Here is a 144179-nt window from a genome sequence, read left to right on the forward strand (position 1 = left end):
CAAACCCATAGGTCATTCCTAACCATGCTGACACTAAATTACAAGATGTTTGTTTGGTACAAAATGCATCCTTTTTTCCTTAAAGCTGCAAGATCACATGTAAGTATGTAAAGGCCAGAGGCGGTCTCACAACTTCATGACACATATTTTGTCACTCTCTACCCCCTCCCCCCATCCCACCTGCAGACACCTACGGCCATTATACCCTATGGTATAATGAGTACCAACAACTGTGTATATATTTGTAGTTTGAAACAAAGAGGGATTGTATATGACTGAAGACTGAATTTTCTTTTCTTTCTGGGCGGGGAGTGTATACAATTCTACTCATGGGACAAGAGAGATACCATTTAGGCTCAGTTGGGCTCTTAGTTCACTCAAAGGTCATGCAGATAATTTTGTTATTTCAGCATTGCTTTTTCAACAGTTTTATTGCCTTTAGCATCTTTTTTTTGTAAAATATAAATACAAAGGCAGAAGAATTTACTTACAAAGTTAAAACACAAATCTCAAACATAAACACACAATCCAGAAAAAAGATTTAGCTTCTGTACAGTTTTAAGCAACTTCAACATAGGTTAGTTTTCAGTATTTTACAGAAAAATAGTTCAAAGTTTTCTTTTAAATAAAGAGCATCAAATGTTTAAACACACACACACATATACATCTATATATCTGTATAGATATATTTGTGTGTGTGTTTGTGTGTATATATACATATATATAAACAATCCAGTTTGCCATGTGAAAACTAAATTTCACATTTTTAAATTAAGATATAAAAGTTCACACAATTAGTAGATGTGCATGTGTATGGTTTTAATTTATATTACAGTCTACTGAATTATATTCAATAGTGTGTACCTGGCCAAAGCAGGAATTTTTGTAAACAAAACAAAAATATAATGAAGTGCCTTCCCCAATAAAGTTTCCCAAGCCAACAGTATGACTTTGATCACATCACCTATAATAGGTATCACCTATGTAACCAGTGCTTTGTATGAAGCAAAGTCATTTTCTTTATTTTTAAAAAAAGTTCCATGTAAAAACAAATCTATACCAAAGTTTGTGTGCACTTAAAGGAATGTGCACACAGCCTTTTACAAATTTTACAATTTGTAAAAACAGAGTGAAGTGTCTTTAAAAAAATCTTCCAAAAGTCTACCCATCTATATTTATTTTTGTGTGTGTGTGTGTGTGTCTGTGTGTGTGTGTGTGTATATTAGAGGAAAGCTATCTTATTTAACAGTATCCTTTTCTTTACAGAAACAACTGCAGTAACACATATACATAAAGAAATATCTTTACACAGTACTATACATTACGTAGCTTAGAGATTCACCAATGAATATCAATTTCTTCATCTGGATGCAACCACTCAAGTGAGGCTCCAAGCAAAGATTGTAACTCATTAGTAAATTCTACCAAGTCCAACAATTCCTTGCCTTCTGGGCTGAAAGCTTCAAGATCCTTTTGGCAAGCAAACAGCTGACTCAAAGATACCTGTTTGAAAAATTCTGCTTCTGTAATGCTGACAACTTCCAAACTTGGGAAACTGCAGCGAAATATCCTGGGTGACATTTTCAGCCTCTTTGCCACATCAGAGAGCAAAAACCAGTTCCGTGGTCTATAAACAAAGGCAATAAAGATGTTTAAAGTACTGACAAGATGCTCCAGAAGTTTCAATCAACACGATTCTGCTAGTAATAATTTTGCATACATTTCTATTTAAGTCAAACAGATCAAAAATAGCTTAGTCTTTGCACTCTTCCTCCCTCTTCCTGCTCCCCCCTCCAGTAAACTCAACTTTGAACAAGTAAACATCTGTTCACACAAAGGGACAGAATTTCTTCTCCTTTATTTCCCCCTACCACCCTACATGTCCTGCTCTCACACCGTCCTTGGTCTGTTTTCATAAGCTGCACTAGGCCAGTAGATTTTCCTTGTGAATTATGTCTGCAGTATCAGCATACTTTCACACACACAGAAATAGATTTGCATTGAATATGAACAATTTCTGTGTTTTAGAGAAGCCAATCTATGGGGAGTTTTTATGTTCAAAATAAATAAAACTTAGGATACAAAACCTATTTCTAGCAAAACGAATAATAAAAGGATCAGTGCATTCAGTGAGACAAAAAGTTGATCTTGAATATGTCAATAATAACTCAAATATTTGTACATTAACATAAGTTGGGGAAACAAATTTATCTACCTTCCCCTCCAGTATAAATAATAATAGTGCTTACCCCTGAGAAAGAGACACTTGGATGTTATAACACGGCAAGAGAGGCACATCTGAGAATTCAAACTCAAAGATATCACTAAAGCCATCTTCATCCTCATCACCTGGGCCAGGTGGATTAGACAGGATGTCAAATCCTGATTCGCCTTTTGGCTCTATTTAAATAAACAAAAAAATAAATGAAGATCCTTTGTCAAATAAACAATGGCTTCGTTTCCCTTCCCTTTCTTGTATTTGACTTGCTCTCCCTTTCATAAATTCTGCCCCCCTGCTCCACACACACACACACACACACACACACACACACACACGGAAATGTCCTGTGCATAATACAAAGAAAAAAAAAGCCATGTCTCCTTACCACACACAGAGCTGCCATAGAAGTCCCAGGACAAGCCAGGGTCATCAACATCACGACCTTGGAGATCAGTTAAATACTCTAGAGAGAAAGAACAAATATAGAGCTAAAACAAAAAGTTGGGAAGTTTTGCAATCAATCATAGCATGTCAAAATATATTCCAGAAAGTTTTTATGCTTATCTAAAAGCATAGAGTATCAGCATTATAAATCAGAATACCACAGAACTCTAAGTGAGGTGGTATTAGAGATCTCATTTCTTCTCAGATATAATTATTCTACTTCCATTAACTTGTCTTTTCAGCAACTTCCCATTCCTACTTTCAGTATTCTCATTTTGCACACTTCAAAAACTGAATCTGAAGGTATAGGCTATAAATTTAGGCCACACTTGCTACACATGATCAGACCAAGATCTTCAAATCTTTATCAGAAGACCCTTCTTTGATGCCCCAAGCTTTAAAGCACAACATGTGGCAATGCAAACCTGAACTTGGCTGATCCCCTCACCAAAGCTAAGCAGGGTCGAATTTGGTTAGTACTTGGATGGATGAGAGTCTGCCAGGATATACAAGGGCTATAGGCTAAAAGAAGGTAATGTCAAACTCCTCACTAGGAGCTGAGGTTTTTTATCTTCATTAGAGATAAAGCCTTCTAATGATGGCATCCAAACTATGGGAATACCCCCAGCCCAAGTATGTATAACCTTAATGCCATCTTTTAGGTACCACTGGTACCTAACCCTATTTGGTTTTTTACAGCACTTTTGTTCCTAGATCATTCTTAAGTGATTTTACATTGCTCATTGCTGTTTTTAGTATTTGTTGCTTTATTGTTTCATTTAATGGTTATTTGCATTAATATTCAGATAAGGCTGTTCTGTTCTGTAGCTTTAGTATTTCCAGTTGCAACAGAGCCAAAGGGGAATGTATGAAAAAGAAGAAAGCAATATACTAATTGCAGAAATATCCGTGACTGTACATTTCATACTGGTCATTCATACCTCCCTCACCACATCCCAAAATCTGAATGACGTGATAATTTTGACCACTGTTGATACCAAACAGATGAAGAGATCTACGAGCTACCTGGAAGACTAAGATACTAACACTGTAATTCATAATGCTAATACTGTGAAGAAAGCTTGTATTTCTGCTATAAGTTAGGCAAGAAAATATCAAAACACCACAACCCTGATTTTTATTGTTACCTGAAATGTAATTTAAGTTTTGTAGAAAATGAAATTGCAAATGGAAAAGCAGTGTCATAAGCAAAGAAAAAAAGTCTACACACCTGTTAGAAAAGTCTCCATTAGTTCGCTGTGTGTCATTTTCACAATTGTTCTACCTGAGTATGTAGCAAGCGTTGGGTCGGCGCCATAAGAAAGAAGTAATCGGACAATTTCTAGGTGATCATTTTCCACTGCATCATGGATTGGCCTTGGGAAGGGAAGAGAGCAACTTCTTTGTTTCAAATTCACACAGTGTAGTAAGCTATGTTCTGCCTCCATTTAAAGCAAGAAGTATGAGCACTATTCATAAGTCATGAGGAAGAGGACTATTGCACAAAGTGCTTTTCTCAAATTTTAAAATTGTTAACTTCAGGAACTGAAATTAATATACATATACTCTATTAAACAGCATGCTCCTTAGAGAAAGGTATTCACAATTAATTGCCCCTGTTACCACTTTACTCATGTTTCCTCCTTTCTTCTGCCTCCCATCCCTCTGTTTAAACAAACATCATTTTGAACAACAATCAAATCCTGTAGTATTGGCATATTTGTATCAAAGGGTACATAAATGTGTAAACAATACTTTGAGCATTCACTTCATTGTTCTGCTTTGCAAAATGTTAACTCCTCAAAACCCCAAACAAATCTTAATGTTTTCCAATTTTATATAAATTTAGTTTTTACTACAGCAATCATTCAAAATGTACAATAATTATTACCAACCTCTGCTTTGTGACTCAAGGGAGAGCAAGAACTTTACAGGTGTACATAACAATTATTAGCTGAAACCCTCAGAAATATTTTCTAACAACTGTAAATGTAAATTATGCTATCAAAAGCTATGCTGAATAATTGTGGACAAAAAAACGTATCTTCAATCATTGGAATTATAGAGCACAACGAAGCTAAAGGCAAATTTGCTTTTGTTAGAATAATTCTGATTTGCTTTATCTGAATCAAAATCCTGACATTAAAGTCAAAAGGCATAATGATTTCAAACCCTGATACTGTTAGAAATCTCAGCAAAATGGAATACACACAAGGGCTTACCCAAGACATTATATTAACTGAAGCCAAAAACAAGATGGCATCTGTTTCCATTCTATGTATAAAAGCCTGGACTAGCAGTTAAATCTTTCTTCAGCACTGATTCAACACCTACAGAAAGTCCTTGCTTAACAACAGTAATTGGGATCAGAATTTCCATTGCTAAGTGATACAACTGTAAAGCGTGATGTCACATGACCGCATGATGTTTAGTGACAGCAATCCCGGCAGTCCCCATTGCCATCATTAAACAAAAATTGCGGGTCGTTAAGCGAGGACCTCATGTGACTGCAACTTGTAACTTCCTGCCAGCTTCCCACAAGCAAAGTCAATGGGAAAGCCAGCTAGAAGTTGCAAGTCCCGGGCGGCTTGCAAGCAGGCTGGAGGGTGGGTGAGTACTACAGAGTGAGGCAGGAGGGGTGCTGCGATGAGCACATGCAGGCTGGGGAAGGGTTGCTGCAGTGCTGTGTGAATGCATGCAGGCTGGGGAGGGGGTGCTGCAGTGCCAGTGTGCATTATGGAGTACCAGATCCCTGGGATCTCGCACTCTGTAGCAGGGCTCCTTGGGAGAAAAAATGGCAGGAGTGTCTTGCAACCTTCCCAGCTGGTTTCCCCATTGACTTTGCTTGTGGGAAGCTGGCAGGGAAGATTGAAAATGGCAATCACGTGACCACAGGATGCTGCGACCACTGTATGAGCCAGTTGCCAAGCGCCCAGATTGCAATCACGTGCGATGGCTGGAACTCTGAGGACTGGTCGTAAGTACCACTCATTCAGTGCCATTGCAACTTCGAACAGTTGCTGAACAAATGGTCATTAATCAAGGACTACCTGTATTGTATTTGAAAACAGCAACTAGCTCTATAGGACCTGCTATATGGGACAAAACTTTCCTTTTCCTCCTCTAACACCTTCTTGCTATTTCCTGCCTATTTAATGACAGAACTGATCCTATACACATACATATTGGGGCTGGTCTGCCCATTGGGCAAAGGGACCAATTCAATCCATCCACCCCATGCAACTGATTTACCTACTGGGGTTCCAGAGGGAGCTTGGGGTATTCCTGAGGTTTGGTGCATTGTTCAGCTGAGGCCATAGTCACTGCTTGGAATAAGCAAGTGTTGACGGCCTTGGACTTGATCATGCCTATGCAGATCCTGGAGAGGCCCCTTGTTTTCAGAGACGCTGCAGGAAATGAAGTGAGATGACTGCGGCACAATCTTGTCCAGTTATCTGGGCTGAGTTCTATCTGGTTACTCCCAGAGAAGTAGACAGGGTCCTTGGAATGCTGTCTTGCCACCTATGTGTTAAATTTCATACCTCTCCTGGCTGGTTAGTACCTCCAAGGAAGTGACACATAGCTGGGTTCAAGTAGTGACAAATGTCTTTCTGCAAGAAGGGATAGTTCCACCTGCCTTGAAGGAGACAGTGGCCACCCACTCCTCAAAAGACCATCGCTGGATCCAGCTGTACTGGACAATTTTTAGGGAAAGCTGTCAAGATGGTAGGCCTACAGCTTCAAAGGGCCCTGGACAAAGCAGATTATCAGGACCCACTGGGTTCAGACCAATACAATATATAGTATCAAGACGGCACTGATCACGCTTGTGATGACCTCTGGCAGGCTCAGCATAGAGGTAGTATATCCATCCTGGCCCTTCTTAAGCTCTTAGCAGCTTTCAATGCCATCAATCACTGTCTCCTTCTGGGCCTACTGAGGGGGTTGGGAGTGGTAAGCACTTTCAGTGGGTCTCCTTTCTCCGTGGCCCATTTCAGTCAATGTTAGTGGAGAGAAGTCCAGCCTTAACCCAGGTTTTGTTGTTTCATATTGTATGTTCACTGCCCAGAATTCATTAAAAAGATGGTCAGTCTTATAAATTTGATAAATAAATGAACAACTAAATAAATATGTGTTCTCTTAGAAGCACTACCGCACAGTACAGTACTACAGGGTAAGTACACTAGCTCCCCCTAAAGAGAGAAGAAATGTTGAAAGACCCTGCTGTGGTCATCTTCCCACTACCAGGGGAAGACTCTGTGAGAGCTATCCTTAAGATTATGGCACAGAGAGTCAATTTTACTCAAATCTCAGCTTCCTGCCTGTGGAAATCGCATCACTCTTGAAAGTGCCTGCCTCTTCTAGGCAGCACCTCCATATACCCTAAAGCCTACAAAAACTGCATTCTCTCTCAGCTGCTGTAGGCATCCAGCTATTCTATAGACCTCACAGCCCGATCTCGTTTGCAAACACTCATAGTTCAGTGGCCAACCAAAATTGTCTGGCTTTCCTGTCCCTATGGACAGGCTTCACGTTAATCTAAGAGAGATGGAGGATAAGAAGATCTTGCTCAATAAATAAATGAAGGGAAGTAATAGAAAAATACCATAAAGCAGTGGGTAAGGTAGGGGAGGAGAGTTATTGGGACATAAAATATTAAATATCCAAACATGGAAACGGATTCACCTGTCCACCACTGCAGAATAACTTTTTTAAAAAGTGGAGACAATACTTTATATATATGCTAAATATTTAAAGGCTATAGTAACTCAGTGGTCAAGAAAGGACACTCTGTGCATACTCAGATGCTTTCTCATTTACTGTTGACTTCATAAATGTCATTTAAATCAAATATCCAGTGCTGTGCCCTTGCTTGAAGCTCTATTTTTCAATGAATTTAATTACCCTGGGCTACTTAACAGTTAAGAGTTTAAATGACCCAAGTGATCTTTTTTTTTCTTGCAGTATGTTAGGTAAAACCTAGTCAGAAATCCATGCCAGCTGATATTTCTCTCACAAACATTAACTGTTTATGATACCGTCATGAAAGAGAGTAGCAGCAGAGTAAAACACTAAAAGTATATAAACATTTTAGCACACTCCTGTCTTAAATTGGCAATGTTGAACAAGTGAAATAACACCTACAAGCAATAACACTCAACAAAAACAGCTGAATACAGAAAAGTCACCTAACAAAAAACGGGGAGAAGAAATTAATGAGAGGCATAAAAATATAGTATTATATTTTATAATTATAAAAATATAATTCTAGCTCCCATTTCAATTTTAGCCATCTCCCCTCTCTCTAAGAAGGTTATCAGAAAGACAAGATGACTAAGATCCTATATTGTGAGCCCAAGAGAGCAAAGCAAAGTATTTCTACTAGCAGTTAAATTAAAGTATGTTAGGTGAAGATAGCACTGGAGAAAAGTCAAAAAATACAATGTAGGCCCAGTGCAATGCTGGAGTGGTTGAAGCCCATCCATTGCAGTCAACTTTCACATCCCTAATTCTGTTCTGAGTGTAGATGACAAATAGTCCATAAGATTATCTGAAATACTCATGAATTACTTCAATGTCTTACCACCTAGAATTGCCTTTCTCAACGTATAGAAACAGGCATATCCTTAAGGTAAGGGTTATCTGTGCACACATAGTTAATATTTTTATACTGGGGTATCATGTCTGGGTTACAAGTTACAAGCCTGAACAATGTGACTGAGGTTTTTAATAGTAATAGCAGTCCTACAATGCAGGAAAGCCACCCTCTTCCTGGAGATTTTCAAATAGATGGCAGGTAGCCCTTTGCTGGAGATGCACTAGCTCTGGATTTCATTCCTCAATCAAGAAGTGGGTAAGTGGCTGGCAAATTCTCTACAAGCTCTATGATTCTGTACCTTCAACCAAGTATATCATGGGGCAGGAAAAATTGAATCATTCTACTTTGCCTTCTGCCACTGCTTACTCCATGCTCAAAAGGAGCTGAATATTTCCATCTTATGGAAGTTTACTCTGCTAAATGAAACTGTGTGTATCTTAAACTGGAAACCTGAACTTGTACAATACTTATTTTTATTTGGAAATTGTAGAGGTAGACAAAGTGTAGAAAAGGAAAACCAAAACGATCAACAGCCCAAAGAAACCTCTCTGTGTGGAAAGTTTGGGCTTTTTAGATTAGAAAAAAGCTATTAAAGGGAGACTTATCGAGGTGTATAAAATTATATGCTGTGCAAATTTATAGGGAGGAGTTTTTGTTTCTTGTAATACTAGAACCAGTATCATTCAGTGAAGAGGAAAAGGAAGAAATAGTAAAGCACTACTTCATTAAGCTGATGTTTGAACTGTAGAATTTACTACTCAGAATGAAATGATAACTGTTATTTGGATGGCTTTTGAAGAAGATTAGATAAATTCATGGAGAATATGGCTAGGAATTGCTACTAGATTTTATGGCTATACATGTATTACTTCCAGTGTCACCACTTGCTGGGGACCACAAGCATGAGGTGCTATTTTGACTGTGTCCTGCTAATGTGTTCCCCACAGGTATCTGCAGCAAGAGGACCTGATCCCTCATGACTCCCCTTTGATTAGATGGTGTGGTGATGTAAATATGGATATTCTGAATATAAACATGTTTTCCTATTAAACTTACTAACACTATTCTGATGCAAATAAATCATATGAGATAACAAAGGTCAGAATGTGTGGACTTTCCTATGAATATATATACAGTTAAAACCTGTTTTATAGTGCTTAGCACCATCGTTGTATGTATGTCATGTATAACTCCCTCCCCATTAAAACCAATTTCCTTGAAAACTATCCATGACAAATTATCATAAACTTATGAAATACTTAAGATTATAAAAAAGAAGAGAGGAAGGTAGAGAGAGATCAGGTGAGAATGCTAAAAACTCTTGGAAACAGTAGCTAATCTGGCTTTCTTAAAAGTTATTGCCAAAATTCTTTTTGTTCTGAATATTAACTTTGTCATAACAGAATTCAAACATACTACCTTCCATTGATCATGATAAATCTATTTCAGCTAATTTGCTACTGCAGTCTGTTTCCAGGATCTTAATCAGTATCTTCTACTGTGGCAGCAGCTGGGCTGTCTGTGTATGGATCTATTTGAACTTTGTTCAAACTGTTGCCTCACTTCCTTTTATTAATGAATATGGAAAATGTGTGTGTGTGTGTGTGTGTGAATATAATACAATGTAACTATAGATCTGACCACAGTTTTCACCATTCTCCAGCCTAGAATGGGGAAAAAGAGATGGGTGCAGCATGAACAGTGAAAAATAGCAGGATCATGTAGAGAGGGTACAATCTGTGTTTATTCCAGTGGCTGCTCCCTGTACATTACAAAGGGCAGATGAAGGTAAACTACAGCAGAATCTGCCACTTATTACAGGGTGAATGGTCTCTGACCATAGGAGTAATCCCCATAGATTTGACAGTAACATCCTTAGTAAAAGCAATTCATGATAGCAATTTTGCACATTATGGGAAAACGATTCAAGGGATGAAGAAAATTTTCTTTTTGAGCCATGGTTTTGTGTTTATACCACATGCTGCAAACATTTCTATGGCTTACTGTGTAAAGTGATCTTATTAAAACAAAGGCCTGACTATTTGGTTAAAAAATCCCACACCGTGGGGGTGTGTACCTCTTCTCATACTTTTTATTTAGCTAGCTTGTGGAAGGAACTAACATTCAAAATGTCTCTACAGAATCAATGAGGTGACAACCTCTGCTCAGAAGTTTTTAACAAGCTTTGGGGTTTTCCTGAAATCTTTGCAAGTTTCTATTCAAATGCCAATAATTACAAGGCTACTGGCTTATAGACATGCTAATTTAAAGCTGAGTTACCAGATATGGTGATAAGTGGTAAAACATTCAAACAGAAGAACTCCAGGAATATACTCCATCGTTATTATAGATCTTTTTAAAAAAAATAAACACAACTGAACTGCTTTAGAAAAGATAAACTTTACATAACAATTAGAGTAAGAAAAGTTTAGTGAATAGTAATGGAAGAGGAATGCTGTAACAGTTAAAAAACCTTATAGGGGAAAAGCATGTCAACTGTCTGTTTCCTTATGACTAGTAAAAACTTAATTTTTATTGTTATCTAAACTTTGTAGTAATATTTATTAGTATTTAAGGGGGTCACAAGAGCCAGGTTGGTCTAGTGGTGAAGGCATCAGGCTAGAAACCAGGAGACCATGAGTTCTAGTCCTGCCTTGGGCACGAAGCCAGCTGGGTGACTTTCGACCAGTCACTCTCTCTCAGCCCTGGGAAGCAGGCAAGGGCAAACCACTTTTGAAATCTAACCAAGAAAACTGCGGGGACTAGTCCAGGCAGTCACCAAGAGTCAATACTGACTCAAAGGCACACAAAAAAATGACAAGATTCTTTGCTAATAACAAAATTAAAATTTGTTGATACAGACTTGCAACCTAAATGTACCAAACAGTGACACTATTGTTTGTTCTATCGACTTTTGTGTAGTATGCAAGGCCAAAAGCAACTACTATATATAGACGACATTTTGGGAGAAATTTATTTATTCATTCATTCATTCATTCTATCCTGCCCTTATTATTTTTATAAATAACTCAAGGCAGCTAACATACCTAATACTCCTTCCTCTTCCTGTTTTTCCCCACAACAACAACCCTGTGAGGTGAGTTGGGCTGAGAGAGAGTGACTGGCCCGAGGTCACCCAGCCAGCTCTTTAAATATTATTACAAACTTGGGGTAACATTAATCCAACTAGATATTAATACAATACTGAAGCATAGGAGATTTAGATGTAGTTTAACTAGAAGGGCTAACCTCGTCCCGTCCTGAGCACTGCAGTTAACATCCGCTCCGTATTCTAGGAGATGTCGCACAATGCTCAGCCAACCTCTGGCACAGGCCTCATGTAGGGCACAATAACCAGCATTGTCACGATGATTTACATCACAGACTTTGCTTTCCAAACAATATAGAACCACTTCCTGAAAAAGAAGGAGAAAACAGACCAAATTGTTTGTTGCTGTGGAAATATACATATCATTACTTTTAACATGCTGGGAATACCCCTCTGATCTGGGCTATTAGCAAGTTACAAAGGAAAGAAGGAAGCTGCCATACAGCTCTCATCTCAGGTGAAGAAGTCAAATGGTTGAAAAACAAAGCCAGCAATTAGCCTAGAAGGAAGGTTGAAATATCTCAAACAAGACTGGCTCTCAACACATTTGTTTTAACAATTTCAAAAGAGTTACCATACAAATAAATGTACAAGGATAATGGAGTAAACTAATTTACAAGGAGCAATTGTTTTTCACATTAGAAGAAACAATGTGGATGCATACATACAGTTCTTTTTATATACAGGGTTTTCCCTGTGGCAAATACTCTTCAGACTTTTAAAAGAATAATTTAGTTTCACTTCTCTTTATGTGACCCTCTTTCCATTGCCTTATATATTAATTAATGATATGCAATTTTTTTTGTTTTTTAATTGTGCCATGTATCAAAAGCCATCATAAGCCATGGAATCATCATGTTGGCGTATTTTTTTTCTTGCCTCCACTCCATTCCAGGACCAAAGATACACCAAGATGCATCACCAACAGAAGTTCCTATGTGCTTGCTAGCACCAAGTGGAAATTCACTGTGAAATAATATGTAAACCAGTCTTCCCACTGGGGCTTCTCTTAATATTTTATTATTGATATGAGAGACTTCATGGAGGTAAGAATTACTTGTCACTTAAGATCAATGTATAGAAAATGTTTATACTATTTTGAAAGAAAGGAGAATTTTCACAACAATCAATTGGATGCAAGATTTCATTTTGTTACAATCCCTGGCAAGTATGGAAAATTCCCTAGGAGCATTCCATCACCTAGCTCAAAGATCAGAATACTTGTAGTACATCCTCCTCAATTTGGCTATAATGGTTTAAAAATCAGTAGTGAAAAGACTGTAGTGTGATGCCATCAAGTTTGTTAAGATCACTAACTTCAACATTTCCTTTAATTCCTGAAGATGTTATTATGGCATAAGCTTTCATGTATGAGAACCATTCCTTTAAGTGCATGAAGTACTTTCCTACCAACACAGCAAACTTTTGACATTCCAAGCCTGCTGGAAAGCTCACCATAACCTGCCATCTTCACAAATGTAACCTGAAGAGTTGGTACCTAGGATTCAGCATGAAGCTGTTCATTTAACATGCCCTTTACTAACCAACTTTATATGACTACTAGCAAACTAATGAAAGATTGTCCAAACCAAAGGAAGAAGACAACAGATGCATAACTTTATCACTGAGTGTATCAGCCACTTGGTGGACAAGGACAGTGAGCTTTTAAAGAGGCAAGCCTGCTGAAATCAGCCCATGCAATTTTTGTACAATCCAACTCGGTATTCAATTAAAGTAACACAATCACAAAGGGACACCTTTGGAAAAAAAATGTTATGTATCCCCTATTTCTATATTAGACCTGCAATGTTAGGTTGGCTGTGAGGGCAATTCATTAATTAAAACCATTGCTTCAGCTAATTGTAAACTGATCTAAAACCGGATTGGAACTTCTGTACCTAAATCTGCTGCAGCAGCCTTCCACAAACTGGCTCACTCCGACTGTTTTGCCTACAGTCTCCATCATTCCCAATAACTGATCACACTAGATCAGAGGCATACAGGACAAAACAAATGGTAGACCTTAGGTGAAGAAGGCTGCCACACATTTTTCAAGGTTTCAGGAAAGCTTTTTCAACTTTTCTACCTGAGATAATTTAAATGATGGCCTTAAAATTTGGTATCCTCTGTGCATAAAGCACGTGTTGTGGTTGACTTAGAACTAGTTAGCATTAATCAATGAGTAATATGACATTAGCCTATATTAATAAATGAATATGTGTAAAAGAGAAATTATCAGGATTTTCCCTCTTGGACATACCCTGTTGTTTAAACCCATTCATTTAATCTGCACAATAGTTCCTGAAAGACTGTACCCATTCTACATAGAGCTTCTCACCACAGAACTGGAGAAGTTCCCAGTGGATTTTATCCAATGTCATTAACCATGAAACATAGCAATGTAGAGTTTTATGGTTAATTAATTAAATGCCTCATTAACTATTTAATTATGATTTATTCAATTCATAGAGATTTCAGCCTTCTCTGTTGAATTTCAGAAATGTGGTTGATAGCACATGACTAGTTTGAATATGAAAGTAGGGGCCCTGGGAAAAAATGTCAAAAGCTTGCACAGAAATATTTAGATCTCTATTTGTGTAATCACCAAAGCTATTGTTTGTGTGTGTGTGTTTCTCATTAATCTAAAATTTGCATCTGCTAGGAAGCCTATTGGTCAGATTTAACTCATAAGCAATTTTTTATGCCTTTCTGACCAATTTATTTTATTTTTTAGATTTTTTATTCCGCCTTTATTATTTTTATAAATAACTCAAAGTGGGGAACATACCTAACGCTCCTTCCTCCTCCTATTTTCCCCACAACAAACCCTGTGAGGTGAGTTGGGCTGTGTGTGTGTGTGTGACTGGCCCAAGGTCACCCAGCCGGCTTTCATGACTTTGTTTTCATCAGAATTTTCATGAGCCAAAAGCTATAAAGAACTTATTTTCTTATCAGAGTACACGCCTGTGTCAGAATCATTAAGAAACATAAATGATTAATTCCTAATATTGGAATACGATACTTGTATATACGTTTTTATGTTAATAAAAACTGATTCAGACTGATTATGGTCCTAGGTAGGTCATGCTAGAATGAGCTTAATGGGGCACAATAAATATAATATTTAGCATTTAACAAGTCAGGTTTATTTGTTTTTAAAAAGATGTATTCCTTCTACATTGCCAAAACATAGATAATACGAACAAAAATGTATTTAAAGCAGCGATTTAAAAGTGAGAAAGTGAAATAAGAGAAAGACCAACAGGCACACAAGCAGAGAAGCAGTTCTACTTGCTAGTCTCCACTGATGTTTTAGTAGATTGCTTCCATAGATCCATATTCCTAACTATGGCTCTACAGAGTGTTCTGTGTAGCATCCTCGGTCCAAGCTAGCAAAGAAAATCACTAAGAGAATAAACGTGACTAAAGTCTCTTTACAATGCAACAGCCAGACCTGTCACAGTGATTTACATCCCAGACCTTGTCTTCCAAACAATGCAGAACCACTTCCTGGAGAAAGATGGGAAGGGTGGGGAGAAAAAATTGTTTGTTGCTATGGAGACACCTTTAAAATCAAAGGTTGTCACTTAAAGAAAACAGGTGGGGAGGGGGCATTTTTCAATCTGGAAATTCTCCTTTAAAGTGGGGGAGTGGTGGGGGAAGAAAAGTTCCCAAAGGAAGGTTTCTAAAACTGTCTCCAGAAAGGTACAACACCTATTGGGAAATGTAAAGCCTTTGCAGCCAAAGACCCCTGGTGGTCCACAAACACTGTAGACCAAACACTACATAAGTATTCCAGAAGGTAAATCCAATACTTTGGGAAGATCACAAAGGAAGCCTCCAATTTTTTCTCTGCAAGCCTATCCATTACCATTGCCTTTAGCTATCCACTGACAATTCACTGCCTTTGCTACCACGTTCCTGTATTGTACAGCAGGGAATGCAGAGAAACACGTTTGCAGGAGTATTTCTTTAGTTTAAAAGCTCATGCTCAACTTATTAGAGTATACAATTTTTTAAAAGTCCCTTAAGTTATTCCTTGTCAAATTATACTTCAGAGATGAAGCAAATGGGTTTGTCAACAAATCTCAAAAATTGGTTGATTTGTTTCTGGTTGATTTATTTTTTTAAGAGTTTTATTGTTAAGCTTTTTCCATGTAATGTTGTGAAAGGCCATTCAAAAGGCTGCACCTGCAAACTAATATTATGACACTGAAGCTGAACTTCAGGTCTGAATGCAGCCCAGTTCACACAGAAAGAGCCATGCGTGGTTTCCATAGTGTATCCAATGGTGTGTTCTCCGCATAACTGAGCCCTAGTCATGGAAAGACAAACACTGAGATCAAGCAACAGAGTCGTTACTGCAATACCATTTTGGTGTGGGCCTTTTTTTAAAAAAATATTGATCTTTGTTGCCACAAGCTCGTTGGTAGTTGATATGCATGGAGCAAGGGAGGAAGAAGAGCAAACTGAGACAGATGCAGTGGACCGAAATTTATCTATATACTACTAAAACGCTTGTGTCTATAACCTTTAACTGGGTGAAACAGTGCATCACAGGGCAACAACTTTTGCATCAAGGTACTCAAATGGGCTAACTTACAGAGTGTGTCCAAAATCCAGGACTCATGACTCCTGTGGAATAGAAATTTGGCAAATTTTATAAAACATTTCCTGTGGTCAACCCCTGATGTTTGACTGTGCTGTACAGTTCAGCGTTAGCTACTTTCAAGGCAGATGCATCTCTGAATGTCTCCCAGAATTTTTAAGAACTTTTCCAGTACATTAGAAGCTCGGCCATTGTTGAAAGCATTGAGGAATCCGGTAAGGAAATATTTCTAAAACGACCCAATGGGTCACGGGTTGTCTATCACCTAACCCCCACCTTCAAATGCCTCTCCCTCTTCCTTCATACTATGCATTCAAATACAGCTACTTCAAAAGGAACTTTAACTTGGTAGGTTTCACTGTTTATTCACTAAAGATCTTCTGCTCTCTTTCTTTTTATTGAAACCTCATAGAATATATATTGAATTAATTAAGCTATCCAACATCCTAAGAAATCAGGCAAGATTTTCACTTGCAGCAGTTTTGTACTGAGGTAATCAACAGAAGTTCAAACAGAAATCACTTAAAATGGTATAACATACATAAATAAGGAGGTATTAAACTCTTATTGTTGGATCATGGTATCAACAGGAAACAGAAGTTCAGAATTAGCTTCTCTAATAGCTGGTACCTCGGTGTTCTATTAAACCAGGGAGACCTGTAGTAAGTGGTCCTGTTCAATCATATCCTGCTTCCTCTGCAGCCATCACCTGTTAAGTCTTCAATGAGTTATTACAAGTTATCCACACCGAGGGCAGGGGGAAATGCAAATAAAAAAATACTAGACACCTTGTATTTGCTTGCTGATATATGCCACTTCAGCTGGCTTGGCTACATAAAGACCAGTACTTGGAGAAGATAAGGGCATCTGTGGGGGGAGGGATTGAAAAGTAAAGATGATGGCCATGACCGACACACATAAAAAGGGAGCAGGGCTTCAACTGCACAGATGTGGCTGCCATCTTGTCTTTTTTGTCCCTCCCATGGACACCCCTGGAGAAGGATTTCTACACTGTAATAACTCAGACTCCTTCCTTTCTACTCCCCACTCATTCTCTCCCTTAGGCAAAAACTGAGGGTTCAAAAGCAAGTACCAAAGAAGGCTTGAGAAGTTGGGTCTTGCAATGCCCCTTCATTAACACCACACTGATAGAAACAGTGTGTACAAAGAAATAAAGACTAAGCCCTCTATCTGTTTTTTTGCCTTCTCATGATATCTCATACATTCTTGCAGCAAGAGCACTGTCACTTTTGAGAGAGCCCATGAAGGAATCCTTTGTGAGAGGGCTTCTAACACTACCTGGGTCACTACACTGCTAACTTATTTTTTCTTTTCCCCACCACCCAGCTTACTCCACTCCTTTCCCATTTCTTTCTCTCTCACCCCCATTCTAAACTTACTAAGAAGGGAAAAAGAATTCCTCTCTTTTTTCTTGTGTTGGCAGCTAGGCACAATTAGATGAAGGATTATCAGCTGAGGATATAGGCAAGGCATCTATATTCATGAATTTTACCAAAACTGGCATCAGAGTCCCAATATGGACATTCCCATTTTTCTATCCACCTCATTTTTGGTGATTGTTTGGGCCACCTCCTAAGCAATGGGATCCCAGACTGATACTCTTGTCTGGACTTAAATGCATTTGCAATACTATATATTTGCTGGTTGCTCTATCGCTCTGATATAAAGAACCAGAACTGGTTTTCCATGGCCAACCTCAAAGCTAATAGGGCAAAAAGATGAAGGATGCATTCTTAACCATCTTTCAACTCCAAGTTCTTTTTCATAGTTCCTGAAACTGCCCCTTATCAGTTTAGTAACTATTCAATTAGGAAGATCACTGAGTCTTCTTCAACTGCTTAGCAGTCCTGCTTAATTTAACATAGACAAATTTATATACTTAAGATATTCAGAATATATTGCCTTATTAGGATACAGCTAAACCATTACCAAGATTGCAGTCTGTGCTAGTATGTGTTTAAATGTGTTTAGGTTTCTCTCCCTCTTTTTCAGATTTCTACTTTTCTCTTTCTGATAAAATGAAGCAATAACAACATTCAATTATATTGCCAAGGAAAATGACTAAGTTGTTGCCCAAGCCAAATAAATCTAAAGCCTGAGATATATTTTTCATAGAACTTCTGCATTTATAAGGTGTCGCACTACCTTACCACACCAGTAGCTGGATGCTCTGTGCATCACAAAACAGTTGGATATAAGTTTGCTATATTGCCTAATCTCTCAATGTAGGCTTTCATAATGAATCTGTCCTCGTTCTCCTTCATCAAGAGAAAATATTGTTTTTTTTAATTAAAATCTTAGGGTTTAATTAAGATTAACTAAGGAACACAAAATTTGGGGGCAACTTGCTTTTGACTATATTGTATATAACCTCTTTTCTGTTCCTTGCCTTTTCTTTTCCTTTTGCTGCACCAGAAATAAAGAAGCCCTTCAATTAAAACTTTAAAAAAAAGTTATATCAGGACTTGTCCAACTTGCCATTTAACATTCATCTTTTTCACAAAATATGATCAATGCCTAAAAATGTAGTAAGTTTAATAATAAAATATAGAACAATCTATACTTCAGATACTGTGTTTCCACGTTACGAGTGCAAACCATAGTCCACTGAAATCTATATCTCCTAAGACTGACCAGCTCTAAATACTCTGTATTTTTCAAAAAAAACTGAATTGACTCACAAAATGCATCTATATACAGTATACCAATAATGCAGTGTTTAAAACAACTCTAAAATGCAGCCTGCCTATACTCTCTCACTGTGAAAATAATGCAAATCACTAATCCTTTGTAAATACAGCAAAGACATATAGATCCCTTAACTCTACTCCCCTTTATCTTGCTTTACACAAGATTCCAATCCTGCAAAGCACACCATACTCTGAATTCTTATTGGCAATGACAGGCACCTATTCAGGCTGAAGGTTATTAAATTGCATGGGTTTATATAGTTTCTCTCCTAAACCCACTCACAAAATATACCAATTGCATGCTTGAATGAAAAAATGAGTAGAGAGCCTCAAGATATTCCATCATGTTAAGAGGGCATACAGATTCTTAAACATGTGAGCAATTAGAATCGTATGTGACACCAAACATCTTCCATATTCTAATTCAAAGTAGTGATCATCAGAAACAATGCTTGCCTCATATCCCAGTCGTGCTGCCCTTTGCAGAAGAGTTTCTCCAGCATTCTTATTGACAATAAGCCTTCGGGCTTCTGGTGGCATGGGACGACTTGGGGCAATCTCCTGAGGTGGACTTGCAATTTGCAGCTGTGAGGGCTGAAGAGAAGGCAATAATGAGGGAGTCTGCTGCTGCAGGCAATCATACAGTGTGCACCCATGTGATTTGACTGGTGAAGAATCTCAATCTGAAGGAGCTTCTGGTTGCTTCCAGATTCTCATTAACTGTAACCTGTCAAAATCTTTACTGAAAGATTCCATACCCCATCCCATCTATCCTCAATAATTCACTAACACTCTTTCCTTTTTTTAAGATTAAGTGTATGGTGGTGTCATCTTCTGAATTACTACATCTTAAAAGTTCAAGGCCAATATCCTCAATGTACAAGATTCCCATGAAGTCATGGAATTTGTCCTAGAATAAAGATGAATGAGCCCTCAGTTAAAAGTAAAAAGGAGGCATTTAAGAATTTAATCGGGGTAATTTTACCAATCTGATAGTAATGGCAACTGAGTCAGGATAAAAAGGATACCTTCTCCTCAATGCTTTCAATATCTGTTATGTCATCTCCAGTCAAGGATGACCTTGTTCTCCTCTCCTGCAGTGCCAAATGTTTTGTTTTACACTGACGTTTCCCTGGCGGCTTTTCACACTCGCTGTGTTTCTGCAGCAGGGATGCTGCCTGGAAATCCTCTTCTTCATCCATGCACAGCCCATCTGTCTTCCAGTTTTCTTTAATTTTCTGCTGCTTGGCAGCCAACCTTGAAGTCAAAGTACAGTTTGGCTGAGTTTGCCTTTTGCTGTTTATATTGGTGGATGAAAGATTCTTCGTATGTGAAGACATCGGGAACAGAAGGATACCTAAATGGAAGGAAAGGCATTGCACATAGTATGGCATGTTGAATGGGAAGATAGATAAAGATATAGATATGCACACACATTTATAAGTAAATGTATGTATATATAAATACACACACTCACACATCTATCATTCAACACAAGCCCTTGCATTGTTTAAAAGCATTAATCTTTACATATGTATTACAGTACTGTTTTTACACATTTTAACTGTACCTGTTAAAACAAATATTAAGTATGTAGAATGAATTGTTATAACTTCTAAGCAATGTTCTCTAATCTGCCTTAGTCAAAGGACAATAAACAATCACACAATTTAGACACCACATCACAGATATAATGGCAAATAATACAATGCCAGTCTACCTTCTCAAGGTACTGCTTGGATACAACTGAGAGAAGAGACTTCCTTACCTGTAACTTCATGATGCTAAAATGGGAATATATTGCTCTTTTAAGTATAGAACTGCTGAACCTTTTCACCTTGGGAGTCACCTTGGGAGTCGGTCACCTTGTTTTTTTTAATAGAGTAATAGCAAGTGTCAAAGGACACCTGGTTTGTCATGAATATGTCAAAGGATGCAAATGATTTCCAAAAACAGAAATGGCACTTAAATATCCAATTCCCATTTTTGTCTTTGAAAAGTATCCCTTTGCATACAAAGATGAAGAAAACACTGGAGTCAGTTTCTTGCAGCATTTTGAAATGGGTTCATAGATCCAGATAGTCAGCTATGTACCTCTGAAACATTACTATCAATAAATAGTTGCTTTTCCTGTCTAAACAATAGAAAGCACCTAACTTTTTCTTAGAAAGTTAGGGTGTTTTGCAAGCATGCTATGTTCTTAATTCAACTGGAATCAATATATAGTGACCCAATGACCATCTTAACTTTTCAAAAAAAAAAACCAAAAAAAAAAAAAAAAAACCCCAAATCCCACAATTCATTCCATGTTTTGCAATATTCTGCTATCCATGCCTGGGAAAATGGCTGTCTGATACATGAGAAAAATGTGACAAAAACCAAATATGTTTAACTATATTTTCAATATAAAAAGATTCATTACAGCTACTGACCTCTGAACTACATGAATGACTAAAAGTTGCTTTAGAAGTATTTGTATGCATATTTCAAGGGCCTCCAACATTTTTAAGTCAGTTGGCACTTCTGGAATTTTCAAAGTGTCACAATGCCATCATACAATGGCTACCTTGGCTCAGACATTGCAAGTTTTGCAAAAAACCTAATACAGAGAAAAGCTGGAGACTTAGACCCAAAGGTAAGCCCCATTCTGATGAATCCAGCTTTGCGTTCTATCAGAAACTCCCTTTACAAAAAGGAAAAACAGGTTAAGCTAAAAGGCAAACAATTTTCCCAAGAACTCAACTACAACACAGTGGCCTGAGCCTTTAAACCTACTGCTTACAACCTACAGTTCTCTCCATACACAACCAATTGTTCTCTTTCACCCCCTGAACATCTGAGCCGTGCACTCCAATTATTCATTTCTCCAACACATTTTTCACACACAACCTCTCTTCCTTCCTCCTTCCCCCATAAATCCTCTGCAGCCTATTCCATTCTAACCATAGTTTTGCTTTCTCCTACAACCCATCCTGTTCTCATTTTTTCTATCTGTTCTTCTGCTGTCCTCTACTCACTACTTCTATCTGGAGCACTGACAGGATCCATCTCTTCATTTGTTACCCCTGCCCCTGCCAGTAGGAGCACTTCAAAATAAAGGGCTGAGCTCTATCCACTCGTTACCTTTTGGTTCAGTCATCAGATGGGGATTACATGACTGAATTTACAAACATTCTCTCTGTAAATCAGTATGACTATACTGGGAAAAATATTTGTTTTCCATGTGTTCATTTTCCATACTTTTAATTTGAATGGAGAAACACTGACAAAGGAAAAGCTCACAATAACTTGAAATTGTAGAGCTGAACCTCCTCAGTACCCTACAAAATAGGCCTAAGATTTTATTGTCTTTCACAAGGTGTAGCCTAATGTCAGAAGCTTGGAAAAATAAAGCACATCGGCCTCTCAACGGATACCCTGTCCTGAAAGGCAAAAAGTCTAGCTTCATTGGAATTGGGAAAAGAGCATTATGCCCAGTGCCCTGATCTCTGAGACAGGCAGAAAGAGTACAACACAATCTGCTTATTCCCCTAGCAAGAACCAGATTTTTTACTTCTTAGCTAGATGGTAAACAGAATTTTCACTTTTTTTTCCATCTAATACAGACCACACACAGTAGCAAAACCAACTAGACTACTGACTATTAGCATACACAAGTAGCATTCATAGAAATAGACTTGTGTTTTGAAGCTGTAGCTGAAGAACCTTGTTGGTCCTTCCATTAAGGCAGGCATTGGTGATCAGCTTCTGTAGAGCTTGCATTTAACACCTGGGTGGAGATGACAGCTGCAGGATTCATAGAAATTATGCAAAATAGGCAGAAATGTGTTAAGTGCTTCAGCAAGGTCAGGATTGGTTAGAGTTCTTTCAGATTATTAAATTATGTCAAGAATGTAACTAGGGATTACACTATAGTTTTTGTGTGTTGCCCATCTCAAAATACCTAACAAACATGGGATAAAGTACTTAATCCAAATTACTTTTACAAAAAGTATAAGCAGGTTTGGTTCCAGATTTCTGAGCCTTAGTTCAGGCTACCTTAGGATACCAGCTATCAACCTAAAGTGCCCACTCTGAAAGGGAGCCAAGTGGTCTAACTCATTAAGGACTGCCACTAGGTAAGCTCTTGAATAAGGAAGGCTTTTGACTGCAGGAGTGTATTTTCCTGAGTGGTAGTGCTGATGGGAACTTGGGGTAGTGAACCAGGTATAAAACTTTGCTGGACCCTTGTGATAGTAAGTTTCCCAGGGAAAGGGACCTTTTTCAACCCAAGGGTACAGTACCAGTGATCAAGCATTTCAGTACTATATTATAGTATTGTTGCTACTTATAATATTTAAATTATTACTTTATTTTATCTGAACTGCTTTGGAGCACATTGTATTTGTGGGGAAATGAAGTTAACAAGTAAACTAACTAACTGACTAAATAGGAAAGAGAAGAAAGATGTGGTAAAACCAGCTACATAGAGGAACCCTGCCACTACAAAAACCACAAAGGACAAAAGATTCAGGACATCAGCTATCACTTCTCCTAACGTAAATCAGATAGAAGCCGACATCTGCTATCTCCCAGCTCCCTGAACGTGAAGACTTAGGCCAGAAGTTCAGAACCTAATGGAGCAGCCTATTCCCATGAGCAATCAAAAACTCTGAACATCTTATACTTGGCTTAATTTTAGCCCATTTGATATAGTTGTGTTTTATAAAATCAACCAATAGAAGAGAATATATGCACCTCAAGGTTGAGCTGTGGAGTCTTTGGTGCTCTCTGAGCTTTGTTGTTTGCTTGCAGTTGTTTCATTACCCACCTAGGCAACATCATCACTAGCTCAGAGAGCACCAAGGACTCTAAACAAAATCAACCATTTTCAAATGATAAGAATGCATTGTCATGATCATAATCATCATACAAAAATTGTTCAGGATTGTTTCTAAAACACACAAACATAAACATCTATGATATTGGTTTTAAAATAATACTACACCACTCTCTACAAATTTGGCAAAACAAGCACAACTTAATTCTCATAATGGTTCTTAAGTCCTTTATATAGTAATATAATATATATTATAATACATTATAAAATATATTACAATAAATATATTATTATATTATAATATAATTATATTCTATCCCCCAAAAATCACTACTGACAACTTCTTAGCACTGGTGGCAGCATGCGTCACTAAATAATGCTAGATTTCCCTAGTAATCTCTGCATACCTTGTTCATTGTCACTTGTTTTGAGGGACTCTTCACACCAACTTCTATTGCTTTTGACCTCTGACCTTTTCTTGGTGTGCCTTTCTTCTGTGCAGTCTTTGACCTTTGCAGTGGCCTCTGGCTGAACAGCCTCAGCTAAATCTTTCCTGCTTTGCCAGCCCAACTTGCCGGGTGGGGATCTCTCTGGTGACACCTGCTGCTCCCACAGTTCCCTAAGATGCTGCAGGTGACGCTGCTTTTTGGGATGGAGCCCTGTTAATTCAATGCACACCTTCAGGTTGGTCACCTCATTACAATTGGGCTCTTCTAAGTGGTTAGAGGAATTGTTTGTCATTTCCCTCTCAGGCCAGTCATCTAATGGAAAAATAACTAAAAATTAATCAAAAGGCCCTGAACTTGAAACAAAAGCTATAGTTCACTTGTGGGGCAGATTCTTTCAGCTTCACCATTATACTTGCAGTTTAAAAGATTAGCTCAGGAAGGGGTTGCATGCACTACAGCCCTTTGCATTGTCCAACAATTACATTGTCCAATGACTAGTTTTTAACCCTTCAAATTTCCAAACATCATTTGGGGAGAATTTGGGATTGGCAGAATCAAGGCCATAAAAGGGGCACGTTAATCCAAACAGTGTTCATTTCACAAACCATGCCTTAAATCAGACCAACTGGGCTTGATTACCTTTAGAGTTCTTCTTCTTTTTTGCTTTAGATGCAAATTCTTCTTCCAGTCCTTCTAGAAAGTTTTCTTTAAGGCTTCCATCATTCTGCATATTCTCACCAGAATATTTACGCTTTCGGTCCAGATGCAGGCATGGAACCTGGCTGATATCTTCTAATGACTGGTCATTTGTCTTTTCATATAAAGTAAATCTGTCCAAGCAATTATCTGCTGGAGAACCTTTGTCCTCAGGAACTTCAGAACTGTGATCATGGATATTTTCTGTATTATGAAAATAACCTTTAAACAAAGCCACATTATTAAGTTAGTTAGTTTATTGTGCAAGAATGCATTTGATCTCTTCAAAGTAATTATGTGACAACATGTATTTTTTAAAGCAAATCTAAAACACAAAGCTTTTTCAGGCTGAATATTACAGCAGATGTACAAAAACCAATAGGAAAACCAAGTACATAGAAACTTTACTATCACTTCACTAAACTATTATTTCACAAGGAAAAGGATATAATGGTATTTTGAGTTAATTCTGCCTGCCTGTAATACAAATGCAAACCCAAAAAATTTGAGTTATAAAATAGGTCCATAATCTGAGGTTCCAGGCAGCATGCAAAGATTTTGGATGCAGTCCCCCAAACCTTAGATGTGGCTCTTAACACCTTTAGAAGTTGCTACCAAATTGTAATTTGTTATGCAATACTGTAGAAGAGGGAAATTATTAAATACACAACTGGCAAGTTATTCATTATCTTTGATGTTAAATAAATTGACATGCAAATGAAATCAACTGTAGTTTTGCACTGACACCAACATTTTTTGCAGTGCAGTCCACATCCTATCCCTCAAATATAAAGCACAGTCCTTGCTTCGGAAAAAGCTCAGCATCCCTGCTCTTAAGCATCACGTGCAGCAGGAACGGAGATGGTCTGTGGACAGAATGTGACCTAGCAGCCTCTCCTGTCATGCACTAACTCTTCTGCAGGGTCCCACTACTCCCATACTGCGTAGCTCTTTTCCCACTGAGAGGGTTGGGAAATTATGGCCCTTGTTTTCTTTTCTCTAGTATCTAGCCATTTTTACCAATGAACAGAGCAAGACAAGAAGACTGGAGGTGTATTTTGACTTTGGCTCTGTCCTTTGTCAGCCTGCATTTCCCTGAATTTTGGTAACATTCATACAAGTATATTCAATGAGAAAGTAAATATTTTAAAAGTGCAATACAGCTCCATGCTATATGGCACTACTCTTCCAGAATTTTGCCAGCCCAGCCCAGCCCAACTCACCTCACAGGGTTGTTGTGGGGAAAATATTAGGAGTATTAGGAACGTTTGCCTCGAGTTATATATAAACAAAGGTGAGATAAAAATCTAATAACAACTTTTATTATTTTACCCAACTATGACAGCCACATGTAGGCCATGAAAATCAGGCTGATATTTTGTATTCTTAATGTTACAGTAAACCTTAAAGGCAATGCTATATACAATATAGCAAAATCCACTTTGGCATGTCATGATCTTCAGTGGACATATATTGCTGAAATGGATCTAAATAAACCAAATTCTGTATGAGAAAAGTATAAGGATGCGCCTTTACTTTTTAAACTGCAATTTTATTCCCTCTTTTTCACCTCTTCATCTAGGGAAGAAAAATTACACAGTTCTGTTAGGCGTATGTATGTATGTATGTATGTAAATCGTTTGAGATTTTTTAAAAGAATGCAGCTTATCACTCTGTCTCTCTATTTCTGCCTCTTTTTTTGTTCATCCCATCAACCCCCACACATTCTTCCTTTAATTTATCTCATCCATCTTATTACTGACTTAACTTCCTCCTCTTTTTGTGACATGCCTTATTTTCTTCAGCAAGCCATTAAAAATGGTTGCTTGAAAAGTAGACCTGTCAAGCATAATCCTATGCACCTCTACACTTTAGTTTGCTCTGTGGCAAGTGTTTTAAGACTGCAGTCTTGCAGAAGTTTAGAAATTTCAAGAAAGAGGCTATTTTAGAAAAGAAAAAGTTTAAACTGAGTTTTACAGCATTCATTTAACAGTGAAACTTGATGTGAAAGTAAAATAATTTCACACAGATCCTATTTGAAGTTTGACTTATGTTTAGATATTTACATTACAACATGACATGACTCGTCTTCTCCTATTACAATATCTGCAATGACATGGGGCAACGTATATATAGTTCCAAATTATGAAAAGGTTCATAATCTTAAATAGCATGGCAAACAGAAAAGTATCTTGTTACAAAGTTAATTTTAATGGTCTGTACTACAAACAGGTGTTAGACCTTCTCTACATAATTACATACTTCTTACGGGGAAAATTGGAAGGAGGAAGCATTATGTATACCACCTTAAGTTCTTGAACAAAAAGTGGCATATAAATCTAACAAATAAATATATATTGTAAGATAAAGCTATTTTTTCTTTTTTGTGGACAAAATTATCTCCAAGTCATTATAAAGGCGGTAAGAAATACCCCCAAGGTACCGGATAAAGTCTGCAAATCTTTGCAACTTGTTTTTCTATGAAACGATTGGTATAGTTAGGCACTTCTATTCACTGTTAGAGGACCCTCACTAGCTGCAGGAAGACAATACTTACTCTTACTTTGTGAGAGGACTGATCGAGATGATACTGGTCTAAATTCTGCTAGAATTATAAGCAAAATTTGAAAAATGTATTATGGTTACATAAGTTGTTTCAGCCTAATGGAATGATACTAATAGACTCACTTAAGTCAAATGCTAAAATACATACCCATTGTATGTATTATTTATCTATCAAATTTTTATCACCACCCATTTCCCCCCCACAAGGAGGGACTCTGGGCAGTTTCCCCTTCATTTGTTTTTTGAGGCCTTCAGCCACAGAAAGTAGACTTCAAACCTTTTTTTTTTTTCCTTTTGCATCTAAACCAAGAGTGAGTAACTTGTGGCCTTCAGCCTTATGCAGCCCCAAACCATTTCGTATGGCTCTCAGAAATTGTGCCACTAAAGTAGCAAATTACCAAATGAAAGCATGATTTCCTGTACCAGCAAAGAACAAACAAAAGCTGTCAGGTGACAGCTTAACATGTGTTTTAAAAAATTAAACCTTTCCCAAATCCTCCAAAACTGAAAATTCTGTCCCCATCCATTCATGTGATGTCATTACATCTTCATCCTGCTTGTGGTCCTCAGTTCCCACTTCCAAATGCTGCCTCATCCACTGAAAGGTTGCCACCCTCTGACCTAAAATCTACTAAATGCTGTCTTCCATCTCTGCTCCAGCCTCCTGTCTCTTAACCAGTGACAAAGGAACATAGAGACAAGAGCAGAGGAAGTACTTAAGTGCTTATGTCAACAAATCCTTCTGTCCTGAACCTAAATCAGAGCTAAGACAAATATTCAGGAGAAATATAAGCACCCAAATATAGCTAAACATCAAATGACTACAGAGAATACAGACAAGTATTATCTCAATAGCTATTTTTCAAATTTTATTTTATTCTACCATATAAGTGCTTGGTAGAATCTTATGCCACTAAACTCTCCTCTCATTTTACCCTTATGTACTTCTTGATAGGTTATCAGTATGCAATAATTTAATCCAGTACAAACATTTCTTTCCTTTACTAGTTGTATTCTCTCTATATGAGAGCCAGTTTGGTATAGGGGTTAAGGCATCGGGCTAGAAACCAGGAGACCGTGAGTTCTAGTCCCACCTTGGGCATGAAGCCAGCTGGGTGACCTTGGGCCAGTCACTCTCACCCCTAGGAAGGAGGCAATGGCAAACCACTTCTGAAGAACCTTGCCAAGAAAACAGCATGAACATGTCCTGGCAGTCACCAGGAGTCAACACTGATTCGAAGGTAGGAGGGAAAAAATTCTCTATGTATAAAAAGGAAAAAGCAATTTCAAAGGAAAAAGTAATTTCACAAACATTGCACAATTAATCCACTATTAATCTACTGAGTGTGAGGATTTTATTCAGCAGTTTTTTGTTTGGGGCATTTCTTATGTTAGCGCTTTACAGTCTAACGTTTCCAACTTGTAGCTTTAGTTTAACTATAGTAATATAGAAACTAAACACAAACTTGCATTCCTTTGCAAATTCAAAAATAGATGACCTTCTAGGACCGTTCATTGTCTGTAATATTCCCATCTTACTTGAACATACTATAACAAACAAGTTTTAACTTTGCCTAATTATTGTGAACAGAAACATTTTCAAAAGGCTTTTTATTTTCTGAAAATTGATGACAGTTCTCAACTCTTCTTCAGTATGCTTTTTAACTGTCATCCTGGGAACTTTCTTAGGAGAAAAGCATCACTTTGTCCACTGATGGCCAATGCTCTAACCATTCCACTAACAGGACAAATGGATGGAAATAAACATGGGCTAAACTGCCAGTAAGCATAATGGGCTTTCCCATATACTGTCAGATATGTTTGGACAGCATTTAATCAAGCAGACTGTGATATCAATGCAACATTTGCTTGCTTGAATGATATTGTGCCCAAGTGCAACAGTCCCATCTCTGCACCAAAGCACCAAGAATAAAAATTGGTTCTCCACTTCTGTGCATTCAGTGTATTCAAACTATTGTTAGTACAATAGAAAGTACAGCTGACTAGTCCAGAATACAACCATTCAGACTAGATCTGCACATAAAAATTAAGAAATGGGCTACACTACTTTAGATTGCAAGCAGAGTTCCATTTTGAAATGCTCTACCATGTAATGAGCTTTCTGCCAGGAAAATACAGTATAAGGAGAAAGATTTTAGTAAGCCTGTACTGTACTAGTTTCTACACATATAGAGTTATATTGGGGTTTCAAAAATACACCCTTTTGGCTTTACTCTCTCTTCTAATACCTGAGCCTTTTGCATCCAGCCTCACACCCCACACGGTATGTCTTAGTAGTGTGTTCCTTAACCAAATAACCCATCTTATGTTGCCAGTTCTCTCTTCTTCTTTTAAAACTGGGAGGCAGCAAAAAGCTTGGAGGAACCCATAAGAATGTCAGTAGTATTAAAGATACATGGGGAATATTAAAGGGATAAACAGCCATGGCTTGTAAAAATGAAAACAATCACCATTTTGGAAACAAATAAGGATAGTCCAATGGCTGGATATATTTAGTAGCTACAGAAAGACGAGTATCTGTTGGGGAAGAGAATGCGGAACACCAAGACAAGGAGAACTGAAAGGATTATTGAGCAAGAGGGCATGGCTGTCAACTTGAAAACGCACACTCCACACTTTTATTTAATATAGTACACAATAAAGTTTGGTTTTATTCAGCCTGATTTATACCTGTCTTATACTTCTGCTATCCATAGCAAAAGATGAACCCAAAACATCTGATCATGCCAAGTACTTATGCTTATTGGTATATTCTATATAGGGTCACCATTTCTCGAAGTAACAACAATCATCCTAGAAAAAGCTTCTGCTCAGGTCTTCTGATCAGCTGCAGTTTCAGGGAACAATGGAAACTCCGTAAGACAACTAGGAAATTTTCTCTATCTTGCAGGTGCGACCATTATAGAAACCAGCAGACAAAAGAAAAGTGAGGCTTTTAAACTGTTTATCACAAAGTTTTTAATATATTTATTAGTTCCCCCTCTGAATTATGTTGCAAGTATTTCATCAATCCATTGACCAAAAAAACCTACACCCTACAATGACAGAGTAATTTGACTAAAATTTCATTATATAGAAACTAGGACCTAGACCATATATTATACCTACTATGGGGATCAATAGTCCTGTGTCTCCTTTGCTTCCTTCTAAGTTAAAATGTGTAGCATAACATGTCATGAGTGCTGCATGATTCCTGCCTCACTCCATCAATGACTACTAATCATATCAAGTAGAAAAAGGGAAACTCAAACGATAAACCTAAATCACACAGGGAATGCCTCCATATGTTACAGCAATAGGAGATAAAAGGGGGGCCACAGGATATTGACTATAATATCTGATAGTAACATACACTTTAACTCCTTCTTAACTCTTGTTTTATCTCTGTACAGTTGTATCATTTAAAAGGCTGTATTTTTAGGTTCTACCATTTAGCAAATTCATAGCACATTCCTCCTATCAATTCACAGCAACCTCAGGATACAATCCAGTGACATGGATTCTGAAAAGATCTGTATTTGCAGTCTTCACTCAGCCTAAGATACTCAAGTCTCATTTCTATTCCAAGACACTGTATACATACCCCTCAATAATTCAGTACTTTTTATCTCATACAACCTTGAAAATGAGATTTGGTAACAAGGAATAAGAGGAAGTGGGGGGGGGTGATAGTTTATTCTGATCATTGCAGCTTTCTGTGTAATTTTAAGGTATCAAGTCAGGATCAGTCTGAACACATATTGGATAACTACATTTTGCCTTTCTGAAACAAAGCCATTAAGTCCCAGAAGAAAATTTGTAAAACAGTAAAATGAACTGAATGCTGTTCCTAGAATTAAATTGGGAGGCTAGCACCCCATCATGTTTCTTCATGTATGCACTGCTTCTTAGAATTGTTTCAAAATATTCCTTGACCAAACATACATTAAATCAACTGACATGCATTATATGTACTTAAGACTTGTGCCACGGCTGCCTTTTATTCAAAGACTTATTCTCCCTTCTGTATCCTTACTATGTTTGGACTTCGCTGCCTTGACAGAGGCCAGTTCCTCACTCTATCCTATCACTTGCTATGGCCTGCCCAAATGCACGAGAGCAGAAACAGTAGCTGCTTTTCTTTTAACCTACCAATATTTTTGTGTTTTCTGTGCTTTCAGAAAACTTAGCTGAACGTGAAGGAAGCCACAACACAAGCTGTAGACAGAAAAGACACCAGAACCAAGCCCTGGGTAGTACCTTCAGGAAGAGAAGAAATCTTTTCAAAGAGTAAATTCACTGACATTACCCAGCCAAGGGTTCCCTTATGCTAACAGTGCTTCAAAATATTTTTGAATTGGTAGATGAGCATATGAATTTATAAGAAACATATCAAAAAGTTAAGAAAATGAACCAGTAACTTGTAATTGAATTTCCCATTGGTTCGGATACTCAGGTGGCTCCAAATAAAAAAAGTTATATGCATATTAAGTACCCATACTATTCAAATTAGAACATAGTATCTCCCTTTCCAGCAAGTAAATTAGCTTATCTCCACAAATCTGCTGATAAGACTAATGTATGCTTACATCTGTCTTTGTCATTTGGCCCAGCAATGACATCTTCCAAAGTGACAGACTTAGGCCTTTTTTCATTATTTCCTTTCAAGTTTTCCCAGTCTGCTTGGTTGAATCGGCAGACCTCTGAGTCTTTGGTTGCTACATGGCCTTCTCTCTCTTTCATCTCCAACTCTGAGAAGCGCATCATTGCACGCTAGAAAGAGAATTGATATGAAAAAAAGACTCACAATACTTCATTTACCTTACCTTAAATGAAAGTAAATCCAAATGAAAAGTTCTGTTCAAAATCAAGTACGTGATGCATTACAAATTGAGATACATACAATTATCTGAGCTATATATAATTACAAAATTAACAAATCTCAGTATACAAAAGATATTGTATTTATACACAAATATATACACAATTATTCAATATAGAAATATACATTTTATACTATATATATCATTCATTCATACACACACACACACACACGGATGGTATGCAGGTGTGTGTGTATAATATACACATACACACACAAACACACCTTTTGAGAGATATAACAAGCAAAAAAGAAAAACAGTACAATGAATAAAGACGATCATGGCCCACAACTTCCCTTTGTGTATTTGGAAATGAAATTTTAACTCAAAGTTTTATGTAAGATTCTAGTAATAAAAATTTGAAGAACTGACCTCACAGTAAGCAGCAGGTAGACATAAAATACTGTCCTCTTGTAATCCTTCCATCTATGTAATTAAAATGGGCACTCAATGGATCATTTGGATAATTTCATCCATTTTTATAAGCATCAACTAATTCTTTTCTTAACAATGCAAACAATTTGGCTTAACTCATCTTGTCATAAATCGTAAACTTAACCTACTATATTTGCCATCATTCAACATCAAATTCATTACAGCATCTATACCTCCATGCTATATTTTTGCTTGGTAAAGAAGTTGCATTAATTTACTAAAATACAGCTCCTTTATCAAATGCCACATTTAGAATATTAATTAGAACCTTTGCCATTACCATACAATGCTGGCCAAACAAGCTAGCAAGCTATAAAAAACTACCTATGCAAATAAGAAACATGCATTCTTCAGCTCTTCACCACTATATGCTTTTTGAGATTAAACTATTTATTTACTATTATTTACATATAATTTGTATCTATTAATGCTTAACTTCCTCTCACCTCATAGCAGTACCCTCATATATGCAAATTTATCATTGTGTCAATAGACTTAAATTTGTAGTACATACATACATTCTCCCAACCCGTATAAGATCAACTTTCATTCTCAACTGCAATTTAATAAAGCAAAAAATGTTTCAGTAAGTAAACCCCAGAGACTCACCTGCAAGGCCCGCTGTTCTCGACTCAGTTGGCTAGAATCTGCATAGAGTTCAGTTGTAACACACTTGAATCGGTCACCTACGTAACCAGCAGAGTTTGCTATTCTTTTTGCCAGCTTAGATGGCTTAGGTTTCAGGAGTTTGCCATCATTAGATTCCATGCCCTCAGTCCCATCTTTGGCATACGTCTGATTGATTTCAATGTTTGACTGCACATTTCCCATACAAAGCTGCTTAGCATCATCTGGCATTTTACAAAAAGACATAGCCAAGCCATCATTTCCATGAGCAGTCTCCAGAAACACAGAGGAAGGGGGAATCGCCAATCTCTCTCTGTTGTGGTTTGCTGAGAGATCATCTTTCCTTAAGTTGAAGATTGATGGGTGTGGACTCTGGATTTGTTTGAAGTTGTACATTTCATGGAAATTATTTCTCCCGCATTCTTCTCTCATTACAATAAAATCTCTATGCTGAAAGGCTTGTTCCGCCTTGTGTTTTATAGGGTCATTTGCTTGATTACCATTTTCAATAGGAAAACTAGGATTTGTCAGACCTGTTTCACCTTTTACATCTTGCTCATCTCTCAATTCTGCAAACATGAGTTTATCACTTTTGGCACTATTTTTACTATGACTTGAACTGTGGTGTGATTTCACATTTCTCTCTGTAGGTACTTCAAAATGTAACTTTGTGCTGGTTTCTAGCATCTCTGGCAATCTGCTTCTCAAAGCAGGGTCTTCATAACGGAGCCTCTCATGTGATCTAGATCTCCTTTCTGATTTATCATCTTTTAGTTCAAGAGCTGTATGGGACAGCAACATTGGATGTACCATTCCCATACCCAGTGCATCTTGATATGTCATAAACTCACCACTGCTAGTTGGCAGACTGTACGGAATAGGTTTAGGAGCCAAATGCCCAGGAAAAAGACTGCCACTAGGTAACAGAACTGGGTGAGGATATACAGGTCCTTTTCCATGTAGAGACAAAGGACCTAACGCTAAACCATCTGGAATTGGATACGGGAGATAGCTTCTTGGATAGGGCAATGGTGGAGATCGGAATGCATCATTTGGAGAGAAAAATATGGAACCTGGGGCAAGAGTGTTTTCATTTGCCTTGAATATAGGCTCTTGATTATTGCATTTAGCTGCCTTATTATTATGCTTTGATGATGGTGGTGATGACGATACCAAAGGTTGTCCTATATGCTGTATGACAGATGCAGTAGTTTCTATTGAAATGTTAGTCTTGGGACAATCTATATTAGCATTTGGAGCTGGAGAAGCAGATGCTGGGCGACCCTCACTTGATAAAGACCCTGAAATCTTATTAATAACTGTTTCTGTACTTCCCATCCTAGGGCAAGAAGAACTTCGTTGTTGAGGTGTTACCCAGTCAGGTGCCTTGTTTTTCAACTGCATGTTTTTGCCACTGTTATCTTCATTAGGAGCTGGACCAGGAACCACCCAGGAGGAAGGTGCAGTGCTAATTATCTCAGGCCTATAGACAGGACAACCATTTCCAGAAGAAATAGTTTCTTTTGGAAGATCACCTCCAGGTAAAACCAACCCTCCTCCAGGCCTGCTATGAACTAACACAGTTGGTACCATTTTCTTAACATGATCAGGCTTGGTTATTTCTACATCAGCAACTTTTGATGACAAATCCAGTGGTTTGTCTATGATATCTTTGGTAACAGTTTGCTGCTTTTCTAATAATGGAGGGGATCTGCTATCTTTCCTGTCATGACCTGTTTTCCTTGCATGCACTGCAGGTTGCTGAGAAATTTCATTTGGATCGTGTGTTTTGGGAGCTTTCCCATTTGATACTCTTGAAGAAAATTCACTGCTTACATTCATGTATGGCTTGGGGAGTGCAACTGAAGAGGGGGATGTTGAAATTCTGGAAAAGTGTTTATGGAACTCTGTGTAAGAATCTCCAACCTGTGTTGGGAGATGGACTCTAGGCGATGGCCTGGGTGAATGAGACAGCAAAATAGTAGGATCAGTTGGCATGTTATTAGCAGCTGGCTTAGCAGATGGGACTCTGGGTGGTTTAGTATTCTGAATATGTGGATACGTATGAGAGTCTATGGGATTTGCCAGACTCACTCCCATCTTCCAAGACAAGCCTTTATCTGGACAGTGTCCCAAAGGGGGAATTGCAGGTGATGCTGGTGTAGCTGAGATCCTCATTGGCGAAGCTAATGATGATGGAATGTGGGGAGCAACATAATGAGAAGGTGGCAAGTATAAAAAACGTTCACCATTTGTACATACAGGCGAATAAGTCAGATGCTGTGGCAAGCTAAAATTGGACTGCTGAGGTAGCAAAGCCTTATACATATTCAACGAATACTTATTTGGTGAATCAAGAAAAGGATAAATAGCACCCTCCATATAAGGATTTACCCAGGGTAGCCTTAGGTAACTAGCACCATTGACACTGAGAGGACTTTGTTTGTCACTTGAGCTTCTGTCCAAGCCTAAGGTCTCCCCTGTTGGAACAGAACTCTTTTGTATTCCAGGTGGTGTTTTGTACAGAGCACTGAAGCCATTTGGGTTCTTTCCAGCTCCATTTTCAATTCCTTCAGTGGGATTAGACTTGAACTGTATCTCTGGGTTTCTTTCAGGACCAAATCCAAGGCCAGCAATAGCACTTGTAGCATCCCGGGGCTTGTCTGAGCCAAGTCCACATAAACTGGAATAGACAATACTACTGGGGACTCTAAGCCCTTCCCGCATAAGTCCAGAGCGATCCATAGTCAGAGCTGCAAGGCTGTCAATGCGATGCACTGCCGTTGTATCCACCTTTGCAGAATAAAAAAAGATGTTACTTTGGCATCCAGTGAAAGTGGTAATCAAGATTACAGTTAATATTTTTAATCAATGGAAACAATAGGAAATAATAGGCTTTTCATTATTAAAAACAATGTGCATCAATAAATGTAAAGGAAATGAAGCATCTAAAAATTATAAGCTGTTTCATACATGAGTTTAAGGAGCCTGTCTTTATCAGCCAAGTTTGATTTTTTTTTAAAATTAAGATTAACTTTATAGGCATCCAGATCCTTTCATACTTAGCAAGCATCTATGTAGATACTGCCTTTCAATAATAATCTCTTAAAATCTCTCATATGACATACCCATTAAAAGAAATAGATTTCAACAGCCCTATCTTTGTCAGCTATGGTTGTTTTAGGGGGATCTTCCTTGAACAAATGTCAATGCACTGGTATACATATCCATGTATCTAAAGTAACAAATTAGAGGAAATACCCAAATACTTCTTCTAAAAACTCTCCTTACCAATTAGGATATTTAGATTCCAATCCTATATACGCACTTAACAAGAAGTCACATGAACTCAATAGGATTTACTCTCAGTACTCAAGAAAAGTATCATACAATTATAACTTCAAAGGCTAGTGATTTCCACCAAGGATGTAATCTGTTATTTCTACAATATCTACATAATAGTGAGAAGTTTGCAGGAACAGAGAAGACACTGAGACTATACTAAGAGTTCATAATCAAGCCTATACAACTATCAGTCACAGAATTCCTAAGTGTGGGAAGGGTAACTGTAATATTATTTAGAACTACCATAACTGCTCATGATATGCCACTAGATGTATCACAGAATAAAAGGCCTTCCGACTAACTCTAGAAAAAATACAGCATGGAAAGTTTTACCATGAAGCCTTATTCATGCCATACACACACACACACCAACACACACACACACACAAATGCAATGTTAATATCTGAATGCCACATCTGAATAGTAATGAACTAAATGCTCCATCAGTTCCAACTGTACTTATTTGTAAATAAAAAAAAATACAGCAGGTTAACAACAACAACAAAAACTTTATCATTAATCTGTGCATTATCTGTTTCTTACCACACTGTGGTTCAGGTGATTTTCTTCCCTTAATTCCAGCCTACTTTTCAAGACATCTCCATCATTAACAGGGATTTTCCTGTTTTTAAGAGAATGTTCAAAAAAAAAGACTTAGAAATAAAATTATAAAATGTTTACATCTTGATATGTCTACTTTTTCCTATTAAATTTACTTTATTAGTACATTAATATGTAGTTGTAAATATTATGGCTGCACAGCACTTTGGATTGTTGGCAAAAGGGTGCTCTGGAGTATACTGGGGCATGAGCACAGCACCTATAGGCAACTACTTAAAGCAGCCAGTGTTTGATTCAAGGAATTGCATATAAATGCTACATTTGCACACACCCATACACCAAACTACATTTTTGTGTTTGGATTCAAAGCCCTAATAAATACCTTATCTACTCTTCAATGAGACTTTGCCCTTTATAATGTTATTTTTTTGTTGTTGTTCAATTTCAGAAGTTTTCCTATAAAATGAAGTGTAGTGATTCTTTAGAGACATACAATAAGCCTAGTTAACATTCCAGGTTGGTTTATCTTTTTTAAAAAATGTAGGAAGTAGAAAATTAACACACCCTTCTAACATCATACAAATATTAGCTGTTCAGTGATGAAGAGGGAGCCACACATCTGTGCCTCAGCAGTGTCGCAGGCCAGGGACTTGTTATCATAGAAAATACCAATAAAAAGGCACCTTAGACTTTCAAATCCCAGGACACAATTGCTGACATATAGCAGAAGGAAAGTTTCATCATTAACCAGAAGGGCCAATTCTAATCCTATGATATTTAAAGTGACACAATCAATATAGAAGATAAAGCAGCACCCATATTTTTTATAGTTTTGACCCATTATTATAGCAAAACATAGCTGGCCAAACACAGAAAGAGTATATTTTTCTATTTATGCTTTGATATCAATATGTAATGCCAAAAGTCCTCATCTGTCATGTTTTGTAAATTATTATTTCTTAGTATTTGTTTGCGTATCACTTTAAACCAAAAAGAAACAAGCTATATATCTGTAGCAAGGGTTAGCAATCTGCAGCCTTTAGCATAACCTTTAAGGAAGACAGCAGGTAAGAATTGTTTGTCCTGTCACTCCAGAGTGCCAAAAAAAAAAAAAAAAGTGGGCCTCAGAAAAAGGTGGGATATCAAAAAGAGAATGGCTGTCATCAACTACTATGCGCACTTCCAGGCAGAAAACCATTGAGAAAATATGTTCCTCAACAGAACAATGTTGTAACATTGAAACAAATATTGTATTTGTATTGAAATATAATCATTTGAGTCTGCATTAAAACTTACTCTGAAAAATGTATTTGTAAAATGGACAGGTGAATATTAATAGCAGTGCTTAATATAATGTGATCCTATACATGACTATTCAAAACTAACCCCAATAAATGAAATTAGTTTACTCTCAAAAAACTGCATATAAGACTGCAGCCCAAACTGAACATAATATATGGGCAAATTAAAGCAATTATGATTAAGTTATCCCATGAATTTCAATAGAATCTAATTGTAATTCACTTTCTCTGGACTAGGATCAAAAAATTATACAAGGGTCTAAATACCAGCCAAATTACTTCTTTGATTCCACTCAATGTATACATGTGGAAGAATGAATGACAGAGAGAGAAAAAGAGGGCTGATAACTTTGAGACCTACTCTTTTACAAGGCCCTTTCCAGTCTCCTCGGCATCACTAAAAATAATTAAGAGTCCTATGGCACACTGAAGACTTAGCAAATTTATTATAGCATAAACTTACCAGGGCTACATGAATGTTGATTCTGCTGCAACAGACTAATGATAAGTATCCCTCCAGAAACTTGAGCATCATTTGTTAAAATAGTAAATCACAGACTGGTTTGCTTTGAATTATGTCTTTTGTTCCCATCCCTTGATGCCTTATGAATGCATCTCCACAGATTTACCATCATATAACTACCTCGTAAAAATAGCTGGGCAGTGGGCTACATCTGAGCCTCAAACCTTTTTCTTCTGCTCCCACATGATCACACCACCAAAATTCATTAGCATAACACCAAAAATTGGTATGTGATTTTCTTCCTTTTTAAAAATAAATAACAAGCAATCAAGTACCTAAGGCAACATAAATTCTGCAGTAATAATGGTGTGGTTTTAAGTTTTCTGAAACTTAAATATTTACCTGTCTTCATTAATCCCACACATGCGGACCCTCTCACTGCTCATCCAGCTGTGAACATTGCCATACAGGGGAGTTGCAGAAAGCATGACGTCACTTAGAAGAGATTCTTTCTTCACACGTGTTTATAATCTATTTAAAAACAAGAACATAAGGAATTGGGAAAAGGCCTAGAAGGAAGTGCAAATATCACAGCAGAATCACCAGCCTCTTTTTTGATAATTAATTCTGAATGCAAGGTTGGTAGAGAATAAAGTACACAGTCAAAATACATACAGTAAAAAGAACACACTGAAGAAATGTATAGGTCAGATGAAATAGTTCTTTTCTCCTCATACGCTTTCTGAGAATTAAGATTTATTCCACACTACTGACAAATCTAACACTTTGAGAGTTTCATTCTAATTTAGAAAAATAACATCATTCTATTTTTATGAACAAAATTCACCTGACTTGTACTCAGGAGAGAGACCAACTATTTGATATTCCAACAAAGTATACCTATAGAATGTATCTCATTCTTCTACAATATTGATTACCTTGAAAACATAATATGGCACAATGGCACTAGGCTCTAGAATGAATAAGCCATCAAAGGAAATCCAACTAACATTAATTAGTATATCATTTATTGCATATATTCCTGGCTCAGTTAACTAAAGATGTTAGAAATTGTAGTCCAACATAGTATATGGAAAGCACCAAGTTGAGAGATTGATCTACTACACTGCTAGCAGAAAAACCATAAAATATATTAAACAAACAGTTCCAGCAGAAACCTATTATCTATGTATCTTGCTTGCTTGCTTGCTTGCTTGCTTGCTTGCTTCAATCACCAGAAGAACTTACATGTTAGGGTTTAAAAACAGCAAAACAAAAGTAATAATAGGAAACAAGAACCAAGAAAACAAAACTTCAGCACACTGTGGAAAGGATAAATCAAAGTCAACCACAATCTTAAAACCAATATATACTATTAGGAAGATCACCTCACCCTATCCCAAGGCCTTCTGAAAAAGCCAGGTTTTCAGAGTTTTATGAAATCACAGTAGAGTCAGGGCTATACAGAGCTTGGGAGAACAATGTTCTACAAGACAGGTACAGTTACAGAGAAGGCACATCTCCTATAGTGCTTTACAGATGGGACCTGGAATATGTCACTCTACCAGATCTTTCTGGTCACACAGAAACAACAGGAGAACAGTGGTGTCAAAAGTAAGCAAGTCCTAAGCCACAAAGAGCTTACAGGTGACAACCGACACCTTCAATTGCACCAGGAAGATAGCCAGTGCAGCTTGCAGAGCAGAGATGCTGCATGGACAAAGCAGAAGGTCCCATAACTACTCACACAGTCACATTCTATACCAGTTGCCATTTTCAGTCATTTTCAAGGGTAAAGGGTAAAGTGCATTTCAATAGTCCAAGCAAGGTGAGTGTGAGAAGGGCGTCCTGATCCAGAAAAGAATGTAATTAGTGCACAAGATGGGTTTTTGGAAAGGTCTTCATGGCTGCAATTGCCATGTAGTCACCAAGCATGAATTGAGAGTCCATGAGGACCCCCAAATTATGTACAAGTTTTACCTGGGGAAGTGCAATCCTATCAAGAACTAAATTCCTGGGACTGGAAGGTCCTTGAAATCAAAGCCATTCAGTCCCCATCCAAACCTTTAAAGACTCGACACCAGGACAAGGTCCTCCATAGCACTGATTGGCCAGAAGTCAAAATGTAAAGCTGCGCATCATCCACATACCAATGATAGATGACTCCTTGCTGATGGATGACTGTCACCTAGCATTGTTATGTAAATGTTGAATAAGAATGGGGGAAGTATTAAGCCCTCTGGAACTCCACATAGCAAGGGCTTCAAACTAGATGTTTCCTCATCTCCCAACACTGACTGGAACCAGCCCAGAGGAAGGGGAGAACCACGGTGACCCCATTTCCAGTCCCTGGAGATTGACCACAAGAATACTATGATCTGCCACTGACAGATCAAAGCAGGACCAGGGGAGTTGTACCATCTTTATTCCAGTCTTGACAGAGATATTCCACAAGGACAATCAATGCTGTTTCAGTATTATATCCAGCCTTACTGAAAAAAGCCGGACTGAAAATGTTGATTATCAGCTTCCTTCAGAGCACTCTGAAGCTGCCACACCACCACATTCTTCACAAGCTTCCCCAGAAAGGGGAAGTTGGAGATAGATAAAAAATTATCCAACAATCCTGGGTCCAGAAATGGCTTCTTGAGGAAGGGATATACCACTGCTTCCTTCAAGCAGGCAGGACAATCCCCCTCAAGAGAATGAATTAACCACTGCTTAAAACCAGCCATTGTCACCTCAAAGGACTTGATAACTAGAAGAGACAAGTGACCAATACACAGTCAGTTGTAAAATTCTGAGGGACTCTGTCCACTTCCTTGAGACTCACAGGTTCAAACTCCTCCCCAGATAACAGAGCAGGACTCCTGCCCAGCCAGAGTCCATCTGAATGAATCCAAGTGACTTTGTCAGATGGCTCAGCAGATTCTTCACAACTGCTCTTCTGGTGTTCATCCTGGCCCTCCACCCCCATAAAAGTTAACAGGTTAACTTTAAAAGGGGGCACTGGATGACATTCTGTAAATGTGGTAAGGGTGGAAAAATAATTATATTTTGCTGCCCATATTATCACATTTGTCATAATATGAACTCATACAAATGTTTGATCAGACTCACTCATCTTTCTCCAGCTGTGTGTGTCTTTTCTGACTCTTCATTTACTGGAGCTCCTCCAACAACCCAAGTGGACCACCAGAATCAGAACAGAGACCACTCAGATTCAATCCTACCTAAAGCCATCAGCATTCCCACATTCCAGAAAGCAACTAAGACTTCTGGTGAACTGCCCACCAAAGATTCAGGAAATTCCCCAAGCACTATCTGGAAACAAAGTGGATCTATCAGGCACCAGGGCAGACTGATCGAATAGGCCCAACCTTTATGCAGTGAGAAGCAGAACCAAAAACCTCCGAAGGAATCAGAAAGTGATTTTAATATGACAAAGGATAGATATTTATTATATCCCTTATAATTTCCCTTATCCTCCATTTTATCACATCTGCCCAAAGACAGAGACTAGATCTAATATCTGACCACCCAGGTATGCTGGTTATCTTGTCTTAAATGGAAGTATCAGGCCTAGATAGCTCTTACAGGATGTGTAAGTTACTAATCTTGTTAGTATAATTCCTTTTCATGTATTTTAAGCCTTAGCCATCTAAAGTGTCACTTAAGAAAGCATAAAGAAAACAATAGTGCAACAAAACACTCTATCAGAATACATAAAAGTCCAGAAATTATTCTTCACCCACTGAAATCAACTGAGGTTACCTTTGCAGACCTTATTTTTGTTTGCTGTCTCTCTCACACTTTGTAGTAAGTTTCTGGGAACCAGATAGAAATCAAGAGTTTTGTACTTCAAAGTCCAATAAATTTTATACCAACACAGAATTGAAAGGAGCCATTTAGGCCATCCAACACCCTGCTCGGTGCAAGAATCCAAATTAAACCATCCCCTCAGATAGCTGTCTAAACTCTGCTTGAACATACCAGAAGAAGCATTCAGCATCTCCCGTGGCAGTAGGCTCCACTAAGCACTTTAACGGTTGCAAAGCTCTTCCCAATATTCAACCCAAATCTACTTTTCTGTAACTTCTGTGTCCTGTATGTGTCCTGTGTCTGCACTCTAACAGGATGGGAGTCTTGATCTTTTCTGTGTGACGCACCTTCAGTCATATTTTCTGAAGTCTAAAATACTCGATTGCCCTTAGTTCTCCTTGTAAGATTTAGCTTCTAGTCCCTTCAGCATCCTTCTCTTCTCAGAATCGGTTTCTCTCTTTCTTAAAGTGTGATGCCCAGAACTGAATACAGTACATAACACAGTATCTAACCAATACAGAACTACTTCCTGTCATTTGGGAGCTACACATTTATTGATGTAGCCTAAACCTGCATTTGCCTTCTTGGTACAGTAACTATATCACACGGCTAGTTCATATTTATTTTGCAATCAAGTACAATTCCAAGATCTCAGACTTCACATGCATAACTCAAGACAGATGGCAACACCTAGTTGACCTTGGCTAACTCACAAATATTAAGCAGGATTGGATCTGGTTATTATTTGGATGGCAGGCCACCAGAAATTTCCAGGAATATAAACTAGACTAACTTTTAAAAAATCTTCCCAGAATAAGGTAATGGCAAACCAATTCCATACTGTTACCAAGAAACCAATACAGATGTGTCCATAATAAAGAGCTGAGATGACCCAAGGGAGAGGGTACCATTTATTACTAAGCCTGATGTCCCCCATCCTAAGCTGAGCATTTGATTTTTTTTATCTAGCTGAAGTATTTTGCATATACCTTCATTACATTTCATTGTTCTTTTTAGCCCATTTCTTTAACCCATTAAGATCATTTGAACTTTTTTCTATCTCCTCCAGTATTAGCTATCCTATCCAGCTGTGTGTCATCTGCAAATCTGAAATCCTCAACTATCTCATCAAGGAAAATGTTGAAGATGACTAGGGTCAAAACTGTACTTTATGACACTTGAAACCACCCTTCATCTTGGTAAGAAAACACTTTCTGGGTGCCATTTTTAAACTAACTATTGATCCTCCTAACAGACTTGCCAACCAGCTCATAATTAAACTAGTTTGCTAATCAGAATGTTATGGGCTACTCTGTGAAATGTTTTGAAGTCAAGATATATTAAGTTCACAGCAGATAATCTACAAAGTAAGTTAGTTACCCAGTCAAAAATGAAATAAGGTCATTAAATTGAGTTTAAAGAGATATCCTGGTATGGGAGCTGAGTGAAAGTGAATCTTTGAACATCTGATGCAGGCAGAAATCCTATCCATCACTAAAACAATAGCAAACAACATGCCTGTTTCTACTTTAAAGAAAGTTTCTAAGATTCCAGTCTCCAAGAAAAAACTGAAGGGGGATGTTATGGGCTATGAAAGATTGGAATGCCATAAATAAACAGGAGGTTCTAATTTTAAAATGGTAACATTTTAATTTTAATTTTCCTGGAGCAGGAATTTGTATCCCAGCTCAGAAAAGGGTTAAAAATAGTAGGTGGGTCAGTAAACTCCCCACTCTTGATTTGATTAAGTAACCAAACCCTAGTGGCTTTTACCATTGGAGCTGTTGTTGCTGAGCTGCTGCTGCTTTGAGTGCTTTCAGTAATTCAATGACGCCTGTTCACTCCAGGGAAAGAAATCATTAGCGGGCTCACTGGAGAAGCATTAGCAGTCCAAAAGGATCAGCGCTGCGTGCAGTAGGGAAGGCAGGTGAAAGGCAACCAGATTTTTGTGTCCAGAAACAGAAGGACTTTGCCTACCTTTATTCCTTCCAGAACAAGCTATCTCCACCAGCATTAAATTCTAGTTTGCTGCATGAGTGAAGTGTCAGGACAAGCTGCGTTTTATTAACACGATTATCCCAACGCATGATTTATTCCAGTGCCAGATTTTAATTGTTCTTTGGAGGCTCAGTCGTTTATTTTGATTGAGGTTCAGCCTACATCCCGCTGTTAGATGCTGGGTTAATGGGGAGGGACTTTAACACACAGGATACTCCTTCAGTTTTTCCTCCCATCAAAAAAGAAAGAAAAGTGCAGGCATACAATGGTATGAGCTAGAGATGTCTTATATTATTACACACTCTAGGTCTGCAATCCTATATATGCACTAGGGAGGCCATGGCATTGAACACATATGGGACTAATTGGAGGTAAAATGTTTGAGGTATAGTGCTGCACAGTGACAAATACTGAAAATACATGGTCCTTCTGCCCAGTTACTAGTTTGGATGGAATAGAATCTAGCTGAGGACTGAGTTCCTGTAGAGCAGTAGTCAAACGCAAAGGGAATACCCTAGAGAGACTTTCTCAGCTGGGTTTCCAGGGAACCCTAGAGTTTCATGAAAGGTCACTAGGGGCTCCATGAAAGGTCATGACTGAAAAAAAAATTAACATACCATGAGCTGTAGGTATAATTATTTTTATGCAGGGGTTCCTCCAGGCTAAAAAGTTTGAGAAAGGCTACCCTGGAGTAAACAGCAACAGAATCAGTATATGGTTAGAACCCACATAGAAACATCTGACTGTCCATTAAAATGCTTAAGAAACTTGGGTTAGGCTCCAAAACACATCATTTAACACTTTTTCATATATCAATCACCAGATTGAGTTTCACACCATGCTTTGTGCATGATCAGTGACCTTCAGAAAGAAACATTTTTTAAAAAGAATCCTATGCTTTTCCACCTCTGTTGTATTCATCCCTCCCTTCCCTGAAGCAAGACCTCATGCACAGGACAAATGCATTTTAATGAAATGACATGCTCCCCTACTTTCCATAGTAACTAGCTCAATATAAGGTAGTTGGCCCAAAGCACTATGAGAATAAGAAACAAAACCGTACCCTTCCTTTTCCTCCTTCCCCAATCCCTGCCACTACCACCACTGTGGCTAGAAGAAAATATTGCACTATCATTCAAAAGAAGTTATTCCACTGGAAAGATGGGTTTGCTGAACAGATTTACTGTTTTCCAGATGTACCGCTCATAATGTTTTCAAACAGAGCAGCCACAGCCTGGAGAGAGTGATTTAGAGTTTTACATACAGTTAGCAGCCGCCCAGTGTGCTGCCTCATCTGTAAGGAATGGAGTGGACACAAAGTCCAAAGAGATAGGGTTTTCTGACTGGAGGGAAGGGCGCCACTCACTCTCCCTCCCCTTTCTGAAAATAAAACATGCCAGGGAGCCTACTTACTGAGCTTTTTATTTTTCCCTAGTAATGTACTGTTGCTATCAGCTGCTGGGCCTGCCTGGTTAAGCTCTTCATATTTTGGAAGAGCAGTAACAACAATCACCCTAAGAGTGAAATCTCAAAACATACTGTTTTGGAAGTCCTGCTGAATAGGAGCAGTCACTTCTAAGAACCTGTAATTTTAGGAACATGTTATACAAATGAATACACACATGGCATATAATGGATTGCTGGCCGGAAACTCTAAGCAAACTGCACAATAATCAGCCTAGATATGATAGTCTACCTTCTAAAACGCTGCAATAATTTTAATTAAGAACTGAGAAAAAGAAAACTATGTTGCTATCTGCTGCAAGACAAAAATCTCTCTGCTATTTCATCCTGCGAAACTGCCTCAAGCAAAGGTGTTTGCAGAGGCCCTGAGTGAGGCTTGCACAGCCAGCTCTTCAAGCACCACAGCTACATGCAGGTGAGACGAGGATAAACCCTTTAAGGAGGGAGAAGCCATTGAATTAGGAGGGAAAAGCGTTTTTTGGAGGATCAGAGGTTGATCTGGGTGTGTGCAGTGGCTGAGCCAGTTCTGGGGGATTGTGCAAAATAAAGCCAGGCACTATGATCAGTGTGTGTTCCTTTTGGGAGGTAGGCGGGGCAAGAAGTTTGCTAGTTCCTGTTCATTTTCAGGGTCCTGCTTTACAGTTGGATGCATACATACGTTATTTATAATCATTGCCGCCCTGATGAACTTTTTGTGAACTGTTTAAAAGTGGAGGTCTGTTGAACAAATAGCGGCGCCACTGCCAGCCATAATTTCATTGCAACAAGCAACAGACTTTAACTCTTCAGACTCCCTTCCTTCAGCTTTCCTTGTAGGATGGAGAAAAGGGGGGGGCAAAGGGGGGGAGAAAGTGCTGCTTGTATCCTTGATCTGTGATGATTGTCAGAAAGATAAAGAACTTTTTCCAAATAAAGCAGTCCATTACTCACTGCAGCAGGAACATGTAGGGTTAGGGTTAGTGCCATTTTACTTGGAAGCACTCACATAGTAGCTGACATTCCATCTTAGTTATACTAACTTCAACCTAAATAAATAACCATAATCACTTTTTCTCAGAACCAAGTCCTATTACATTCAATGATTCCTAGTCACTGGTAGGGCTTTTTAGAACTGGGTTGGCCTTAGGTAGTAAGGAGCCTCAAGAGTGATGTTAAGAGGAGAATTTACACTAATAAAAATTAAACGCGTGGATAGAAATGTTTAGGCTAGAGGGTCCAGCCCTGTTGTAGTTTTTTGGGGAAGTTAGTTTGGTAGCATTTTTGCTGCTCCAAATAATGGACTTTAAAAGTAATGCATGTCTTTAAACACTAGAAGCTCCCAGCCTACTTGGCTTTACCTTAAATTTAACCTTAAATTTAATGTACTCTTGTCTTTTGGTTTTAAGACACACAGACCAACCAGACCTTCTAAGTAAGAATGGAAGTCAAACACATTGGAAGAATTCAGTCAGAAACTGATGAAGATTTCCCTTCTCCCAATTATCGTGTGTGTGTGTGTGTGTGTGTGTGTGTGTGTGTGCGCGCGCGCACACGCGTGCAGATGCCTTCTGGATCAGTGCTGACTCCTGGTGACTGCCTGGACAAGTCCCTGCAGTTCTCTAGAGCCAGTTTGGTGCAGTAGTTAAGGCATCAGGCTAGAAACTGAGATGAGTTCCAGTCCTATCTTGGTCAGAAGCCAACCGGGTGACCTTGGGCCAGTCACCCTCTCAGTCCTAGTAAGCAGGCAAGGGCAAACCATATCTGAAGAACCTTGCCAAGTCCAGGCAGTCCCCAGGAGTCAAAAACTGACATTATCTATTATTCCCTAACACTTCTCTTCGGTGGAATGGTAATGTAGTTCGGTGAATTTGGAAAAAAGAGATGGGGAAACAGGAAAAAATCCTAGAATACAGAAGCCCGTTTTGTTCACTCGATTACAAAAAACTTTTAAACGTGCTCACCACCTTCCCATATTTAATGTCGCGGAAAGCTCCCGACTGCTTAGTTGCAACTCGCGCATAATGAGCTGCGCGGCTCGCGTTCCCAAGAGCCGTTCAAGGAACAGCAGTGGCAGGTTCATTCGCACCAGGTGAAGCTCAAAGCTCTCTCCGCCACCGCGGTAAGAAAGGAGCCGCGCCGCACCTCCTTAAGAGCTCTCCGTGCTCGCTCGCCCGTTGCGCGAGGATGTGACCCAAGAGGCAAAAGCCAGGCTCTAACCGCCGCGTAGGCTACGGAATTTCCTTCCCAGAGGTATCTGCCTGACAGAGCTAGAACGGCGATTTGCAGGACGGAATTTCGCTGCGAAGGGAGGCGGCTAGCATGCAATAAGTGAATAAATAAATAGCGCGTGCAAGCGGCAACCTGCTTCTCGATTCTTGACGAGCCGAATCTCCCTCCCCCACCCCAGTCAACCGCGCTCAGGTTACAGGGCAGACAGGAAAAAATAAATAAATAAAAGGAATCCCGGCGCTTGGCCTCTCTGGCTGAACACCCAGTTCTCCGGGCACCATTGGCCGCCGCAACTCCGTGCCGCTGTGAGGCAGACAAACGCATACACGCAGAGCCTGACTTGGCCGTTTGATCTTCATCTCTCCCCTCCCCCTCTACTTGCTTTCTTCAAAAGGGAAACGTTTGCATCTCCCTCGCAACGGCTACAGACTTTTGGCAGCTTCTGACGCCAGCGGCTGCGGGCGCAGAAGCAAAGTTTTGCTAGCACGCTCCTGCCTTCGCAAACTAGAAAAACCTGATGCCCGCGGCCAAGGGAAGCGGCGGCGGGGCGGCGCTTTGCTCTCGCCTCCTAGGAAGGAGGGGAGGGGTCAGGGGAAGCCATTCACCGTGTCAAGCCTCTCTCGCCTTCCTCCCCGGTTTCCCGCGATTCTCCTGGATGAGGACGCCTTTATTGCTACCGAGTGCACTGAAAAGGTGAAAGCAAAATAGCCCACGAGGAAGTACCAGCGGGGCTCGGGCAGCCCCAGCGAGCCAGGAAGGAGAGAGAATGCAGCGAGCACACGAGTTCCCTTTTGGCGCCTTTACTCTTTCCACCTCCAGCTCCTGTTGGCAGCCCGCCAGTTTCCACTGCATAAACCACAGCCGTCGTCGGCTGAACTGCAGGCGGTTCTAGCCTTAGCAAACTACGGCGATGGTTAAGGTCGACGGGTAATAGCTGGAGCCGAGCGGAGCACGTAGGACCTCCCCAAAAAAGCAAGACTTGACCGGGGCGCTTCTCACAGCTTTGTCTTTCAGTTCTCTCCTAAGCAAGCCGAGGTTTAGATCGCTTCTAAAACGGTGACTGAACTCTCCGAACGCGAGGAATCAAATGGGATAGAGGGGCCAATCTCTGCGATACGTTGAACGCTTAGCCGAAACCGCTTATTTTTGCATGCGCCGGTCATAAACTTTCAGGAGGGGCTAGACAGGCACATCCGCACTAGTCTTACGAGATAGATTATACTGGGAAATGGTGGAGCTGCGACACACACTGGCTGAGTCCACACGTTACGCTAACCTATTACACGAGTAGTTGTACATACGTTACATTTATATCCCATTTTTCCTCCAGGGGCCCAAAGTGCGTAGGTACTACTTTTTCCTCAGTGTTTTCCCCACAATAATCATCGGAAAGGTAGGCTGGGATAAAAAGATAGTGACTGGCCCCAAATCATCCGGTGAGCTTTCGATTCAACCGGGGCCCTCGTCCAATTCTATAACTACTATGCAACACCGGTTTATCGTGCTACGTGAAGCCCACCGGTTAAACTGTAGGTAAAAACATAAAACTTAGAGCAAATGGTGAGCCCAGACACTGGATTTCAGTTCGAGTGTGGATACTTTTTGCAAGTTTGAGCGTTTTCTTACAAGTAAGCTCTGAAGTTTAAGTGCGGCCAAGTTCTTCTGAAGTGTTAGTCAAGCTCCGTTGTATTTAAAAGATCCTACTCGAGCGTAATATTGCGTAGAATGGCAACCATAAGATATTGTTGCAGCTTCCAATATTATCAGCATTTTAGTTCATTTGCGACCAGTTACTGAATGGTTAATTAAACATATATTTGAAGGCACTGTTGTTAGCGGGGGCGAAAGAAGAATGTAATAAACAGCGCTGTTTGCGAGGCGAGGTAGGAAACGACAAAGTGGCTGCCGCGCGGACGGGGCGGGAGGAAAAACTGACCTTCAGCCGAGATGTGTGGCATTTCGTCTGACCATAAAACTTAGCACAGTGCGCCTGCAAGTTCTTACAAAGTAAAAATGCATATCGAAGCTCTGCAGAAAGCTGTTTAGTTTGGCAAAACAGCACGCCCAGAAAGGAACCGGTCAAATGTCTATTTTGGGAGAAGGGGTGTTAAACTTCCTCTTCTCTGCGCTCTCGGTTCCCTCGAGGCTCCCAAGACCGTCACGTACAGAGAAGCGATCCGGACTTTCCAGTAACCACAATGCTGTTCGTCGGAGCTACGCACTCTAGGGCTGTGCATTGACTTGGGCAGACGCCGCTATTAGGCAAGCGATTCAAGCCCTGACACAGATAATGCGAGTGGAGGAAGGAGGGAGCGTCGCTCGTTGCGGCTTTAGGCACGGAAAAAGCTGAGTTTTAGGAGCGCGAGCGTAACTCCCTGGAAATAGAGGAGCGCTGTGTTGGTGTGGCAAGAGGGGGCGGCGGCAAGGCGTCAGGAGAACGCAGTGTCCGCGGCCAGAGGGCTTTCCTGCCTCTCCCAGTAGGCTCAAGGAGTCCCTGCTTTGGAGAGAAACCAAGGCCCCAGCCTCCGCTTTGTTTCCCTGGGTGGCGGGGGGGGGGGCACAATCGGCAGCTCATCAATTCTACTTTCTCATTACCGCCACCCAATCCTCTCTGTGGTTGCCTCTATTACACACTGAGCTTTAGACCGCATCCGCAGAACCAGCGTCTCGCCTCCTTTTTTCCAGTTTCGTATTTCCATAAATCGTGAAGAGAGCGGTATGGTTTCTGCCTTTTGACGCCATTTGCTAGCAAAACTTGTGAATAAGTGATGCGGGGGGGAGGGGAAGTGAGGGTAGGCCGTCAATAAGGGAAAGGAAAATGGCTGGTGAGCCTTCAAATAACCTTGCTGCCCGTCTCTCTCACCTCATTTCTGCCAGCGGCTTATAGAACGGAGAAATAGCGCCCTCCCCAAATGTCAGCCTGAGATTAGTGAAAAGCTGCGCAATACATTACCTCCACAGGACTGAATGCATGTGGGAAGGGGAACTGTCAGAGTAGGCAGGCACGGAGTTACCGTTTCAAGGGTGTGGCCCCTTGGTAAAGGTTGCAGTCACAGGAAAGTGTAAGCTTGGACACTTAAATTCAGAACGCTTTAAAATTGCTGCTTGAAGAGGGACGACGGTGATCTCGTACCTCTTGCTCTACCTCCTCTCCCCAGACGCAGAGAAAGAGCACTGAACCAATCTCTCATTTTAGCATTATGGTCGAATTCCTACAGCTCAAATGAAGCAGCGTTGCCCCGTTACCACTGAAACGTTCACGATAACACTTCCTGGGGCAAGGCAAGCGAAAGACCCCTCGCTCGCTCGTTCTCTGTGCAAGCTTAGAGCGGCGGGAAGCAGCACGCTCGCTTCGTCTGGATGAGAGCACTCCGCGTCGGCCTTTCCCATAACTGCCACCAGCCTCTAAGCGCCCCATTAGATCTTTTCGCCTTGATCTCCCGGACCAGGCGCGCCATTTTAGGCAAATGCAGGATCGGCAGCTAAGTTGCTGCTGCTTTCAGAAACAACAAGCAGGCAACGAGAGTGTTAGGAGTGGCGGAAGAGGAGGAACAGTAGCAACAGAGGAGTTCGCGCTAGCGCGGAGAGAAATGCATCCACCGTGCCAGTCTCCTTGGCACGAATAGACCTGTCAGGTAATTAAGCAAACATTTCTCCTTTTGGGTCGGCAAAATCAAAGCTTGGGGAAAACGCGGAAGAGGCTACGCCGGCTTCCGCTGCCGGCTGCAGCCACAACCCCATTAACCTTTTGAAGGCCTCTTAGGCCCAGACGGAAGCAAGGCGTTCATTTTCCCAGAGTCGGCCTGCGGCGGATTCCCCTCGCCCCCAAAACAATGCTGTTTCGGTCTATTACTGGAAGGCCAGACAAACCCGTGGCGGATGCTGGGCTCCATAACATACGGCGCAGTGGAGCCTCAGAACCAGGTATGCGGGAAGTGGGATTCGATGTGTACATTAATAGTTTGGTAAGAATGTTCCATTTTCACAAAAACGTCTAATTCACCGACTTAATAAGGAAGTTCGGATTAAGAAGGGAAAACCCACATCCGCAAACATCATATGTCCGTGAATCGTGTATATCCGCGCTGTATAAATAGACCCAAGGCCTAGGAGCACATAATGAAAGTAGGCTCGGCTGACCCACACCCTCGGCTTTTGTAAGCACCAGCGTCTAACATTTGCCTGCACAATCGGTTCCTTTACCCACGGAGCAGCACACCGTCATGATTTATGAGATAATCTCCCTTTTTCTTGATCCATGGCTGCCTCAGTTCGCTTGCACCTCATAACACAGAGCGCTGGGCCGGCAGCCGAGCTGTGCGTCCCGGAGGGCAGGGGTGCCTCCGTGTTCACCGGAGAAGCCAGCAGATATTGAATCACGGGCGAGTTGATTTTGCTTAATTGTGGCTGACAATACCTGTGGTTTCCTCATTTACGGAGCAACAGCATAGAGGGGCCTGATTGATCGGGAGCGCAGCGCCTCCCACTCCCTTTTCCCCGGCAGACACACTCAGCCACCACCTCCGAGAGAACCCTGCGTGAAGGCGAATCCCTCGGGAGGGGAAAAGAAGCCGCTTCTCATTATTCAGCAAATGGCCGGCGCGCCAACAGCGAGATTCGGCTTCGTTGGTTCGCTGTCGAACGCTCTGCTGAGCTTAACTAGCCTTAAATCCTCTTGCTTCCCCCTCAGGCCCGTCTGCCTGCCTGCCTTCGCCCGCGTCGTCGGCCCCACCGCCTCCACCTCGCCCGCCACCAGATTGGTCCGGGAGTTAAGCACTCGCAAATAGAGACGGTTTTAACCAGGGTGGGAGGGGGAGGCAGCGCGGAATGATCGCCGCTTCTTGAAAAGCACTTAAGCTGAAGGCCTCATGCTCTTGATAGCAAGCCCAGTAAAATATATACATGTAATCCGGGCCAACCCCCTTCGTGACGCCTAAGCAAAGCAGATCCACGCAGATCCACCACGCGAACTCTCCGCGTCAATACTAACTGCACCATGGTGGGGGGGAGGCCGGTGCAGGTGAATTCCTGCTCATTTGGCTGTTCCCCCTCCATCCCTGGACATAGAAAGCTCCATTATTTGCCTGAAAATTCCTATTGCGGGTATGTGTACTTAAATTCAGAGGAGCGCATCAGCCTTAAATATCAGAAAAGGAGCCACATGGCAACCGCCTGCAAGCCACTGGATACAGGATCGTTTCCTGTTTAATATGAAATCTGCGGTCTCGATCTTAAAGCAACCCATCAAATGGGAGACTTTTTCTACTCCTCCCCACCTCATCTCCGCGCTTTAACGTTGTCTTGGAAGTGGTGGTCATTCCATTAAACTGTGTCGTGAACTCTTAAACTAAGTAGACATAAACCTGATTGGGGTGAGGGAGGTTACTCACAGCCACAGCCAAGAGTAGAGTCTCTTCTGCAACTTAGATCAGTGCTGAAGGTCATTTAGGTTGGGTCGCGGGCTAAGGCGCTTTTCCAAGAGCTTGGACTGCACCGGGAATCTGGAAATGGGACTCCGCGAGCCCAAGCGCAGCCGCCATCCCACAAGGATGCAAGTCGGCGGTGTGGAGTGGAACTCTTGCCTCCCTTCTTACAACGGCCTCCTCTTTAGCAGTACGTGTTCCGCCGTTGCTAAAGCAGCCTCAGTAGCGGACCTGGACGAGTCTCTTTTTTATAAACCAGCAGTGACAGCCCCTAGACAGGAAGAACGGGCCTGGAGCAGAGCTCAGCCTTCGCAAGCGAAGCTTTATGGTGGAGTGGTGAGGCTTCCTCTCTCCGCGCGTTAAATCGGCCCTCAGCAGCAGCCCCACGAGTCTCGGCAGAGCCATCTTTGCCATCTTGAAGTCGGCCCCACGTCGGGGTGGGGGAGGAGGTTGGGCACGGTAGCAACTGCGCTGCAGATGGGCGGCTATGAATTTTTTGCTGCTGCTTAGAGCCTTAATTACTGGCTCTTGATCCGTGGGACTACGACACGATACCGCCAAGGTTAAAACGCCCAGAACAGCTCTGAGCAGATGTGAGCGAGTTGGCAGACGCGCAAATGAGGTTTGCCTCCAAGCACGATAACAAGTGACTAATACATTGCATATCACTGAAAGAAAATTATTTTCCTCTAATTTGCATTAGCTCTTTTCCCCTTAAGACCAAGCTAAAAAACTAACGGCAGTCCTCTATCAGAGGCGGCAGCCTAATCCTGGGGAAATAATAATAAAAATGCCGGGCAACTTTAAGAGAATTGTAGAAGCACGGAAAAGATTTGCCAATATTTTGGCGAGCCAGTTGTGTTTATCTTCCACCTTAGCCTCAAGGCAAAAGTAGTTTCGCAAGCAACATTCCTAGAGAAAATGGTAGACGTCATGTTAAAATCTGATTTATAGCTCTGACGTTTAAGGACTGCTGGAGGGATCTTCCACAAAAAACGCTTTTTGCAAGGAAGCTGGAGGCTGACAAATACACTGCATGAGAGTTACGAGGAATAAATTCTATGTACAAATGCGAGTTACCCTTAAACGAATCAGCCCTTGCCCCATGAAAAATTCAGATCGCAAGCCAAATGAAATTTGTTTGAAAAGACTGGTTTTACAAGCCAAAATAAAATGCTCCTGTTCATAAGATTGCCCTTTTAGTCTTACACATGCTTCTCAGGAGTAAGTTTCAGTGAAGCTTATTTCCTGCAAAGGCACTATTAGGCCTGCAGCCCCAAAGCCTATTCCATTAATTTCAAGCTCTTTAAGAGCAATTAACTCATCTAAAAACAGGTTTCCTGTTAATTCAAATCTGCATCATTTTTGCATTTCCCACATCTGTAATTCAAATGCAGAACCACCAAGGGAAGCTAGAATAGAGGTTCAGTTAAACATGACAGCCTCCTTTTTATCACACTGTTACTTGTGACATTGTGGCCCCTTACAAGTCGTTCTCACATATTCAAAGGTAGTGTCTTTTATTTAAATATTTTTATAGAGTCTTCCATCTATATAAAAGAGATTTTAGTGTAATGAACCTCACAAAAATGCTTCCCTCTCCCCATGCCAAGGGAACTGTTTCAGACATAAGAGAAACAAGGCAAGTAGATTCATGTGCGCTAGGCTTCCAGAATAATGCCACAAGTAACAGATGTGGGAAGAGTTCTTGCATTTTAATGCAGGAGGAGATAGTACTTCCTCTTCAAATATTATACCAAGGCACGAAGCACCCCCTTCATCCCAATGTCTAAAGCCACGTGGGATCACTTGCAGTAATATAATGCTCTCTTCCAGTTGAGATAATTGCATAACCTATCAATTTGTTATAGGACCATAGTTTTGGAAAGGACCTTAGTATCCATCTAATCCATTGGTAAACATGTAGTGAATGTAAACCATTCAGATGTTTTGAACTCAACTCTTTATCAGCCCAGCCTCCATGGGCAGTGATAAATGTGAAAGTTGGATCCAAAACATCTAGAATGTGCCAAGAGACCTACTTCTGATCTAATCTAACCTTGCAGGATTCAGAATTTGCAAAGCAAGCTGCCACTATGGCATCATAAACAGATTCAGCTTTGTTCAGCATTTAATTACCCTCCAGTGAAACAGAACCCACTACCTTGAGAGAGTCTTCACTTACTGCTCAAACATCTCTCCCTGTTAGGTTGCTCCCGACATTTAAAATCTGCTTCCCTAAAACTTCTTTATTCTAGTTCTGTCCTCTGGAATAACAGAAAACAACCAGTGTTTGTGTAATGAATATTTAAAGACTACATCAAGTCTCTCCTTATTCAGGCTAACTATACCCAGCTTTTTCAACCATTCCTTATTTGATTACCATTACCACCCCACACTATCCAGGCTGCTTTGAACCTGATTCAGTTTCACTGTCTCCATAAAAATGTTATGCCCACAACTAAACACATGTTAAACACTGCTTTTTTTTTCACTATATATAAGCAAGGAATAGATTTGCATTGCAGAGAATTCCCAAATGGGACCTAATTAATTCCAATTATGAAAAGGAATGAAACTACTCCAATTTGCTCAGCTGCCATTGGACCAAAGCTGAGAGCTTTTTGTTCATGTGCAATCAAAGGATCATTCTAGACAACAAGCTCCAATCCTGCTAAGCCAAAACAAAGTCTAGAAGTTAAGCAATGCTATGGAATAAAGCAAAATGAAACATTTAAAAAAAAATTTCTTATGCATATACTTATGTGAAACACAGTATTAATACTGAAAAAAATCTATTTAATGATACAGCTTTCTAATCAAAGCTTAATATAGGCAGGGTAGATAGATTTCACAAATTGCATTTCTGCAATACTTATATCCTCTTATGGAGGAATAAGTGTCACAGTTCCAAAGAAGACATGTACAAGTTTGTGTTGTTTGGCATCAAACTGTATTTCAGTCAAAATCTTTTTCAGATTTATGCTTCTGTCATTCTTTGTCACTTTTCCAAGACCACTTACCAGATAATGGGTTTTACTTTATATTTTATCAAAACAGAAAGGAGTGAGAGTCACTAACATAGCCAGATCCTAAGGCCTTATTTTAAAATAAAAAGATAACATCTTCTTTGAGTCAAACTGGACTCCTGGTGGCTTTTGTGGCCAAATGCATGTAGTTTTCATGGCAACGGTATAGAAGTGGTATGCCGTTGCCTTCTTCCATAATGATTTTAGACCTTTCAATCTAGCCTCCAACACTGGAACTCCCTGCTAGTCTCCCATCCAAGTAGTAGCCTAGCCCAACCCTACTTAGCTTCCAAGCCCAGGCAAAGTAAGTCAGATGTAATTACAGTGTATTTTCATTTAGCTACTTAATTTGTGTGGGTCCTTTTAAAAATGTTATGGAAAAGCTTAAAAGAATTGTTTATCAAATCACCTGGTAAACCTTAAACAAGATAGAAAGGGCACCAAATATTGAAAGCTGATTAGGTCATTGTTCTCAACCTTGGCAACTTGAAGATGTGTGGACTTCGAGAATTCCCCAGACAGCAAAGCTGGGGAATTCTGGGAGTTGAAGTCTACACATCTTCAAGTTGTCAAGGTTGAGAAACGCTGGATTAGGTGAAGGGATGTATGTAGCCAATGGCCTGCTAGTTTTTCAAATGGTTCCAAGGCTGTTGGTTCCAAAGCTGGTGCCAGAATAGAATGCAAGCTGAGAGTTCATTTTCCTTTGCTGCTTCAGTCTTGCTCTAAAAACAATAGCCAGCTTCTCAATTCATCCAGACAGGACCAAGTCTATGCTTTAATTTGGAGTCCCATGCAAACTGATCCTCCACATACTTACTTTACTGAACGTAGCACAAAATTCTCCCTTGTAAGCGTGGCTAGGTTTGCAAGTTGAATCTGGCTTATAACAAATTATCAGTAGATAATGCAAATTATTGTTCTCTTAATAAAATGGTTGAAAATAATTATCAAATGAATGTATTGTAAAAGTTTGGAAGAAACTGGCAAATCTTAGAGGGAACAAGTGTCTCTATATAGATAACACTTATCAAAAACTCTACCTCCTTAACAAATTTTTGCAAAAAAAAAAAAAAATGAATAAAGGTAGGATAAATGAGAGGAAAACATGTGAGCTTTACAAAATGGTCTTGACCCTTGTATACTTGTATTAATAAAGTAGAATAACTGCACACCAAAGGCCTCATTAGTAACACACAACGAATGTTATTGTGAAAGTGGTTCTGTTCTATTATCTAGCATAAAAAGTGAAAATAGCAACCCCTTGTTTCAGAATTCACTTTATTTCAGAATTTCATCGTTTAATATTTAGAAACAATACAAACTGATTAGTCTGATAAATGCTGAGATTTCCTTGCCACATTATAAGCTCATTTATTTATGTGTGGAATTCTTATCTTGTGCATATCAAAACACACAAGCATATTGTGCGTAATTCTGTCTCCTTTTCCTTCATTTTTGTAAAGCCTAATACAGTAATTTTCTTCCATGAAAGCTAGGCAGTTTTGATTCAGTCTTCAGTCAGAGGAAGTGTCATCCCACTATGAGCAAAAATGTCGCTTACATGTGGACTCCTCAACCACCCTCCACTCCAGACTAAGTATTTGTGGGTTATTACAGCCCAGTTAGTTCAATGTGGTGTTCACAGTTCCTTGGGGTGCCTTAGTCCCCAAGCCTCCTGGCTGAGCTTTGCTTTATGAAAGCTGTCGGTGTTCTAGTTTCAAGTAAAGGCCATTCATATTTAACTTAAGGATGTGTTAGCATGTTGGAGCTGGTTTATAACAGGCTCTTGGCCTGGAATAAAACACTCTTAATCCTGAAAGAATATAGAAATTTACTGTTAGCTGCTTTTCACACTTTAATTTTTCCTTCAGTATGCCCATTTAAGTAAAGTCAAATGAGAAATCATTTTTTGGGTTTTGGTTTTGATGTTTTTTCTGTTTATTTATGCGGAATGAGAAATGTTTGATTTGATGTGGCAATTAATCCCTAATACATGAATTGTTTTAAGAGGACTAGTTGTCCTAGTATCTGCTGCTAAATAAAAAAAACAGTGATCCAGGATTTCCAGCACTGACTTCTACTTGCAGAGTGGGAATGAGGCTAGAAGAGGAGGGAAAACTTTGTCTTCTCCAGCCAATTTGCACAAGCAGAAAAAATGTCCATCTACCTCTTGAATGAACGGGTAGGTGGACAGCATATGTATTTGCTGAAGACATATGAAAACAGTATCCAAGCCACTATGTTTGAAAGGGGCTGACAGCTTGTGGACCTCTGGACTGCAACTTCCATCCTTCCTATGGGCTGGGGCTGACAAATACTGGAATTCAGCAACTTTTGGAGCAGATCCCTAATCCATAGATCAGTCTTCACCATAGGCCTTGCATATGGGAACAAGCCCCCAAGGTTCATTTATCTCTTCATCCTTGGTATATCTTAAGATGGTTAATATTCTCCTGGCATTTTCAAGTGATCCCAAATAGGGAGGGAGGCCCTTATTTTATCAAGTTTTCCTTTTAATGTTTTCAGATTTTTGTTTTGTTGTCTTACATGTTACATGTAAAGAATCATGCAATCTCTTGTATGATTTAGGTTTTATATAATATTGAAAGGTCAGTGTAAAGTTTTAGAAATCTTAAAAGCTAAAACAGTTCTATAGAAAAAGCACATTTTATTAATTGGGTATAATTTTATCATGAATTATTTTTAAAGTGTAGAAATAAGATTTTGAAGATTCGAGTTCTTCAAGCATTTGTCCTAGTTATACAGGATGAAGAATGATCTCAAAGAACTAGTGACGGTGTTATTTTGATTGTGGCCAGGAGCTAGCCCACATTCTTAACTTCCCAGTGGACAAGAGCAACTTTCAACTGGGGTTACTGTAGGTGTTGATAATAACCTCCGAAGCATCCAAGTCCCAGTAGTTGCCCAAGGATTCTTTAAAATGGTATGTTCAACTGCAACATCAAACAACTCCAGCATTACAAGTTGAAGAGAACGCCAAGAATGTAGGAATCACAAAACTTCTCAGTGGAATCAGTTTACACACTAAGATTCCCTAGTGATGAGATAGGCAAAGATGTGCATGCATGTGTGAATCAATCTTCAGCTAAGCTAAAGCATGTTAAGCGTAGATTTTTCTTTCAATTAATATGCAGGCATTAGATACCTATTGCAGAAGAATTTTAAAATAGTATACCCATCTCTTTTGTACAATGTAAGAAGAAACTTCCCTCTCCAGTAATTTAAGACTTCTGCCCTAAACACGGGCAACTGAGGAATATGACCCACAGAACTCCTGTGGACTTTACTTCTCAACCTACTCCACAAGTTCCTCAAAGAAGGGAGGAGAGATGATCCCCCCCCCCGGGAAAAAAAACAACCCATCCCACCAAGACTTCCAAGGAACCTTTCAAATCTGTTGAGCCTGCCGTAAAGAAGCAGGAAGAGGACGCCGCCTTTGTCGGGTGTGCTCTCTGCAAGAACCGGAACGAAGCTGTCGTCCCCTACCACCACCCCCCATTTAGCTTCCTCTCTCCCTCCTCCCTCTCGCCATAGTGAGAGCTTTGTGTAAAAGCCGAAGAGGCGCTGGCTGCTCGCGCTCCCAACAGCTGTCACATTATTTGCACTAGCTGTAAACAGCCTTCGCGCCCCCCTTCTTTCGCCCGCCTCCCCACACCACATAGTTAAATCCAGACTAACAATCCCCAGTTAGAGATCAAGCCAACAACAGCAGCATTGTGTCTGCCTCGGTCGCTTTAGCATCTCTCTTGCAGCTGGTTTACTCGAAACAAGGAGCCCCCTCTTCGCTTCCCGCCCGGGAAGCCAGGGAACTGTTTGTGTCAGCTGATCCATCATTCCTCGGACCCTCCTTGTCAATCTAGGGGCGTAAAAAAAAAAAAAAAGCTCTCCCTCCACGCAGAGGGAGGCCGTCCGCCCACTTGCCCCGCCCGCGTGTGGACATTTCCTCCCGGAAAAGACCGGGCAGGTCCGCCATCCAATTCCCCCCTCCCACGCCCAGCTGTGCTAGTCTCGCCTCTCCTGGGCTCGGGCTCAGCCCGACAGGGTCGCGCTCCGACCTCGGGGCTCCAAGAAGCTCCAGGTCTCTTGTTGCGGACGAGACGTTTCCCCGCCGGTGGCGGTTGCGGGCGGTGCGCTGGGTGGCGGAAAGAAAGCAAGGACTGAGAGCTGCGCTCCACAGCTTCTTCTCCCTTGGCCGCAGCTACTGGTCCTCGAGGCCCCCTCCGTTTGCATAGGCAATAAGACGAAGCCGAGGCTCCCCAAGGGCTTCATAGAAGCTGCCGGGGCGATAAAGGCTTTTACCGCTGACGGGCCCGTGGTCTTCGCAGCGCCTGGAGGAGGGATGAGGAAATCTTTCCTTCGCCCGGCCTCCCACTGTGGAGACCAGGCGCCAAGTCGGCGATCTTCCAGCTCAGGCGTTTGCCGGAGTCCGCATAAAGCCGGTTCGACAGAGCTGAGAAAAGGAGCCACCGGCTCTGGCCAAAGTCCTCGTCGAAAGAAGAACTTTCCGTTCTCTTCAGATGGAGGGAGCTGCTGATGTCACAGCGCGCTACGCTCGAAGGTGGTGGGTTGGAGTTAGCGAGTTGCAGGCATCCTGCCTTTTGTTTTGTAAACTACGGCTTATGGCCTAGCGCGAAGAGCGAACAGCTAGGAGAAAGGGGAAGAGTCGTTCGTCCGTGTAATTCCGTTTGAAACAAGGCTACTCCACTTTGCTGAACAAGGGAAAAGGGGTGGGGGGGGAGTGTTTAACGAGCCTTGTGGCCTTGGTTGTGCTGGCTGGGAATTCTGGGGGCTGTGGTCACAACACATTTAGATGCTACTTTGTTGCAAACTATGGCTTCCGGCAACTCCTCTGCGCTCTTCAGTGTGCAATCTCATGCAATGTTTACTTGAAGGAGTTCACAGGAACCTTTTCTGTGGTGAATCTGAGCTATCCCCAGGTCCCAAGCCCACTGATTACTCAGGGCCCATAGCAACAGAAGGCAAAATAAGATTCCTTGTGCATGATGGCTAAGGTGGCCTGGATCAAACCCATCTCACAAGGATCTCCTAAGCAGGCTGGACTTTTAACTGTGAAATTAGCTCCCACACCTCCTCCTTTGGGGAGGTGAAAAATAAAGTTCATTTGCCACACATGGGAGGCATAGAAGGGAGCACTGGACAGGTGCTGTGCTCATTGGGCACAAGTGCCAGTTCAGCTCAGCTTGCCTTTTGTATGTAGAAATGCTCCATACAGTATTTGCAAAGTCTGCATCTCCAAAGAGGCAGTCTCAGTAGTGACTTTTTCCTTGAGAAAGTAGTCCTTTTCACGGGGCCATTTCGATTAATCTCATCTGCCTTTAAATTGACTGTAATTCATCTGGATTAGAAGAGAGGCCAGGTGGTAGAACTATGAAGCTGAGTCTCAACGAGTGCAGTTTAGGAGGCACCAACAGCTACAAAAATTAATTTCTGACTCTTAATCCATTCACATTGTGTGACTTCAATGTGCAAGCTTAGTTATTTTATAAGACAAGAGTTAATTTTTGTGCTTTTGCATTTGTAGATCCAAGCCCAGAGGAACTTACCTAGACCATAAGTAAACTGTTATACTAGTATTTTGTTTCTATTCATTTGTTTTTAATAATTTCTTTAAAAGGCCCACTAGCAATATGATTAAAAAGCTAGGATTCCAAACACGCTTGGAAACAAAAAATAAATTGGCAGTAAGTCTTATACATGAACACAGTTGTACCTTCAGTGGGGTCATACCTATGTGTATGCAAGATCACTGTCAAGTTAAACACTGCAATGTAATATAGGTTTACAGTCAAAGAGTACCTTAGAAACGAATAGCTTGATCCTATTAATCAAACTTCCTCAACTTGGTGCCCCTTCAGACTTAGCTGGACTCCAAGTGCCATAATCCCTGTTGCTGATTATAAGGATGGATGCCCGACATATCTGGAGTATACCAGGTTGAATAAGGCTACTCTAGTTATTTTCATGTAACTGGGATAGCAGAAGGAATAGAATGTTACTGTACTTATCTAGAAATTCCACTAGATTTATTTTTGAGTAGCCACACACAGACCAGGCTGTTGCTGTGCTCACAGTGCCACCTATAAAAGCCTAGGGGACTTTCTTCAAAGCAAGCAGGACTAGATATTCTTTTGTCAGCAACGCCTCACTCCCCAAGAGGCCAAACTGGTATGTTCAAGGGAACTTACTTCCAGGTAGATATACATAATATCATGTGGCTAGCCATTTGAAAGAGTAGCATTGGATGACTTGAGGCAAGCATCTCTGGTCCAGCTAATAAGAAAGATAAAATGCTTCCTAATTCACAGCTGCAGGCTTTCTGACTAACAGGCTGCATTTATCTCATCTTTCTAGCCAAATTCCCCAGTAAGTGAGTCCAAGTATTCAAGCAGTTGAGCCTTCTGTGGTAAGTCATAACCATTGCCTCAACCAACCTGGCAAATGCCTCTCTGCTATGGAGGGTGTGTGTACACAGGTTGTAAGAAAAACCAACTCTTGCCAACTAAGTCAGCAAAGGCTGCAACACATTCCTTTTACAGGGAATAGTGATTTGTGCCTAGCAAACCTCTTTCAGCACAAAGGTTTTAGAGGAAGAGGAGGGGAGGGAAGGAAGGAGAGAGTAAGTGCCAGCACTAGTGCTCCGCTCTCATCCCCCGAGAACCAAGTGTAGCTTCAGTCAAATCTTGACTTCTCCTTTGGGAGCTCAGTAGGAAACCTGAGCTCACAAGTTTATGCCTGCCTCCATCTATGATGGCCGAGTCTTCCCCCCTCCCCTCATTTTGTTATCAGCAATTTGTATATAAAAAGATATAATATTGCCTGAGTAGAAAAGAAAAACCATATCTAATTGAGGATATGTTCTTGCTAAAATGTTTTTTAAAACAACCTTGAAACAGCTGCACCAGGCACACAGTTTCTCAAGCTTCTTGCTTCTTTCAGAATGACTGGAGTAAAGCGGTTTTTCAAAGCACATACAGCACCTTCATAATTTTGTCTTCATTTGCAAAGATGCCATCTCTTAAGGCAGTCCCTAGCTATGCCTCCTTTATAAGAGGTCCCTTTGAGTTCAGTGCTTTTCAACCAATGTTACAACCATATACTCCTAAGTCTGAGCACACTTAACATTTGTAGCATCTGGAATCAGAAATGTATAAGATCCATGGGAAATATTTACAGTTCGCTCCATTCAGACCAATCCCCCACCATTAGATTAACTGAATGAACTAGTCAGCTGCTTTAGCCTCACAATACAAGCATCATAAGCCCAAACATGATTCAACTCTGCATATAGCTCTCAAAGCAAATCCAGCACGACTGACCAAGTGTCATGTTGCCTGAAAGTGTTTAGGCCAATGTTTTGTTCCTTTAAGAGCTGCTCCTGCTGATAAATGGTCCTGCTGTGTCGCCAAAAGTGATCAGGAAGGAGATGACAGGAGGGGAGTGCAGGTTCTTGGGTAAGACCAAGAGGAAAGGCATTCACACCATGCACTGGGCCAAGAAGCAACCAGAGGAAAACGAGATCACAGGAACCGCGACTGAATGGGGGAATGGAGACCCAGTCACTTCCTGCTCCAAGAGTTTCTGAACTAGGGTTTCTGAACTCGAAAGGGACGCCTAGCCAGACATTGTAACTTCCCTCAGTCTTTTGTTTTGCTGTTTTAACATGTTTCTTGCATTTCTTTCGTATTTCTTTTGGAATTTTACAATCCCCAGTTCAAGATAATTTCAGCTCTAGGCTCAATGAAAGTAGGAAGGAAACTAGGGCTGCCCCCTGGCTTGAAACATGAAGCTTTGTCACAGTAACTTGAGTGCCTTTAAGTCCTACATTTTGTTTGTTGTTGCAACTATAGATTCTGCATTTCAGCTGAGCTTAATCTCCCAATTGTAAATTTCAAATCATCCACTTGCTATTAAATTAATCTTGTTTTGCATTCTTCTTAAAATACATTTCTCTGCAAACTTGTATATTTTTGAAGCACTCTGCCTCCCTCTCATTTGTCTTTCTCTGCCAAACCCATTTCATTAAATTTCTTTTAATTATTTTCCCTTCCAGCGTTCTAAACATTAGCTAAACATTAGGTAGCCCAATTTGAAAGGCCCCAAGTTTCTTGGGGATTATTTCCAAGTATGGACACAGACAACTGTAGACAGGCTTCTGGGGTAAATTACAAAAAAACCAAACCAGAATAATTGTACTTATCTTGATCTGCAAGTTTACCAATCCATCTTCCTTACATTTGCACAAGGCACCTGTGGTTAACTAAATTTAAGCTGATTTTCTGGCTTCATACAACATTCAGCCAAGCACATCAGCCAAGGTGACACACATAACACATTACATTACAGTGTAATGTAATTTGTGATCCAGTGTGTCATATGAATACAGTGTGTCATATGAATACTTGCCAAAGATTAGAAAGAATACCAAACATCTCAGGGAATGTCAATTTATTAAATGGCAATATCAGGGAAACTACAGAAAGATAAAAAACTATTTTTAAAAAGCTACTTGCCCAGATCAGGAGTACAAAATAACAGTTCAACAAACTCTGAAACAAAATGCATTTAAGGCAAGCAATAAAAATTGCTGAGAAGCAACTGTCTAAAAACATAAAAGTAATCCAACATATATAGTGAACTTGGTCGTCTATATATGTTGGAAATCAGGAAAGAAGTGCAATTCAATGTACTTTTACTGAGAAGTCTTACTGAGGTAAATGAGTTGTTTTAAGTTCACTGACTTGGAACTTTAGATAGCAAAGACACAAAAGAAATTATGCTAGATCTTATGGAGTATATGACTTGATCCACACAATGTGCTCAACCATGGTTTGCTTACCTCTGATCTATTTAATAATCAAGAATTCACATATCATACCAAGGTATTAACTCATCATTTGCAAAACACAGTGGCCAGGTTCATACAAAAGGATAAGCCAAAGTTGAACTCCACTGTGGCTTAGCATATTATATGAACCTAGTCTAAATAAGTTCACTGAGAAAGATACTTAACAAATGCTCATCTCTGATTTTGGGAGGAATAGGGAGGGGTAACATTTCTGAGATGTTATCAAACTAAAGTTAGAGTTAATCTGAACTTTTAAAAAAGGATTATTTTGGTTTTATTCTTTGTTGGTTTTTAGTTTTATTGCCTTTTATTGCATTTTATAGCTGAATAATTTCATGTTTACAGTTATATTAAAATGGTCTATCTTTGATGAAGTAGTGCAGAAAAAGTTTACATTAAAATGTGATAAAGAACGAAGTGCCTGAGCTGCTTCAGCAAGTTCACCCCATCCCCCAAGCTCTTCACCCCATCCCCCAAGCTCTTATGAGAATCTAGCTATATAAGTATCTTATCAGAAATTTGGAAGAGATTTCCAATCTAATACAATTTTAAGGGATCAGGGGCAATCCAAAGAGTATATTATTTGTTATTAGCTTAACAATGTCATAAGTTAGTCAGTCAAACAAGGCTTGCTGAAGAAAATGCCTTGCTGATGACAGGTCAGCATTCTTGCAATGAAAAGTCCTATCTTGCCAAGCTTTTCTTTGGACATTTATTATGTGGATAGAGATAATCAGATATTAAAGTTACATGCTATTTGACAGACTTCAACACCAATGACTCTTTAAATAAACTTAACAATCATCAGATAAAAAGATAAGTAGTTTTTAAGATTAAAAGCTGGTTAAATTTTAGCCTAGGATGTTAATGTTTTTCTCAGTTGAAGGGATTATAAGATAGGGCTATTTAAAATATTAATACTTTATATGAAGCCCAGGATAAGTGATGTTGTAGCCGACTACCTTATCTACCATGCTACAGTTTAATGAAATTCTAATAATCTGTGAAGACCACTTGATGAACCTGTCCAAGATATGTAAATAGGCACCAAATGGCAAATTGGATTCAGTATAAATAAATGAACTTTGCAAATAAATGCAAAATATTTGGAATAAAAATCGTAATTGTATATAATGAGGTCAGTCTTATAACAACCAATCAGGAAAGAGGTATTAGTGTCATAGCAGACAATTCAGTGAAAAAGCCAAGTCAGTCAGTGTGCAAAAACACTTTGAAAGAGTTATATAAAGTTTCCTTTTTATAATATGTGATTTGGCTTTATTTAGAAACTGCTATATACTGTAAGTCTGATCACATCGTCTCAATATATAGGTACTATCTAAAGTGGCTAACGCAATATGTGCATATGGAACAATATCATTCTGTGGAACTCCACTTCTTCTGTTGCCAGTTGGTCCACTTTCCTAGCATCCACATGTACAGCATTATTCTATAAGGAGAATCCTTCACTAGTACAGTTGTATACATAGAAGTTTCTAAATGAAGTTGAGTCTCAATTGCACAGGGCTTTAATTGTGGAAGAACCATTGTATCACTCTGAAATGTGTGAAGCTTCTTTGCCATACAGAAGCTATTTCATAAAACATGTAGTTAATATGTGGAAGTGACTGGTTTTCATTGCTTTTTAAAAGATTCTACTAAGCACCAGGTGCTTGAGAAGCCCAGGTACCCTCAAAATCTGTTTCTAGATTTCTTCAGGGCAACAACCTGAAGGTTTCCAGAAAAAAAGAACATTGTATTAAATTGAGTCCTGCGTCTGTCCGTCAGGGCTTAGGCTAAGGTCTTGTTACAAGTAATGTGTGTAATATCTCATCTTTATACTGATGTAGAATGTATTCCAGCTAATTCAAAATATAATTTCCCATAAAAAAGGGTCCCTTCATGCCTCCAGACTTGTGCTGCTTACATTATTAATCATAAGGGTTGAGAAGGAAAAAAACTGTTTCCATAAATGTAGGTTGTATGGTTTAGTCTCATATACTGTACTTTTAACAACTTCAGTGGTACCTATTCAGATTACTATAAGTGATCATGTTCTTAAAAACACATGCTTCTTAGAATGATGCTCTTCCTAACAATCTCCTAGAATTTTAATTGAACTTACTTCTAAGGAAGTAGGATTGCAGGTACAGCTTACTGGGTTGCAGGTACAGCTTACTTCCAGAAAAGCAAGTTTCTCTCCAGACTCTCTACCTCATGCAGTATATTTAATGACACAATGTAGTCTACTGAAAAACACTTCACTTTCAAGAAGTTCTAAAAACTAAATCTAAAACTGTTTAATGACAATTTTATTTCTATGCGAGAAATTGCTTTTATTTCTAACCACTGGAGCTGTACCCTAGTTAAAAATATTACCTAGAAACATCTGTCTCTTTTGAAATAAAAGTAGATAGGTACTGCTTTGCTGAAATCTGATGGTTCCCTACTGGTGCTGTTAAACCTATAGTACCAGTCTTATGGATACTTATATAGATTGGCTAACACAGAATCTTTGTGCATAGTTGTATAACCTTAAAGTAACAAAGTATTTTCAAATGACAGGATTACAATTACAAAAATCAAGGCATTGGCATTAAATTAATATATTAACCCTTAGACTTGGACAGAAGCTTCAGGCTTTATTTCCAAGAAATGTGTTTTATGATCTGGTGTTGCATGTAAAAAGCTGGCCCCTTCTCAATCTTTGATGGAGATCAGTTCCATCCTACAAAATATTTACTTAGAAGCCAGTCTTTTTGTATGCATTCATGTTGGTTCACAGACAGTTCTGCATAGGATAGTAGCCTTAGCCAGACAATTAGACACAAAGGCTGCAATCCTATGCACAGCTCTTTGGGGGGGGGGAACTCTCATTGTGGGGTAGGAGAGAGAGTTTTCATAATACTATGCTTGAGAAGAAACATTTGAAAGCAGAGGGCTTCCAATATAAAGAGTGGACTCTCTTGCAGGAGGTTGTTTTGTATGACTGTTCTAAACAGGTGCAAGAAACAGGTTAGGAGAAAACGGGTTTCTTTTTCTGAATTCTCTGACCACTACTAAATTACAGCAATACAAAATGTGCAGAAGACTCTTCTGAGGAGATGTGCTACAGTGCAGAACCGTAACCCACCCCCTTTCCAAATGGTCCACTGATTTCACTCAACTCTCTGTACAACCAGTTTCTAGGGAAGCTGCTGCTGCTGCCAGAATCTGTGTTTTTCTTTTTAATTGCTTTATCAAATTAAAACCCAGCATTTGTCTTCTGAAAGACAGGACACCTCAGTATTTCTCTGCAATTAATACACAAGCACACCTATAGGACAGTGATACTTAAAGCCTTGCAGGTCCATTATGGAATCACCATGGACTTCTAGTCTTTCTAGAGCTGCACAGGATAAAATATTCAAGGCAATGGAAACCACCCACTTCCTCCTCCAAGTTTCATAGTTCTGAAAACTGAAGACTAGCAGACTGAGTTAACAAGTCTTTTAGCATTTGTACCTAGACATTAAATTTAGTTTAATTTAGCTTGCAGTGTTTAATTTTAGCAGATTTCCCTCTTTTTGGCATGCAAATCAATATGGCAATTACCATCTAAAAGCTTACCCAGCCCCAGGTCAATGTAAATTGATCATTGTCCATCTTCTACAAAATAATACCAAGAGCTTGTGGTGCATAATAAGATTATGCTCAAAACTGTCTTGCGTATCACAAAATTGTATTTCATGCTGTTGAAGGATCATCTTCCATGCAGGCTTCCTAGCACATGTGTCACATTGGATATAATGGGCAAAGTATGCTTATATATTAATTTCAGTATAAGCATAAAGACCAAGAAATAAGATATCATCATTGCACCCTGGTTTTCAATACTTTATACCTAACTTAAGGCAAAAACGTTCTATATAAGTTTCTCTGTGATTAGGATTTTATAAGATTTGGTTTTAAAGCAAGGGAAGCTAAAAATCCTTTGGATACCAAGCAAATATGTGTGGTGGTGGGGGAGCTCCTTCAAGAAGAGAATGTAATTTTCAGGGAGGGGGGAGGGAATAGCTCCTACAAGCTGGTGGCCTCTTTGCTTTCTGCCCGTAAGTCAGCTCATCCATTAAGAGAGGCATTGCACATGCCAAAGGAACCCTTGTGAAACATCCATTAACTTCTGCCTAGAAAGATCTCTTCAGCAGCTTGCTAAAGGTTCAGGATTCCATAGCTGAACAGGGCTAAGGAAAAGAGCGGTTGATTCAATGAAATTCTCACAGCCTGGTTTGGTGAAAGGACAGAAGGATTAAATGCAGCCAGCACTGCTTGAGGATATGGGAACTCCCCCTGTCTGCAAATGAGGCCTCTGCTCCACACTCCAAGACAGAGAGGATCCTTGCATTCAGTCTCCCCACCCTCCCTTCTGATATAGCAAAAGGATGTTAGTCAGGCTTTCTGGAAGGAATCTGCTTGATCTATTTAAGTGGTTAGATTGCTGGAGGGGGTTGGATTGAGAAGGAAAAAAAGGCCCACTCTTTTTTCCTTTCCCCTTACACTTTTTAAAAGAAATGCAGCACACTAAGCACTGGAGGCCCTGGTACGTGTGCACTGCTGTTGTGAAGCCTGTCTGGAGACGAAAGCCATGAAGTGGCTTAGACACAAGATACATGGCTAGAAATTGGACTAGCAGTCAAATTAGAATATCAGATCCTACAGAGTTGCTATGTATAAATCCAATCCAGAAAATCCCAGCAGCCTAGCTTCCAAAATGAAGAAATTAGTGACCAACTAGTCAAAAGTCCCTTCTTCCAATCCCATCTCCCCTAGGAACAGTATAGGCAGCCTTGGGCAAGCTACTTAACAACACAGTCCATTCTCACAGAATTTAAAAAACAGAACTACTCGAAATCAATTCTTATAAAGGGCAATGAAGATCTGTTTTTGAGTGCATAAACTTACAGGGTACACACGAACTGGGTTCACACATTGGACTAAATCATAGCATGTTTAGCCATGCTTTAACAAAGAAACACAACTGGCTGGCATCCCATAATTTTAAGTCACAAGGCCAGGCATAATCCAGTGTTTACCAACCATAGTGGTTGGAATGATACAACACCCAGCCAGATACTGAAAGCAGCATGCATAAGAGAATCCCCAGGAACAATCCACATGTCATCTACTGGAAGTAAGCTTCATTAAACTCAGCGATATTTCTGAGTTTATGATTGGGTTCACACAGTGCTAAGCTATAAAGTGGTTGCTTGGTGTGTTATACCAACTCAGCCACTGGATCTGTAAACCATGGTTTATGGCTCAGCATTGCAACCAGCCCAGCCAGTTGCAATGTATTCAATAAACCAGGGTAAAGCATGGCTTAGCAGCAGTATGAGCTCAATCTATAGGTTCAAACTGCAAAGCACAGAGCCAAAATACAGAAAAAAATCAGCTGAAATGAGAGTATTAATGTCCTATAAATCTTGCTACTATTGCAATGTAAAGTAGGAACTCCATCAAAAGAAAATAAGTTTATAGTCTTTTTGTGACCATTCCTGGGCTTCCTTTAATAACAAGCCTGAGTGCAACTTGAAAGCCTAGTTAGTACTTCATTCCCTGGCCAGAACAGGAAGAAGCATTGAACACCCTAATATTTGGTTACATGACATAATGCACCTGTTGTGAAAAAAAGTTCCTGACTTGTGTTCTCCACTTCCCCCCACTTCCACCTCACCACTGAGGGTGTGCACTTTAGGACTGATAAGCAATCTTACTAGACAAGTTCATTTATTTGCCACCTTCGTACTCCACCCTTCTTCTAAGCTCAGGTGGAGCATAACATTGGTCTAATTTGTCCTGATCACAGACAACTTTCCTGAAGTAGGTTAGAACACCTTTTCCACACTGCCTATGCTGGACTGAGAGGTTAGTTCTCTATGGAGAATATTTCAACCACTAATTCTGAAAGACAAGGCTTAACCTGCTTGTTTCACATATATCTGTAGATCAGCTTGTTAGTCTGTTTGAGTCTAATGACTGACACACACAAAAATAGGAATTGAATGGTATTATATCTCAAATAATAAGTATTAAAATTGCTTTTGCCCACTCTTTCTGAAACAGACAATCCCTCCCAAAACACCCCTGCATCACAGTGCTCAGGTAGAGGTTCCTTTTCAACCCTTCTGCTTAGAATAGGGCCTAGGAAGCCTGCAGTAATGTCAACAGTGAGTTTTACATCAGAAGCAGGAAAGGAGTGGGGGCAGGGAAGAGCTATTCTAAACACAATAAAGTCAATGAATGTTCCTTGTTAGTAAGTCTACTTCAGCTGCCACATTTCTCTAGAGAAAAAAGCATGCCAAGCGCTCTACAAGTGCAGAACAATTCTTTGGGAAGGAAAGGAACTAATCGAGCAGCCCAAAGTAGAACCAGTAGAGCAACTTCCAGCCGCTCCCAACCCCTGAAGTCGATAGTGCTCATGGCCGGCCGCTCTCCTTCAGGATCGAGGCGCCCGTCGCTCTGGATAGCTGCACCCCAAATGCCGGTATTTAAGACGGGATTGTTTCCGCGCCTAAAAGCTAGGCGAGTCTTCCCTTGCGTCTCTGCATCGACACCCATTAACTAACCTCCGGAAGGGCGCTTAACCGGCTTCAGTGCGAGTTTGAGGAATGAAGTGGCAGGTACTGAGGTTCCATTAACTGATCAGATTCTTTCTTGCGCACCCGCCACCCCCGCCTCTTTCCTCGCTCCTAGGTGTATATATTTAGCTAGCAGACACCCGGAGGGTTTTAAAAAGACTCCTAGTTCCCTCCTCCCACCATCATGCAGCAAACACGTTCAAGAACTGCTTTCAGCAGGGGAGCAACCGAGACTCTCATCTGTTTGGTTGATTACAGCCCTAAAACGGAGGACGTGTAATTTCAGTTCTCGCTCCAGATCTTGGGCTTGATTTCCAGGGGCCCACTTATCCAGGGGAGGGGAGGGGAGGGGAGGGGAGGGGAGGGGAGGGGAGGGGAGGGGGAAGAGGCGCTGTAAGCTTTATTTGTCCTCGTCCCTATTAGCTATGCAGCCAATCTATCATTTCCGGCGGTGCTTCCATCTAATTACCGATGTATTTAGTTGTGACGTGCAAAGAACTGCCGAGCTGCCTGCTTGGCTCTGCGTGGACTCCTCGTCGGGAACCTTTCCAGAGAGGGCTGGAGCGCCGGGTGTCTGAGCTCCAGACAAAGGGAAAAAAGCTGATCCGCGCCGCAGGGAAAATCCAACGCAAATCAGCTTTCCCCAGGGCTGAGAAAGGGTCTGCGACCCGAGGCAGGGCGGGGGAACGGTTACTCGGAAGTGGTGAGCGTTTGTATTCCTCCGAGGGTGGCTTGGCGCTGCCCTCGCCGCCCCATTCCCCGACCACAGAAAAGAAAACGTAAACCGAGACGTGCTGGCGAAGTCAGAACCACTATTTACCCTCTGGAACTTCGGGCAAGTCTAACGCGCCTCAAGGCGCTGGTGGGTAAGTTTATGCCTGGTTTGCTCCGTTTGTAGGAAGCAAATATAAGCAAGCAGCCCAGCCTAGCCCAGCCCAGCCGTGTGAAACAAAGTCAGTCCTGACGGACGCGCTTCCCTACTTTCCAAACCCCACCCACCACCGCCGTTGAAGAAGGGACCTGGATTCTGCTCCGAAGGTTGTTTGCTCGGAGATCTTTGCCCGGAGAGCTCCTCTCTGCCTCGGCTTTGTCCCTTTAGGTCAGACACAGACACAGACACACACACCCCTCCGTCCTGGGGAAAAGCGACCTCTTGTTCTCCAGCTTGATCCTCCCTCCTCCACGTCTGGCTTGCCTTGTGCTCCTATATATTTGTCTGGCTCTGCACCACCAGGACATCGGGTTAAGCGCGCTCAACGGAGTTCCCAAACAAGAGGAAACTTTTGGGAACGGAAGACGCTGGCACTGGCCTTGAAAAGAATGTAGGAAGCTGATCTTCACGAGGCATTTAGATAACAACAGGGGTGAGCAGCCCAAGGGTTGCACCACTGTCTGCCCTAAAGGAGGCACACGATCGCAGCAGCTGACTAACCTGAAGCCTATTCCCTTAGCACACAAAAATCGAGTTAGGGCTCTGACCCGTGAAGGGTTAACACCACCCATCCTCAAGCACCGAATATCATGGTGACCTTTTCCTCTGCGTCTCCCCCACACTCCCTTTCAGGCTTCGGTTCTTTCGCTCAGAGGGAGCCTGAACGGCTGTCTAGACCGATCTATCATAGGCGGCCGAAACAATACCGGGGGAAAAGCCTCCTTCTCTTTCTCTCGATTGCTGAATCTCACCTGCGAGTAAGGGATGAGGATAAAGGAATTGTCCGCCCTACTAGCCCCCAAAGACCATTCAGAATGTTTAGAAAATGTCCACCTTCGTACCGGACAAATGGGATTTTTGCCTGCTCTTTTTTAACAATCGCCAGAGACGCACCACACGTTTCTGTTCCTATTCCGCAACCGAACGTGGGGAAGGCTGGGCTCATTCAGACGTAATATAGCAAATGAGTGGAGAGGGAAAGACTAGACTAGAATCTAGGCCTTCCAGGCACTGCCAAGTCTAACCAGACCCTCGAAAGGCTTGACCCACAGATCCAGTTTTCTTGGACTCCCTGTCCCTACTTCGAAACAAGGTAGTTTCCACGGTACGAACTGGAGGGCAAATCCTACCATGGGTGGGGAGCCTAGAGCTGCTTGCGCCACCCTTTGTAAGGATACTTCGAAGAAACTCATAATTACCAGTTCTGAGAACTCCCCTGAATTTAAGCCAAGCTCGAGAGAGGGCGAGGGAGGAAAAAGATTAACCCCCTGCTTTACAGCCCTCTTAACATCAGTTACGGGTTTTGCCCCCTTGTTCACGAGAAAACAAACTGACCACCTTCCACTTCATCCACACAAACACAGACCCAGCTTGTAAAGGGTGGGTAGAAGGGGAGAACTGAGAGCGAGCACAATTCTCCTGGCCCTCTTTAGGCTGGAGCAGTTCCACTGCTTTGCTCTGCTACAAGGCTTGAGCGTTGCCATCCCTGTCTTGAGGGCATCGCATCTCGGGACGAGTCTGCTGGCGCGAGTGCAGCATTTTCAAAACGAAGTTGCCAAAGACCGCGAGCGAGCAAATGACAAAACGTGGTTAGAAACGGGGCTTAGAAGCATGAAAATAGGCTCGTTGAGGGAGAAGGGGACCCGTATGCCAAGGATGAATGTTAATGCCGCAGGACAGCTGATTTTGACCTGTAGCCTCCGTCTCCAGCGCCCCAGAGAGAGGCCGCAAGGGAGTTTGGCCTCCCACGTAAGGGGGGAGGGGAGAAGTCCCGCTCCTTATCTTGGCTGGCAGATAGTCTTCGAGGGGCCCAGCTCAGGGAGCCCTTTGCCCTGGGCCTCCTCCACAAGAAGTCTCGAGCAGGGAAAAGTTCAGAAAACCTTGACAGAGCTGGACTCGACACAGGTCGTCGTCCTTCCGCCAGCGTCCTTGTCAGAGAAAGGAAACGCAAAGCCACGGGCTTCCTCGAAACGGAAACCCCAAAGGGTGGATCGTTAGGAGAATAATGCGGAAACAGGCTCCTGGGCAATCGCCATTAAAATACAAGCACATACTTTGCCACAATCCTGCGGTGCTCGGGCATTCCTCTCGATCCAGCCTTCCCCCCGGAACCACCGACGTACCACTCTTGTGAGCCTGAGATGCAGCCGGCACACCAGAAGCGGAAGGCGAGCGGCGCGTCGCAAGTGAAAGATCGCCCCCGAAGCAGCTGGGCGAGAAGCAAAGGAGCTACGTGCCTCAGACACGGTGCTCCGGCATCCCTGGAGTTGACGGGGAGAGGGGGGAGGGGGATTGCAAAGAGCCTCGCTGCCCCTTTCTCTGCCCCACGGACTAGCGGACAACTTTTCAAGCTCCCCGAAGCCACAAGGAAGGTGCAACGAACCCGTGAAATCCCCAGCTGTTACATTGGACCCCACGCTCACCACACACATTCTTTGAACCGGAGTACCATCTCTAGAATAGCCCCTGCCCGCCACCCCGCCAAATCGCGTCTCCAGTGGCCTCAAAAACCACTGGTGAGAAAACCTCCCACCACCTCCACAGGCCTTCTCAAACAGCCCCTAAGAAAAACAAGCACACCCACCACACTGAGATACAGAAGTCTTTTCCCACAATCACACGTCGCTCTTCCGTTCCCTGCACTCATCTTTTTACTCCGCTGCCCGGCGAGCCATAAGGACGAGCCAAGAGGCTTTCCAGCGACACTTCCCGGGGCCCTGAGCTTCCTCAACCGAGCTGTGAGCCTTTTACCCCTCCACCCACTCTCCCCTTTCCCCTTGGGAGCCGAAAAGTGGCGGCTGCCAGAGGTGGGGCTTTTACAGCCCTTTCCAAATCGGAAAGATAAAAGAGAGCGAGACGCTGTAAGCTCCCCTCCCTCCCCCCTCCTTCCTGCTGGAGCAGACAGACCGCGACCGGCAGCTTCTCTTTTCTCGTCTCTCCACCGCCCCCCCCCCCCCACTGCTTCACAGCCCAACTGCTTCCAAACTTCTAGCCAGCCTGCACGACACAGCCACCACCCGGAGCACCCCACCCGCAATTTTCAGCCAAGGCACATCCAGGCTGTGACCGCTGGGCTTGCTAACCTTCCTGTCTTCACGATTCCGCCCTCCTCCTGGGAGCCCGGATCCTTTCAAGTTGAAATACATTCTGGCAACAATCCCAGCATTAGAAAGGCAAGCTCCCAGCAAAGCGAGCGCCTGTTTTTTCTCTGTCGTGCGCACCTTCACACGCACCCCAGCCAGACCTAGGGTAGAAGGAAAAGAACACCTAGCCTTGGTCCCGCCTTTGCCCAAACGGAGAAGTCTAAGCGCGGAGACATTCTTCGGACGAGTGGGGCTCGGGGTCCCTCGGGCCACTTGCCTGCCGCGGCGCTTCCGCGAAACGCGAGGAGCATTCAATGGGAAGAGCACTGACCTTAGTCTCCGCTCCAGATACGCAGCCGGGAACAGAGTCCAGCGCTGCCGTCGCTTGTTCCTTTCCAAGCGAGCCGCGTCCGTTTTCTAGGTGGGTGAGAAAAGTTTGCCGACCTCGGAGGCGAGAGGCCGGAGCTGCCCCAGAGACTGACGAGCTGGCCCCGGCGGAACCAGCCAGAGGCAGGTGGGGCTGCGTGGGCGGAGAGAGAGGCCGAATGCCGGCGTTTCCCTCGGCTGAGTTCAACAGCCCGCCGGGCTCCCTCCGGTTGCTCTCCGGCTCCGCTTTAGCAACGCCATGTTGCTGCTGTGGCTGCTCGGGGCTGATCTCGGCGGCTCTTGGCGGCGCCTACAGGCTCCTTTCCCCCTCCCTTCGGAGACACCGTGTCCTGGCGGCGGCTGTGAGTGCGCGTGTGTGTGGCTGGGCTGGCTCTGGGGATTTAATCCACCGGGAAAGCCGCTCTTCCTCACCTTGCCGCTGGGAGAGCGGGCTCCGTCTGCTGCACGCTGTCCCCCCCGCACCGCCTCCTCCTCCTCCTCCCCGCCCCCTTCTCTCTCCTCCCCCCGCGGGCTTAGCACTCAGGGAGCCGCCGCCAGCAGAGGCAGAGGCAGCAGCAAAGCCGCCGCCGCGATCTCCCGGCGAATCTCTTTCCCCTCACTCCCGAGTGCCTCGCTTTTTTCTTGTTCCAAGGCTCTTCGCTTTCTCTTCTTAATTGATTCCTCCTCCAGTTCTCCCCCCCCCCCCGCCGTTTCTTAGCTTCTCGTTCTCTCTCCCTTGGCTGACTGAGCTGGTTTCAGCAAGCCCCCCTCTTCCACACGCCCTGCCTGCTTCTTCGCCTGAGGGCGTCCTGAGGAGACTCCGCTCTCCTTTTGACCAAGAGAGGTTGAAAAGGAAAGTCTCCCGCCCCCTTCCAGACTCCCTACTCGGCTCGGCTCGCTACCCAGAAGGCCAGTGGAGAGCCGCAATTACCATAAAGCTCCTCTCCCTCCGCTTCGCCAAGCTGTCAAAGCCCCAGCAGCAGGCGCAGCCAGACACCAGAGCTAGACCGCCGCGCTCACCGGCTGGGCTGCCTCGCTTTTTCACCCCAGCAGAGAATGCCTCTGTCTCCCGGTGCGGGCGCTTCTCCACCTCAGGATGGGTCCCCCGCCTTCTCAGCACCTCTCTGTGCCGCTCGCAGCGACCCCTCAGCCTTCACGATGGCGAGGAAAAAGTGCCCACGCCGCAGAAGGCATTCCTGTTCTCCCTGCTAACAGAGCAGATGCCTCCTAGCCTCCCGCCGTTTCTTTTCCCCCTTCAGGTGAGACCATTCTCCGACCCGCCACGTTTTTTCTTCTGCTCTCATATCCCCGAGAGCCCCAGAAGGACTGTTTCTTTGTCTCCCCCTCCCCTCCCACGCGCTCTATTGTCACGCACAGTGTACCCCTTTCCCATTTGGCCCCCCTCCCTTGCACTTTCCGTCCTTTCTGACCAGTGCTCTCCCCTCCCCCCACGGAAATGCCTCTCAAGACCTCCTTTTTTTATAGAACGGCGTGGTGCTTTGCCTTCCTTCCAACCTGTACTTAAGTCTCCCTCCAAACGAACCATTTTCCATTATCTCGCTTCTCCAGAAGCATACAAACCGTCGTTCTCCCCGAGTGTCTCCCTCCTCCCGCGTTTTGTTAATCGGCCCTGCACCCACAGCTCTTCATATAGCTCGTCTTCCCTATTCGCTATTTTTGTCCCACCGTGGGATGCTCTGTCTTTCCGCCCCCGCCCCATCGCCCCAAGCCTTTCTGTTGTAATGGGAAACATTCGTTTTTCAGCAGCTACTTTCCGGAATAACAAACGGCTTCCCTTCGTTTGATTTCTGAAAGGCAACACTCGGTTGCTGTCTCTGAAATTCCCAAACACGTTCCTATGTGACGTGGAAATCTTGGGGAGCGGGAAGTCGTGCTCGGCGACTGCTTCGCACGCCGCCTTCCCTCAGTACAATTCGGATCGCTGGGACGTTGGTCCTTTGGCGTATCTGCGAGAGTGGTATTTTTGACTTAGTAGGTCAGCCGGTGAATGTCGGGTTCGCGACGCCCATCTTGACTGATACTCGCTTATTCGGTTCTTCCGCTCGCGGCTCGTGGTTCTTTGCTGCATTTCAGCGGTGGCTGGAATTCACAAGACGCAATCTACAGGAAATAACTCTGTACCTCAAGAAGTGGGGGGTGCGCGCGCATTCCGTGGCCATTTATCACGGGAGTAGGGTAGCACCGTTCCTCACTACAGAGATTTATCTATGGTGTCAACCAACCAGTCCTTGGCCGATACCTTAGCAATGAAGACAGGCTTTATATCGCGACAACTATGGCTGGATGACGAGATAGGTCTCTAGTGAGGAAAGGCGCGGTAGGGATTGCTAAGTATGACAGCAGTCTATATGCATATGCTTTGGAGCAAACCCCACTGAGCATCATGGGTCTGGCTTGGTAAGAAACCTGAGTACTATTGTGCTGTCTGGAGGATTCTTACCTCCGATCCTTGCTTGAAAAACTTCCCACTTGCTGTGTAAGAGAACTGTGGACCTAAACATGCTTTTTCAGAAGTCACCTTAAATTCCTAGATTCCGTGGGACCTGCTTCCAATTGGACAGGTCTTGCTAACAGCTATGAAAAGGAGCAAGTGGGGGAAGGGACCATAAACCAGCCTGGTGAAAATGAATGGAATTTTATTATCACCCACTACAGTGGTAATTATATCATGCCAGCTTTCACCCCAGTCTTTAAATGCACATATAAGCTGTTTACACCAAGGTAAACAAGGAAAGGAAAGAAGATCCAGTACACAGAACTCCAGAAAAACTATGATCAGCCTGTCTGTCATCATGAAGTCCAGGAATCTGTAGGGAAAAAGAAAGCAGTTTAAACCTGAATCCTAGCAACATTTTCCACAGTCTAAAACGTGGCTTACTCAATATACCAGAACACCTCTGAAGTTTCCTTTCCTAATCATGCAAAATCTCTTGTGCTTAAAGGAAAATAGGAGCTCGTATGAACAGTTTTTCTGGCCTGAAAGCATTTTATACCGTTTCTGATTTTAGCTTGCACCTTTATGGAAAAGAGGAAGGGGTGGGCCTACCTCCTTTTTCCTCTCAAAGAAGGACCGAAAAATACCTACGCTGGTAACCTGAAACCTTGGGTGCACACACAAGCTCTTCAGCTTTTTAAACAGCTGACAGAAACAACAAAAAGACATCAATTTCCTAAGCAGTCCAGTAAATGCTCTTAAGGGGGAAAGGAACAAGTTTTAAATGAAGCGCCTAGTCTGTGCTGGAAATGCTTTGGAAAGATTTTCCTTAAAAGTGACTGAAAGGAGAGCTCAAAATCCAATCTGGGGTGGATTCAGTCTTGTTCTTTGTTCATGAGTTTGTGTGTCTAAAAATGTTGCACGCATTTTTTTCCTTACCTCCCATAAGGAGCACAAGCACAAGTTATTAGGCTGAACCCATGTGAGATATAGACACAGCTGAAAATTGAGGGTTGGGGTAGAGGTCTGTGTTAGGAATGTTTATTCCATAGCAAAAAATAAAATAAGTTTGGGGGGTGGGGGAGAGAGAAAGAACCTCTTGTTAAGATGTTCTACTTTGCCTTCCTTTTCGGAGTCACCAGACGTTGCTGGTAATGTTAATTATTTCCGAATTTAAATTATTCCAGTGTTGTTCTTTTCAAACTTTTTGAAGCATATTTTATCACTCATTATCTAGTGTGAGGCTGTAGCCTTAAACGAACTGGAGTTGTCAGAGGACTCTGATCCAGCCCTCTTAAAGATAAACTCCCTGGCAATCCTGGGGGAGGTGTGCCACTCACTCCTGACTGAATCCAGGCTGCTGCTTCCCATCTCGTTCTTAGCGGAAACCTTGGCGAGTTGGTTTTCTGCCCCTCCTTTGCGTGCGCTGGGCTTTTCCCCTCCCTTCATTCTCCCTTCGGGATTTCCTGAGACTGCAAATCCTCGGCCTCCCCAGCGGCCCAGCCGCGGCCTTGGTGGGTGTTTCGCCGCCTCTCCCCCTCCCCTCGGTGTTTGGCTGAGCGGAATCTCCGCCGAGGGAAATGCCGGCGAAAGAACTGGAGTCGCAATCGCCAGACCCCTCTCTCGCCCGTCCTCGGGGAGCTGACCTCGAGGTCAGGCCGTTGTGCTGCACTCGGGAAGGAAAAACTCGGGGGCGAGCTGGAGACAGCGGCGCTCCGGGTGGTGTTTATCGAAAGCTAGCGAGGGAGAGCTTCGCTCCCAGCACTGCCGTGGGTAGTTGCCCTGAGCGTTGAAGACGCTGCTGCTGTTAAGGGCTGGCCAAAAGGGGGATGGGATCTCGGAGCTGCGGGCTGCCTCCGCCTCGCTTCCTCTCGCTGGTCTGGCCAGGCAACGGGTTCGCAGGGCTCCAATGTCTTAACTCCACGTGGTCTCCGCTACCCCTTTTTTCCGGGCAACAATGCCTTCTGCCTCGGAAAGCAGGAGGTTGGTCTCGTACCAAGGCACGTAATCAATCAAGAAGGCCTCGCCGTGCTGGAGGCCCGGGGCCTGATCAACCTCCGCCCGTGACTCAGTCCTTTTCTCCTTCCTAAGGGTGTCGCTGGGATTAAATTCATTAGCGCTCTGCTCAGCTACGAAGGCGCACAGCGCCGAGGAAAAAAACTACAAATAACTCAACGCAATTCTGAGCTCTGAATGGCCCTCCTTGAGTGTGCCTTAAATCAAGCTGCTGCTGTCGCTTCCTGGGAGCCTGGTTTAATGGGAGTGTAGAAATCTGAATAGCAAAACAAGGCCACCTTGGCTTGGCCTTATACAGCAGATATGATCAGTCTTGCACGCCTGATTTCACCATCAGGAAAATAAAAGACGTTGAAATTGCTGTTTATTTAAAACGCATACACACACACACCTGGCTGCAGTAGCTAGAATTCCTTATGTAGCAATCTAGAATTCCAATTATTTTCCCAACCACTGTCTTCTGGTTTCTTGTGATATGCCTTTGCTGCACAAAGTAACCAAATTCCGTTACAAACTACAATATACTGAGACATCCACCCAAATGCAGAGCCACATTTTAACAGGTATTGTGTTTTATTTTAGAAAGTCACATGCTTGGACTGTAGTCCTATATGAACTGGCTTAAAAGCAGGTTCCTGGGTAATTAATAGGTGTTACTTCTGAGTAAACCTAATTAGGAATAGTGCAGAAGGGATTAAAAACTCACTGGTTCCAGCTCTACTGGACACATCAGCTGGCACCCACACTGGTATATACACAAAACACTGGTACAGTCACTAGACAGGAAAGAACATGTTTCAGTCAGGCATGTGACACACACACCACAGCCAGCAAGTGAGAGAAAACTCACAAGGCCTCTCTATATCTGAAACCTTAACACTGGAAAAACAAAAATAAGACTGAGCTGTCCTGTCCAAAAAAAAAAAAACACCTTCTGCTTTGGTGAATATATGATCATGTATGTATAATTTATAGAACTTATCAGTGCAGTTCTGCTCTGGTGTAAATTTAAGAAGATGCTTTTAAAATTCATTATTTTTTTTTAAAAAAAAACCTATTTTCTGACTTGACAGGGTTAGGCTTAGGGAAAGCAAAATTTCTCTTTGCTTCTTTTTTCCTCCCAGTGAAGGACATGGAAATAACTGAGAATTGTGTGTGTGTGAGAGAGAGAAGGGGTGTGTGTGTGTGCCAGTTTGATGGAGTGATTAAGGTACCAGGCTAGAACTGAGAGACTGAATTCTAGTCCTGCCTTAGAGACAAAGCCAGCCAGGTGACCTTTCAGCCAGTCATTCTCTCTCAGCCCTAGAAAGAAGGCAATGGCAAACCACTTCAAAAATCTTGCCAAGGAAAGTGCAGGCACTAGTCCATGCAGTCACCAGGAGTCAACATTGACTCAAAGGTGTACACTCATGCACATGAGAGAGAGATTGTATCTTTGTGAGCATATGAGTAAGAGAAGGTGTGTGTACATGTATGCCCCTAGGCTCAGATGCAAGCTGGCAGATGCAAGGTGGAGGCCACAAGGATTGTACACTGGTGAATTTGGCTGTGATGTGTTGAAAGGGGGCAAAAGATCCACATGTCATTCCTCAGATGTGATTGAATTACAATTCTCAGTAGAGTGCATGGCAGCCAGATGGACTACAGTACCAATCATCCATAGCCAGGTGGATGGGAATGTGTTACTTATTTCCACCACATAAAGGTGCCTCCCATTCAGTAAAGGAGTATCTACCATAATTCTGTTCCACAGTTTACTATTCAGAAATAACCATTATCTCTGTCCCATATAGAAGCAACCTCTAGATCAGTGGAAAAGACATTAAACAATGGTGGTCTACTGTATCTAGATGGGAGTACTATAGTCTTCTCTCATACTATTCCTTGTTTCTCAGGTCCAGTTGTATAAATAACAGATGAGCTGCAGCACTCTCCTGACAATGCCACTTCAGGCCATATTTGACAGAATGCCCCCTCTCACTTCAAGCTAACAACCCCAAACAAAATAAATAATGAAATGCTGAAGGGACTGCAAGAAACACCCCTCGTTACACAGAGTTATTGTTGGAATATCCACCTGTAGTATAGAGTGATAGTGTTCTGATATAAGTTTATTACCTCATCTGGTGAGAGCTCCACCTCAGTGAGAAAAGGATTTGATGTATTATTTTTTCTTTAAATCAATTTAACAAATTCTGTCAACATGATCATAAACCGCCCTGTACATAATAAATGAATAATAAACTGGAAATTTTAAAAATGGATAATGTATATGCTTGAAAAATCAACACTACTTATTTTAAAGAACAAATAAGGAAACTTTGAGCCACCAAATACAGCTCCTAGTCATGGCTGGGAGATATAATCAGCAACATCTGAGATGGTGGGAGAGGCCCAGGTCCCTTATTTCTCCTTCAGAGAAATATACTTTGAATGGGAGCCTGGTTGCATATTCAAAGGAAGGCTTTGGGGCATTAGTCAGGAATTTACCCAGTGACTGAATAGGAGGTGAGCAGTGGGTGAAATGAAGGAAATGAAGCAAAGCATCTTAATATAATCAAGAAGAGAAGAGAAGAGAAGAGAAGAGAAGAGAAGAGGTCTACTACCAGTTTGGACCATTTAAAATCATCTGCCTACACCATGGGTGGCATACAAATGTTCTCAGAACACACCAAGTTGAGAACCAACAATAAAATTACTTTGGTTAACTGAAAATGCTATTCTCCAGAAGGAAATATTTATTTATTATTTTAAGCACCTACATTATGCCCTGCCAGAACTGAGTAGCTGTTTATAGCCCAGCCATTTTGACTGCTTGCATGTTGGGCCTGGAAATCCTGGGAGAGTTTCCAAGGGGACTAAGAGCTGCCCTTTGCAACAGAGCGGAAGGTTGTGCTGCCTGCCATTCCTGGGGTACAGCAGGAAAAGGGGAGCCAGTGACATGTCTGATGGTGTGAAAGGAGAGCCCGGCCTCTTGCCGCTCTGACAACCTGTCCCAGAGCATTGGTGATGAGCTCTGGAGCTCTGAGAGGACTACTTTCTGCAGCCTTGTTCAGTCCTCTTAGCTCCCGGAAGAGACAGCAGTGTCGTGCGTGCGTGCGTGCGTGAAGGGGAACTGGAGAGACAAGCGAGCAAGAGAGGACAGAGGAAGAGGAGGCAAATGCATCCTCAGACTTCCCAACTTCCTCCTCACAATCCCACAGCTCAAGGCTCCGGGTCCATTGACCAGCCCAATTAACAGATGTCCCACCTCTACTAGAAATAAATCCGCGAAACAGAATCTCTTCAAAAAGCTGTAAACTGTCTGATGTTAGGGCAAGGACCAATTTCTAACCACATTTATACAAAAGTGCATCTAACATAACTCATTTAGACCAACCCTGTGTAGTCTGAATTAGGAAATAATACTTCCCAAATTCTTTGAGACGATGTTTGGATGAATACACAAGAATGCTTCCAGAATGGCCTTTCTGAATAAATATGTTCAGTGATTTTCATCATTTGTTTTTTCCTTTGAGCACTTTCTCCCATCCAATTAATCCAGTTTAGCAAGGCTCCTTAGGTTCAGGATCCAAACATTTTCTGGATTCTTCACCTAAAAGCTACAGGTCTGAATAAAGACAGGAATGGTTCCCACAGAAGTAAGCCAGGGTCATTTTGACTTGGAATTTTGGATGGCAGTAAGGTTATTTTTTGCATTAGTGATTTATAGCATCTAGAGTCATATAACCATTGCTGGGCCAAAATAACAGTAATGTGGAGAGGTTTTGTATCATTTCAACAGTATTGTGGACAGGCTTTATATCATGATATACCTGCCTTGTGCATCCTTTATTTATTATGGATGGCCAACTAAATTAAAATTATCTTTCAGCTGTCATCTGTCTAGTGTCTTCCCCATATATTGAAACTACAACTTTCAGAATTTCAAACAAGTAACCCCCATGCTGGGAACTGGAGCACTGTAGCCCAAAGACATTTGAATGGCACCTGATTGGGGAAAGAAGAGTAGAGCCTTAACTAGGTTAAGCTCAGGTATTCTAATCAAGACATTTTAATCCAAGCAAGTTTGAGTGTCATTTGGCTAAAAATCCTTTGAAACAAGTTGGCAGGCCAGTTCAGACAATCGCATCCAAACCATTTCCGCTTATTGCAGACTGAGGGAAATGGTGTAACTAGACTTCAGACTGCAAGTAAGGGATACAGGTTCTATGATCCCTCATACAAGCTCTTGACTGCTGCATCTGGAAAACCAGTATGTCAGGAACAAGGCAAAGTTAATGGGAGGGCACACTGTTTGGTCATCCAAAAACGTTCTCCCCTCCCATTCAGCATCCAAGGTGGTATGATCAATGTACAGGTCGGTCACTGAATTTTGAACAGAAAGCTCTGGATACCAGCCATGGGGCCGCTTCTCTGCTGAAGTGCACCCTGGTGCTGGGAAAGGGGAGAAAGCCACAATCTTGCAGCCAACACCAGCTTTGGCTTTAGTGACTGGATACAAGTGGTGAGTCATTTTCTGCCTCTTTCTACTCCAAAAGAAGCAGTAATTTTCTCTTCCCTGGGGTTGGGACTTTAGAGCCACCATGCTGGCAGTTTCAGAGCCACTGCAGGCTCCTCCCTGTTGGAAACTAGAAGCAGACAACAGGCTAGGCAAGAACCCCAGTTTGAGATAGAGCACACAGTGCTGGAGAGGTCTTGTGGCCCAGTAGCTAGTATGGGACAGCTGCTCTTCTGTTCAGGCTGGAGAGCTTTCACAGCAGCAGAGCAGAGGAAATGACAATGCGAATTCTTAGAGCTGGGTTGGAGAAATGGTGTGAATTGGGGAAAGACTTGGGAGTTTTAGAGATGTGTTTTTAACAGAAAAGGAAAAAGACAAAAAAAAAACTTTTTGATGACTGAGAGGCATCCAACAAGGGATTCCCTGGCTTCTTGAAGTTATACAGATCACAAGCAAGAGCTTCTGGCAAAGCAAGAAACCTCACTGAAAACTTTCTAACACCAGGAATGCCTCCCCTGTGAATGCCAATATTTCAAGACACAAAACAGGAAAAAGATTGAAATGGGTTCAGCATTCAAACAGAAAACCTTGTTTGTAGGCCTGAGAAATGAAATTGTCCAGAGGGCTGTCTAGTTGCTTGTTTTTGTAAGTAAAACCAAAGAGGGTTTGGTTCTGAGGTTTTAATTCTATGTCAGTCTGAAAACAGGCTGCCCCAATATGCAGATAGCTAAACTGGGAATCTCATTGAACTCCAGGGGATACATCTAGGTGCATAATCAGCCAAACTCAGTTTTTCTCTGGTCTGCATCAGAACTATAAATTTTACAGATGGATCAGTTTGCAAACACTCTTGTTTTTCAGGAAAGCATTGGTCTCAAAAATGCAGGGGAGATTCTTTAAATCTGCTAACTTCTTTCTGCCTGGGCTACTCCCATCCAAACCAAATGGCACCCATTTCCTCTCTGCCCAGTCTATTGCAGGCTCCAATTGCTCACGTAGACAGTAATGAAATTACAAGGAATTGTTAATCCAGGCTCCGGATCTCTGCAACACAAAGGGGCATATTAGCCCTGCTTCTAGTAAGCAGCTGCAAAATAAGTGGGGGAAGGGCAGCTGCCTTACTGGCTTTATTTATATGTTGGTTTGTTCAATTTATATAGCTGCCCATCTCACATATGGGATGGCTTTACTGGAACTAGGCAGGTAATTCTGCTGTCAGGACCACCTTGCAAAGGGAAGATGTTCAAAGGAAACACAAGCTAAGGCACTATGCTGCCTTCTGTAGAATGAGAGCTAGGAGTCCTCTTTGTTTTCTCTCATCTTCACCTCAGCTGGGGTTGGATAGGCTGCCCCATCAAAGAACAGCAACTACTCACTCATAATTGTTTCCTTAAATTTTCAGCAGACAAGAGAGGGAAAACCTTAAACTGGGACAAAGCCAGAGGAACAACTGCAGCAAAGCTCAGAGGTCCACCCCGAGGCTGGTTTTCAACTTGACTAACTTGCTGGATGAAACTAAATTATTTTGAAGGAAAGCCCGTTGGGTTCTAATTCTACACTCCGGTGGTTGCAACTGTGTGTGGGGACCAAGTCACACACGTAAAAGCATAAACCTTGCTTGCTTCAGAAGGCAGAAGTAATTATAGAGTAGATTTCCCCAACCTGGTGCCCTCTGAACAGCGACTCCCATAATTCACAACTTCCATGACCAATGATCAATGGCTGTGAATGCTAGGAGCCACTGTCCAATGTTCCTGGAGGATATCTGATTGAAGAAAGCTGCAATAGGGTAGCAAGGTGACTTAACTTTGAGAAATTCTCCCAGTTTTATCTGCCAGGGGATGGAGACAACTTGGCTGCATACAGGTTTCTTATTTATTTTAAAACTGCAGAATTGCAACACAGATAAATGACTTGTCTATGTGTAACCATCATGGATTAAACAGATGTTTCCCTGTCACCTGATCACTCATTGAAGAAAATGCTTCTCAATGGAGTCAGTGATATCACTTCAGTTAATCGGTTTTCAGAGCTGACACAGCAGTTCCAGATAGACTGCAACTAACCTTCCTCTTGCAGGCAAAGGTAGTTTATAAAGCTACTAAGAGCTAAACACCACTACCCTATGCAGGAAAAATCAACTCACAATCTGTATTTGCAGGTATACCCATAGACAAGTTAAATACAGTTAGTTCAACTTTCTGAGTTTGTGGGATGCTCTTAAACATAAGTGAAGTGGCATATTAGCTAAAATGTGTTTGGCTAGTTTGTGGTTCAGTGTGTCATGCAAGCATGGCCACCAAATAATGTGTCAGAGATAGCATTCCTTAGTTCAAAATGTTGCAGTTTCTAAATTTTATATAATCACATCTATTTCCTCAGTATTTCTATAAGTTACAGGTATGAGATACAGGTAAAAAACACAGCACTCCAGGCAAATATATTTATTGCAGTAGAAGCATTTGTGGATTGCAACCCATTGCAACAATGCCCTTACTGAGAATAGCCCCTGATGAAATGCAGTTGAAACACTTAAATCTTGCAAGCTGCACAACAGCAGAAGCCTCTGAGATTCTGAATTCAGCACATTTACAAATAAGGCAGTTGAGGGATACACCCTTCCAAAAACCTTTATATGGAACCGGATTCATCTAATGTATAGAAAACTAAATAACAAAGAGAGGTCAGAATTGGGACACCTTTCTCAGCCAGACAGAGAGGCATGTTGACACTGAAGAAAAACTTGATACATTAAATGTGACCTATGTCCAGGTAAATGTGCCTTAGATTCATACTTAAGCATCTGGATAGAGTGTTTGCAGTAAGCATGCCTACACTGGTCACCAAAGCATTGGACAGAGCCACAGTGATACTGGTATACTTAAAAGTCCATGGAACGCACTACTGAGTCAGATCTATTGGCCAGACTGTAGTTTGCCTAGAGTTGCATCTTAAAAGCATTTAGCAGCAAGGTAAGTTTTTTTTTTAACCCTATGTTTGAGCTGCTGACACCACAGCTTAAAGTTACCAAACTTCTGCCTGAAGTCAAAGGAAGGCTTGCATTAGGCACACTGGTGTTTATCCCCAAGGCACTGAGGGTAGGTTTGCAATCCTGGACTTCAAGGCCCCAGGCCGGAAGAAAACCTCCCTCCCTCTCTCAGCTTGTCTGCCTTCTTGGCTCTGGGAGGCTTTCTCTTGCTACTGGCAGGGGAATTTCCCACGAGCTGGACTGGGGCTCTAGCTAGGCCTTCTCAGAAGCCGCCTGTCACAGCTCCTTCCTTGGAGCCAACGGGGTCAGCAACTGCAGGTGACAAGAAAAGAAAGCCCTTGTAAACCTCACCCTGGCGCATGATGAGTCATCCCCAGAGTTCCCCTAAGTCAAAGAAAACTTGGCAATCCCCCAAAGCCGGAACTGCTAGGAGGGGCTGCGCCTCGTTGTTTCCCTTTGCTCATTTGATCCCCTCAGAAGTCGGGAGGGCACAAGAGATGCTCTGCGAACGGGACAGGGGAGCGTGTGTCTCTGAAGCTGCCGCCAAAGTGTATGTCAGGCTTCTGTCGTCTTTCAAAGGATCGGAAAAGGTTTTCATCTTGGCAGTAAGATTAGCAGCTAACGAAGTTCGGCGGCTGCAGCCCACACGTCTTCGGTTGCCTGCGTTTATCCTTCCATAAAAGCCGTTTCCTTTATTAGAAACAGGAGATGTCTCTCCTACCTCCCTTCTGAAATCTCAACAGGCAAAGCGCAGCCCGACACCTCCCCCAGCATAACGCACATCAAATCCCCTCTGACAAGTCTCTGCCAAACGTTCCCGACGCTGGTGGCTGCCTCTCTTCCAACGGGGCCATCCAGCAGGGCAGGCAGCACACAAAGAGTCTTCGCCAATCTCGTTTCCCTAGGGCAGGTAGCTAAAACGCAGCGCACACCCTTTTATTACGAGGGCAGCCAATGTCTCTCCAGAAAACCCCTTTTCCGAGGAGCAGCAAGCGTCAATCTGCAAACTATTAATCCTTTTCCCATCGGGGCAGCCAACAATCAGCAGCAAATCCAACCTCCCCTGGGGCCACTGTTTTTAACATTCCCTCCCCAAAACACTGAAATGCTCTTCCCTTCCTCCATCCCTTTGCATAGATGCCACCCTTTGCATTTCTAAGACTACACAGAAGCACACCCCTCCCCAGAAAGAAGCTAACACCTCCATCATCTTAAGCAATTCCCCCACCAGCAGCACCTTCCTTTTTCCTTCGAGAAAAGTCGCTTCCTTTATTAGAAACAGAAGGCACGCCTCCCGCCTTTCCGGGATGAAGAGCCCCCCCCCCCCCGCACACGCTCGGATTAAAAACAAAAAAACAAAACAAAACCTCAGGCTCATCCACCCCCGCTTCAGATTTCCCATCCCTAATGGCAGGCGGCCCTCCCCTTCTCAGCAACCAACCCGCCCTTCCCTCTCCCTCATATCCCTCATTACCAGGCGCAGCCAACCTCCCTCCCCTCCCGAAGCGGAGCCAACCACCCATCAAATCCCCCTTCACCAAGCACTGCTCCCGCTCCCCCTCCCTGCTTGCTCCTCGCTCCCGCATCAGCAGGTCCGAGAGACGGCAGCGCGGTTGCTGCTGTGTGGTAGCCAGAGCTACCAGACTGAGCGAGCGCAGACTAGGCTAGGTTTCCCCGGGCGTCGCTGCCGGGAGAGCCAACGCTTTGGATGCCAGCGGGCTCCCTGCCTGTGCCTCGCGCTCTCGAGCGCGCCAGGCCCAAGGGAACTTCTCGGTGCCAAGGCAGGGCAGAGCCGGAGCACGCCAATCTTTGCAGCGCGAAGAGCCATTCAACAGCAGCTCAGAACGGGCAGGCAGGTGACCCTGCCAAACACAATGAAAAGCGTAAATCGTGCTGAGATAAAGCTACCGGGAAAGGAGGGAGGTGGGGGAGAGAAAATAAGATAAAATCTTCCGAGGCAAGCTGTGATACCACCCATGGCTTAGCTACGACCTGTGTGGCGAGGCAAGCGAGCAGCTCTTTTCAGAGCGAACCAGCGCTGCCGAGTCTTGCTTGGCACAGGCCCCAGAGCAAGAAGTGCAGTGAACCCTGCCCTGAGGGTGGAAAGAGGGGCTGGGAGCCGGCAACCCTCCGCCGCCCATGCGAGCCCAAGGTGGGGGATGGGCAGAAAGCGAGGAAGGAACGGCCACAAGAATAAGAATGAAATGCCGGGACGCGAAACACCCAGACGCCAACTCAGCCGGGCTTCAGCGGTGCCCCGCGGGCAGCTGGGCTCTCCTCGCAGTCACAGAACGGCAACGTAAAAAGGGCGAGAAGAGAGGCTTCTCTTAGGCGGGAAGTTGCCACTTGGCTACTCTTGGCGCCTCCTTGCCTGAAGCCCAAGGTTTCTTCCGCCAGTGGGCCAGAGAACCCAAAGGGGCCAAATGGCGGCCTTGGCGAGAGAGAGGGAGCGGGAGCTATGGAAGGCGTGGGGAAGAGAGAAGGAAAATCAGCGCGCACCACATGCCCTTCTGTTATTACGTGTGGAAGCAAAGCTAGCCCTAGGCCTGACCCGGCCTCCCTTCTTTGCAACAGCGCTGACTCACCAAGCCACGAAGGGCCAGCGCACGAGAAGGGAAGCCCCGGAGTTGGCTTGGTTGCTGCCCCACACCAGCGGCTAAGGCTCGGAGCGGAAGGAGGGCTGGTGCGGGAGGTGGTGGAGGGGGGTGCTATCTGCCCTGCTCTGTACACGGCAGGGCTGTGAGCCTCCCTCTATTAGGCTACCCAAAGGCACTCTTTCCAGCGGCCAGAAGCAAGCCAGCGAACGAGCGATAAGCTGGAGCGCGGCGGTGGCGCCTGGGTGAGGAGGCAGTCAGTCTCTGGGACTGTGTGACACGAAAAGATGGCGCTGCCTCGCTTCCCCTCCCCCTTCCCCTCCAGCAGCCTCCTTCGCTCACGGCTTCCACTTCCTCCCCAGCAGCTTCGCCGGGCCCGTTTCAAGGCTCCCCCTTATGCAGCCGGACACCATTATTAGCTCGGTGGGTCTCTGCCTTTTCTCCTTCATCCCGCTCCGCCTGTCACTCCTCCCCCCCACCCCCGTTGGCTGGTTAACTTTCCTGTTTTCTTTTTTCTTTCCTTTTATTTTCCTGTCAGACAGCTTGCGGTGGGGGAGGGGAACGGGTGAACGAACCAGAAGGGCGGAATGAAAAGTTCCCTCGCGGCTGTCCTCTCCGCTCCCCACCCTCAATTTCCTCCCTCCGCCCCCGGAGCCACTAGGGCGGGAAGGCCAAGGAGCTTGGAGGGGTGGAGGAGCTGCACCGACTCCCGGGGAGGAGGAAGGAAGCCGCGCCGAAGAGTTTGACCGAGTTTTTGGCACCGACAGACAAAGCAATCACCCCAGTCTATTTGGGTTTTCAGTTGCCCTCTGCAAACAGAAGGAAAATAGACCCTCGGTCCAGTGGCTCCTTAATCTAGCTATCGATCCTCCCTGCCGCTATTTGGGGAACGGCATGCCCACACGCCTCTTTCCCATCAGAGTCCCATTTTCACTTCGGACTGCGACCTTTTTGTCCCGCCGGTCAAGGCCGACCTGAACCCACGTCCTCCCGGCTTTAGAAGAGCGAAGGGTCCCAGCCCGATCGGGTTGCCCGACCGCGTTTCGCGTCTCCTTCCCTTCTTTCTCGCCACCGAGCTCTTCTCCTTCCCCTCCCCCGCGTTCTGCTTCTTTGATGTTTTTTGCTTCCTCCCCGCCCAGCACCTTTACTGATGGATGGAGGGGGCTGGGCGGGAAGGAAGGGAAAGAGTTTCTGTGCGACTGGCAACGCTGCAGATGTCACAGTCGTCGGAGAAGTTTAACTGCCTGGAAATTCGGTCACAAAAGAGGAGGGCCAGCAGCCCTTTGAGTCAGTTCCAAATTACCTACCCCCTCCCGTGAGGTGCTAGAAATCCCCTACGCCGGTGTACACAGCGCAGAGAGACGTTGGTCCTAAGTGCTAAGAATTTGGGGGGGTTGTTTTGGGGGCGAAGTCTGCAAATGACTTTCAGCGCGGCGGTTGCCTATTTTAGAAGCTGTTAACTGAACGTCGCGACACGGGATGCTGCTTGGGCAGAGAGGCGAGAAGGCCTCGCTGGTTCTTTACTCGCTCGTCAGAAGCGAACGAGCCATCAGTGCGGTTCGCCGATTGCTCCCCGCCTTCTTCACACACTTCCCGTTGTTGAAGCACAAACAAAATACCGGAGGTTGTAAATAACACTGAAGTACAGAGCCCAGAGCCGCGTGTCTGTGTACGAATGTGTGTGTGTGTAAATTACAATATTGCCACCACTCTGCCTTGCGTGTAAGGGCTTTGTTGCAATCTGCTTTAAAGTAGACTGGATATTTCCCTTTAGGGACAAAAAAATGCAATATCGAGAGAGACTTCCTCTAGAATCACATGGTAAGTCGAAACCTTATAAATCGCATCGAATTCAGTGTTTACACACACTGATGTGAGCACAAGCAAGCAATGTGCAAATATAGATTTCAACAAAATTTATTGCTAAGAAATATATTTTTGATCTGCGTTGCAGTGCGGTTTCTTCCTCCACCCCCGCATCCCCGGCAAGCAGAGATCCATGCTGTTGTTTGTTGTCCGTTTCCTTATTGTTGCTGCTGCGCCTGATAGTCAGTTAAGTGGAGGCTCCGTCGTGGTGCTTACAAAAGTGAAGTGTCCCGCCTGGTTGTTTGTGACTGGTCAGGTCAAGAAAATTCTGACCTCTGATCTGCTGCACTCTGGAGGCCCATGAGTGACGTTGTTGGCTCGCATGTTAACATTTGCAATGGTGCTAGCCTTTTATTTGTTCTTAGAAAATGGCTGGGGAAATTCAGAAGCTCTCTACTTGTCTGTTTCAAGATCATTGATTTGTGCTGCCAGGGAACTCTGTGGGCAGAGTTGCTCTTTCACCTCCAGACACACAACAAGAACTGTCACCCAGGCAGCACACATATGCCAATCTCGGGACTGTGGTCTAGGCAGAAATTATCTCCTAAAGCCTCTCGAGCTCCGATGCTCAACTTCTTGTATCCTGTGCTAGTTTTGGAACACTTGAAGGCTTCAGTAATGTAACTTCGGAATGGAGAAAAAGAAAAAGTGAAGGGGTAGGGTTCATCACAGAAGGGTCTATTTCTGCCCTTAAAAATTTTTTTTTTCAAACTCACGCCCTTGAGAATTGCTGGTTTACAATTTCCATCATCCTCAGTCAGCATGCCGAGGTTCGCAAAACCCAGCCCATCTCTCCACCTCCAGGGTACCAGTGAGGACCCTTTGTCTCCCTCGTAGCTTTTGCTTTTCAAAGGACTCCGAGTGGCAAATTTAACTGTATATGGCGATTTGCCACAATGGGAAGCACCTCTCAGTACCTGTTATCTGGCTCCGGATTGAATATTAACAAACCTCCACCTCCCGCTGTCCGCCCGGAGGTTTTGCCTTTTAGGCTTTTGTCTGCTTTCCTGAAGGCCATCAGGCACCAGGGCACTTTCTTCTTTAAAGGCAGTGGGGCTAATCGGATTACTGTAGGGGCTGACCGAGTGGCGGGCGGGATAACCCATCTTGATTCTTTAAAAAAGCGGGTGCAGGGGTTCCCGAGGCCACAGCACCTAAACGGTGACCTATGTAGTGTCAAGTGGAACTGTAAAATGGGTGTCTGAATACACCTTAGCCAACTAATTTCGTAAAGTGGGGGGATGGTTCATAGAATCGAGATCCCTTTAGGGCTGAATTTGAGGCGGTACTGAAAAATGCCAGCACGTGTTTTCAATATCAGGGCTCAGATCTGGTGTGTGTGAGCTGGAGACAGATGTTTTTCTTCTCCTTCTGAGAGCTGGAAATAGTGTGATAAAGCTGCGCTAGCAGCCTCCCCTCCTCCGCGCCCCAGCCTTGTATCAGCTTAACAAGGTTTTCAGGTTTTACTGTTATAGTCCTGCAAACCTGATTGACCGGAGGCCATAAAAGGACAAAACAAATGAAGGTGGGGTAAGCTCTTAAATAAAGCTAAGTCTCTCACCAGCCTTTTAAAGAAAAATGTTTTTCAACTGCTACGGAGTGTTTTTTCTCTCTCTCTTAAGTCTACCTACCTGTCCAAACACGGCTGGAATTATGCAGCAACACTTCGGGGTCAGAGGGTGTGATTCTCAAGAGCCCTCAGCAGCTAAATGTTAGAAGTATAGCCACTTTGTTCTTTCTCTCCGTTGTACTAGTGAGCAGAATCCTGACCGTTTTTGAATTTTTATGGCTTTGTTTGTTTGTTTGTTTGGCCGACATGTATGGCGAGCATTTCCAAACAGTCCGAGCGATTTGAGGGAACAATGGATTAATCTAAAAGATCTTGGCTGAGCATGGACCGCTGCCAATCTCGCGGAGTCCTCCCCAGCTTCTTCTGGTGAAAACGAGAGCCTCCGGCCAGCTCTGCCTGATAAACAGGGAGCGCATTTGTGCAGGCGCGCCGAGTAAACAGTGCCTGGCAAACAGACCACCGGCTTGGCTGTGGCTGCGAGCAGAAACCTTCCACTTCTCAGCACTTAGCAACCGAGCCAAGCGTTGTTCGCCGCGCTCTCTCTCAGAGCCAGGCAGGCAGGCTCGATTTGATTTACATTCTTGTTACGACGCAAAGCTTTCGTCTGGCAGTTCAAGGGCAGGACAGGAACCGTGCAAGGGGAGTCTTGTGAACGGAAATCTCTCATTTACAAGGTTCTGCTCCGTCACCGAAAGCCACCCTCGAGCACATTTGTTCCGCGCGCAGCTCCCTTTTATCTTCTCCACTCGCTTCCTCTTCCCACGTATCGCAAGGCGGCGAGGGGTGGGGGGAGGGAGCCGGTGGGGAACTACAGGCAAATGCTACAGAAGCGAGTGAGCTCGGCTCGGCCTCCCGCTTAGGCCCAGGGCAGGCAGAATGTAAATAGGAAAGTGAGCTCCGGCTCCACGCGTAGACGAGAGTCTCCAAGGCCAGACAAACAGAACTACTCACGCACGTGATCAGGCTGCCCTACGAGTCTGCGGAGGCAGCAAAAGGGGAGAGAATCTCCCCCGCCACTTTATTGGCTCGGAGCATAGAGACGTTGGGAGAGGTTCTGACAGAAGACCAAGAGCCAGGTGGGCCTAATGCGACCCGAGAAAGGCGCGCGTTAATTTTTAACAACCCCCCCCCCCTCCGATTCTCCAGTCTGGCTGCTGACCTGCCTGGAAGAAACACGAGATTGTTGGGAATGGGAAACAGAAACCGGGGGCAGGGAGAGCATACTTTATGGCAACACTGTTTTCTTCTCTCTCCGAGGACTGTAAAAACTTCCCAGAATCTCACAGTTCATCTCGTGGATGTCCTTTATTTGAAATGGTAAAGGTATGGACCCTAAACCAGTTGTTGAGAGAAAGTCATACTGAAATAAATGTGATGTAGTTAGATTACAGTAGGTAGGTAAAGATAAAAGATCTGCATTTATGTCCTGCGGAAAGCTATGCAGAGGGATTTTAAAAAAAAGCAATCTGAAATTTAATGGATACTTTTGTTTCTATCTTCCTTGAAAAAAATAAGCAGAATTAAGACATCTCACCAAGATATTACAAAACAGTCAAGCCAGTTTGTGTGGTCTACTTGCCTTGATTGTTACTTTGGAATAACATGTCAGGAGTATATTTTTCAAAAGAACAAATTTCTACACTTCATAGAAATAATTACAACATACTTATTCAATAGTAAATACAATGATTTCTTAATTACTTGAATATTGAACAGCTTTCATATGAGATTCAGATTCTCCTCACAAGTATGAATCAAAGGCTTTGATTTTAAATTTATTTATCAAATTTGTCACCGCCCATCTCCTCCCACTGGAGGGACTCTGGGCGGTTTACAACAAAATACTCAGTAAAACAATAAATAAAATTCATTATAAAATTACATATTAATAATATAAATAAAACTTCGAAAGAAGGGTGCTCCTCCCTCTTCTATGCCCAAAATAAATGCTCTTCATTTATCAGCTGGGTTCACATGTCATGTTAAACCATAAGTTGGTTTCTTTCATTTTGGTTTAGCATCCTGTATAAACCACATTGTGGTTGTAAATCCTGGTTAATGCTAAGTGAATTGTGTGAACCTAGCCAGTTGCGGCTTCTTTGATGAACCTTGATTAAGGAAACTATGGCTTAATGTGATATATGAGCCCATTCATTTTCCCATTATCTTTTTCCTTATCACATGCTGGGGGAAGGGGTTTTCTAGCCATCTAGAAAACTTCACCCAATATGTTAGAAATTAAGCATGAACTGAGTTTCCAGTATTTTAGTTATTGTGCTAAAATTTTTGCTGTTTCCCTGTGTGTTGGTACACAGGTATACTCATTCCAGGCATTTCATCATCATTTAAAAATATTTACATAACACAGAGATGGGTTACTTGCCAGCCCACACCCTCTTTTCTCAACCATTTTGAGGCAAAAGCAGGCATAAACATATGTAATATGCTTTTTAAAAGAGAAAAGGTCCAAAGTACTCCTGGGCCCTTGAAAATACTACTTTTGTCAAAAGGTTTGATATTGCTTTGACATTTTTCATAATTATTACTTTGCGATATTATGGCCATTCCATGAGCCACCAAGAGGCTACATTACATAGAATTATATTCTTGTCCTATTGGGGTGGGGAGAAGTGGGGCTATTTTAAGACTAGTCATAGAACTCTTTAATGTCTGCTTTGGAGCAGAGATTCAGTGGTGAAGGACTCTCAGTACTAATGTGTGAATGTGCCATTTAGCCCAATTAGCAAGATGCTTCATGCAGTTGCTTTAGTTTGGGATGAAAGCAGTTCAAGTAATATGGGTTCTATTTGGTGTATCTGCCTGTCACATAATAAGAGCACAAGATAATCTACAACTGCACACAATAAATGCTAAAGAGGAGAAAGAATGCTAATTATAGCATTCTGCTAGGATTTCTAGCATTTTCTCTCAGTTGGCTAGTCACATAACTTAGCAATGTAGTCTTCTTACACCTTGTAGTTGAATCTTCCTGCCATTTTGTAATGAACGAACAAATACCAAGATTTGGTTTCCATTCAGAAACCAGGCCAAAGTTTTTTACCATTATGTTACATAAATCTCAGGCTTTGTACCCATCCACCCAGTAAGTAATTAACATACCTTCTCTGAGGACTCCTGAGCACTCTTAAACCAACATTGTCTTAGCTCCAAAATATGTGAAAGTAAACTTGTATAATTTTGTTCACCAGTCAAAGTTTTTATAGTACTATGGGTAAGGGGGTAGAAATATTTCAAATTAAGATTCCAGGTTAACACCTAAAATATATATCATTATTATATTCACACACAAAAATGCCAAAGTTTATACCAATTTTGTATCACTGCATTCTACAAACCCCAGGTATTACACCTCTCCTAGAAGAAGGTAACAAAATGCTCAGTTGGTCCCTCCTCAGGGTTTTCTCTTCTAGCATATTCTCCAATTATAGGCAAGGCCATTCACTGCCTAATGACCAGATTTCTTACCATCAGGCTGCAAGTGCTCCAGAGTTGGAAACAGCTAGCTAAGCAAGTCTATTTTTAATAGACTTCTTTTTGTCACAGGAGGTCTGGGTTATTTTTGTAGCTACCACATCTCCAAATTCCCTCTCTGGTCTCTGAAGAAGCGTGTCAGTAAGTATATACCCTTATCCCAGATTTTAAGATAGGGAAAAGAATCAGATTCTTAATCAAGTTTGGGTTTTTGTGCTTCAATATCTTACAGTTATGATTTCCACTACAATACTTTGTTTCTCAAGTCATTCCTCCCCAGGTTTTGTGAAGGTGAATGTTCAAAAGGGCTTTTTTTAAAAAATGTCACTGTCCCCCTTTAAATCAGGTCTCCATCTTGCAGCAAAGATGGTTTAGGGCCAGATTTTTGTTTTCAGCCTCTTTCATTTGTTCCCAAAAGATAAAGGATATTGCTTTATGCCTCTGAATAACTCACTGATAGATGTAATGTGGTCCATTAAAGCTATTGGTAATTTAACTGTTCTACAAGCAGTTTGCTGATTTCACTTTTTAATACACCAAGTCTTGTGTGTGTTACATGCATGCTGTTTTATGTCATAAAGCAGAAATGGTAAGAATAATTGTAACCAATGCATCTGCTAAAATAGCAATAGAAAAAGAACAGCTTTGCCAATGCCCTTTTTGTGCCCCCCAAAGCCCAGCTGATTGGGGGAGGAAGTTAGCTCCTTTTCAGTTGGGGGGGAGGGAGTTGTGGATTTTAAGGACAGAAGGAAAGCCCTAAACCTTGCAAATAAACTTAAAATTAGTTCAATGGAATTTGTACTTTTGGAATACAGTCCTCAACATGTATGCAAACCCTCGTGCAAGTCAGCAAAAGTTGTATATATGGGTTCTCATAGAAGTTCTAGGAGCAGTTGCTGGTGTATGCACTTGACCAGAAATTATGTTGTGTACTGATGTCCTCAAAAATCCTTGTATTCCAACTTTCATTAATCAAGTGCCCTGACAGTGTTGAGAACTCTCAGAATTCCTAGCTAGAATAGGTAAGGGCACTAATATGAACAAAATCTGTTATATTCTAATGCGTTAAGGGCTTTGCTGATGTGGAAGTGAAGTGTAAAGCACGGAATCACTATTTTGATGTGTAATCAAAGAGAAGTGGAACAGTGGGGATGCTGTGGCCTTTGTAGTGGTATTCACTCATGGAATAAGGTAGAAACAGAAGTCTAAAAGAAGAAAAACAGGAATGAAAGCAGAAAAAGAAGAGAGGAATCAGGGAAGCCTAGAAAGGGCAACAGTCTGGTAAAACAGCAAATCCAGAAGAACAGGGGAAGGAGTTAAAGGAAGATTTGTCCAGTGGAATTTTACAGCCTTCCACTAACTGTTATCTTCCAGATATGTTGAATTCCCAATGGCCACTGGGCTTCCAATAATTCCCAATGGCCATTGCTGGAAATTATGGTGTTACAATCCAGCACATGTGAAGGATGCCAGCTTGAAGGCTCCATTACACCATTCCCTTGTTACTATTTTTATATGAATAGTTGATTTCAGAGAAAATCCAAATCTTTATTTTATTTCACATTTCTTTTGCTCCTGGCAACAATGTAAGCAAGTTTCTTGGCAGATTAGTGGACTGGTCCTGCATGTTTAGCATGAGACACAGATTAAGAGTAACAGTAGTAATGTCATGTAATATGACATGGCATCCATTTGAATAGCGATGTCAGTTTGTTGATACTGACATACTAGCGAAAATACTTGAGCTGCAACCTTAAGTTTATTTACTTTTCATTGAAATCTGTAAAAATTACCTTTAAAACTCTTGTTTAGTACTGACATAATAGCCTTATTCAAATAATTGAAACTTGTGACCCTCTATGCCTCTGTTCCCAGCATTGCCCAATGCATTGATTTGCTATAATTGTTTGATTGCTATAAATTGGAGTGTAAATGATGTGTAATTAAGAGGCAAGGAAACTTCATCAATTTGGATGGGTTCTACTCTCAACAGGCCTGACATGCCTTTTTAAATACTTGCACAATTGAAAAGACTCTCAATCAGGAAGGAAGGTATGTATGTATGTATGTATGTATGTATGTTTGTATTTCACTGACTTACATTGCAATAAACCATACACCATGTTTTGCACACTACAATAGTTGATTTCACATAATATACCAAGCCAGGACTTCTCAAAGTGTGGGACATTATGGGCAACATAGAAGGGGGTCTCTCTCTTCTTTTTTTTTAATGCTGCCCCAGGAATGGTAGTCAATCCCTGAATCGTTGGTTTTATTCGTGGAAGAGTCAAATTCATTTCTCATTTTAGTGGGTCATGGTATCACCAGGCTTGAGCACTACTGCACCAAGCCTGAGCTAAACAAGCCACAGAGATAAACAAGCCATAAAGCTTTTGTGAACTGGGCTAGCACTGAAGATTTTGTTACAGAACCAAACTAGAGTCTCTCTTTCGGGAGAGATGGGCGGTGATAAAAATTTGAAAAATAAATAAATAAATAGTTTGTACAGCTGCAGCTTTAGAATGGTTCAAATTCATTAATATCTAAATATTCTGATTTAACTGGTTTGTATACTGAGTTGTATTCTCTTGCATCTGTTTTGATTAATATGGTAGAAAGCTGTCAGATAAAAGTTTACACAGGCAGCTAAGTTATTTATCAATTATCTGAATTCATAAGTGGTCCTGAAACAGTTGTTAGGTATCCTGCTATTGTTACTTCTAGTTCTATAAGGTCTAATTTATTATGTCCAGGAAAGGAGGAAGCTGTACAGGTAGTCCTCATTTAGCGACTGCCTTGTTTAACAACTGTTCAGTTACAACTGTGATGAAAAAGTAACTTCGTGACCAATCCTCGCATTTAGGATCTTTGTAGGTCTGTATAGCAAAGGAAAGCTGAAGTAAGATCATAAGCACTGTCACAGTTTCACTTAGCAACCATTTCACTTTAACGACCAATTTGCCAATCCCAGTTGTGGTTGCTAAATGAGGACTACCTGTATTTGCAGTTGTTAGGCAATCATAAGACTTACTGCCCCAAGCCCCTAGAACCTAATATATGTGGAGCTTATCCAGAATTTTGTTTAAATAGTCACAGAGTCCTAGGTTCCAGCAAAGTAGCTGAAGTTGAAATGTGTCAGGTTTGTACTGTAGTGCAAATGTGGGTATATCAAAATAGGTTGGGGGGGGTAGGTGGGAAGGTGCAGTTTTCAGAGTGAAAGAAAATAAGAGAAGTGGGTGATTAAAGACAAAGGACCACCAAATAAATACTTTTTTTACACAACTCATAGTTAAACTAGGACATTCTCTTCCACAAGATGTAATGTTAGCTACCAGAATAGATAATTTTATAAGGGGATAAAATACATTTATGCAGATATTGCTGCTTGTATATTAGCCTTCCATTTCTGAGAAACAGGAGCAAGAATTTGCAATATAAAAATGATTCCCTTTTTGGTCAAGTGACTGTGAGAATATTGTAAAACATGATCATCAAAACATCAAAAAATGATACCTCACATGTGGTACCTTGAATCTTTTATTTTCATTTTATATATTTATTTTGCCTCTACTTTTCACTGTAAAATGTTCTGAATTATAATAATCCATTATAGTAAAATTTAATAAATATAAGCATTATTAAATCAACTAGATTTAATGGTTAAGAAAATATTAATAGGACCCAAGTTAGCACTAAAAATAGGAAAATGTATTTGTAGACTTCACCTGCTGCCTAATATATAACAGCAAATCTAACAAGAAATTGTTATTGTTATAACAATATAACATGGTCTAGTGGTTAAGACTCCGGGCTAGAAGCCAGGAGACTGTGAGTTCTAGTCCTGCCTTAGGCATGAGAGCCAGCTGGGTGACTGGGCCAGTCCCTCTCTCTCAGCCCAAGAGCCAATCAGGTGTGGTATGAGAGTTCTAGTCCCGCCTTAGGCATGAAAGCCGGCTGGGTGAGCTTGGGCCAGTCCCTCTCTCTCAGCCCAAGAGCCAATCAGGTGTGGTATGAGAGTTCTAGTCCCGCCTTAGGCATGAGAGCCAGCTGGGTGAGCTTGGGCCAGTCCCTCTCTCTCAGCCCAACCCACCTCACAGGGCTGCTGTTGTGGGGAAAATAGGAGGAGGAAGGAGTATGAGGTATATTCCCCGCTTTGAGTTATTTATAAAAATAATGCAGGTGGGATAGAAAATAAATAAATAAATAAAAATATGGATATCTTTATATCCAAACAAACAATTGGTTTTTAAGTTGTCTTATTTGCTTAAGATGATAACCATTCTTTGTTTTGTCTTTATTTACAATTTTAAAAATTGTTTCTATATTCCATAATAGTTTGGTATTTTGTTTTTGTTCATGTTGTTAGCCTTCCTGAGAACTGTCTGTAGCAGAAATATGGGGCATATATGTGGGTCCCTTTCATTAATCAATGCCATCTTGTCATGCCTTCTCAGTGGCAGCACCTGCCCTGTGAAACAGCATCCCCCAGAGATGGCCCTGACTGTGCTAGCCTTTTGCAAGACATGGAAGGCCTGGCTGTCTCCCCAGGCATTTGGGCAGATGGGTAGATGAGCTCTGCTATTTTTGATGGTGAGTGCAGTCACTGTTTATCCATGGGCACTGGGGGGTTATGTGTGGTGGGTTTGCGTGTTTTAATCCTGCAAGATGTCCAGAGTCACATGTGTGAGATGGGTGGCAATATAAATCAAATGAAATCAATCAGTGTAAAATAATAAAATTGGTGGTAGGTTAAAATAATTGGAAGTAGATTTGAGTGTCACCACAGAAAAGGCCCTTCCTTTATTAGCTACCCTTCTGGAGAAGATCTTTTAACAATTGTTTAATATTTTATTTTATTTATTTATTTTCTATCCTGCCTTTATTATTAATATGATCCATCACAGTAAAGAGACTGGTTTGGCTAGTGTATTCAGTAGTACCAGCTGAAGCTCCTAGATGGTCTTCAAAGGCAACCTTACTCAAAATGTGTTTTGGTAATTTAAAATGGATGTTATTACATTGCCAAAAGTGTGACTTAGTTGTCTCTTTCTAAGAAAGAATACTGGCTTAGTTTGTGCATCAGAACTATGAGCAAAACAGGAGAATATAAATGTAAAATTTAACAGGAGCCATAAATACATTCTATTTTGCATTATATTTGTTTTGAATGGAATTATTTCTTGCTTGAACCCTCACAAGGTGACACATATTTAAATAAATATTTAAATGTGAATATTGACTGCACTGAAAAGTAGCATGCTTATCACTACTGTTACCTTAAAGGGAGAGGGAAGATAGAATAAAGCATTTATTAGATAGAGTCAGAACTGAAATCCTTCTACAGATGATGCAAGTTCTGGAAATAATCAAGAAAAGAAAATATTGAAAACAACCTAATTGAAGCCTATAGTGCTTTAGTATTATTGACAAAGATCCACACGGGATTGCTTTTAAAGCATCTCATAATATAGTAAAGATTATTAGATTTATTGTAGCATAAATAGTTACACATATTATTGTTATACTCTGGTCTGTCTTCTTTTCTTTAGTGTGCCACCAGACCTTCTCACTGTTTTTGCTACCACGGACTGATACAGCTATCTTCCTTGACATTTTTATAAATTAGATAAATAAGTAATTTAAATTTATTTGTTTAGATACTACTACAGTGCCTTATTTTTTTTAAAAAAATGCCTTAGGGCAGTCAACCCAATTGATTTGTCTGTCATGTAAGAATGTGGCTGATTCACTAAGGAGAGCATATAGAAGAAAACAAATGTAGGTTTTGCATTTATATTGGGAGATATCATTTGAGTTTCACATGTGTAAATGACATTGTAGGAGGTAAAGAGGGAAGGAAGGATAGCATTCATTGTCTTTGTAGGACAGTCTCCTATTACTGCTTATCTCCTACTTCAGCTTTTTCTAATCTGGTGTCCTCCAGGTATATTGGGATTACAATTCTGATAATTCCTAGCCAACTGCTGGTTTACCGTTCTGGGAATTTTAATCCCAAAACATCTGAAAGATATCAGGTTGGAGAAGTCTGTCTTACCTTACGATATATTTCTCGTCTTAGGAACAGAGTAAGAGACATGACTGGAAACAGTAGTATTTATTGGAAGGAGAAAAAATGATTTACACACCTAACATTCTTCCCTCTCCCATTTAGATTATCAGAAACATCTGCATTGCACTGTAGTCCTCCCCCAGCCATATAAGGATACTTTATTAATGATAAGATTATCATAGGTGCTAGAAAAACAGTTTAAATAATATTATGAATACCCAACCATAAATATCTTAACTTCTATTTCCCCAAAGTTTCAGATGCTTTAATTTTTTTTAGAATGTATTCTTATGTTTAATGTGGAATGTTACATATTGTGTGTGTTCATTTTTCTGACTAGACATACAGTATAAGCATTTTAGAACAAAATACGCTTATATAAGTTAGGTTTGGTTTCTTCACCTTTAAAGATCAAGTCTCATCCATATTACCACATTATGAAAACATTAGCTCTAGAGATGGTTTTATGATGTCTCAAGAATCAGCACAAAATAGCTGAAAAGGAAGTTAACTTTTTACTGGAACTTACTGTAGCAGTTTACCCACAGGATGCTGTCTCCAGATGAGTTAAGACTGAAACTCCCAGAATTCTCTGACAGCAGCCAGATTCCATCTGGAAGGCACCAAGTTTGGGAATTCTGGTAGATTGCCCTAATTCAGTAGACTATTTTGTCATCTATACATTCGGTAGTCTACCAAGTAGTAATGGACACCTACATTATACATTAAATAATATGAGGTGAATGGGGGATATGCTTCACTAACCAGGAAAAAGAAAATTAAAATGGCTGGCATTCACATAGTAATTTCTTTGTGAGACAGGCTATTAGCCATCAACCAATTGCCATCTGACACCTTATTGTCTGAATTTATACAATCAGAAATTGGCCTTGGGTAAATGTTACTTTGGGTGGTTCTTGTTCCAAGTCCTGAAATGGGAAAAGTACTTTTGGAAAGAGGTCCGTACTATCAAAGATCCTCAATGTTGCATATTGGCTGACTTCTGGTGCAAAATGATGTGCAGGCTATCATTGCTTAGCTGTAGCTTATGCAGTCTTTGAAGTAGTGTTATCACTAGATTATCCTACACCACATTTTTCCTACTTCAAAATGTACTGTAAGGATTTGAGAGGAATATAGCCTTAGCATTGCACAGTTGAGTTTATAATAATCATATACTTGTGAGATCTGTGTCCTACATAATTAAAACAATATATGAAAGCTCACAGTATACATATCTAGTAACGTATAGCAAAACCAAGAAAAATGAGAGTTGAGTCTTATTTATAGAAAGGAATATGAAGTAAAAAATCCTGTTTATTTTGATACAGAATGAAAAAACAAACACATCACTCCATTCCCATGGCTTGAAAATGTGCAAAAATCTCAGTTCAGTTCGGCAGTGATGCCTCTCTGCCTATTAGAGTGTCCTGTTCTCCGTACAATTATGATAAGGTAAATGCTGGGTCTGGATGTCCTAGAGTTCTATTCTCTTACAACTTCATGTCAGTGTTGTAAGACCTTTCTCTAGCTCTGTGCTGTGGGTGAATGGAAGGAAGCCTTTACTTTAGAATTAAACTGTAAGTAAAAAGGCAAAGACTTCCCTGAGTTGAGTTGAATTTCCCGTGACATGTCCATGTAGTTTTCTTAGCAGCAGTGTGGAAGGAGTTTGCTGTTCCCTTTCCTGGGATGTTTTTTCAACCTCCTAATTTAGCTTGGTCTTGTTACTTCCTGGTGATCTCCCCTTCGAGTACTAACTCAATCAGACTCTGCTTAGCTTTTTGGGATAAGCATAGGTCAGCTGGCTGCTACCACCAAATTGTGATATACTTCTACAAGGTATTATTTCAGAAGCAGGAAGTTCTGCTACACATTCCTTCTCCTCAAGAGCCTTGCCAAAATTCTTCGGACTTCGTGATATCAACATTAGAATATAAGATGAACTTTGGACATACTTATTTCCTCCCCACCCCTACATTTAGTTCTTTTATAATATACTTTCTTCCAAAATATGAATATAACCTCATCGTCCAGTTTTAATTGGTGAACTGTTTTAATGATTGAAGTCTGTCATTTGCTATTAACATTTGTGTCAACTATGGCACGCTGAGGCAACTCAGCCTCAATGTGCCCAGCGATAGCTCACTTCCATCTGTTAGGCTCCCTGCCCCACCCAATTTTCATTTTTCATTAGATTCTTTTCATCATAAAAAGAGAATCTGGCAAGCTGCAAAACAAAGTGCTGGCCACTAACATGTACAGGACTACTTCTAGACAATAGGCCCCCATAAACATTCTTAGTCAATAAAAGTTGTAGGGACCCAGTGCTTTGTCTAAAAATGTACTTAACAAAAGCAAAAGTAAGCTGGGCAATAAGAAGCATCCTGGGAGGCCAGAAGGAGTGGGGAAAATCAGTAATTCAGCTACTGATAAGTGGGTGTTTTGTGACCGGTCATGCCCAGCAGGGCAGCCAGTTTTATGACTACCCCACTCTTACCTCATGAAGACTTCTGTGAGGGCACCCACAATATGTAAAAATTCTGAGTTGGAAGTTACAGGTAGGAATATGTATCCTTGCCAGCATCAAAAGAACTTTTCAGCCAGTCTAATAGGCCCCATATGAGCTATTTTCATAGAGATCAAACAGAATTTTCTTTCAGTAAAATAAAAACTAATAACAAGTAACAGCAACTAACAGTTGATGAATCTAATCATCTCCAACTGTCCATTTCATCTAACTCCATCTCATTTGTTTCTCAGCACATAAATATATGCCTCTATCCCAGCATATGCTTATATATATCCAGATGTGCATTTGCATCTGTACTGGCTATGCATGCAGAAAGCTCATTCTTCATGCATTTCTCCCTTGCTGGATCATAGGATATTAAAGCTAATATAATTAATTATCAAAAATGCATTATGTTAAAAGGAAAATCATTTACCGATTACCTGGGTAATCCTCAAAGGATCTCAGAGCAGTATGCATCATCTTACACATTCCATATTTTTCTCCTAAGAAACCTTGGAAGAACATGAGGCAGAAGAGCAATAATGCCCCAAATCATTTTGCGACTTCACTGAGCAGGAATTAGAACTGTATCCAAGTTCAGGTCTAATGCTCCATTCAGGATTATGGAAGGTCCCCAATAGCACAGCAGTTTTGGTCAATACTAGATATGCTGTTTGTTCAGGCACATGGCAGAGTTTTATCCTAAAGAGCAGTCTGCTCAGATAATTAACCTAGCTTTACAGTGCTGACCATTTTGTTAAATACTCTAAATAGGTTTTCATATTAAAAATAAAGGGGCGTTATCAATTTACACTTTTCAGAACTCAATCTATTATAATCTTTAAACAAAAATATTAAATATTATCTTACATCTTTATCTAAAGTATAGAATTGTAGATCAGTAGAATTGGAAGTGATCACAGAGATAATCTAGTTCGACCCTCTTCAGCATACAGGAAAACCATTTAAACCATCTGTTAGAGGTAGCTTGTTAGTTCTCTTCTTAAAAATCTCTAGAGATGGAAAACCCACACTTTCCATAAGTAGACTGTTTTACTGTTGCACAAATTTTACCATCAGGAAGTTTTTTCTTATATTTAAATGAAACTCAGGTATCTATAACTTATACTCATTATATCTGGTCCTAGTTTCTGTGGCTGTGAAAATAGTTCATGGCCATCTTTCCTGTAGCTTCATTTTATATACCTGAGCATGACTGTCATGTCTCCCCTAAGTCTTCTTTTCTTCAGACTGAACATCCCAGTTTGAGAGCCAGTTAGGTCTAGTGGTTAAGGCAATGGGCAAGAAACCAGGAACCTGTGAGCAATAGTCCTGCCTGTAGTCATCTACTTGTCACTTGTGCCTGTACAAAGTCCAAATGCATTCAAACATATCTAAAATAAATAGTTTATAATAATATAGTATTTATCCCAAGTGTCACAACATTTAAAGGAAAAAAAATACACTGTTTAACGGCAGTGAAAGGATGATATGCTGACAATTCTCCACAAGATTTTTATTAAGCATACTGAGCCAGAGCAGTTGAACTATTAAACTCTTTCATGGTTATAATTTCAAAACTTTTTGTTTAGAAAGTGATAAGTATTTTGTTTATGTTGTTCACTGCAATTTTAATCAGGACAGACCTGTATGTGAGCTTAGGAAGAAATCTTCATCTAGAATTCTGCAGTAGCTCCAGTCATGATTGGGTAGATAGAATTACCTCAACATTTGTCCCAAGAGAACAGAGGAAAAATGGAAGCACTATGAAATAGCACTATCTTTCTCCACAGCAGAAAAGTGATTTCTCGTGGTTGACTTCAATAGGATGACTCGTATACAGCTGTTAACCTATGTTCGGATTGTATGAATCCATTTAGAACACTGCATGGAAGGTGAAACTGAAATTTCACCCAAATGAAATTATTGGTAATACTAAGCAATACATAGTTGGTCTTATTTCCGTTGAGGATAATTAAATGAACTATCAAATAAACCTCAAATCACTGCCATCAGTTCCCTTACTTCTAAAATATGGGCATAGGAATGATTTTAATGTTTACATTTTATTTGTAGAGAACAAACTACCCTGCTGAAATGATATGAACCTTGGATGTATTTCTCACTACCTTCTCTGTTCACATTATTTACTCTCCCCACATGTTCAGTGTTTGTGCCCTTTTTCATACTCTTCTTCCTTATCATTGCTGACTGATTCACCAACATAGTTACTGTTTTATTTTGTAGAAAATAGAAAATAACAATTCTATTTTCAACTTTATTCAAAGTGATAGTCTACCATATATAGATTTATTTATTTAATTAATTTATATGGTTGCCCATCTCACATACATGACTCTAACTCTTCTTTGCTAGAAGCAAAGGGAGGGAAGAGTAGCACAAACATAACAGCCACATGGATTAATTACACAAATGATACGATTTTTTATCAGTTTCATACTCAAAATGTTTGATATTTACAAACTGAATTATATGTAATGAAAACAACCATTTTGATTTACTTCATTTAAAATTTTGCTAAGTTAACTTTCTGACAGAATATTAATTCTTGGTGCAATCAATTAAGTATGTGCTATTCTGATTTATTTATTTATATTGGTAGCAACAAACTTTTTTCTTAAAAAGCAGGAAGTGCCTGTGGACTTTTGAGATTGTTGAGGCAATCCACTGATTTGTAGGTATTTCCTCCATCCTTAGATATGCAGAATGGAATCACTGAAGTCCTAGCTCAAAAGCCCCATATATTCCCTTTAGTATCTTTCCAACTTTCATCTGTAGAAATGGAATTTGAAGAAATTGTTGGAACAATAGCAGAGTAGATTATGTATCCTTTTCACAGGGAGCATATCACCCTTGAGAGCCAGTCTGGTATAGTGGTTAAGGCATCAGGCTACAAACCAGGGGACCATGGGATCTAGTCCCACTTTAGGCACAAAGCCAGCTGGTGAACTTGGGCCAGTCACTCACTCTCAGCCCTAAGAAGCAGGCAATGGCAAACCACTTCTGCAAATCTTGCCATGAAAACTGCAGGGACTTGTCCAGGCAGTTGCCAGGAGTCACCACTGACTTGAAGGTGTGTGTGTGTGTGTGCACACACACACACACACACACAAAATCACCCTTAGTCTATTTGTAATAGTCTATTTGTAGCTCACACAGAAAAGCTTTTTGCTTTAGACAACCACATGTCTGTGATATTTTCAGGACATTCCAATTTGCTTGTTATTGGCAAACAGTCCAGTTATTGGCAAACAGTCCAGTTCATTAATGCAATTTTTTCACTTAATCTCAAAGTGAATCAGTCTGAGCTGCAGTGGGACAACTCCAGTGTGCCTGTCCATCTGGGGAGTAGCACTATTTCACCAGTGATCCTAAATTAAATGCTTTGCTTTAACCTTCTCCAAGCAGGTGTCCCTTGGAAGTGTTGTAATGATTGTTATGGTCCATCAAGTCAATCCTGACGTCACCTATCTCAGTTTAATTCTTGGACCAAAAATATAGCTAAGTTTAAGGAAGAGGCTTTCAAATGGTCTAAGGAGCCCAATAATCTTCAAATAATTGTGGTCCAAATGAACCACATATTGGTCTCCAAATTGTTTTGGGGGAAACTAGGATTCTGATTAACTGTACACCTTAATTTTTAAAAAATCCTTGCAACTCTTCCTTTGGTTTAGGACAAAACAGACAGCTTTCTGGCCCGAAAGTGAACTGCAACAGCAGCTTCCACCCAAACCAAGCTTCTTGGCAGATTGGGGGTACAATCACTACAAGGAAAAGTTAAAGCTTGTTTCCCACAGCAATCCCTCTCAACGTGCTTGTTTTCCTCATGCTATTAGGTGGGGACCCAGTTCAGGTGGCTCTGCCTAGCTGCCCCTGCTGATTTCAAAGACAGCCAAGTAGGATCAAATCTGGTTAGTACGCAGACAGGAAACCATCAGGAAATCCCAGGGCTGTATACCAGACTAGGAAGTTAAAAAAAAAATCCAGGAAGAGAGCAATAACAATGAACTCTGTTCTCTAGAGTTGTCAAGAAAACTACATAGATACATCTATGTAGACATCAGAAGTCAAGCTTGACATTATCTTGCCAACTGGGGAAAGCCACAGTGTCAGTTGCATTGGAAACACTGGGTGAAAAGCGATAAAACACACACAATACCAGGTAATTCTAGTACTGGAGCAAAACTATTTTCTTCACTCATCAGTTGATAGCTCTTTGGGCAGCAGGGAGAGTAGCCAAACATTACAGGTTGCTGACGTGAAGTTTATAGTAATTTCTATAGGCTTTTTTCTGGCTGGGATCCATATTGCTACTTTAGGAATGGCAGAGTGTGTATATGTACTAGATGGGATGCCAATCTTCTTATTTTCCAACTGCAGATATAGAACACATACAATTTGAGAGACTGCTTTTGAAATGCTAGTCTATTTCAAAGGTAGCTAGCATTTCATGTAGGGCCAATATGTGGTTCTGACTTCATGGTTGATTTTCCAGTTATTGTAGCTTGCTATTTTAGTTGTGATCCACTTGTAATAGAATGTGTGTTGCACACTGCTTCTTTTATGGATCATTGAAGTATTGAATATAATCAGTGGTAGTGTATAAGCATGGTTAGGAAGCATATTAACTAACATTTGGATTTTGTAGTACTTTGTACTAGAGATGTACTGTAGCTGTGGGATAACTTATGGAACTTATTATTATTATTATTATTATTATTATTATTATTATTATTATTATTATTATTATTTCCTGCATGATGAGCAATATACCAAACAGTATTTGTTACAAGCTCTATATTTTCTTTATGAAAATAAAATTATGAAAATATTATTACTGGTTGGAATTATATTTTTATACCACTTTCTATTATTGCAGAAGGTAGAGGTATAAATCAGGCAATGTGATACCTGATAACTTTTTGTTGGTTAAGATTTATCAGCTTTCAGGTAAAATGTGACTTTTTAGTTTGTATACTTCTGCTAATTATTACTTTGTATTTACTTTGCAAAATTCTGTTCGAATCCTAAACAGATTTCAGAATCACCATATGTGCAATGAAGAATCCATCTGAAATATTTTTATTAATCTCCTTATTATACAGTCCTAAACATGGGTGTTAGATGTATACACTACCAAGATCAATATCATTTTCTCCTATGTAAATTTCTTACACCTTTGGAGAAAGTGTGGGGCAAGTTTTGTGCTTGTATTTATCGTCAGCTTCCAGAAAGATGGCTTTTCTTGTAATGCATAGACCAGGTAAATCAGTGAAGCAATGAAAATCAGTACTTAAAGGTTCTCCCTTCTAGAAGTTACTTTCCAAACCCATTTGCCTGCCCTGTACCCTTCCCCTGTGGGAAATGTTAGGCAGACAAAGCACTAAGGAGCCAGCACTGAGAAGTATTATCAGTGCAAAATGTCTTCAGGCACCAGCCCATTTGGCTGGATTAAGCTCACATGCAGGAGAAACCCCAAAGAAGTACTGAATCAAGAAACATTCCAATCAGAAGGGCCAAGATTTACAGGTGATCCCTGCAGATCAGAAATTCCCCAACTATTATGCCCACGATTGCAGCCTTAACTGAGATACGGTCATGAATTTATTCCCATTCCTACATCAGGTTGATAAAACAGCTCAGTAGAACGTGAAAGCTTTCATCAATAAAAAGATGTGGTAAAATTTACCATCTTCCCCATGGTTTTTTTCTCTCAAACAAGATATATTTTTATGATGCCATCATATTAATCTATATTATTTATTGTTTTTGTTAATATTAAAAATTGTAGGTTCATGAAAGAGACTGCTTCTTTTTTTATCAAACTAATGAAGGCTGTCTAATCTGGCTCCAGTTAAGCACACATATCTATACTTTGTGTGGCATGTTTTGCTGATTTTTCAAAGATCTTGCCAATTAAAAATGCTTGAGCCTGCTCTAGGTGGCCTATAAATCTCTTGAATACTTCTATTTATACAGAAGAATTCTGAAGGACAAGCTGAAAAGGAAGCTTCAAGATTACAGTTAATGCTATGAAGTTACTTCAATTGCTTAGGTACTAGATAATAGGCTCATGCAAACCATCCAATCTGGATCCACTCCTCAAAGACCTAAAGCAATTGCAGCCACATGAAGACTCAGCAAATTTGCTTTAGGCTTCTCCCAGGAAGCAGGAATGATTTACACTGGCCTACTGGTAAAGTATTATGGGTGGTTTTCTCACATTAGATTGCTAATATTTTGATAAGAGTTTTCATGGATTTACAATGGGGCAGTTCTCTTACCTCTTCACAAAAGGGAATTCACACGCAACCATTACTTGATGACTGAAATAGGTATTATATAGCTGAGTTTTCACATCACATTTAACCTAACCAGCTGCTGAACCAGGCAAAGCTCCCCTGTTCCACTGGCAGTACACAGTCACACTAACATGGTCAAGGGCTGCTGTTTGGTCCATATCTACTTTCTCTAGTCTTGCTTGGTGTTCCCATGAGCCCTTGAACCACAGAGGAATTGTCAATGGTTCACAGTGCTAATGAGCCTTGCCACTTGGCCAGGCAGGGAACACTGGGCATTGCTTAGGGACTGCAGCCAAGCAGTGTTGGGAGGCATGTCCTGCACTGTCAGACCTTAACAGTGAGTTTTATAATGCAGTCCTTAAACTACTTTATATTTCTATCCTTTTTTTCCTGACTGAGTGGTGTTTAGACATTATCCCATGGGCTCTAGTGTTTGCACTACATAGTCAGAATATTTTAATCAATGATTAACTCTCTCTTTTTTTGTTTGGAGGTAAAATGATTATTTCTTATCCATTACTGATTGGGCCTTTATATTTGTATGACACATTTAACCTGCTGTCAACAAAGTTTCCATATCAGCCAGTGATTCATTTAAACAGAATAGATCCTCAAAGCAATTCAGTCTTCTATGTAAGGGTTACCCTCTCTGGGCTGTAAATATCTGGATGACCATCAGGTGGCTGCAGAGGCCTATGGAAGAGGCTAATTCTCTGGAAGGTTTGCAGTGGAGCCATGATAGCCCTAGTTAAATGATAATGTCACATTATTCTTTCACACATACACATACAATTTAACCCTAAGAGAGGCACAATCTTTGTGCACTTAAGCTTCCAGTACTATATAAAGTACTTTTCAGCCTTTTGCCAGAATGACCAAACACATATGCTTGAGTTGGGAAAAGACGAGGGATGCTAAACATATGTTTGTGCATGGCAAGGAGCACCCAAAACATATTTGCTGATATATCCTAACACCATTTTTAAAATTTTGCTCTGTGTTTGTAATTCATCCCTTTCTCAGTTGCCTCTCCAGATATTGGGAAGATGGGAATGAACTTACCGAAGCTAGAACCAAAAGATTTACTTTAAAGGGGTCAGCATGCTTGACTGTGTCACCAATACAAAAAATTAAAATCAGCAGGAGTCTGGTAGCTCCTATTCAGACTAACAAAAGCTTTTAAAAGTTTATGCCTTTTAATAAAATGTGTTAGTTTTAAAACTGTCTACCAGATTCCTGCTGATTTTAGGCTATCATAGAATAACAACAGCTCTCCTCCTACAATGTCCAGTTCTATTTAAGAGGCCTTGACAAATTCAAGTGACTTTCCCAAGTAAGTTGCCTTGTATTGCCCACCTGCTACTACCAAGCTGAAACTGTGTTCTTTCATTTCAGATACATTCCAAAGCCTAACAATTTTTAATACTGTCCTTTGTAGCAATTTTAAGACATGTATTGCAAAAATGCTCCTACTTGCAACCAGATCCTATGCGTACCTACTTAGTTGCAGATACTGTAGACTTTTAACAAGTATATTCATTCAGAAGTAAAACCCATCAAGTGCAATGGAAATTATTTCCAGGTAGAATTGCATCCTTAGGCTTATTACACTGCTAGAGAGGATTTAGATGTGAATTATCCACTGCGCTGAGCAGAACAATATTTCTCTTGTTTTGTTCTTTCTGAAGTTACGCATACAGAAGCAAGCTCCAGAGGGTGGAAATGAAATCCTGTTTCTAGCGTGTACTCAGCCTTGGTTTCAACTTACGCTTAACCAAACCTCCCTCCTTTATATCTTGGGTCATAAGTCCGTTCCCAAATGCGTTTATATAGTCGACTCCAGCCCCAACCTCCAATCCGCCCCCCCCCCCCGGCTCCTTTAACCAAAGGCTGCTCGGTTCTCTGTCATCTCTCTCCTGGTAATTGGCAGCAACATCTGACAAGGGATCAGCCGTTGCTTGCAATCTGTTCAGTGACATGGCACACCTGGTCTGCGCATCCTCCCTCTCTCCCACTCCAGCTATTTATGCCGCGCCGGCACCAGACGCGTCCGCGGCTTACAAGAGCAATAACTTCGGGCGCAACAAGGGCATTGCGAGTCATTTGTCCCTTCGCCAGCACGGTCTGTTCCGTTCTGCTGAGGAGGACACGACACGAGGCTTTTCTCGGCATTCTGAAGCAATGCCCGAAGCAAGCTAAGCAGGCCGCTTCGTGGGTCGGGGGGCGCCCTCCGCCGACGCCTTTTCTCCCCGGTACAGAAAGGGCTGTGCTGTGCACAAGCGCTGCCGCCGCCGCCGCCACTACTGCTTGGGCAGCTCACGGCCGTAAATCCGCTCTCCCTCTACAGCGAAAGGGTTTCTCCCTCTCTCCGCTCGCTGCTTTCTGCTCTCGTTCCCAAGGTCTCGAAGAATCCTCCTCCCGTCCTCAGCATGCGGGGCTGACTGTTGGGGCGCCGGGAGGAGGACAGCTTTGGCCATTCAGGGTGGATAGTCGTCCTCGGGGCTTGGAGAGGGGAATCCGCCAGCCAGAGCACCCAGCGGCGCAGCCGAGCCACTGGCGCAGGATCCGGCTAGACTACCAGACCAAGGGCAGCCCCTTGGCCCTCCACCCTCCAATTAGACTGGGGTCTCAGGAGCCACAGCGCGTTTCTAAAACGAAGAACCTGAGCAGGCAGAGAAGTCGAACAAACACGCAAACATTCGGACAGGAAGTCTGCCGGCCTTTAAAGCAAATGTCAGTATCTGGCCCACGGGGGCCGATTTAGGCAAAGCTAAGGCGGGTCAACACCCCCCACCCGAAAATCCCGAGTCCGGGCAGACCAATCAATCTAGCTACCCCTCGGAATTAAGACCATGACAAACCAGGATTGTTGCCAAGAAAACAACGTGAACGTATCTGGCCTGCGTCCAAGGTCGGCTCCAGAAACTTGTCAATGTGTAAACACCAGAAGTCGAGCTTGACCCGAACGGGTCTTTATTTAAGAACCACGGCTAGTTCAGTGACATGGCTGAAAGCCAAGGGGGGATCTCGCCTAGGGTTGCCCGTGAAGTGCCTTGAACTCTCTGGAAGCGAGAGGTAAATGCTGTTGTTGCTGTTTCTTGAAACGGAGGGGAGCCTCGCTGACTTCCGAGGCACCGTGCTTAAGTCTGCCTCTGTGGTCCCAGCCGATCTTACGCAGATCGATACAGAGAAGCGAGTCCCAGAATCGGGAGTTTCCTTGGGGCTGAAGCTAGGCACTTTGGCTGCTTAGTCCGACTGACACATAATAATCTTAAATCTGCTTTCAGACGGATATTCCTTCTCCTAAGTAGCGTACAAGGGAGGCATCAGCCTCCGAGCCTCAGCTCTGCAATAAACAGACCTCCGAAGAATTTTGACAAAGAAGCGGGGCACGGCTACGTTAAGCAGACAGAAAGTGCGGATCAGTAAAAGGAAGACACTTTAGCGAGCGAGATGTAATTAGCAAGAGCTGCGCTCTCTTTCTCTTTCTCTTCCTCTTCTCGTGAAGTTTCACGTACCACACTGAGGAAATGGAGGAGGGACGTCATAGGCTGGGACGAGGAGAGAGGCGGGGCAGGCCAGAACTGCCACCACATATGCAACTGTCACCTGGAACCATGCCAAGAGGAAATCCTCGAGGTTCTCAAAGCCAATCCAGACCGATCATGCTCCCTTTCTACACCATGGGATATCGGGAGGCTGCTCTCTCTCCTGTTTTCAAAAATGTGTAAGTAGATTGGTCTCCTTATACCTGAACACTGTGAGGGCTCCTTTCTTTGCAACGGACTGAACCATCATTGTACTGCTTCTTTTGTAAAGGATAGAGCGCGTCCACACATCTCCCTGACTTTTGCTTGAGAATGCCTGGTTAACTTCCTGAAGGACACCTTCACGTGATGCATTCCCAGCCCATAAAGGTGTCTTCAACCTTCCTCAGATGCCAGCTGTACTATGTCTGGGGCTGCTCCAGCCAATCTATGATGCAGCAGAGGGTAGGATCTGCTCAAGTCCTATTGACTACTTTTGGCTAGAATGGGCACATTCCCTCCCCTCTGGTCACCTGCAGCAGCTAGTGGAAGACAGATAGTTGCACGTGTGGGAAAGCATGACTCTTTGAACTTCTATTTACCCCACCCTTTCAGATCTCCTGCTTCAGCCAGCCGGCACTGCCCATCCATCTTCTAACACGCCAGCAAGGGATTTCTCTCCCCACAGCCTCCTTGCTCAGCTTTTGCACCCAAGTGTTATGCTCAGTGGTGGCAATGGCTGAAGCCAGAGGAGTTTTCCACTGCAGCCATTTCAGTCCCACATTAATTGCCAACAAGGGACCCCATAGATCCCTTGCATGGTGTATCAATACTTGTGTTGGCAGCTGTATGGATAGGTTGAGTGAGCGGGTGGACTGACTGAAATGGAATTCTCCTGCTTCAGCCAGCACTGCCACCACATACAACTTCCACACATGGAGTCTCCCCACAGGACATATCCATAGCTCCCACGTCCCATGGGAGGTATTGCTGAACCAGCCTGCCCGTCATCCTTTCCCACTATCACCCCACCCCCAATTAATCAGGCATTGGAGATGCAATGAGTAGGGGTTTCCTGGTTAAGCAGGAATGGAAAGCCCCCACCCACACCGAATCTGACAGATGACTAAGCCCATCAGTCCAGCCATCTGTCAAAATTCATCTCCCCAAGCCAGGCCATATTAGGGAAACCAAACTGAAGGATTTTTTTTTCCTGTTGACTGAAAAATCATCAATTGCTGCACCTTAACTTACTCTATAGTAAACTGGTCAGCCTTCTTCAAACCTTGTTCATTTTAATGTGCCTTGTGTAAGTTGTAGTTGGGACCCCAAGCATGTTACAATGGTTTAGGATGGGAATGGAAGTGGCACAGAACTTGTGGGTTGTCTGCCATAGACTGCTAGAGTCCTTGATCTTGTAAGGCAAGATCAGGAGAGTGCCTGATTGCAGATCAGCCTTGCATTAGTGGACACTCATGAAAACAATCTCTAGCCTTTGAGACTTTCACAGTCCTGGCTTTGGGATTTTTTGGACAACTGGACCCATTGTTCTGTTATGTGACTACATTCACATAACATAATACACTTGGCTAGCTTTTGAAAGGGTTGGCAGGTTGTGGAAACCTACCTTATGTAATAAACCTGTTATAAGAATGCAGAACATTGGGTAAATTGAGAAGGAATCTGGTAGCACTTATTCCAACCAAGACATTTTATTGAAGGACATAAGCTTTCATGAGCTGCTAGTCAGAAAAGGTGCTATCAGAGTCCTCCTGATTTTTTGTCACCATAGATGAACATGGCTTTCCTCCTACATTGGGTAAATTGAATAAACCATGTTCAAATTAACAAAACTAGGTATAGCCAGGTAGCATGGGCACAGCAATATTTATTCCAAGGGTTACCACTCCTGGGACAACATGAGGTCCTAAGGTCTGGGCTCCATCACAGAATTCTATCCAAATGCCAATTTATTCCCTCCCCTTGTTTCTCTCTGGGCTCTCTCCAGATTCCCAGTGACTTCCATGTGGACAGGATTGCCCTTAACCAAGTATTCAAGTCTGGAGAGGGAAGTTGCTTGCGCTATATCCCTGGCTTCACTAGAGTGCCCAGCTCAAGGAGCCTTAAAGGACCAGCCGCTCCCCTTTGATGTGCGGTGCGCCTGGAAGTGACAAAAGCCAAGCTCTCTTCTCTGCTAGGCCTCCTCCTTTCAAAGGAAAACACTTAATTGTGCAGATTCCTCCTCTGGGGAGGGAGCTGCAGGGAATTCCACACAAAGTGGCTGCCAGCCTGAGCAGGGCAAGATCAAAGCGTTTATTTTGATGATCTCCTGGCTATTTTTGGCAAGAACTTTCTTCGCTCTTGTGTTTTGCCTGCAGAAGTGACTGTAAGGATTTGCCTTTGTTCTCCACTGGATGTTTACGTTGCTCTTAGAATCACGTGCTTTTTGCTAGGACCACCAGTCCTGGCTGCGCTGGCTTGATTTGGAGTTAATCCTGGAAAAGGAAGGGGGAAGGGGAGGGGCAGGGGGGAGTTGCACCAATTTAGTTAACTCTTTGGAGACCAGCCGTGTGTGTGTGTGTGTGTTTACACTCGTGCACCACAAGCTTCTTCTGCTATATTTGATCATTTAAGTTCCTCCTCGTCTTACAATTAGGCAGCCTTTCTGTTGGTCCAGGTTCACTTCAGCAAGTGGCATGAAAAGCTTGCCCATAATTCTTCCACATATTTCTTCCTCTATCTTGTGATCCAGAGTTATAGGTAAATCCCTAGATTGGACATCTGCATTTTAAAGCCATATACAAATCCTATCCCACTATTAGTAGTTGCTGCTGATTTATCCTGATTAAATACTTTTAGATTCAGGATTGTAATTTCACCTTCATTAATAACCATGCAGGTAAAGCATGCAGTGATAATACCCCTTATTACTTTTTAACCACTTCAGTCATTTGTAGAATCAATGTGTAAAAAGTAATTCATGTTCAGACTTTGTGGGATGGTGGCATGCTGGAATTGTACAGTTCTGTGCTTGTTTATTTCAAAGTAATTCTTACTGAAATCTAGAAGGTTTCCCCCTTTCCAGCAAGCTTGTTTAAACTGGTTGGTACAGAATGGTAAATCTGGGTTATTCAGAGAATGATACAGACAGCCATTAGTGGCACAGAGGAGTTCTGCCTACTAAATTGCTCTGTCCCCAAAGTTTTTACCCAAAGTCTTTCAACAAATATACTCACTGGCAAATAATCTGCCACCCTCCCACCCCACCCCAACCCACCCCAACCCAACATTTTATAGTGGCTAAGGACCTGGAAGAATTGGTTTTCATATCCTGTTATTAGAGCAGAACCCACTGAACCTAGTGAGGCTTACATCTATGCAGGGATGCCTAGGATGAGCTCAGGCTATCAGTTTAAGTAGACTCAGTGGAGAGAACTCAATGTGTCTAACAGGAGAAAACTTTGGCCAAGCCAACCAAGCAGAGGAAGGTGAATGTGGCCTTTCATAGGATCAGATCCAGGAAGGCATGCCCCCCCCCCCCCCCGCCGCCGCCTCTGTTCCTGATGGATTTGGCTCACATTCTCAGGAAGGCTAGATGTACCTCCAAATTTGAAACAGCTGCTGGCCTTGCCGTGGTCTGCCTGCTAAAATATGCCGATCTCCTTTTAATCTGTTTCATATTCACAAATTAAGCACTTAGCTTAAGTAATAAATCATTAGCAGTTTACAGGACTAGCTTGAGACACACCAGTGCAGGGAGGTAGGGGGTGGGAAATCAATCCCCTAAAAGCACAATAAATGTGACTGCACAGCAGCACTCAGCCAAACAGTGCCTGCATTTCCTCTGTCTGGGCAGACACCTCACAGTTGTCCAGCACAGCTTTCCTGCTTCCTGGGGATGAAGACTTAGTCTCTTGGGCCTTCCAGTGCAAGTGAAAGCTGAGATACAGGCAGCTTCTCCTCTCTCTGGCACATGTACCATCTGAGCAGGGAGTAGTTGCTGAGATTTGACTCACCAATAAAAAGAAAAGCAGTCTTTTTTTTTCCTGTCCAAAATCCCTCCTTTTCATCCTATGGGTGCTTTGACTGTTTGTAGGCCAAGACTTCACTCTCTGAGAGACAGATAATTTGCATTTCAAGGATGAATACTGCAGCTCTGCACAGTAAACAGTCCTCCAAGAAACCATGAGGCAGCATTTGATTTTTACAAAGTAAAGGTTTTTACGTTGGTTTTAAAAGATGAAGTTCTATAACTCTTAAGATGGCTATAGCACAAAGTACATTTTGCAGAATGATGGTAGAAGGGAGTTGAACTGGGGTCCCACATTGGCCTGCTTGGGGTGGATTGCTGACCTGACCAAACTAGCTTTTCAGAACTTTAGTACCCGAACATCTTAGCCCTCAGCTAAACATGCCACTGAACTAATACAATGTGCCAGTTCCTCCCTTCCTTCAGAATACTGTCCATTCTGAAATGAAAGCTATTTTGAATCTAGTCCAGCCAGTAACTCTCACTGAATCCACTAAGTACATGGCTTAATTCTAATTCATGCTTTACATGTCCAGGGCCTGCCTGATATTCTAGAGCAGTGTTTCTCAACCTTGGCAACTTGAAGCTGTGTGGACTTCAACTCCCATTGCTGGCTGGGGAATTCTGGGAGTTGAAGTCCACACAGCTTCAAGTTGCCAAGGTTGAGAAATAATGTTCTAGAGAATCTCTGAACCCAGATCTGCGCTAATGCACAAGGCAGCTCTGAAGCAAAACTGCAAGCAAAGCTTATACAAAAGGCTAAACCTTAAAACATGGCTTGCAAACTGCAGTGGATAAGCCAAAACAAGATCAATCACATTATGGCCATTTCCTCATTAATGATTCATAGCATCTTATAACATTACACAGCCATCGTTGTGGCAACATAAAATCTCTCTTCCATAAAGTTATATTATTGCAGTGATGGCTGGATGATGTTATAAATCATTAGTGAGGAAACAGTCTTAAGAGTTGTATGAATTGGACATCTTAAGCCATAGCATGGCTAGCTTGCATGGGTTTCATATATATGACAGATCAGGCAAAACGGCATGCTTCTTTTCTACATATTCAGAGTGGGGGTGAAAAGTAGTACTCATTGGAATGGCTAGTCTTCTGGCATCACCTCCTGAGGAGGCAAAGATCCCAGATTGGGAAGAGAAGCAGTTTCTTTAAAATATTCCACCACTTTTCCTCACTCAGAAACTAGTCTCCCTTGAGCTCTTCTAAGTTCCCTCAACAGGAAAAGCCTGAGGCAAGGATTTTTTTTTTTCCAGGAGCCTCTTGCTTGGTTAATCTTTGACCAGACAAAAAGACTGCCAGGACTGGTACTGTAATCAAGAAAAAAACAAAAGCAAGCAGGCACCAGAGTACCATCCATAACCCAGTCCACATGCTTGCTCATTAGATGAATTTTTCACCTTCATTTGGTACATTTTGGCTACTTATCCTTAGAATTAAAGTCTGGTATGTTCACTATAGCTTATCCCAGACCAGGCATGTACATTATAAGGTTTCAGTCTGCATTGTCCTGAAACAAGGTTGGCTTTGAAGATTGTTGATCTTGCTATTATTATTATTATTATTATTATTATTATTAAAATTTATTTGCCACCCAATTCCCAGTGACTCTGGATGGTTCCATTCTGATCAGAGCTTCCCAATAAAAGCACACTCTTGAACAGATCTATTTGGAAATGGCCCCACTGAGTTCACTAGTACTTAGTCTCAGGTAGGGGAACCTAGAGCCTTCCTGGCTGCCTATTTGGCTTAATACAGGAGGATGTATTTCCATGGAAACATGGAAAGAATTACATCCTTAATTTTCAGACCTCTAGGCCTTCCCCTGCTACTGGAAGAGCTATGGAAGAACAAGAGCATCCGATTTGCTGTCCCATTGCCAATCCCTATCTTGCCTCTATTGCAGGGTTTTTCAACCAAGGTTTCATGGAACTCTAGGGTTCCATGAGAGGTCACTAGGGGTTCCCTGGGAGATCACAATTTATTTTAAAAATTATTTCAAATTTGGGCAACTTCACATTAAAGAGAGAAGTTTCATTCTTTATTTTTAGTCTAAGACCTCTGTTAATGCATATATACAGGCCTACATATGAAACTGAAACAATTTTGTAACTTCCAGCCTATATTTGAGCCTGAATGTGCAGGGGTTCCCCAAGGCCTGAAAAATATTTCAGGGGTTCCTCTGGTGTCAAAAGGTTGAGAAAGGCTGCTCTATGGTGTCTGTTCTTGAGTTACTGCAGAATGGAACTGTCCTATCTGCGAGTGCACCAGTCATTAGAGGCAAGGTAATTTGTTTCCTCCTCTGGCTTGGCTGCTGTCCCTTTTCAGCACCTCATGAGCTAGCAGGGAGAAGAATTCTCTAATTAAGATACTGAAGGAAGAAAGGGAAGGGTTTCCCTTCAGGATGCTGCCTGGGCTTCTCTGGCTTTATGGATTCTTCCTCCCACCCTGATTTGGGACTCTCCAAACTAAAATAATGTGACATAAAGAAATTATGGGAAAACACTATAGCAGATATAGCCTCAGAGTCGAGAAAGGCAGGCATTTCTATAACTGTGTAACCAGCTCGGTCCTGTAGGATAATTTATTGTGATTGGCTGCTGGACAACCATTTCTTTTCATGAGGAGGAAAAGAAGTGATTGAAACTGATACATGCAACACAGGCTTAGTTCAACATTCTTCCTTATTTTCTTGTCATTGCAATGAGAAAAAGTGGAGTTGCATACAAAAAGTAATTTCAGATCACTGTTAAAATGGAATAGCAATAATAAAACCTCTCTTCATCCTCAATAAGATACTGGTAACCTGCTTGCCTCTAAGTTATTGACAATTGGGAGTAAAACTGATTTTAAGAAATAGTGCAAGGGAAGTGGTGGATATGAAGAATTCAGTAAACAAAATGCTAATTGAGTGGGCAAAGGCTGGCCAGTGATGAGAGAAATGCAGTCACACCTGTGTCTCCCCACCCTCTCAAAAGGCCCCTCTGGCCAACCCACAACACATTGTCTGATCTCCAGGATAATGGGTGACAAAACATTACAGATTTTCCACACCTGGGAGTTTTAGTGGGATAGTGCCAGCTTAATGGGGGAAATACTGTATTACTGTGCTTAGTGACAATCTGATGCTGTTGGATAAGACATCACGCAATCTGTCATGTGGCCAGGGGTGGGTGGGTTTGTCAGAGCATGATAAACTCAAGCAGCCATGGGGCCTGAGCTTAGGCTCTTTTGCCATTCTTAGGACACTTCCTGTCTGCTGAGTTACAGTGCTAGCCACTCAGCCTTGGGAAGCAGAACACAACCTCAGCGTTTCATCTGCTGTGCCCATGGCCAATCCCTGCTCTGCCTCCATTGCCTCCGGACTCACTGCTGAATGCTGCCACCTTGTTTTGTGTATGCAGCGTGCAATAAGCGAAGCAACTGGTTGATTCCTCCAGTTTTGCTACCCTCCCTTGTCTGCACATCAGCAGCGGGAAATATATCCACCAATCCTGGGGGTGCTGCAGCAGGAATGGAGCAGGTCTGGTTATAGGGCTCTACCTACCACCTCTTGACTCCTTCCTCCTACACACTCTTCTGTCATTACCTGAGCTGAATAAAGCTTAGAAAGCAAAACAAAGTCATCTTAGAGCTAAGGAAGGTGAGTCATGAGCAGCACTTTTCAGTAGAGCTTCTTTCCTTTTCCATTCATTACACTGAGAACAACCACTGACCTCATTGTTCCATTAGGGCTAGGAGCTAAGGGGGTGTTGTGGCTTCAGTCTGAAGAAAGAGCACAACACTGAGGAGAAGAACCAGGTTTATTGCAAGGATCCTTGGGTGCCTGCTTTACAAGAAAGAGGGACCCTGAACAATGGGAAAGCAAAGATTTTTACAGAAGTTGGGGACTACAAGGCAGGAAATCTTAGGGATCTGATTGGCTGGCCAGTTTGGGGAAGCTAGGCAGGTCCCTGTTGGTGTGCCTGGGGTGAGCTCTGTTGTTAGGCAAAATGAGCCTTTCAGGAGGGCGGCAGAGCTGGGGAAGTCCACTGTTAAAAGGAGAGGGAATGTTGGGGTCATCAGCTGACGGAGGGTGGAACTTTGGGGTTTCTCTATGTTGCAATTCCCTTACTAGGGCTGCCCTTGGGTTGTGTGGTGAGCTGGTGGGGAGGCTTCTATTCTTTGGTTTCAGTGGGATTACAGGGGACTTTGGGGCAGGAGGGTGAATTTAGGTCTGATGGGATTAGGCAAAGAGATGAACTGGGTTTGACAGGGAGGAAAAGGGTGCAACCTCCATTTTGTTTGCCAGATTTTCTCCACTACAGGGTGGAATTGGTTGGGTTGTTCAGTATCACACTATTTCAGCCTGCTATGCATTTATTTCACTGTTATCGCATTTCAAGCTCTGAAAGACAGTTTTATTTACATTTTGTGTGACAGTGGATCCACCTATTTAGGGAGACAACAGCGGAATGACAGCAAGCAAGCCAACTGGGGACTGGAGGAAAGAAGCAGGTTCACATAGCTGGAAATGGCCAAGAAGCACCACTGTGATCCCACCCACCATTAGTCACCATCTCTGATGCAATGGGTGGTGAAGCACGAGTTATTTTACCAGCCTTGCAACTGTCATTGGCTGCTGTTCACTTACAGAATAAACAGTGCTTCAACACTTGTACAGCTAAGGATAACATAAGCTTCTCTGACTCATTGGGCTGAAGACATCATAAAAATAATGTCATGGGGAAACAGCAGAAAAAAAAGAGGTTAGCCAGGCACATCTGTGAGGACACCCCTTAAGTCCAATGGCTGCCTAGCACAGAACAAGATTTGTTTCTCCTATGAGCAGCAGAAATCACTATTTCTTTCAGTGGGGAGTGGGAAACGGTGAATTTAAGTCTCAGGAAAGTAGTCGAGGAGGCCTGTTCCATGATAAGAAGGGAAAAGCGATCCGAGGGTGAATTTTCAAACTGCTTTCTCCCGATGAGGCCAGGGACAATGTGCGTTTAAACCTGGCTTGGGAACGAAATAGCAGTAAAGTTACCTGGAGATGAACCAGCTATTTCCCACGGCTAAGCTAACTACAGTAAACTGACAGTCCTTTTAACTTATTGCAGCCCAGCTGGTGGGTCGTTGCAGCTTAGTCCCGCAGAGATTGCTTCAATCTAACTTGCGAAGCGAGGTCCCGTCCCTTTTTACCCAAGCGGCTCCCCCTGAGTTGCGAGAGTACGGAAGGCTGGTCGTGACAGGAAGGCTATCCGCCGGAGACCTTCAGGAAACCGCTGTCCTCTCCTGTGAGACGCGCTGCCCACAGCCCTGCGCCGTCAAGAAGGCGGTCGATTTTCATTGGCACTCCACAGAGCTTCGGATCTCGGCTGCACTAAGTGCGGGAGATTGGTGGTCCCTCCTAGCTAGTGCACCTTCGCCTGCTAGGGTCATTTTTCAAAGGTCGCCAGCCATCGAAACTCGGTAGGGCCTGCTGCAGCCCGCCCTCCCCTCCGCGCCACGACTGCAGTCTGAAGCCCACCTGCTTGGAAGTAAACCCGCTCTGCTCCTTTCCCTGCTGACAAGCCCAAGGTTGCGCTGTCAAGCTCTTTTCCTGCCTCACCCCGATGTCTACAGGTTTTATCCCAGCCCTTTCAAAAGACGTGCTTATACACGATAGTAAGGAAGAGGAGTGTGTATCCTTTACTTGCTGCCTGGGACTCAGCCCACAATTGTTGGCAAACCACAGGACTCTGTTTTAAGGGGCTCGTGAACAGGAGCGGCTGAATTCAACGCCCCCGGGTTTTCGGGGACTGCCGGGATCTCGGTTTGTCTTTAGGGTTTCAAGGCTTCGCGAGAAGTTAAGCTTTGAATACCGCGGTGGACAAAATCAGTCCCGACTCTGCAAAGTGCACTGAGCCTAAAGATGCAACCGCGACGGTCCTACTCTAGGCGGAGGAGGAGGAGAGGAAAGCAGAGAAACCGGAGGGGAAGGACCGGGCCCAGGCACCGCGCAACTGCTGAACGCAGGAGAGAGAGCGACACCGACCTGCGAGCGTCCGCCGCGTGCAGTAGAAGACGATCCCTCTGCGAGGAGGCGCTGTCAGAGGCTATTTATCTCCTGCCAAAGACCAGGCTCCAGTTCCCATTTCGGCCGCGCGCAACAATGGCAGCGATCAGCAGCTTTTCACGTGCTCCAATGCCTGCCCTGAGCGGATTGTGGAAGATGCCCGCGCTCCGCTCAGATGCCTACTGGAGTCAGACCCTCTGCGGCACAGTGAGGCTAGCCAGCCGCCGCCGCTGTGCCCAGGGAACGCGGAGGCAAGCGGGGGTTGGCGGTGGTCTGCCCTTTTGCCAATGGAGCACACGCGCCTACACGCCCGCGCCGCGACCCACTTCCCCCTCCCTTTCTCTCTCAGCGCCACCTGATTTTCCATTTGCAGGACTGTGGCGTTCAGCCAGATATGTCAGCCAGGGCTGAAATCTGAAACACAGATAGCAGCCTAAAGCAATTTCCTGCTTCCACCTCCTCACCTTCTCCCCTTATCCTCCCTCTCTGCCTCCTCTTCCCTCCATGTTTATCTCATAAGTTCACTTAGAAAGTGTTTGGCATGGTGATTTGTCCATGTTCCTACAAGAAAAGAAAATGCAGATCGCGTTAGAAATTTGAGTTCTCCCAGGGGGAGCGGGAAGGGCAGCTTCAGAGAGCCACGAGGGCACAAGCTCCAGGGGCTGCTGTTCACATCCGGAGTGCCGGTGGGGCAAGGTGCTTTCCTGCCATCTGACACAAAGGAGCAAAACTCGTGGGCAGATCGGCTGCTAAACAGTCTCTGAACCCACAGCCGCAACCCTTGAGGTTGTGTTGAGAAAGGCACCCCGTACAGGGTCTGACATTTGGCCACATATTTCAGGAAGGTTCTGGAAGGTCGTAGGAAGATTCCAGTCCAACCCTCAATGCCCAACCAGCAGGACACTGGCGATTTTCAGTGTGGTCAAACCATACAGGCACGGCAGTTGGAAAGAATGGATAGGAAGGTGTAAGTGATGTAAGGCGGTTAAGATGGAAAACTTCCCTGTAATTTGTGTAAAACCCGGAAATTTATCAAGTCCTTTTGCCTCATAGTTGGAATTACACATAAGCACATAGTGATTCCCAAGGATATGTTGGAAAGTAAGCAAACATCCCTACTCCTGAGTAAGACAGGAACAAGAAAAGAATGTAACTTGCATAAAATCCCCATCCAGCCTCCAAATAAGCCTGGTTGAAATTAATTATGTGGGGCTGCAAAAAAGAAAGAATGTTCTAGTTATCGCTGGTAGCCTTATTCACTGCTTTTAGCCTTATTCACTGCTTTGCGAAGTACCTGATGTTAAAATCGATGCTTGGACTTCAATTGGTCATTTCAGCATCTCCCTCATAGCTCGACCTTTGATGAGAAAAGCCTTCTCACTCTGAGGCAACTGGTTCCAAGCCCAGGAACCTTCACAGCAGCAGCAGAGAAAAAGACCGGAAGGTGTGCCGCAGCACATATCTGAGGCCCCAGGCAGTGGGCAGCCCCCAGCGCCCTTTGCTTCTCAGTGTCTTATGAAAAGCATCCCAGCCTTTGGCAACTAACCTCAGCCCCGTCACCTGCGCGTCTTCTGGGAAGGAACACTTGGGTTTGCTGTCCAAAGGTTCTTGAGAGCACCGTGTTGAAAAAGGCTGATTTAAAGGAAGTCTGATGGAAGAACACAACAGCTTATATCGCTTTAATCCATGTCTTTCATATTAATAGTTGGTCCAAGCGATTTCTCTGTAACCTGGATCAAATCAACCTCGATAGTGGAGTGAAGGAGAGGATGATGTAAAGCCTGTCCTCATTGCCACTGTTTTAGCACAAATAAGCTGCGGACAGGTGTCATTCATGCACCCCCTTATGCTCCGAAGCAATCGACTTTTTTCTTTGAATCCAAACTGCCGTATAAATCTCTAGTGCACAGCACTTCCGGTCAGCGGTGGGGAACTGCTCTGAGGCAGGCTTAAGACATCCTTAGCTGTCCTGCTGTTAAAAAAGGGTTTTCTTTCTTTTTCTGGCAGCGTGCTAGGTCATCCCCAAGGCCTATGATATTCGTTAGCCTTTGTCACCCATTATCTTGAAAGGAAGTCAGCTGACTTAAAAGAAAAGCAAGAGGCAGAATTTTCTGCCAGCTGAAGGATGGGTAGATAGCACCAACTGAGCAATGGGGAAAGACCTAAAAGATTTTTCAGGCTGTCCTTGACAGTGTCCGAGTACGTGGGAAACGTGACTTAAGGACCAGTCAACGCCGTCTCTTTCCGGACTGGGATGAGATGAAGGCAACGTCTACGAGAAACCAAACATTGCCAGGGCTCAATGGATAAGCTCGAGGGGGAGCGGGTGGCGAACACGTTCAGGACGGAGCCGCTTTGGGGGAAGGGGCCGGAACGTTCCGTCTCCGAGAGAGCACCGCGGGAATGCCTCTTGGTTTAATTAAACTGAGCGCTCTGGCGGAGCTTGTCGCTCAGCCTCGATTAAGGCTCCTGTGACCCGTCTGTCTGTCTGTCTCTGTCTCTCGCTCTCCCCCCCCCCGCCCCATTTGTGGGGGGAGAGCGGAAAGGAATGCATCTGGAGGAGTGAGAAGCAGAGAGGGCAACAGCGCCGGAGCAATCAAAAATCCCGGCGTGAACGTGGCTAAACGGCAAAACAAGGATGCCTCAGCACTTTCTCCTCTGCCTTCCTGCCTCTTGTTCATTTACCGCGCCAGGCAGGCTAATTCCTCCGCTGAGGGCCTCAATCAGGCATTTATTTGACACACATGATGCATGAACGGCTAAGCGCTATTCTCAGCAGAAGGGAGCAGCCAGTCGTTTCGTGCCGGAGGATCGCTGGCTGCAGCTCGCTAAAAGCGGCTGCTCTGCTCCCCGGGCAGCTGGAAGGCGGGTGAGGGAGGCTCAACTTTTCTCAGTCGAGTCTCCGGTGCAACCAAGGACGAGGTGATAAACCTCCCGGCTGGAATACAGCCCTTCCCCCTCGCTAGGCGCTGCCAGATAGCCCCCCTCCCCCGCGCAGGCTTTCCTTCCTTTCTTTCCTCCTCCCTCTCCTCCCTCCTCCCGCACCCCCCACTCCCGCCCCCGCCCCAGCCACTGTTGTTTCCTCGCTCGCTCGCTCCCTCCCTCCCTCCCCTCCCCTCCCCTCTTTGTGTTTCCCTGCCGCACCGCCTCCGCTGGTGGCCGCGGAATGAAGCTGACAACGGGCGAGGCACGGCAGCAGCGCTCTCCCTTTGCGGAGGCTCTCAACCCCGCTGGCCGCGTTCACTCCAGAGCCCAACTGGCCCAGCCGGGAGGCGAGGCGCTGGCGGGGGAGGCGAAAGCCAGGCAGCCGAGAAGCGCCCCCAGCCTGGGGAGGGGGTGGGTGGGCAGCCAACATGGAGGGCCGAGGAATGAATAAAGCACTGAGCGAGCTGTGTCTCCTCTTAGCAGAGCGCCCGATTCAAAGCGAGCAAACTTGAAGAGCGGTTTCTGTTAAGTCAACACACATTAAATACTTCTATGGTCAAGTGAACAAAGGTGGCTTAGGATCACCAGACAGTATGTGTGCTTTCTAAGGAGCTGCATGAAGTGTTTCAGGGTTAACATAAAGTTTCATCTAGTGACTTCTTCGTGAAAGGTCGGTATAGTTTCATTGGCAGCCATGCATGGGAGTTACTTGCCATTGTCTTCTTCTGGTTTTTTGACTTCAGCCCTGTTATTCCCCCAAGAAGTCGCATCCAAATTCTAAACCAAGTCCAAATCTGCTTAGCTTTTGATCTTAGACAACTTCAGCCAGGTGCTGCCACCTGCTGAGGCGTTGTCTGGGAAGGGAACAACTAAGGTGTCATATTCTAGATTATGATCTGTCTGCCAAAGGAGCCCATCACTGAAGCCATGACTTTTTAAATGGTCGATTTCATCATCATCCTTGTTTCCAGCTGCATATATAGGCGTTTTTTTTTTCCTTTTTCACGGCTTAATACCATCAAACTCTGCTGTTGGAATTAGAGTCCCATTGCTATTAGAGAGCTTTAATACCCAAGGCTGAACAAACTGGCGATAGGGCAGGGGCGGGGGAGGAGGAGTTGCTACACCCAACTCTGAACTTCTTGTGAATTTTCCTCAAACTATAGAACATTCAAAATGAGTCTTACACAAATAAATGCAAGACAGATTGCAAATGTAAAATGTAAGGTACAAGAATTGCTCCTGACGCCAAACTCTCAAAATAAGAGGACATTTGCAGATCTGTTAGTGGATTGCACAGCAGCGTTTGTGACTGCCCAAACTCTTCACTATAGCTATCTGACCTGGATAATCAATCCAAGGAGGAGAGATGATGGCAGCAACTCCCGCCATTCCTCTTTCTTCCTGCAGCCTATGTGTTAAGGACTTTGCTCAATCTAGCAGAACAGAGTGGTGGGCAGGACATATACGAAAGGATACTCGGAAGGCAGGGAGATACTAAGAAAGACCATGAGATGAATAAGGGGGAGCTGAAGGAGAAGTTGATGAAAAACTGAACCAAAATAATTGTGAAGGAGAACTAGTATGTCAAACGGTTGATTGTTTGGCATCAGATTTAGGTGAAAGTTGTAAGAGGTCAACAATTAGATCCTTCAAGTTTCTTGATACCCCTACATGATATGAATGAATGAATGAATGAATGAATGAATTTTTATCCCACCTTTATTATTTTTTATAAGTAACTCAAGGCAGGGAACATACCCAATACTCCTTCCTCCTCCTATTTTCCCCACAGCAACAACAACCCTGTGAGGTGAGTTGGGCTGAGAGAGAATGACTGGCCCAAAGTCACCCAGCCAGCTTCAGGTGACAATCTTATAGTACTCATTAAAAATCCATTTTCACTTCAATTTTGTCCAGTCTGTGTAGTGTGTGCTTTTTGGATATCTGTTTTGTACTGATAAAGACAAGGATAAAGTTATTATTATGGAATGCAACCATGGCTTATAGTCTTTTGAAAAGTTAAGCATATAGGATTGCTCTCAAAGTTGTATGCCTATATTTGTCAATCCAATATCCAATATTGAAAATGTTATGTAAAATTAGAAGCATTGGAATTTTCTTCCACTGAATGTTCATTGTCCTCAGGAAGTTTTGTGTTCCTCTGGGGTCAATATACATACAATATATCAGTAAGCAAATTATATTCTGATGACTTTAACAAAAATGTGTGAATGTTGCTGATAGAAATAGGCCAGCAATGAAAGCAGTATGTAATGATTCCATCCATGAGTAAAAATCTGAATCAACAGACTGACTCTTATCAAAATAAGTGGATCCAGTCAACATCACCACAGATCTGTGCAGGTCATAAGCTTCCACCAGGCCTCCCTTTCCAGTTTTGGAGTAAATGTGTTTCAGAATGGGACACAGATTCCTGCATTTCTTGCATTTATGGACTTTTCTCCCTAGTCAGAAATTTTAATTTGCCAACATTGTTTTTGAAACTAAGGTGCTGGCCTAGAATCAGGACACTTCTAGGCCACCCTTAGGCATGAAATCTGGCTGGGTGACCTTGGGCCAGTCACTCTTTCTCAGCCCAACTCACCTCACTGCGTTGTTGTTGTGGGGAAAATAGGAGGAGGAAGGAGTGTTAGGTATGTTCACTGCTGATAGATGGATAGATAGATAGATAGATAGATAGATAGATAGATAGAGGGATAAAAATCTAATAATGATAACAACAACTATAAAGCTTCTGTGCAGAAGCTATCATTACAGGGTAAATAAATTGCTAAAACAGATTTTCTAAAACAAAATTCTGAAGATAAATATTTCAAGATGGAAGATGAATAATATTCCTTATAAAGAAAGCAATGCATTGATTTTTGCATATGCAAACATATTTACTTTACTACATTGGGTTATGCCACCTTTAACCAAAGTTCTCTAAATAAACCCCAGATAGAGGTTAAATCACCTTCTCTATTAACTCTGCTTGTCACAAGCCAGTTGTGAAGTGATCACATGACTGTGGGAGGCTGCCGTGGTCAAAACAGGAAGTGAAAACTCCCTGCATAAGGAACCCTTAATAATAATCAACTATCTATTACAGATTGTTAACTAACTTTATGTTTCCACTGTTATCATGTCTTCTTTCTAAAAAGTTTAACCAACATTTATTCTGGCAGATATAATGAAAAAGTAAACCTGCAGTCCTCTGCCACCTTCTCTGGAGAAAGCTCTATAGAACCAACATGGCATACTTTTTAGTATCCATATACAAATCAACATTTATGAAAGGTCATACAAGCTGAAGCTGAATGCTGAGAGGTTTCAAAGTTTAGTTCTATCCAACTTGCTCTTTTATATTTCTTTAAGTATATTCTTGCATTATTTTAAGGTTTTGATTGTCAGTGCAGTGATTTAGACATATCCACAGACATGCAGGTGCTCCCCTGCTTTTACACAGGCCAATTTATACTTGCAGAAATCAATGACATAAAACCAATTAAAATGCAAGCATACTGGTCCTATAGATGTGAGGACTGTGCAGTAAATTATCCTTCAAATGCAGGGAGTGAAATTTCTTCCGTTTATTTTGCAAGCCGAGGTCAAGGGAGAAGGTCAGATGAAAGTGGCACAAAGAAAACATTACAGAATCTGACATGCAACATGTTAAGATCAGCAAATGGGATGTCCAAATGTCTTCAAAATGGCCAGAGAATCTAACATTAACTCGACCTCTCACTGAGAGAGAAAACCGGGCCTAGACCACAGAACTTGGGGGGAGGGGGCATAAGACTGGAGAGAGAGAGGAAGGGAGGGAGGGAGGGAGAGATTTGGTTACATAGAAAACTCTATCCAAAACAAGGGTTTCTGTGGCATGTGAGAATATTTTCTTCAGGGAATATTTTGCCTTAACTAGGGTGAGGCATACAACAACCTAAGACTCTCCTTGGCAGTCTGAAAAATCCAGGCTATGGTTTTCCAGCTCAGCAACAACTAGGCCTTAGAGTTTTGCCAGAGTGGCTAGAATGACACCTGCTGAGATCCAATCAGGGGGACTCAAAGGGGGCATAGCTGGCAAACTGGAGAGCACAGCAGCTGTTAGAGCAGCCTTGGGTCTTCCATCTGCACCTCCAGATTCTTGCTGCTTTTTTTTTTAAGCCTCTAAAACTTTGCAAAGCTGGGGAGCCCCAGAACAAGGGGTATCGTCTGTTCCATCTTCCCAACAAGCAGCTCATACAAAGCGCAGCCCCCTACCCCCTTCCCATCAATTTCCTAATTAGCAACGCCTTTTTGTGTAGCAAGCCGTTTCATATTAATGTGGCATTATGCCTTGCTGGAACGAGATGCCGGAGAGGCTGCCCAGGGCGGCAGGGAAAGCTCAGGGCACGCTTCCTGAGCAGGCGTTCCTCAGGGGCCTAGTGCGCAGGCGCGATGTGTCCCGGGCAAGCAGACAGCCGGGAAGCAGAAGCTGAATTCTGCAGCCTCCCCGGATCTCCCACTCGCGAAGACCTGACCTAAGCCACGCCTGGCCATGCTCTCTCCCTGCCTTCTTGCTCAGCTCCTTTCTGAATTCTGAGTGATACAGTAAACTCCTCCATTTAAAATATATATCTTGCGGTCCTTTAAAATCGATCGGGAGCCGTAGCTCCAGTCCCTCAGCCGCTGGTTTAAATCGGGGGCTTGACCGCGATTCGCAGGCAATCAACTTGTCGAATCCATTCGCTCTCCAAATGTTGTGCTGCATTTTCTTAGTTCAGTTGCCAAAGGCTGTCAAACGCAAGGCGCTTTGCCTTTATATTAACATTTCAATGCGTAGGCAACTATTTACATTCTCGGCTTTTACAGCGATGCCTTGCATATAACAGCCAGCAAGCATGCGGTCCGTGCGTGCCGTCAGGAAAAAGAAGAAAAAGGAACGAAGCTGCACTTCTTCCCGAGGGGGACAATCTCATGGACACCCGGGGCCCCGCCATCCCCTACTATTTCATAGGGGTCTTTCCCCTGCAGCGGTCCCTAGATTTCGAACATGCGGTGCCCCTCGTTCATTTTTATTTTTTAATGGTCCCACGGCCTACCCAAAGATGTTATGGCAGAACCCGATTGACGTACTAGCCCAGTGAAGGTCGCTGCCATTTTACATCCCGTTAAATCCAAGCCTGAGCACCTTTGGGCGAGAAAGTAACCGGTGACTATGATTTGCGACGCAAATCCTTTAGGATGGTGGAGAGATTGAAAATCAACGGCAGAGGATCCTCCTCAGACCTTCTTCCTCTCCTCCACAGTCCGGAGCCGGGGTTGACCGTCTCTCCCTGGGTGGGAAGGAAAGGGGCCGGGACTGAGAGCGCTGTGGTCTTCTCGAAAGGCAGAGACAATGCTCCGAGGAGACCAGTTGCTGGAGGAGCGGCGGAAAGAGGAACGACGAAGCGGGGGAGGGGAGGAACAAACATTCTCGGCGCTGCAGCCCCCGCTGAACAACAGCCCAGCCGGAGCAGCCAAGGTCAAATCCAGTCTGCTGAGAAGGGGGAGGCCCTCCTGGCTGGCTAGCGGAGATTCTGGCTAAACGCCTCATTTCTCCAACGGAGCCTGGTTCTGTTTAGGTAGAGGGCAACACAAAGCAACCTTTGCATGGCACCTTTTATCTGGATATATCAAGCATCTGCTGCCTCTTGGACTAGAAATCTTCCATGTGGTCTTTCTAGCCCAGGCCATTTGGAGCTCAAGCTCAAGCTCAAGGCCACTTCCTGTAGATTAGCACTTTACCTAAGCAGGGGAACTAAAGTCCAGACACCCCCTACCCCTGCCTCATGGGTCCATACTTATTAACGAGAAGTTCTAACCCCACTCAGGGTATCCCTATGTCCACTCCTTGCGCTGTGCTCATATCTGGAGTAGATTTGATACAGAGGCACATACACGCCTCCCACCCCCACTACTCAGTGATACTTTGTAACATCGACATCTTTGCCTTGCTTTGCCTTGCATATAGTAATAATAAGTAGAAATTGACTTGCACACCCAGTGGATCCTTAAAAACTGATAAAGCATAACTAAATCAACATCAGCCATCTGAACTTCAATATTTGGGAGATTGGAACCAAGAGGTAGCAATTATCCATATAGGAATTGAAAAATATCTTTGGGGCCCTTAGCATTAAATCCAAAATGCCAGTGGGGGGGTGGGAACAGTTCCCATGCAACCCAGTCCATTAAGTGCTTTCTGTTTCCAACATGCCCACTACAAGCAGAGAGAGAGAGGGGCTGCCTTTCCTAATGAACTAGCTAGAGACATTTCCAAGCTGCTTTCTTACCACCTTGTGGCTGCTGCTGTGCTGCAATTCAGTGACCCAAGTGTTAAGTCCTCCGATATCTGCCTCAATAGATCCAGTCAAAGGCCAAGACCTTTGACCTTGGGCCTCCTGGCTCCCTTGCCCTGAGCCCTCAGCATAACAGGAGGCACTCAGGGCCAGCCCTAGTTGCCCCAGGTGACCTCCAAAAGGTGATTAGTGCAATCCATGGGTTTCTTGCTTCTTGGTGGAAAGACCTAAACTTGTAAGTCAACTGCTACAAGTGGTAGTTCTGCAAGAATCACACACATTCATGCTCAAAGCCAGACTGTGAACAGGATATAGGAAAACTTGGAGAAAGCACAATTTTATGAAATGCCTAGAAAGATTTGGCCCAAAGAAATATTTCCAGATGAACCTTGAACCTTACTACAGCTCCACAACTGTTATTTGCATGGAACAATGTGATGAAGAGCTATTATATCTCTTTGCAGTTATGCTACTTTAAAAACACGTCACTTTATAGTTAAAGTTCAGTTGTGAATAAAGTCTATTGAAAAGACTTGACCCTATCTTAGATAATTAACAATATTCTTAACATCCCTACCACCAGAATTAACAAGACCAGCTCCACTGTCACAAACTTCACAAATAAATTCTATGTACTTGGGTTTTCCATTAACTGACATTGGTTAATATGTACAAATGTATGTAGTCCAGTTTAGATGAACTGTGTATAACTTTACTATTTGAGAAAAAAACATTCCATCCTAAAACTTATCTGCCCTCCACACCACAAAAAAAATAATAATGTTGTGGTAAGCCCTAGATATCTGAAGAATGTCAACAACAAACCATGACACTTTGAATCTTAATGATCCACAAGCAACTTCAGACCCCTTCCTACTGGTCTTATTAACTACAGAATGCCTAGTTTTACTGCACAATAAGCTGATTTGAACCAAGGTATTCCCATTGGCACTCAAAATCTTGGGAAAAAGACCCATGGATTTCAAGGACTGCATGATCAAACCACTCCAGATGGGTGCGTTTCCTCTTAGGCGGTTGGGTGGTTCATGCTGTTAGGCGCATTCCCATCAGGCCAGCTTAAGTGATTTCAAGAGCCCTCTTTTTCCTGGCGGAGCCCATTGTGTCTGAAACAGTGGCTTGCAGATCTCCGCCTCTGATTCTGCAAAAGCCCAATTTGCAAGCCTCCCTTAGTCCCGTTGGGCTGCAATTTCTTTGTCACAAACTATAAAGAATGGTACTTCTCTTTGCCAGAGTCCCACAGAAGGGAGCTGTATAGGCTGAATGTAAGCATTGTTTGTGAGGGGAAACCTTGGGCTTCTGTATGGGAGAATACAACAAGCCTTCTCTTTTAAAGAGCCAGAGCAGAGAAACGGCTGGTGCAAAGGGGACTTCTTCTTAGGAGAGCAGAGAAGGCAAGCTGGAGAAATGGGGTAGGGAGAGGGGGTGTTGGGCTCCCCTGCCTAATCAGTGGTCAGAAAAGAAAAGGGCAGTCAGCATGGTGAGGCCAAGCCAAGAGAACAGGGCAGGCAAAGTGCAGAACTCTTTGGGGAAGGCCTCTGGCTGCACAGATGAGCCAGCAAACAGGCTGCCCCAGCCAATGCACACAGTCACCTGGGCTGGTCCTGCCAGAGGAGTGAGGTCATCGAGATCCTGCATCCACTCTCGCTAACTAAACTATATCATGGAGGGGAGGTGGCCAGCAGCCCCAGGACAAGGGATCATCTATACCCCACCTAATATTACAGGACTGCTGGAGAGATTCTTGAGAGGGCACCAAGTGAAGTCTATGAATACATGAAATGCAATACAGGACTGTTGCAGGACCACTGCTGCTGCTATCATTGTCTTTTCCATCCTAATGTCTCTGTCACTCCAGATACCAGGCACAAACAGGGAAATGGCAACTTCCTTCATGAGAAATGTATCATAGCAGTGACAACAATAATGTGACACCCAATTGGGTGTGCCTTCTCAGCTTTTCAGCAGAACCATAAGAAAACTCTGATTATGACTTTTGTTTCAAAAACAACCTGCTACTTTCACAGACCTTCAGCAGGTTCTGCATAAGGATATTTGAGCCCTGGCTGACTGAAAAGTCTTTGCATAGCAGAATGGCTGTGCTTAAAGCAGCAGTCTTACCCCCTGATGCCAACTATTCTTTTCTTGTAAAGCAGAGTTTATGCAAACAACTGGGCACTTCAGGGTGAAGGAGCCAGATCTCCTGGCTGGCAGCTTCCTGGGGGTGGGGGGTGGGGGGTGGGGGGATCGCTCTAAATTCAAAGCTATTTGAGGTTTATGCTGACGTTTTCTGATATGCAAGGAACATAGGCCTCTGCAGCAGGAAAAAGAGGGCAGGCTTCTGCTCTGGATTGGTCCATAATATTTACTGAACTCTTACTCTATACATTGATACCTATTGTTTCATGGTCATTGCTTGAAATGAAAAGTTCTCTCTTTTTAAAGTTGGGTGACATAAAAAGTTTCTAAAAAACACTTCATCATTTTGAAAAGAAAGGGTAGCAACATCAGTTTGAAATAATAATAACAATGTCTTTCTTTTCCAAGAAAAAGGTTCTACTTTATTGGAGATTAAGTGTGTCTTCTGCAGGGGCCCATGCCACGAAATGTTTGATACAAAGGAGCAAGCACCTGATCATGAGATTTTTCTTTTTACCCACCCACAGTGCAGCTCTGCTAGCTAGGAGGACTAAAATCTCATTGATTTCCATGGACTTTACTTCAGAAACAATGAACCCAAAGTTGCTGCCTTCACATTATTCCATATAAGTTGTATTGCATATAATTTGGTTCCAGATATGCAGATTTGTTACATGAAACTGTTTTTAAAAAGTCACTGACGCTCTTCCGGGTCTGAACTCCCAAACCCAGATTCTACTGTGGAATCGATTCCCAGTGATCCATCCTAAGACATGGACGTGGTAATTCATTCTACTCTGAGATAGCACTGCTCAGTGCTTTGGCTTGGAAATGCGGGGGACAGAGGGGAGATTTTCCTGGGTAAAACTGTGTTCGGAAGTCCAGTTTCCAACCATTGTTAGATGAAGGACCAAACTTGCAGCTGGTCTTTAAATGGGGGTCGGGGGATTATATTTAAAAATTAGCTGTGGCTCTAGGTCTAGCCAGTAGGGACATTTACAACCCTTCGTGTTCTCCCTTGGCTCACCTGAACTCTCTGTTTTGGCTGACAAACGCAAACCCTGGACTCTCCTTTGTACCCCAGAGCAGGCCTCATCTTTCCCCAGTACAGCGGAGACGGAGGCACTGGCGCTCCCACTTCCTCCCTCCGCCATTCCTTCGGAGGGGCCGACGCACAAAGGGTAGCTTGAAAGGAAGCGGGAGCTCCGATTAGTTCTCAGCCGCAGCAGGGCTTTTGGAACACGCCGGGACATCTGCAGGCTGCGCTGGCGGAGGGGGCTGCCCGAGCCACGGCTCAGCGAGGAAATCCGCTCGGCCTTCGCTTGCGGTGGAGACGGCGGTGTGTGCACAACGCCCTTGGGGCTTGGGTTCGGCCTCCTCTGATCTGTAGCCTCTTCGCTCCCTCGCTCTCTCCTTCCCTCCCTCTCCCTGCCTGCCTGCCTGAAGCGAAAGGAAACTGGCTGTTACCTCTGCAAATGTGGACCATGTGCGTGAACTATTCTCTGGGAGGCCGAGGGCTGGACGGGGGTGGGCGTGATAGGACCCAGCGATCCACCCCGTAGCCCTGCTGGGTGAGTTGAGACCAGCCACATGGGACACTGACGCCCACCCTGCAGACTAGTCGAACGACGCGCCTTCCCTTAGAAATGAATCTGACGACTTTTGCCTCCCTGTTGCTCTTCAGGCACGTTCCCGGCTTTGGTCCCGAAGACGGAGGCAGGAGCTGGGTTGAGCTGTCCTCTAAATTTAGGAGGGGACGGCTAGTCCTTCCCCAATCCACTAGGAATGAAGAAACTCAATCCTTAATATCCAGGAGGCATGGAAAAAGCCTGGCCAGGTTTTGCTGCATCGGAGAATTATCTTGTTATCTCTTGGCATCCCGGAAGGTTTTGTCTGGCTTATGGAAAAGGGTTGGGCTTCACCGATAAGGCTGCAGTCCTACTCAGGACAAGACTGCGCTATTCATTTTGTGGCACCAGTTTAGGAGCCATTAGCCTTCCCTCCCCATTTTTATTTTAAGAGTAAAGGATAGGTCTAGTATAAATTGGTGATAAATGACGACACTACTGTGCATGCTGTTGGAAAGGATTCATAGGCCATGGATCGAAATAATAGATTTATGCTGATTATCTCAGTATTTGGGGCTCAATATCATGGTTTCCCACAGAACTCGCATCCAAATATTTTGCCACGGATCGGGCAGTTCGGGCTCTATCCGAAATAGAACAGTCCTATGCACATCTACTCAGAAACACACACACCCCTCCATTCAGAGGGCTTTAATTACAGTTAACTGTGCATAGGCTTTCGTCCATAGAAATCGCACTGATGCCCAGTTCAACCGTCTTGGTATGTGGTTCAAAATACACCCAATTTGTAGAGACCCTAGATTCACTTTTTTTTGGAAAATATGTTCTTCTGTAATCAAAGCGATATCACAAACAACCATTTCCCAAGCCGGTGCAGATTGCTTCAATCTAAGATTTTGGATTTCACTTCAGCTGTGAACGAGGGTAGCAGGTAAGCCGGTTTCGATCCCAACGTTGTGTTTTACTCAGTTTGGGATTTTGCCCTTCTCCTGTTTTTTTTTAAATAATAGTAATAATTATTATTGTTAAACAGACAGGTTGTGACTTTGGGTCAGAAAGCCTTCATTACCATCACCGCCGTCCTCTCTTTCTTGGAATGAGAAGGTGAGGCAAAGAAGGCGAAGGTCTGCAGCTCACCAGGATTATCCTTGCCATCGATCGCGCGTGCAGATGTGAGAGCTCGGGGCTCACAGCTAAGCGGCGCTTCGTAGCTGTTCTCCCCCTCCCCCTCTGAGCTCCAGCTTGTCTTCCCCGCTTCTTCCATCTCCGCTTTGTTCTCCTCCCCTTTCTCTCCCTTTAAATAGATTTCAAGGCACTGCCTGCCCGAGAGCAGCTGTTGAGCTCTCCAGAGGGAAAGCTTCCCTGTCAACAGTCCTCGCTTCTCCGATTTCTAAACAGAAAACAATCCTTAGCGAATTGAACCTGCAGGGAGGAGTTAACCCCAGAGAGCTGGGGAGACCGCCTGCCATGCCTGCCGGTATCCCTCCCGGAGCCAAGAGGGATGGCGGAGGGCTCCCTCCCCCCAGCCCCCTTATTCAGCAGCCCCGGGTTTGACACCAGCAGCCCAAGCGGACGGCCTGGACTGAAGGAAGAGAGGTCGCGACTGAGCGGGCTGGCGACTCTCGGCAGCCCAGGGGTTAATCTTTCCTGCTTCGATCCGCCCGCTTTTGGCAGACTGACGCCTCCTCTACATCCACTAACCTGCTCCAAGCGGGTCCAGTCCGCCCAGCACCGCCACCGCCATTCATTCCAAACGGTTTTTCGGAGAGCGGAGGCGCAGGGCAATCGCCAGCGCCTGCGCAGTCCTGTGGGGTCGATCGCACTCGTGCTGAAGTCCAAGAACTTCTCTCCTTCTCCCAAGCCAAGTCCCACGGATTCTCTCAGGACTGCTTGCCAAACAAGCCGCAGGTGCCTCCGCGCGGGAGCTGGAAAAGGGAGCCTTGAAGATTGATGTTAGAAACGTTCGTCTTTGGAGCGTGTGCTGCTCTTACCGCATTCCTCGTGATTCCCATACATACACCATAAGCTTCACCACAAACCAGGACGGCTGAAATCTGAGCGGGGGGTTACCTAAGTGGAACCGAGAACATATGCGAACCTCTCTTTCTTCATAGCGCGTCAAAGCAATTCTCACAGCCTGGCCATCCAGGAAACACGCTCGAATTTGGTAGTAAAAAGAACGGCGAGCGTTTGAGTCCGTGCTGCCGCTCGCAAGAGAGCGAAGAGCGAAGACGCGAGAAAGCAGGGATCTTCTTCGTAACTCGGCCTTGGCGATTCCCACTCAACGTCTTCTGGCCGGCACTGAGATAGATTGTTCTGATCCATTGCGATCCTGGCTAGTAAACAAACTGAACTGCTCTCATCGTCTGTGGGAAAATATTTTGAGGGGGTGATTTGCTGATGAATATCCCCTGCCCCTCTGGTAACATAGACGCTCTTCCTCTTAGACGCAATCATTGCTTGATGAAAGTGTGGCCAGTCAGTCACATCAGCGCACCTCTGCTGAAGTAAGGCTCCCAGGTCTAAGCTGTAAATCCCCGGACGACTACTGGGTGGCAGCAAAGAAACTGAGCTTTATTTCTCTGCCGCTGTCCGGATTTTTGCAGCACAGATCTGGTAGCCCTACCCAGAATGGGTGGGCGAAAAAAGAATAGACTTTACACGCTTGTACTGTTCATCAGGTTGAGCAGGAAAAACTAGCTATTTTCAGGAAGCCCCGAGCTAATATTATTTAAAGCACAGACTAAAAATAAAGTAAGTCCGGTATCTACCTGTGACTAAAGTGGAAAAGTGGGATTGCCAGGGCATTCAGTTGCCCGTCTATGCGGAAAGTGAGGAAAGGGCCATTTTCTGAATTCACACCTTGTGCTGAGCAATGATTTGCTCAACTTCGGGTTGTTGACCAAGACCCAAGGGGTTTCTCGGGGGCTGAGTCATAAGCCTCGGTTTTCATTCCGCAGAAGCTGGTACAGTATGCTTCTGAGCCACACTCATACAAACCAGTGCATGGTGGCTCATGCACTGGTACGCGAGCGCAGCGGCTAATCTTCCTTCCAATGGGTTGGGAGCATCTGGCAAGGGGGATTCTTGCCAGGGACCCTTCGGTCACAACAAACATTGCGCTGGGTCTTGGGTATGTTTGGGCTGTTTATTTTCCACTCTGACTAGAAACATGCCACCATTCAGCCTAGCAGGCAGCAAAGGTGCCAGGCTGCCAGTCCCTAATCCTGCTGATTTGCAGCGACTCCAGAGAGGGCGGAAAAGTCGTATCCGGGAGAACGACGTGGTGGTGACAGAGGCTGGGAATTTCCACAGCAGCATCAGTGGAGGCTCGGAGCTCGGGGGGCCGAAGGTTTCCTGACGCCGCCTGAAGAAATCCAGTGTTGGGGGCGGGGAGGCGTGTGGGGAAGCCGACCAGCTTCGAACCGGGGCTGCCCGCTGTCTGGCGGGTCAAAGGTCTTTCTCCTAGGAAGGCGCTGGAGTCACGTGGAATCGACAGGGCCGGAGTTCTCTTTTGGAGCTCAGCCCCCCGGGAGTGGGGATGGTGGAAGCGGGAAGCGACATACACGGGAGCTTCTGCAGCCCCCGAGCCCTGGCAGCCCCAGAGGCAGCCTTCTTCTGAGTCGGGTCCCAGGGCTGAACGTGAGGTGGGGCGGAAGGTCGGAATCGGAATGCAAGTGTTGCCCGTCACAGAGCTCTGCCCTAGGCGTGCTAACTCTCTTACAGGAGAAGCAGCGAGTGGCTCTTTCTCCACATCCGCCTCGTTAGGGGTGCGCGGGCAGGCGCTGCTGGTGGAAGCAGTCCATCAGCAACCAGTCCAACCTGCCAGCGATAATGTGCGATCAACACCAAATCACCCCCACCAGGCACGATCCGTCGTCCCCTGCAGTGCGAGGGAGCTCGGAGCGGAGGCGTCTTCTGCACTGCTGGGGAAGGAAGGGAGGGGCGGAAAGCAACAGCAGCAGCAACGGCAAGGCGCGCACTGGTAGGAAAGCTGCAGCAGCGCCCCTCGGCTGGCTGCCTTGGCTGGGATCCCGAGCTGGCGAGCGAGCTAGGATTCTGGGCCCCCGCCAAGCCTCGGACGCTCAGCGAGAGTCAACCATGTTCTTGCGGTCTTGCCCGCTGCCTCCGTAAGTACAGTGCCCGGCCCACTGCCGGCCCACCTATGGAGCGAACTGGAAAAAGAACGGGAGTTGCCCATGTTGGAGCCGGCCCCGGGCGAGGGGGAGCCCAGCCCTAGCAGCTAGATACAATCCTATCTACTCATACATCAGGCCGATTTTAATTCAGACATATGCCGTCCTCCTGGATGTGCCTAGCCAGTCCCTCTTTGTACGCTGGGAATTATTCCCACGTTAATGTTCTTAGGCGTGCCGCTTGTTCGTCCTTTGGGATTGCAGTCCCGAACTTTGGATGAAGCAGCAGCCTCGCTGAACTCCGTGGGTCTGGCTTACTTTGGAGGAGAAGAGGAACAGCCTCAGGCCGGGTCTGGGACGCTTCCTCCATCATT

General features: G+C 43.0%; 1 protein-coding gene and 1 long non-coding RNA gene across 7 annotated transcripts; both read right to left on the reverse strand.

The window, feature by feature from the left end:
- Positions 1-412: 412 nt before the first annotated feature.
- Positions 413-77131, reverse strand: BCOR (BCL6 corepressor). Of its 5 annotated transcripts, none has more exons than XM_063305237.1 (15): positions 76632-77131; positions 39241-39369; positions 37057-37135; positions 33150-35960; positions 32478-32531; positions 31812-31995; positions 24601-24879; positions 23920-24171; positions 19722-20050; positions 19150-19287; positions 11514-11680; positions 3897-4042; positions 2607-2684; positions 2250-2400; positions 413-1627 (listed from the first exon to the last, which is right to left on the reverse strand). In XM_063305237.1, the coding sequence occupies exons 2-15, from the start codon at positions 39324-39326 to the stop codon at positions 1339-1341; spliced, it is 5043 nt and encodes a 1680-aa protein (XP_063161307.1). In that variant the 5' UTR covers positions 39327-39369; positions 76632-77131; the 3' UTR covers positions 413-1338. The 5 variants fall into 5 exon arrangements, with proteins under 5 accessions (XP_063161307.1, XP_063161303.1, XP_063161304.1 ...); XM_063305233.1 differs by having other exon boundaries at positions 23920-24273; XM_063305234.1 differs by lacking the exon at positions 76632-77131 and adding an exon at positions 50267-50318 and having other exon boundaries at positions 23920-24273.
- Positions 77132-79309: 2178 nt separating this feature from the next.
- LOC134498881 (uncharacterized) lies at positions 79310-92337 on the reverse strand. Of its 2 annotated transcripts, none has more exons than XR_010068068.1 (2): positions 92169-92337; positions 79310-79494 (listed from the first exon to the last, which is right to left on the reverse strand). It is a non-coding gene; the product is annotated as an uncharacterized LOC134498881 (long non-coding RNA). The 2 variants fall into 2 exon arrangements; XR_010068067.1 differs by lacking the exon at positions 92169-92337 and adding an exon at positions 91213-91449.
- Positions 92338-144179: the final 51842 nt, after the last annotated feature.

This window comes from Candoia aspera, chromosome 5 (assembly GCF_035149785.1).
Source record: "Candoia aspera isolate rCanAsp1 chromosome 5, rCanAsp1.hap2, whole genome shotgun sequence".
Classification (NCBI taxonomy): domain Eukaryota; kingdom Metazoa; phylum Chordata; class Lepidosauria; order Squamata; family Boidae; genus Candoia; species Candoia aspera.

Bases quoted from the DNA above. Each gene is read 5' to 3' on its own strand.
- BCOR (XM_063305233.1), bottom strand. From the start codon at position 39,326: ATGCTTTCTGCAACTCCCCTGTATGGCAATGTTCACAGCTGGATGAGC. The intron at 37,136-39,240 runs GTAAATATTTAA...TCTTAAAAACAG, and splicing joins TGTGGGATTAATGAAGACAG to GAAAATCCCTGTTAATGATG. The intron at 24,880-31,811 runs GTAAGCATACAT...CTTTGTTTAAAG, and splicing joins GCCAAATGACAAAGACAGAT to GTTATTTTCATAATACAGAA.